General features: G+C 44.2%; 9 protein-coding genes and 1 long non-coding RNA gene across 13 annotated transcripts; 2 read left to right on the plus strand and 8 right to left on the minus strand.

Annotated features, from left to right (window-relative positions):
* Positions 1-5,529: 5,529 nt before the first annotated feature.
* LOC139214854 (leucine-rich repeat-containing protein 52-like) lies at positions 5,530-12,912 on the minus strand. Its single transcript, XM_070845786.1, has 2 exons — positions 12,264-12,912; positions 5,530-5,858 (listed from the first exon to the last, which is right to left on the minus strand). Exons 1-2 carry the CDS (start codon positions 12,910-12,912, stop codon positions 5,530-5,532), a joined length of 978 nt encoding a protein of 325 aa, XP_070701887.1.
* A 3,955-nt stretch (positions 12,913-16,867) lies between these two features.
* On the plus strand, positions 16,868-18,778 carry mgst3a (microsomal glutathione S-transferase 3a). The gene is made up of 6 exons (XM_070845179.1): positions 16,868-16,964; positions 17,234-17,359; positions 17,550-17,623; positions 17,739-17,796; positions 18,056-18,128; positions 18,230-18,778. The coding sequence occupies exons 2-6, from the start codon at positions 17,243-17,245 to the stop codon at positions 18,367-18,369; spliced, it is 462 nt and encodes a 153-aa protein (XP_070701280.1). The 5' UTR covers positions 16,868-16,964; positions 17,234-17,242; the 3' UTR covers positions 18,370-18,778.
* A 69-nt stretch (positions 18,779-18,847) lies between these two features.
* On the minus strand, positions 18,848-24,068 carry LOC139214635 (mucin-7-like). Its single transcript, XM_070845535.1, has 5 exons — positions 23,944-24,068; positions 22,823-23,119; positions 21,139-21,447; positions 20,894-21,060; positions 18,848-20,317 (listed from the first exon to the last, which is right to left on the minus strand). Exons 1-5 carry the CDS (start codon positions 24,008-24,010, stop codon positions 20,273-20,275), a joined length of 885 nt encoding a protein of 294 aa, XP_070701636.1. The 5' UTR covers positions 24,011-24,068; the 3' UTR covers positions 18,848-20,272.
* A 301-nt stretch (positions 24,069-24,369) lies between these two features.
* On the plus strand, positions 24,370-31,323 carry LOC139214883 (importin-13-like). Of its 2 annotated transcripts, XM_070845830.1 has the most exons (22): positions 24,467-24,524; positions 24,708-24,822; positions 25,432-25,557; positions 25,738-26,378; positions 26,460-26,600; positions 26,699-26,840; positions 26,996-27,162; positions 27,259-27,379; positions 27,499-27,646; positions 27,860-28,041; positions 28,115-28,141; positions 28,235-28,369; positions 28,455-28,601; positions 28,692-28,772; positions 29,055-29,192; positions 29,299-29,395; positions 29,473-29,525; positions 29,606-29,672; positions 29,937-29,995; positions 30,106-30,195; positions 30,366-30,547; positions 30,875-31,323. In XM_070845830.1, exons 2-22 carry the CDS (start codon positions 24,754-24,756, stop codon positions 30,957-30,959), a joined length of 2,898 nt encoding a protein of 965 aa, XP_070701931.1. In that variant the 5' UTR covers positions 24,467-24,524; positions 24,708-24,753; the 3' UTR covers positions 30,960-31,323. The 2 variants fall into 2 exon arrangements, with proteins under 2 accessions (XP_070701930.1, XP_070701931.1); XM_070845829.1 differs by having other exon boundaries at positions 24,370-24,822.
* LOC139214890 (uncharacterized) lies at positions 30,106-30,454 on the minus strand. The gene is made up of 2 exons (XR_011585484.1): positions 30,322-30,454; positions 30,106-30,222 (listed from the first exon to the last, which is right to left on the minus strand). It is a non-coding gene; the product is annotated as an uncharacterized lncRNA (long non-coding RNA).
* Positions 31,320-36,617, minus strand: fzr1b (fizzy/cell division cycle 20 related 1b). The gene is made up of 14 exons (XM_070845833.1): positions 36,448-36,617; positions 35,917-36,096; positions 35,603-35,704; positions 35,433-35,496; positions 35,224-35,351; positions 35,041-35,123; positions 34,766-34,949; positions 34,613-34,678; positions 34,402-34,504; positions 34,093-34,274; positions 33,769-34,002; positions 32,859-32,963; positions 32,135-32,227; positions 31,320-31,904 (listed from the first exon to the last, which is right to left on the minus strand). The coding sequence occupies exons 2-14, from the start codon at positions 35,992-35,994 to the stop codon at positions 31,863-31,865; spliced, it is 1,464 nt and encodes a 487-aa protein (XP_070701934.1). The 5' UTR covers positions 35,995-36,096; positions 36,448-36,617; the 3' UTR covers positions 31,320-31,862.
* A 5,862-nt stretch (positions 36,618-42,479) lies between these two features.
* Positions 42,480-89,390, minus strand: LOC139214889 (3',5'-cyclic-AMP phosphodiesterase 4B-like). The gene is made up of 17 exons (XM_070845837.1): positions 89,355-89,390; positions 76,341-76,507; positions 71,199-71,446; positions 66,100-66,294; positions 65,974-66,010; positions 65,037-65,107; positions 64,249-64,298; positions 56,398-56,510; positions 48,799-48,892; positions 47,089-47,297; positions 46,898-46,996; positions 46,374-46,538; positions 45,916-46,015; positions 45,517-45,671; positions 45,279-45,401; positions 45,004-45,186; positions 42,480-44,907 (listed from the first exon to the last, which is right to left on the minus strand). The coding sequence occupies exons 2-17, from the start codon at positions 76,380-76,382 to the stop codon at positions 44,566-44,568; spliced, it is 2,226 nt and encodes a 741-aa protein (XP_070701938.1). The 5' UTR covers positions 76,383-76,507; positions 89,355-89,390; the 3' UTR covers positions 42,480-44,565.
* A 2,991-nt stretch (positions 89,391-92,381) lies between these two features.
* Positions 92,382-95,442, minus strand: LOC139214793 (leptin receptor gene-related protein). Of its 3 annotated transcripts, none has more exons than XR_011585476.1 (5): positions 95,327-95,442; positions 94,870-94,945; positions 94,113-94,299; positions 93,783-93,949; positions 92,382-92,741 (listed from the first exon to the last, which is right to left on the minus strand). XR_011585476.1 is itself a non-coding variant. In XM_070845718.1 (4 exons), exons 1-4 carry the CDS (start codon positions 95,340-95,342, stop codon positions 93,833-93,835), a joined length of 396 nt encoding a protein of 131 aa, XP_070701819.1. In that variant the 5' UTR covers positions 95,343-95,442; the 3' UTR covers positions 92,382-93,832. The 3 variants fall into 3 exon arrangements, 1 of the variants encoding a protein (XP_070701819.1); XR_011585477.1 differs by having other exon boundaries at positions 93,775-93,949; XM_070845718.1 differs by having other exon boundaries at positions 92,382-93,949.
* Positions 95,443-97,405: 1,963 nt separating this feature from the next.
* Positions 97,406-103,812, minus strand: LOC139213946 (phosphoglucomutase-1-like). The gene is made up of 11 exons (XM_070844659.1): positions 103,462-103,812; positions 101,644-101,806; positions 101,278-101,424; positions 100,876-101,001; positions 99,499-99,689; positions 99,200-99,354; positions 98,854-98,969; positions 98,591-98,726; positions 98,156-98,339; positions 97,891-98,019; positions 97,406-97,676 (listed from the first exon to the last, which is right to left on the minus strand). Exons 1-11 carry the CDS (start codon positions 103,717-103,719, stop codon positions 97,587-97,589), a joined length of 1,695 nt encoding a protein of 564 aa, XP_070700760.1. The 5' UTR covers positions 103,720-103,812; the 3' UTR covers positions 97,406-97,586.
* Positions 103,813-104,513: 701 nt separating this feature from the next.
* On the minus strand, positions 104,514-109,438 carry LOC139214371 (angiopoietin-related protein 3-like). Its single transcript, XM_070845210.1, has 7 exons — positions 108,887-109,438; positions 108,377-108,487; positions 107,335-107,455; positions 106,888-107,001; positions 106,342-106,437; positions 105,846-106,115; positions 104,514-105,717 (listed from the first exon to the last, which is right to left on the minus strand). Exons 1-7 carry the CDS (start codon positions 109,391-109,393, stop codon positions 105,497-105,499), a joined length of 1,440 nt encoding a protein of 479 aa, XP_070701311.1. The 5' UTR covers positions 109,394-109,438; the 3' UTR covers positions 104,514-105,496.
* Positions 109,439-114,797: the final 5,359 nt, after the last annotated feature.

The following is a 114,797-nucleotide window of genomic DNA, read 5'->3' on the forward strand; positions in this document are numbered from 1 at the left end:
TAGCAGTGACAGTCATTTGGTGCTGTCATCCGTATGTGGCAGTGATTAATGATGAAATTTTGTTGAAATAAGTGAAACACAAGCACCAGTCTCTGGAAATGTACCCCTCCTGTCTAACTCTGGTGTTAAGTCAGTCCACTGCTCCGTGACTAAAGGATCTTCTTCCTGTTTGTGTGTGAGTGAGCATGTTTGTAAGTAGATGTGTCAGAGGGCTATTACGGTCGGTTAGAGCCACTCTTACTTGATGTCACATCTCCCGTCTGCCGGCGTTTCACAGTGGCCGGTTTGCCTTTAGCTCAGTAGATGCACACAATGGTGCAAAAAACACGAGTTCAACAACCACCGGGAGGAAACGGGCCTGCAGGAGCTTCTGCCTCCGATTGGCTGTGTGCACTTCCTCGCCTATTCACTTAACTGAGTCACAGCTGTGCTATTGATGTGACCGTAGCCAGCTGAGTGCATCTCCATCCTCACAGAACCATCCCCATTAGTATCACTGTACGTCAACTCACAGTAATAGTAATAGTAATTTTGGGAAATACCCCCTTTTTGTTATCTAATGTCCGTACGTTAGTTTATCTTATTACACAGCTTTGCTGAATACTTGACTCTGATTGGTCAGTTATGGCATTTAGATGTCTATATAACCGTTGCTTTAGATGCAGTTCTTGTTGTTTTTTCATTTTAAAAACGATTTTTAATGACAATTTACTGATTTCTTTAGTAGGAAGTGATGTAATAATGTGCAGTGTTCGCTCGCTGTCCCTTTTAAGACCCATTTGCTTCACACTGTGGTCCTGCATCAACCTGTCGGGGTTCATTTTGCAGTAATGAGTAATGATCTCCCCTCAGATCATCACGATTTTAGACTTATTTCTGTACTGAATAACATAACACAACAAAAACTAAGCTAATCAGCTGCTGGCTCATATTTACCGTACAGACGTGAGCGTGAATGATTCTTCTCACTGGACTCTGAGCAAGAGAGCAATTAAGTGTTAAACATCTTTTTTTATTTTAGATTTTGATGCTGTGGGAAGGTAGAGTTGTGTAGCGTTAGTGAGAGCAGAGCACTTCTAAGCTTTCACACAGAACACTGTACTCAGAGGTGATTCGTGTTGGAGTCGATTATGGAGGCAGAACTGGTGCTTTTGTCTCTGCGTGTGCCTGAAAACATGCATACATATGCCTAAATATGGTTTTGAGTTTGGGGGTGTAAAAAGTGCAGAACATTGAATTTCAGCTCATCCACTTAGCACATTGTTAAAGCTCAGCGTAGAGTTCCTCCATGTGCCCCAAAATGAGCAAAACTGTCCGTTCGATGAGTTTTCAGAGTCCGGTCTCTGCCTGCACATGAACAGCAACTATGTACATGTTTATTAAGAAAGAGAGGAGTGGGTATTCCTTACCACTCCATCTGTGTCACTGTGCTGACATGAATTAGGGCCACCACGCTATCCTATTTCCAGGCCGCACCCTCACCCTTGCCTGTGGCGTCGCATGGCCTGATCAGTGTGCTTAGCAGAATGTAATACACCCAGTCCAGTGAGGCCCGTATACACGCATGTATTGTATGTAGATATAGATGAGAGCTCACTACACAGACCTCAACAGACTATGCGCACTATGCAGTGCTTTTTGTATACGCCGAAGAAACCCATGCAAATATTACAGCCAAAGCCACGAGAGCAACTCAAATGTTCAGAGGCAGCTCACAGGTACGCTGCACGGGTCGGTTTTTTTTGGACTGACACTGTTGGCATCCAGTATGCCATGCCAGTAAGTACGTTTAAGTTGGTACACGCATAGATGTGCATACTGCCATGAGTCACTCCCTTATATGATGAAGGAGTGCAAGCAAATACGCACGGACGCTCACGCAAGATTCATTCCTGAGCATCTTAAATCAGTGGTGTAATGAAACCACACCATATTTTCACTACCTGCGACAGGAAAAACGTCACAATAGACGTTTTTCACAGCAAACATTTTGACTCTTCATTGCAGGAAAAGCCCACGTGTCGTTAAATGACATTAAAGATGCAGCTAACAGCTAAATGGAATAGAGACATTATGTTATTACTCACTCCAAACTGTCTATTATGGTAAAAGCACAAAATATCTACAGTGTACTGCTGTTATACTGTTTGTTCTTTAGTTAAACCACTAACTTTGTATTTGTAGTTCATTTTGGACAAATCCCAACAATATGCATAATGAGAATGCCAGTAAAAGTGTGAAGAGAGGTTTCACAGTAGTGCTGCAGATGACATTAGAAGAAAAGACAACAGACTGTGCTGAGTCAGAGTGCACATTCGCTCTTAACTCTTATTGCTCCGTCTTGTCGTCATGTGTTTATACTGAATAACCATTTGAACAGGATAGAAATCCAGCTCCTCACTTCTCACACGCTGGTGGCCAACAGCTGGAAGTAAAACTGACATAATGACAACATGACAGGTGTTTTTCCACACAGACATTTTGACATGTCACCATAGAAAAAGCCGTGACCGTGTAACAGTGAGTCAGCATGCATGCTGCAGCTAAATGTGCTGTTTCTACAGTGACGTATCAAAATGTCTGTCAGGATAGAGGCCTGTTTTACCAATATTACTATCATTACAGTAATCTGGACAATACAAGCAGCTAAATGGAATTCAGCCATTAGTATATATATATATATATTTATTTATTTGCACCTGTGCTTTTCCGACAGTGACATATTAAAATGTTTGCTATTTTACCAATATCACTATTATTACAGTAACCTGGGCCATGCATCCAAACATTTGAATCCCAACACAATAAAACTTGACATAAGATGAGGGCAGGGCTGGTCCAAACACCCTGAGAGCGTGCCACCCCTCTCAGGTCCCCTGATAGTTCCATTTTATTCTTAAATCTTGGAAATAATTCAGAGACGCAACTGATTGTACAGATACAGTAGACACACACGGGGGGGGGATTGTTTTTCTTCCTCTGACTCCTTCCTATCTTCACAAAAGTCCACATCAGGGTCTGTGCAGTGGTGCAGCCAGATAACTATAAGCAAAAACATGGAAGTGTTTTACATTTGTTATGTTGCAGACTGGGTCGTATCAAAAACCTCAAACAAAACAGGGGACATGGGATTGTGTTCCTTGTTTTTCCCGACAGCATTCACCGTCTTATTGCTGTAAAACTGTAGCTTCTTTAGACAAATGTAAATAAATAGTGTAGTTCAGTTCAGTGTGGATGTAAGAATGAGTCTGAAGTGATTACATTTGGGAGCAGCAATGAACCCTCAAAGCTGGTACACACTTCATAAGGCTTTTGGTGCATCAACAGTGCATGCAGGAACAGAGAGGACGCTGCACTCGAACCAGTCACCCAGCATGGAGAGGATGGAGTGGAAATCAATTATCACTCTCTCCTGTTTACTTGCCATCCAGCAGGGCCCCCGCTGCCAAAACAGACCTCAGCCGCTGGCACATGCTGGCTCCAAACTTCGCAAATAGATCTTCAGCACAAAAAACCTTGACAGCAGTTTGTTTCGGGGCTAATAGAGGAGGGGATGTTAACCATCAGTGCAGAACCGCACGCCACTGGACCAAAGACTGACATGCTCCCTTCTGCAGAAGCTCAGCCACACAGTCCACTGAGATGTGTCCATGCGTGTGCACACGTTTATTCATCTACACTGACGTAAATGCATTGTCTCGATGCACTTAATCATCTTCCGTCGTGCTCACGAGCAGAATGAGCACAACATTTCAAATCTCACGAAGAAGCTGTGAAGCTGAGTCACAATAATCCTGCTGTGCTTGGTGCCATTATGGAGGTCCACTTGGGAATTTGCATGCAAACAATGCTATTTCAGTAGGGTCTAAAAATAGATTGTCACATTAATGAGTAGCTGGTGTATCTGTCCGATTTGTAACATTATAGGTGCAAACAAATTATTATATAATATGGCATGCTTGTTTCCTGAAAGCCCTAATTGTTTTGGTGTAGCCTTGGGTCATAGGAAGGGAGAACAGCCTTAGGTTTTACAGCTTCAGGTCTTTGACTGTCTAATTTTAGGAAAAGGCCTCAGGGTTAGAAAACATAACAATGGCTTTTACTGGATATAGTAGCTAATGCTCAAATCAGCCGTGTCAATGAACAAACATTATTCACAAGGTGAAGATGGAGTGAAGACTTACTTACCTCCCTGCTGGCAACACTTTTTACACCACTTCCAGCTGGTTATTGGTCTGAGCTGCACTTTTTCGAATACTGCTGCTCCCTTGGTTTTAAGATTAGTTTGACATTTTGGGAAATACTCTTATTCGCTGTCTTACCTTCATCACATGTTTGATAGCTTGTTCATTTTCTTGACCAGAAGTGGCTACTCACTGAAATCACCTTGGCAAGTGCTCCCAGCCAAGAAGCAGTCCTGTTTGTAACCCTCCAGAGTCACAGCAAATTGCCATTTATGCACTTTGTGTTTTTTTTTAATTTGAATTAAACAAATGAGATGCGTGTTAATTAGTTGGCTCTGGAGGTGCTGGCAGGTGGCAGCTGTTTCAGTCCATTGGCTGTACATAGAAGTGGACGTAGCCCGTTGGCTTGTTGAAGCTTCGACTTTGAAACATTTTGGCCGTTGCCATCTTAATTTTTCCTGGAGCCAGAAGTGATGTTCACGTTCCAAGAAGACTGCCTCTGATCAGGTATGTTTGGGCATGACACGCCTCCTGCACTCCCTGCATACTCTGTTGACCCTGCAAATGGGACCATAATTTACTAAATGAACATCATGCTGTAGTGGAGAAGACTTGAAACTAGCGACTAAGGCTATGAGCTCATTAGGAGAGTGTTTACTGGGATAATAAATCAAGTGTGAAGTGCGGACAGTTTCTCAAGACTTTGATAGGCTCTGGACTGAAGCCAGTGGGGTCTCACCCCCTGTTGGCTGTTAGAAAAATGCAGGTTTAAGGCACTTCTGCATTGGCTTCAATTTTCAAACCTGTAAGCTACGTCCACTTCTTTTATACAGTCTAGGCTAGCTAGCTTAGCATAAAGACGGGCTGTAGCTTCATATATAACGTACAGATATGAGTATCAATCCTCTCATCTAACGCTCAGCAAGAAATTGAACAAGCATAGTTCCCAAAGTGTGAAACTACTTCTTAGGCTGGTAAATGTGACCACTGATACTAGTGCACAGTCCAAAATGCTTCCAAGATAACCAGCGTGGCTGTTTCATCACCCCATGTCACCACGTCCAAGTCAAATATCACAAAGTAATAATCTGTAAAGCAAAGTCACACATTTGCATACATAGAGAGTAGTAACCAATGGCTGCTTGACCTCCACAATGGCAGCCAGATTGTTCGTGTCATCACCTGATATCACATTACAAGGAGAAGAATGACGTCCTCTCTCTTTTCTCTTTCAGAGCTGAGCCTGTTTAACATACTCAGTGGGTCACTGGACTACACAGACAGTCCTGGAAGTTGACAGGAGGCACTGTGGGAATCCATGGCGTGCAGAGTGGGATTAAATGTTTTAGACAGTATGTGATGTTTTCAAATTCCCGTTGCCATGGTCACTCCTGGCCCGCGAGGTACGACCCGTCTCACTGGCCTCCTCCTCGTCGTCCACGTCCAGCTGTTCGTCTTTCTTCTTGATGTAGCGCTCGTATAGCACCATAACAACGCCCATCATCCAGGCCGACACGGTGCCGGCGGCAAAGATGACAAAGCCGATGACAACAAAGAAAAGGTAGTCCCAGGAGCCCAGAGTCTGGTGACATAACGTCCGTAGCTGGATGCCCACCTCACCCAGACGACGGCCCTGCATGTCAGCAGGTGAGCCACACACCGTCTGGCCCTCTTCTGTCACACAGACACACACCAACAAGCAATGAGTCAGCATTCATCACAGGACAGTAGAATATAATACATGTTTAGGACACATTAAATACACATAACTGTCCCTTCCAGTAGCAAGTCAAACTGCATCAGGTCTGTAGGTATGAAATATTGCTTATGTTTAGTAAAGAATCACCACATCATGTTTGGTTCTACAGCAAATATTCATGATTCACTGTTCAATTAAAGTTAAAGTTTGGGCAAAACATCCTAAACTGTTATCTATTAAGAAAGAAACAGCAGCTAATCTGCTTAATGAGGCCTTTGATAGACACTAACACTGTGTCCTAACAGCAAGCGAGCGTCCCCAGGAGGTGCGCCAGGCTTTGAAGACGATTTTACAAAATGTGTAATTACAACAATGGCGTCCGTCACATGATGCCACTTTTTTTCCCCCCCATATACCGACATCATGAAAGAGACATCTGTAAATCAGCGAATACATTATTTGGAGAGTCACAATCTCGGCATCAGAATTTGATCCATTTGGTTCAATAACATTTGGAAAGTCTAGAAGAGCCACATGATTAAATCATCTTATCCCCATGGCTGGCACGTCTGTGACGCTAGTACGCATGCTCCAACAATACAAAAGATCTGGGTACTTTTACACCAAGGACGTCAAACTTCTTTGGCTTGAACAAAGCCTCCAGTGCTGTACCCAGTTCTGTTTACACATCCATAGTCGCCCCGTGTAACACTGGACGCTCTTCTCTTGTTGTCATCATGTAAACAAACCAAAGCTGTGTGCTCCAGATCAGACTGGAGACGTAACCACTCAGGTCAAAGTGTGCTTTTTACACTGAAAACACGTTTAATATTGTCATATTTAGATGTTTTTCTCCTGGAAATTACACAATATCGCCAACAGCAACTTCATTGCTATTATCAATATCAGCTCTCTGGCGATCTTCTTCTTCTTCTTCTTGCCAGCTGCCACCTTATTGAGGTTTTTGCAGTGAAATGAGGAGCCACCATACCGATAACGCCTCATTTCAACTTGACAAATCGGCAGCTCCTTGTCCATTAAGGTGCTTTGAAGCGACAGAGTTAGCTCAATAGTTCTGGCAAAAGTGCAGCTCAAAACAGCACAGTGTGTCTCTGTCGACGCATGCGGCGAGTTAGGACAGTCCAATAGGAAACATGGCCTTTAAACACATTTTGTTGCTTGCTGTTAGGACACAGAAATAACATCATATTGTGATTCAAACACAGAAATATGTGGCATCAATTTGATCTAATTGAGCCCCGCCCACCTCGGACTAATGAGCAAACCAAGGACAAAGACATAAACACACAAATCTTTATGTTTCTGTATGTAGAATTCATATAGAACCTGCCACTCAGAGTAAGATACTGATCTAGTTTTAGGGCCTTTAAAGTGCATTTAACTGCTGATGTCCTTTAAAATGTACAAGTAAGCTCAGCAAGGGAAATGTGATTCATATGGCATCATATGTCAGATAACTCACGCGTGTCACTTTATATCATTTATTTGTAAATGGCCTTCAGAACTGAGCTGAAGATATTCTTAACGTATTCCATTCGACGCAGCTGAAAGAGTAAAATGCAGAAAAGTGCACTGGCATAACAATACTGCCTTCTTTATCAGGAAACCACAAAGCTGCAGGAGCTTCCCGTGTACTACAGCCTCGAGTTGATGCAGCATTAAATTACCAAAAGGAAACAAAAATCATGGAGGAATTATTCAAACTCCTTTCTCCCCGTGGAGATTAGAGAGTGACTTGGGCCTTTGTGTCTTCCTGAAACCAACAGATAATAGGGTCTCTCTTCGTCAGGCACAGGGTATGACTACGACTAAGACTGAGCTGAAATCCAAAAATCCTGACAAAAAATGTTGAGTTCCTTCTCTTTCAGAGAAACTACAGTAGATGGATACAATTTAAAAAGCCCCTATCAGTCAAAATTAAATACGCCACACGACGGCTGTTGAGCTCTGCAGCAGCTGACAAGAGAAGCCATTTTTCAGAGAATAATCCAGGAGCCTGGCTGAGTCTTTTGTTACTGTGAGCCGAAACTGAGCACAACACAACACAACACAGCGCTGGCATCTCCATACGGCCACTGTTTTTAATTAGCTTCTGTTTTTTTTTTGCGCTGGGGGAAATTCCCACTGGGAGACATCAAAAGACCTGGAAGTTTCTGCACAGGGAACAGTTTTCTGTAACCTTATTTCTACACCAACAGCTTTACAATACAATATTCTAATTCATTAGCATATTTTGCTGTGACTTTGTGTGAATATGGGCTTAATGAGAAGCTCCCTGCACGGTGCATTCTGCAAGATATTTTGGGTAAAGGTGGCAGAAAAGCTGCATACTTGCATGACATTGTTCAAATCTAACGTGAATAATTCATATTTAATAGTGTTATAGATATGCTGTAGTTATCGCCCTCTAAATGTTTGATGTTAATGGTATAGAACTGGATTAAGTTTCACTGATTCTTGCTTGCTGACTGCAGAGGCACAAGCTCTCATTGCACAAAAACATCCTTAAGATTAGTGGTCCTCCAATCTCAGAACCCATTAGCTACTTAGCCTTTGGGGGCAAGAGTCTATTTTTCTGGACTTGTGGCGTAGCCAGCCATCCGTTATCCAGATAATGGATAATGGATCTCCAGGCCGGGCAACCACACGACAGTTCAGCTAATCTCTATAAGCATGTATCTAAAGGAATGCACACATTTTGATGTGTGAGATGACAGCTGATGGGTTCCCAGACGGCATTTGGGCCAATTTGTTCAGCTTCTTTTGCTCTCCACACTGACTGGTGCTCGAACCTGATTGGTCAATACTGCTCAGACTGCAAATGGAGTACAAATGAAAACCCAGATGCTTCCTGTATCAAAAGTCTTGTCCCTTCTGTTTATAAAGATTAGTGGGTCCCATCAGATGAGAAGATCATTTTTCATAAAAAGTTTAGTTGGTTTTATTAATTTTATTACTACAGTTATTCTTACTGTTACAGTTGAAGTGTCACTATTTATCCATCACTTTTAGCTAATGTCTCTTCATCCATTACTTTCAGCTGTTTATCTAAACCATTTTTCCACTTATTTATCAGTTTATCCACTTTATTACTCTCAGTTTATCCAGTAACCTACTTTTACAAAGTTATTTCAACCACATATGCAGCCGATTACTTTCAGCCAACTCACTTGTTTATCCATTAATTTTAGCTAATTATTTCAAATGGCTTTCTTGGCTAACTATTTAAGCCATTTATCCGCTTCTTAGCTAAGAATTTCACCCGTTAATCCATTAATTTTAGGCGTTCAAACGTCTATCCTCTCTAGAGGCTAACTATTTCAACTTCTCTGCTAGCTTGCTAGCTACTTTTCATGCTCTCCGTGGCAGCAGGAGGTGTTAAGGTGTTATAACTGACTCAGGCTGGTGGGAGGTGTGATATGACAAAGGGTGAGAGGGATCGTACCGTAGCCTTCAATCAAATCACTTGACAAATTTAATTCATAGGACGTCTGAAACGCACACTTTTCCCAACACATTATCCACTCAGTGCATAAATCTCCATTCTTATCCTCAGAGACGTTCGCCTGCTTCTGGCTCACCGACGTGAAAACGAGCGTGCGGCTGAAGAACACGACGACAGTCAGCTCCTCTAAGCTCCATCTACCACCAAGAATTCAAAGCCTACTCTGATCCTCTCAAAGGCTGCTGCTGTGCACTGTTCACACAATATGCTCTGGCTCTAACTATCACAAGTATACACACACACACACACACACACACACACACACACCCTCTTAACATATACACATGTGCAAACCCCTTCCACAAGACTTAATTCTCCCATCTCCTTTCTCTGTCCTTGCAGAGACTGTTAATGTGTGTGTGTGTGTGTCTGACAGCTAGGGAAGGAAACCCTTCTGGCTTCACCCCCTCCTCCCTCCCTCCCCCCAAAGGGACCAGCATCAAAGAAGAGGGCTTTTCCCTCCCTCCTTCCCCCCTTCCTTCCACACTCTGCTCTATTTCTAGACGCTCTCCTTATATAACAGCTGAGAGAGTGCTAATCCAGCCAGGAAGGCGAGACAGAGGAGAATCTGTTGGTTCCTTCCTGAAGCTTCCCCTCTCTCTCTCTCTCTCTGTCTCTCTCTCTCTCTCTCACACACTCACACACTCTCTCCCTGTCTCTCGCTCGCTCATGACTCTCGCTTGCTATTGATGCGTTTCCTAAACTGAGGAGACAAGCGAGCTGTGTTGCATGAACCAGCCAGGTGAGACCCAGACGAGAGATAACAAGGCTCCGGAGAGAGGACTCGCAGGCGAAACACAGTCATCTCCAGCATGTTCTCCTTCGCTGCCCCCACCCTCGAGCACTGAAAGTGTGCTTTATCTGTTTGTGTGTGTGTGTGTGAGTCAGTGAATGTGTATTGGGAAAACCTGTGTGCACGCGTGTCCATTTATGTCTTAATAACACAAGGCACTCTGCTCAAGAGAATAAGGTGTTGTCTGCGCTGTCTGCTCGAAAAGAGATGGACAGACCGCGTGCATACATAACAGAGGTGGAGAATGTGTGTGTGTGTATCTATATCTGTGTGTCCGCCTTCTCCCTCGCTGGCAGCTGTCACTGGAAGAGGCTCCACTCCAAATTAAGCTAGACAAAAGGCAATGAGCAGCAGGAAAATAGGACAGCTCTTGCAGGACTCGTTTTGGATTCGGCCTAAGCTGCAGAGGGACTATGTTGAACTATAGTGTGTGTGTGTGTGTGTGTGTGTGAGTGTGTGTGTGAGTGTGTGTGGGAGATAGAAGCAGGGGAAGCCTTTTCAGTAAGCGTGGCGGTTGTATTATAGCTATGGTGTTAGAATTATGACTGCTCAGTAAAGCACACTATAAATAGCCGCTTGCCCTTTTGCATAGTGACACATCCACACCAAAACATGAGCATAATAACTCCGAGTGAGAAAGATTGTTGAGTATCAGACACATTTGTCAGCTGGACAGTAATAAAACAAATGCAGATCAACATTTTGAAGGTGCAGCTGAGCTCCAGTCATCACATCTGCTGCACGGTGTCCTAATAGCTGGATAGAATAGAGATTGATTAATCATTTCAAGATGAGACTAAATAAGAAGATGGTTGTTTGACGGTTGTTTGAATTAATGAACACAGTTGGCAGAAATCAAATGGCTCCCTGCCTCCGATCTTCTTTCACCCTCTTTGTCATTTGATAGTCTGACTGCTGTCACGCTCCGCTGCCGTCACCTGCGTCTCATCCCACTGAAAGCTGAGAAAGGGGTGAACTTTGCAGCCTTCGTCAAACTGCATGATGGTTACAAACGCGTGCACACGTATCCGGGTGCATCAACATCTTTTGCACGGCACGACGAATCTGCTGCAGCTAGTGTGAATTGCTGAATTGTGGGTGATGATGCCATGATATTATCAGCTGTGTGTGAGTGGGAGTTTTTAAGTAATGTGAGGGAATTCTAGCAATCCATTTCTTCCTTGAAGGGCTCAGAGGGAGACTTTTACTGCCATCGTATTGGGAATGACTTGTTTTCTACCCCCTCTTTTTTCTCTTTGGTTCCACCTTTTAATAAGGCACCCTTTATAACAAGGTTATATAGGTTTTATAAAGGGTTAATACATATTTGACCATTTCAGGGTCGTCATGATGCTGGAGGAGAATACAAACCAGCAACTGGTTAATGCCACTTCATTGCAAATACAGTATATTTGGGAATATACAGCACTAAAGCACATCAAGTGACATGATGAGGCCCTTCAGGTGGGTCCTGCTTTATTTTAAAACCGTGAAGAGGATGGAGAAATATGTCCAAATGTAATTTTAAGGCCTTTGTTATTATTCAGGCAAGTTTAATCAAATGCTAACCATGCACATCCACAGAGAGTGGGAGGAATGGGGGTCAGTAGGAGGCCTAGTGGATCATTTCCTGCTGTAACAGGTTGATCCAGCAAGAAGGATTTTTCACAACCTGGCAACCCAAAGGTTGGCCTTACTGATGTCTTACAACTGATATAGAAAGCATTAATAAATCATGTATGTAGCAGTTATAACACCATTAGTTAAGACTTTTAAACACTTAACCAATGGGGCCTCTTTAACTCTGCTTTCTCTTTCCAGATCACCTCCAGCTGAATCTCTTGTGTGAAAGGGTTTAAGATTAATAAGCGTTCCGTGTTTTCACTGGAGAGGCACAAACCAGCAATAGTTTACATAACCGGATATGATAATAATTAATAACTGGAGTCCTTCTATGTGATTGGCTCTCTGGGATCCACTTGGTACTGAAAAAGGCACCATGTTGTGTTTAAGTCACGTTATTGGACATTAGGATAAAAGGGAATAATGAACAGGTAAAACCTTGGAACTTGAAGCCCTCCAGGTGGACCCACAGGCACAGGTCCTCGTTGTCGCACTCGCAGCTCCACGGGTTCCCGCTGAGCCCCACGGAGCGCAGGGTGGACAGCGCGATCAGGGAGGTGATGTTGAGGACCGTCAGGTTGTTCCTGCTCACATCCAGCACCTGCAGGGCCGCGTTCTCCGCAAAGGCGTCCGGATGGATCTCCGAGAGCCCCGGGTTGTCCGTCATCCTCAGCATCACCAGGCTGGAGAGGGGCCCGAACGTCCTGTCCTCGATCCGGGTCAAAGTGTTGAAGGAGAGGTCCAGGTAGGCCAGCTTCCGTAGATTCCCAAACGTGGACTCGGATATCTCCGTCAGGGAATTGTTGCTGCAGTCCAGGTACACCAGATCGGAGAGGTAGTTGAGCGCAAGCGGCGGCAGCTCCACGATGCGGTTGTTGGAGATGATGAGCTGCCGCGTGGCCAGTGGCAAGTTGACCGGGAAGGTGGTCAGGTGCTGCCCAGCGCATTGAACCACCAGCTGGTCATCACACACACACCTGTCCGGGCAGCCCGAAGACAGCACCGGGGAGGTGTTCACCCCCGTGGCGAGGAGGAGCAGAGCTATGAGCCGCAAGGGTTGCGCGCTTGGCTGCGGGGCAAGACGCATGACACCGCCGAGGGCTTCATCCACCCCGTTAGGAGAGAGTCAGGCGCAGTCACATTCTTCATTGATACATCCTCACCAAGTTGTTTGTTCCAGAAATGATTTCCACAGAGGTCAAACCTAACGCTCGCCCGTGGCAACCTCTCGCGCGTAATGTCTCAGTTCATCCTGTCGTTGGCTCTGGATCCGGCGCGCATCCACTGTCTGGGACTTGACAGCCAGATGCCTTCATGCCGCTTCAGATGACATATATTCATCGGCTTCCTCCGCCGGATCACAGATATTCTCACGCTGTAAACGCTCACAACGACCTCTCATGCTGCGCTGGCCGCAATGATCACGGACAGTTGTTCCACAACGTGTTTGCCATCGTCTCGCTCCTCCGAAACTGAATCCAAATGAGGGGGGCGCACTGAACTGCGCGGCGGGCGAGGGTGGGGTGGGGGGAAGGAGGAGGAGGGGGTGCGTTGTGGAGTGATCTCAGGCTCTGGAGTGAGATGGAGCGAGGGGGGGAAGCTCTGAACAGCGCAGGCAATGGAACTGAAACCTAAAAAAAAAAATATGGAGGCCAGAGAAGTCTAATCCATGCATAGATGTGGAACCTAAAGATGACCTACAATCACCAGCTGGAGGCACAGTGATCACCAGCTGCACATGCCTCAGGTGTGTGTGTGTGTGTGTGTGTGTGTGTGTGTCAGTGAATGTAAACATATGTGTGCTGGATATGGCTCTTTTCTAATCAGCCTGCCTCAGATGTGTGTGCAGGTGCATCTATCTGACACCTATAGGAAGCGTGTTGCATGTGATCAGATCACACAGGTTTCCAGGCTTTGGAAACCAGAGAGTGGAGCAGTAATAATGTCTTGGGAGCGGTGGGGGCTCCTACCAGCCAATCTACACCACTCAGACCTCTATGTGCAATGAGGCTTTTACAATAATGACTGACATATATAAGCCATAGGCAACCAAACCGCCCAATTCACGCTGTGCCACAGCCAGCAGATGATGGGACGAGATGAGATGGGACAAGGTGGTCTCAGGCCGCAGTTGTTTTTCTCCTCTCTCCAGTCTCGGTATGAGTCCTGAATCTATTCTTGGTTCTCTGTGTAGGTGTTGAAGTGCTGAATCAGACTCAGCATGATGGAGGAGGAGGAGGGCAGATGTGCCGCTGACAGCCTGTGAAAGAACCCCCTACCCCTCCGAGGAGACAGTCGACAGCCCGCTGCACCCTGACCACGCTCGCTCTTTCTCTCTCACATCCACAAAATTTAATTTCTAGCCTGGTTTTTTTTTTCTGCTTGCATTTCCAGTTGTCAAAAAACTAGAGCAGGAAGCCCGTAGGCATGCATAACCTAATGCTTTTTCACACTTGCCATCCTGTGGACTGAACTAATCCACACAGCTGTTTTGCGTCAGGGATATTCAGTGACTACATGAGGACATCTAGTGACGAAGACTTGCTAGTGTTTTACACAGTGTGCAGCTGTCATGCAACAGCCTTCTGTTATTCTTTCTTTTTTGACGCCTGGACGCACAAGACCCCTGCATAGGCCCATCCAAATGTATCCACATTATAAATACTGATTTACAGTTTAACCTCTGAACACTCAGTTCAGTCAAACACTATTCAAACCTTTAGAGCTTCCGGAGGAGATCCAAAGTTTCCAAAGATATCAGATATGTTGTGCTGAATTTTGGGACATTGTGTATAAAATGGGGCGCAAGACACTGCACATATGAAACAGACAGGCTCGGTAGAAGAGGAAGATTTTAACAGCTTTAAGGCCTCTTAAAGGGACAGAAATGGGGGGGAAGTTAAAAGTCATATATATAATTAACAGCAAATACAACAGGTCCAATAAACCTCCTTAAAATACAGGCTGCATGTGTCTCCAGTAAACCACACACTGTCTTCATCTGCACTCTCATAACTCCCTCTGTTCACATTTCTCCTCCTGGCATCATGCAGCCACCACAGGACTGATTTGTTATTGGTGTAAACACGGCCGTCTAATTCTTTGATTCAGTCATTCTACATCAGTATACCAGATGAATTGCGAAATATGAAAGAGAAGCTGGGTATAAAGCAGGCTGTCAGACATGGGTGTCACTTTGTTTGGTTTTGTAATCCCTTTGCTGAGAGCATGTTGGTCATGTTTTCCCCGTAGCTGCAAGGACTTGTCTCCCGTATTTATCTCAGTGGACAATCTGCTTTCATGAAACCTGTTTTTGAAACACGGGCTGGTCCACTTCCAACAAGTGCTGCCATATCAAGTATGTCACAGGTCAAATAAAGTAAATGTAATATAATATAATATAATATGTCACAAACACTAACAGTGAAACTCATTAAGGAACTCTGGCCTGGCCGCCTGAACAGAGGGCACATTTTCTGGCTGCCTTCAGATTCATTTTTACGATCAGGGCCCTGGTTTAGTGAGCTGGATCGGCGAACTAGTCCACTTCAAAAGGATGAAACCATCATTAATGTTATTACCTGCAGCTGTGCTTTTCCTGCCAAGTCAAACTGTCCGTCATAAAAAAGGATCAACTGTGCAGTAAAAGCTGAAGCTGTCAGATAAACGGATGTCAGTCACATATAAAGCAAATACTGTCCAGGTAACTGGACTCTCAGACCCACCACTTTATATCAGCAGCATCTGATAATAACTAACCATACTGAATCATCTTTTGAAGTATTAATTAATCTATCTCCAGAAGAGAGAACCCATATATGCAACCACACCGTCTCTCTCTCTCTTGTTTTTTATCATAAGAAAATAGTATAATTTAATTAGATAAATGATACATATTTCTAGTATTCTTCTCTACAAAGAACGTCATGTATTGTAAATCTCAGTGGAGTAAAAGCACAAACGTAGAGTTATTACTGCTCCTATTGCACTCTTACCACTTGTGTTGCACTCTTACTGCTTGTGTTGCACTCTTACTGCTTGTATTGCACTCTCACTACTTGTGTTGCACTCTCACTACTTGTGTTGCACTCTCACTACTTGTGTTGCACTCTTACTGCTTGTGTTGCACTCTCACTACTTGTGTTGCACTCTTACTGCTTGTATTGCACTCTCACTACTTGTGTTGCACTCTCACTACTTGTGTTGCACTCTCACTACTTGTGTTGCACTCTTACTGCTTGTATTGCACTCTCACTACTTGTGTTGCACTCTCACTACTTGTGTTGCACTCTTACTGCTTGTATTGCACTCTCACTACTTGTGTTGCACTCTCACTACTTGTGTTGCACTCTCACTACTTGTGTTGCACTCTTACCACTTGTATTGCACTCTTACTGCTTGTGTTGCATTCTTCCTGCTTGTGTTGCACTCTTACTGCTTGTATTGCACTCTCACTACTTGTGTTGCACTCTTACTGCTTGTGTTGCACTCTCACTACTTGTATTGCACTCTCACTACTTGTATTGCACTCTTACCACTTGTATTACACTCTTACTGCTTGTGTTGCAACTTAAAATGTCCTTTAAGAAGTCTAATAAAAGCGGAAGTACTCATAATGCAGAAGTGTCACGTGTGATATCATTGGATTATCATTACTGATGCCTCTAAACACTGTTTATATTAGTAATATTTCATAAAGTCATCATGAGGACTGCCCTGTCTCAGCTGGTTGCCAGGGTAACCGGCGTACACACCATAGCAACACAGCTCACCTGCGGTCTACTGCGCATGTCAGAGAAGTGGAACTGAGTATTTGAGGAAATGTTTCCATGCGTGCAGCAACCACACACACACACAGAGAGAGAGAGAGAGAGAGAGAGAGACAGACAGACAGACAGACAGACAGACAGAGGACGTTTTAGCACTTATTAGCCATAAAATCAGTGGGCCACCTTTCCTCCCGGACCACAGACAGTGTGGGCGGTGCCGCCACGCCCACGCTGCGTGTCTGTGTTACGTAATCCTTCACGCACACGGACACATTTCCAGGAGGAAACTTGAGTGTGTTCGCGGTGAGTTCCGTGTTCCCACCTGAGTGTCACTGCCCTCGGCCCCGCGCACTGACCACCTCTCCGTAAGGTGAGTGAACCTCCTGCAGCAGTGACTCCTCTTCATCACTTGTCTGTTCTTCGTGTTTCCTCCCAAACGTCAGTGGTGTCAGCTGCCGTCCTTGTTCGACCTCTGGCTCTTCTGCTTTGCTCTCCTCTCTCACCTACATGTCGTGCATTCATAGGTGTGGAAATGCTGTACTGTGTTATTGCCTTTAAAACTAAAGAGTCAAGCTTTGGTGCGAATAAAGTGTGTTGGAGCCCAAACTGATGAGGCCATGTTGTTGTCCCTGTTTACAGTTTGTCAGGATGGGTGCGCTTTCCAAAGAGTATGGATATGTGGTGTTAACTGGAGTTGCCAGTGCCGTGATGATTGGACATCTGGCCATCAAAGTTGGCAAAGCCCGCAAGAAGTACAATGTGCAGGTGAGCACAGGTGAAATGAGCAGCACCATGTAGTTGTATGGTAGTTTTTAAAGGTGCAGCACCATGTAGTTGTATGGTAGTTTTTAAAGGTGCAGCCACCCATTCTAACCCCACAGCACAGCCACAGTCTGCTCACACGCTCTCAGACTACAGTGACTTTGTGAACCAGTGAACTCTCCTCTCTCTACAGTATCCTCAGATGTACAGTGACGACCCAGAAACTGGAAACATCTTCAACTGCATCCAGCGCGCGCACCAGAACACGTACGTACATCACATTCACACACACACACACACACACACACACACACACTGACTGACTCCATGATTCATGACAAACGAGGTGAAAGTTAACATGCTTGTTATCACCTCTCGGCAGCCTGGAGGTCTACCCCGCCTTTCTCTTCTTCCTTCTTGTCGGTGGCTTCCATTGTCCTGTAAGTTGATTTTGTTTTTTGTTATATTACTGTTTGTACAAAATCTTTTAAAGCGCAGAAGTTGAGTAATCATGTTTTTTGACTGAGAGGATGATGATATGCAGGGTTTCAGGAAGAAATGTACACACTAATAAAATACTGTGTGTGTGTGTGTGTGTGTGTGTGTGTGTGTGTGTGTGTGTGTGTGTGTGTGTGTGTGTGTGTGTGTGTGTGTGTGTGTGTGTGTGTGTGTGTGTGTGTGTGTGTGCGCTTATCACAGCGTCTGGTCAGTGGACTTGGAGCTGTGTGGGTCATAAGCAGAGAGGTGTACGCACATGGGTACTCCACAGGAGGTAAGAACATGTTGAGAAGTTCATGTTTCATTCATATTTTCTGTTTTGTAAGTAAAGCAGGGTACAAATGTGCTGTTTTAATTAAAATTAATCTCAATCAGATCCTAAAAAAAGAATGCGTGGTGCCTTCGGCAACGTGGCTTTCCTCGGGATGATGCTGACCACAGTCAACTTCGGCCGCCACCTGCTGGGCTGGACGGGACCTCGGATGGGCCCCTTCCGTCATGCTGACTGCTGCTAGTGGGGACGGCTCACTCGGTCGTTCACCATATAATCGAAGCCACGCTGCGTAACCCATGAAACATGTGCGCTAACCTCTGACCAGTGTAACAGTTGGTGACAGGTGACCTGACCAGTTCTCCAGGAATGGAGGCGTGCACTCGCTGATCGGCACTCCTACAACGTGCATCATTCCGAACCTTTACATTAGTTAGCCACACTTGTCATATTACCTGTCCCTTTTGCAATACACTAATGAAGATGCTGTAATACAGTTTAGAGGGACTTCAGCCCTCTGCGACAGAATGTCATGCTGCATTTATATGGAATATCATGTTTGCATTTGCTTAGTCACATTTTGTACATTGAATGAATACCTGAAAATGATCCGTCCAAAATGTTATGTCGAGTAAAAGACTTCACAAATCCAATCATGGTTTATCTTTTTATTTTCTGACGTATTGTTTCTCATATTGAAAATTTGAGATTGCTAGAAATAATCTTGTGGGTTTTTTATGGGCACTAGAATAGGTTTAGGTTGAATGTCAGGTCTTACTAACACTGGTGTTTATGTGTGTGTAAAGGAGCGGCTTTCTTTTCTGAAGTTTCAAAGTCCACACTACCTGTCCGGGCAGGTGGATTTATATCTCAGCCTCAGAACTGACTGCAAAGGATAAAGCAGTTCACACAATGACGCAGCACAAAGCTTCAGAGCTCACCCACATACATCATGATGCCTGTGTCAGCGATGCCCCACCCTCTGCACATACACTTCAGACTTCAGGCTCCACTCTTGTGGTTTTTGTTTTATTATCAAACATCTTTATATCAATAAACTCTTACAGTCCACATTTCATCGGCGGATTATCATCATACACCACTGTAGCTGAGAACCACTTTGTAAAAACTCTGGTACAACAGTTTATTTTCATGACACTCCAGCTAATACAGATACAGGCGACTATAATCCAGACCCCCCCGGTGCCTCCTCTCATTGTGTCCATTCGAATGAACACCTTTCTCTATAAATACGAATGTTACAACACATTTAACAACAGTAATGTGTTTTACCTTTGCAGTGTACTCCTATTTAAGTGTGTATTTAGTGTAACAGGGTCTCCCTCAGTGTACATCGGTGGATTAAACATTCATCATCAAAAAGAGAACAAATTTAAGTTTTATACATCAGCATCGACTTTGATGATACCGATTCCATAACACGAGTCACTTCACACGAAAGGCTGCGACAATAAATATTTTTTCACACATCATTTGGGGTAACTTGGTTGATAAATTTGAACTGAACTCGGTGAGTTGGTGCGTCTGTGTGGCTTCTGAACCGTAAAATCTCTTCTGATTCTTGTGTGTGTAGATTTTCAGTTTTAAGACCACACGTGCAACCTGGCATTTTACCTTGAAAGTGCACTTCGCTAACATTTGGTCACCTAAGGAATCATAATTCATATCCCTTAATCGCTTTAGGCATGATGGCAACTTTCCCCATGTGTCCCCATGCACTTAATGTCCTCATCCGGTCTTTGTCTCTCGCTCTCATTTCTGGCCGGACAACCAGAGGCTGAGCGTGTAATACATTGGAGGACTTCTGCAGCTTTGATCTGCATTACCTCAGATGTCCCTTAGGGGCCACATTAAAGTGCAGTGCGTACATGATGAGTCAGTCAGGGGTGCGGAGAGGCACAATAACTCGCCTCAAGACAGAGAGTTTTCCTCTAGACTGAAGATCTCTGCAAATTTAAAGGGAATGTGGAAAAAAGTACTGCTGACACCCCCCCTCCCTGTTTAATAGACTATAAAACCCTCCTATGGAACCTCAGGTAAACATTTTTGCCACTGACCCCTCGTCTGTGGAGATGGAGCTGCATCCAGGCGAAGGCTTTTCTCACATCCACACTGGTCTTCCTCCATCAGTAGGCGTATCTGGAGAGAGGCGTGTCCTCCATCAAATCATCCTGGATGAGACGATCACAACGAGAGAAGTTGTACTTTTACAGCACTTTAGCTTACAGCATTTTACATTTCTTTTGAACTGTGCATGAGTGGGTCTGTGACTTTAGGTGCTGAAAAGGTCATTGACACAGGATTTCATTATATTTTTACATATATAATAATAAACTGCACCACCGGCCTTCATGAGACTGATTTAAGCACAGACGGACCGACAGTCAGTGGACAATATATGTCCCAAAATGTCCAGCTGATATTCAAAACATCTACGGTGAGCTGGGGAGAAAACTTGGTCATTTGAGGTTGCAGCATTTTATTATTTCATTTCCGTAAAGTTGGCGCAGAGGCCGAGCTACCCTGAGTTTCAGTTCACTATGTGGGTCAAGCACCCCCAAACTACATTTCCCATCATACAACTGTATTTCTGATGACATCATTGGGAGCCAGTAGCTTCAGACAGCTCCCTCTAGAGCCAAGCAGACATTATACAACTGTTATATCTCAGTAGGTGGAATGCCCCTTTAATCACTTGACTAAAACCACTGTTGTAACACACGTTTGTACAGAAGAGTGTATCTCACCATGGGTAGATCCTGCAGCCGATGGAACTCCGGGTGGTTTGTCCGCTGGCGGAACTTGAGGAAGAGGACGATGAAGACGACAGCAGTGGTGACGATGAACACTGACAGCAGACCGGCCAGCAGGGGGTCCAGGGGGGAGCTGGAGCGATGGCGGGGCCCCTTGAGGTCTAAATGGACAAACATCATAGTGCATTTTTAGGACAGAAGGAGAAAATGAAGCCACAATAAATAATTCACCACCTCACCTTCATCTCCAACGTTCAGCTCAGACAGGACGTCCTGGTGCGTGGGCCCCACGGGACCCCGGGCCCCTGGAGCTGAGGTCAGAGGGCGCCCCGTGGTTGTTGGCTGTGCGGTGGCTGGTGACACAGACTGTGGCTGGAGGGTGGAGGCGCCGGCCGTGGAGCTCGTTTCCCTCCCCGTGAGGCCCGGCTGAGATGAAGAGGTGGAGAGGGGCTCTCTGGTCGGTGGACCTCCGCCTTCTGTGGCTGCGGCGGGTAGCGGAGGGGCGGCGCTCCCTGCAGTTGGCGTGGATGAAAGGCTGTCTGCAGCAGCTGAAAGAGGAGATGTGAGGACAGTAGAGAGGATTCTTCAAAGCAGACACAGGCAGCAGTCAGAGGTAACTCTACACCACCCTGCTCATGAACACACACCACACACACTGACGTTAAAGCTGCTGCCCGCTGGCCTCACACACTCTGTCAGCACCAGAATAATAGTGGTGCTGGAGGCCGCTCCTTGTTTAGCAGTTTCATTCAAATAATCCACAAACAAACGTCCTCCTCCATCTTGTTAGAGTTTTTACCCTGAAGAGGGCGACAATGACGGCCTCAGCTTTAAGCCACACAGCTCAGATCTACTGATTAAACATTAGAGAACCTTAAACCAGACTTAGTTCACTGACAGAAAACCACCAATCATTTTTTTAAATAGTCAATTAAAATACTTCTTTAAGCAAAAATGGCAACAGGTGGTTGGTTGTAGCTTCTCGAATGTGGATATTTTCTGGTTTTCATACTCTGTTATGTCAGCAAACTGATGATCTGTGGACTCTGAGAGCTGATTGATCATAGAATTGAGAAAATAATGAGATTTTAATAAAATGATTTCTGTTTTTCTCGTCTGTGACTGCATTATTATTTCGATGGTTTCTGTGAGACCACAGAATAAAAGTTAAGATAAACACAGCATGAGTGTGCCCTCTACTCTACTCTACTCTACTTTAAGCACATGTGTCTGTTTACATCCTGTTTGACAGCTCGTGCTGACAGCTGGGGAGGAGGCTGGGAGACGGGGGTGTGTTCAAGGAACTCTTGCACAGTGTGTAATTACAAGTTTGAGGTTTACATGTAGGGTAGAATGAAGAGTTGTAAATATTAAGTTTTGGTGAGTTATGAGTTATTATTACCACAACACTGACAGCATTGTTGTAAAACACTCTCACATTCTTGTGCATATTCTGCCTTAAGTCACAAAGCCAACACAAGCTTCTGAAGTGAACACTTCTTGCTCAGTGACAGCCAGCACATTATTCCACCAGGACAGACGGAGAAGTGACGACGACAGCTACAAAAACAGGGGCGAGAGTGTGATCTGGAAGGCGTTATGCCACGTTGTTTGTTATTTCTGAGCTGCTGAAAGGCGAAGCATGGCGTCAGCACAGGAGGGGGTTATATTTATCTGATCTATAAAAGGGAATCTCTTAAATGAGGTTGCGACACACATTCTCAATCTGGATCCAGTCATGTGAGGGTCAGGGGAGGAACATGTTCCTGGAACGCCGTCTCGGCACGGCGTCTGTGTTTGCAAACAGCCTTCACTGTCTGGGATGCTTTATTTTAAGAATCTGGTCCGAGACAACAGCCCGGACTGGAGAATTATAGATGCACAACTGTGGAATCATCATAGAGCCATGTTTGTCTGGGTTACCTGAAGAGGGTGGAGTACTGGGGTGAGCAGTCACGACCACAGGTGCATCGGTGTGCTGAGATGTAGCCACTGCAGAGCTTTCTGTTGGTAGGTGAGTTTGCAGCGCTGCATTTGTGGCGGTCTCTAAGAGGGAACGGGTCGTGGTTTGAGCTGAGGTTTCGTCCCTTCCTGCAGGATTGGGTGTCCACCGTGGGCCCTCATCCCCAGGATCCCCTGTCAGGGCGGGAGATGCTGAGGCTCCAGTGTGACTCGGGAGGGCAGCTGGGGTGAGGACAGGAGGCAGAGCACTGTCCTGACCTATGAAACAGAAAATAAATCAGACAAATTCAACAATTAATCCATAAATTGTTTTGTCCCAAAGATTGTGTCTGAAAAATTCCCCCGGAGCATAAAGTGAAATATTCAAATGGTTCAGGAACCATGAAGAGTTGGAATCAAAGAAGTTTGGCAATGTTCCTTTAAAAAACACTCAAACTTGATACATTTCTTATTAAATGTGGTTGTAGATTAATAGTCTGTTAATCAGATACTTGATTGCAGCTCTAAACCTCCAAACATTCAATTTACTATCATAAAAGTCCTGAAAAATCCTCAAACCTTCACACTGGAGAAGAGTGAGAGAGTTTTCATAAGAAGAGTTCATTATAAATGATCAATCAAAAACCAATTGATTAACCTGCCAACACACTGCAGTCTCCTGGTACAGCAGCTCTGTGAGTTGCTGCATTAAATGAGATTTATCATTAAGTCTAAAGAGTAAATGAAGTATTAAATGTATTACAAGTGTAAATAAGCAGCAGAGGAGACTGGAGGGCAAAGATCAGAGTAAAATAACAAAAGCTCACATTGTTGCTGAGAGAAAATCTAAATGAGCTGCTGACGGACCACAAGAAGCTAATAAACATGATCCAATAGTGATCAAATGCATCCAGCAGCCTGCGGCTCTGTGTGAACTTTCCATGAGATCAATAAGGAGAGCATCGTCCAGCTCACGTCAGCAGGATGTCAAGTCTGACACCACACACACACACACACACACACACACACACACACACACACACACACACACACACACACACACACACACACACACACACACACACGGAGGGATGACACCTTACCTCTTGTCTGCGATGAGCCGGTAAGGACCACCAACACGCCAAACACCAAATGAATTTCCAGTTTCATCTCATCCGCGGCCTTCCTTCCTCCTGCAGATCCCAGAGACGCGCGGACCAAAGCGGGCTCTTCCTCTGCTCTTTTAGCTCTGAGGTTGTTTCCGTTACGTGATTTGACAGGGCACATCATCGGCGCTAAAAATATCCTGAGGGAGTCGGGCAGAAGAGGAGCAGGGGTGGGGCCGCATGGCGGGCGGTGGGAGCGCAAAAACAAAAAGAGACGCACGCGTTTTTATTCTAGAGAGCAGCGGCAGCAACAGGAAAAACGCTGCGAATTCACGTGTCACTCCCCAGCTCTGTGTTTCCCCACGTTTGAGCCACTCATCCCTGCATCTGCTCCCCCGAAAGGCATCAGTTTGGAGTCGCTGCTCCAATCAGATGGCAGTGCGTCAGAGGCGCAGTTGTCTGCGTCAGGAGCGCCTGTTGTAAAGCGCCGAACGCGCCATCAAGCTGTTGGCAAGTTTGACCGGACTCATGAGTGCTGTGCGCGCACCGGTGTGGTAGTTTCCAGACCCCAGGCAGCGGTAGGTGGTCGGGGTTGGTGTCTGCTGGTGGTAACAGCCTCAGAGGTGTCTGAGCGCTCTGCCCACATGTGAGCTCTGTGGACAGCTGAGTGACCCGCTGCGCTCTGACACACTCCGAGTTCGGCTGCTCCTCGTCTAAGCTGCTTCTTCTTTTCAAGCGATCGGGCTTTTATATTTCTGCAGGACATCAGACGGCAGCAGGAGGACACCGACCCCCTCCCTGCGCCAGATGGAGCCCCCAGCCAACCCGGGGGACAGCCCGGTGGAGCTGGACCTCACGGTGGAGAACGTGGAGTCGGTGAGTTAGTTGTCAGTGATCTTCTCTGGGTGAATTTATGAAATCAAGCCTATAGATGGACCCTCTGTAGCTGTAGCTGATCTTAACCCACATGTTTGTCAGAGAAAAGAGCTGCAGCATCATCAAATGTTCTTATTATCATTATTACTTTTTATTATCAGTATCACAATAACAATGTTATTGTAGCTAAAGCAGTTTGGCCAAATAGCAAAGGGCAGTTTGTTAATTGTACTTTAACACAGGCAGATTAGACAAACTGGACCTTCTGTAACATGATACCAGCTATAAGCATATGCTGTCCTAATAATAACCAACACCATGTGCTTTGGATTAGTTGCTACAGCAACACATTTCTTTACTCTATTCAAAGTATTTGTCCTCCAGCATGCATGATTATTAATGCTCCTTGTCGATGCAACTCAGGAATCCAATTTAAAGTCGAGACGTGTTTATGAACCTTTTTCCACAGGATGCAGTGATGAAGAGATACGGGGACGTTGATTGTTGAACTTCATCACGATTAGGATCCACCCATCAATGTTATCCTCGTCTCTTATTGTTTCATTCAAGTGATCCCTTCGTATCGATTCTTCTCCTGTCTTCCTCCAGGCGCTCTACCAGCTGTACTTTGACCCCGACATGGAGCGGAAGAACGTGGCCCAGAAGTGGCTGACCCAGGCCCAGGCCTCTGCACAGGCCTGGCAGTTCTGCTGGGCCCTGCTGGGCCCTGACAAGGTCTGTGGTTTTGCTTCTGCTCCGAGATCTTAACAGCTGCACAGTCTACATATACAACTACTGCAGCGTGCAAGAGCACCGGGCAGCGTAATGCACTTAAGAAAGACTAATGTACAGTGTATGCCTGCAGCAGCTCTTTCATCTGTTATAGTGTCTGTCTGTCTGTCTGTCTGTTTTCAGCTCCCAGAGGTGCAGTTTTTTGGGGCCAGCACCCTCCACACCAAGATCTCCCGGCACTGGAGAGACCTCCCCACAGAGCAGCATGAGAGCCTGAGGATGCAGCTCCTCTCCCACATCTTACACTTCTCCTCGGGGCCCAAAATGGTGCTAACCCGGCTGTGTGTAGCTCTGGCCGCCATGGCTCTCAACTTAATTCCTCAGGCTTGGTCCCAGCCGGTGGCGGACATGGTGAGGGCCTTCCAACCGCAGAAGCCTGACTCCGAAGGTGGCTCTGGTGCGCAGGCCACCCAGGACCCTCACGCACACTGCCTCGCCCTGCTGGAGCTCCTCACCGTACTTCCCGAGGAGTTCCACAGCAGCCGGCTGGCTCAAGCCCGTCGCGGCCAGCTGAGGGAGGCCCTGGCCGGGGAGTGGGCGGTGGTGTGCCCCATGCTCCGCCAGCTGCTCCAAAGCCAGGACTCCTCGAACCAGGTGAAGGAGAAGGTGCTGCGCTGCCTGTCCAGCTGGGTGGGGCTGGATGTGCCGTTGGGGGAGAGCCATGAACTGGTCCAGGACTGTTTCACAACTCTGTCTGACCCGGAGCTGTTCGACACGGCTGTGGAGACAATAGTTACTGCCATCTCACAGCCTGACTGCCAGAGGTGAGAAACACACCGGATCATAACCTCAATAAGGCCACGGTTGCTCTTCAGGTGTGTGTGAGCTAAAACATGTGTGTGCAGGTACATCGATGCTCTGGTGAGCTTGTTGCCTCTGGTGCTGGGGCTCCACGACCAGCTGAAGGCAGCGGTCCGGGATGGAAACATGGAAACCTCACATGGCATCTGCCGCGTTGCCGTTGCTATGGGAGAAACACACTCCAGGTACACACACAGATGCGCACACGCCGCCAACCCTGTAACCCGGCTTCAGCAGATGGCTTTTATTTTTTAATTTGGATCAATGTGTTTGCGTATGACAGGGTTTTGTTGGAACAGGTGGAGCACTGGCAGGAATATCTGACTCTGGTTAACATGATTCTGTTCTGCACCGGCGTCCCTGGACACTACCCCGTCAGTGAGACCACCAGCTCCCTCACGCTCACCTTCTGGTACACGCTCCAGGTGAGCTGTAAGGAGTGAGACACGTACACCTTTTGTACATTAAATGCTTTTTCTTTTCAGTTTACTAAGTTACTCGTGTATGCATTTAATGAGAAACTGCATATAAAGGATTTTAACACCAAACTTTCTTTCTAATCACGTTCCTGCATGTTCAGGATGACATCTTGTCATTTGAGGAGGAGAGGCAGACAGTTTACCTGCAGGTCTACAGGCCGGTTTACTTCCAGCTGGTGGATGTCCTCCTGCATAAATCCCACTATCCCTCCCAGGAGGAGTACGCCTCCTGGTCTTCTGATGACAAGGAGCAGTTCAGGATTTACAGGTACGACATGAGAACAAAAGGAGGAAAACCAGCATGATTGCAAAAAAAATACGTCTGCAGATTAAGCTTGTCTCTGCGTCTCTTGTTGCGTTTCAGAGTGGACATTTCCGACACTCTGATGTATGTGTATGAAATGCTGGGGGCCGAGCTGCTCAGTAACCTCTACGACAGGCTGGGCAGACAGCTAATGGACCCCCAGCAGTCAGCGGTATGGCAGGTAACGTCAATAACTCCCACTGAAACTATTAATGTGTAAATGAAATACTAATCATATACAGCATATTCTCCATATTCTCTCTCCACCCAACGCCACACTGTGTGTCTCACCGTCTTAAGGACACTGAGGCCCTGTTGTTCGGCTTCCAGTCCATAGCTGAGACCATAGATGTGAACTACTCGGATGTTATCCCCGGCCTTATTGGTCTGATCCCCAGAATCAACATCAGCAACGTCATGCTGGCTGACACCGTCATGTACACCATAGGTACACAGATCATCCATTCTTCTTCTGAAGTTTGAGGAACCTTCAGCACAGTGTTCTAGTCCCAAGAGCTAAAGATAAATTACATGCACATTTAAATATCTCACCAGATTTATGGTGCATTTTGTTTTTTTTGTACCCAACTGTAACAAACCCTTTACATCCTCTGTCCATGACGTGCACCCACCTCCTTGCTGAATTCCCCCTGATGGCCAGGATCCCTGGCTGAGTGGCTGGCAGACCACCCAGTGATGCTGGGCGGCATATTACCCATGGTGCTCCAGGGCCTTGTGAAGGCGGAGCTGTCTGTGTCCAGCGTGTCCACTCTGAAGAGGATCTGCAGGGAGTGCAGACACGACCTGGGCCCCTTCGCTCAGGACATCCTGACTGTGTCGCAGGTCAGACACGCAGCCTTCTAGTGTCTGTCGCTGTGATTACTGTCTTTGTATTAACACTTGTGTTCCTCTGCAGGACGTGCTGATTAAAGAAATCCATAAGGTGAGTAAACAGCCTGTCTCCCCCGTAGCGTCAGCTCTGTGGGGACATCATGTATGATGCGTCCTGTTCGTGTTCCCGTGTGTCTGTGTGCAGAGCAGCCAGTGCATGTGGTTGATGCAGGCTCTGGGTTTCCTGCTGTCCGCCCTGCCGGTGGAGGAGATTCTGGTGAGACTTCACTCCCTCATCACGCCTCACGTCCAGCAGCTGGACACGCTGGCTCAGCAGGAGGTAAAAGTGGCACCAACAGCTTCTACAGAAACCCCCTCACATCAAACGGTTATGACCGACCCACCCACTTTGTCTCCCTTTGCAGCCTAATCCCACAAATAAGCAGTCCATAATCCACATCCTGGGCATGCTGTCCAGTCTCTTTACCACTCTGGACATCCACAGACAAGCAGACAGCTTGGAGGGAGCGTCCAGCCCAAGACTCACTCCCACACAGAGCGCACAAAATCCAGTAGGTTTAAAAACTGTGTCCCCATTATCATGTATCAGACCATTTCCATGTGTGCTGCTTGACAAGTTAGTTACTCCATTTTTTGTTTAGGTTGTTGTTGTGCTACAGCAAGTGTTCACGTTGATCCAGACCATCCTCAGCAAGTGGCTCGATGACTCGGAGGTGGTGGAGGTAGGCGGGTTGTTTTTACTGCTTTTACCACATTGAAAATCTCCAAAAACGGGAACTGGGAAATAATCATAAAGGAAATGTTTAAAAACACAAGAAGTTCTGAAATCTAAAATGAGGAAGACATATTGAAGATTCTATTTCTAGCAATCAGGTTTTAACAAATTTGTGGCCTTGACCAACTAAAGTGTTCACATTTCAGTGAGCTGTAGTGCCTCTATTTAAACACTCAGACACTCTGCTGGACTCACAGCCCTCCCTCCCTCCCTCCCTCCCTCCCTCCAGGCAGTGTGCGGGGTGTTTGATAAGTCGGTTCGAACCCTCCTACATGATTTCGGGCCCATCGTGGCTCAGCTGAGTGAGATGCTGGGGCAGATCTACAGCGCCTTCCCACAAGCCTCAGCTCTGGACCTGGCCCAGCAGGTACGCCCCCACAGATCAGGGCCTGAATAAAAGCACTGATTTTTGGCATCACGTCACCCTCCCCCTCTCCCCCTCTCTCTCTCCCTCTCTCTCTCCCTTTTTTTAGATGGTTCACATATTTGCTGGAGAGGAACATCACATCGCTGACATCAAAAGCCTGATGGAAGTGTTGTCTTCTGCCACTCTTACTATATTTCAGCTCGGTAATGAACGCCTGCAGAGAAACCACAGTTTACTTTCAGAAATAAGTTTGTCTCGCCTCATCTTATTTTGATTACAGGTCCACGGGATCATCCTGATATTGCAGAATCATTTATGCACCTTCACGCTCAGGTGGGTTGAATGTGGTTCTCCATCGTTGTGCATCACAAAGAAAACTTTGTCCGACCACTTTTGTTTTTCTTCCCCATTAGATTCTAAAAAGGAAGCCTGATTTGTACCTGTCTGACCAGTTGGACGTTAAAGCTCTGTTTTACTGTGGTGAGAGTCATTACATTATATCACACAGACTCAATATCTGATATAGGGAACTTTTGGAGACCAGTAAATTCCATTAAAACTGATGAAAATAAATACTTCTGCACAATTTGACCCTTTTTATGTCTCACCCATCTTTCTAAAAAAGGCCTGGGTTCAAAATGAAGACAAAACTTCTCTCTCTCTGAGTCGTTTTTCCGCCATCTGTGTGTCTCCTGAGCTGAAGCATTTATTAAAAACATCCTTCTCTATTCCGTTTTTCTCCAGGGATTCTGTCGCTAAAGTTTCCAGAGACGCCCACAGTAAAAGCCGCCAGTCTATTCTTTGTAAGCTGAGGCAGACGTGTGCAAGTTTTAATCACAAGCTGTAGTCTTGATCTCATTTCAACTCATCAGCTCATCCCAGATTGTTGTTATTTTTGCCCGGCCCCCGGCAGACAGAGCTGTTGCCCCGTTGTAAAGACGTGCCCTCACTTGGTGAAGTGTTGCAGAGGGATGGGAAGCTTCTGACGGAGGCCGTGCTCGAAGTGAGTCCGCCGTTACACACAGGACAACTACACATGAAAAAATATGTCATTAGTGCCATGTGTGTATCTTATTGTCGGTAAACCAGTGCACATTTTGTATCCCTGAGATTTAATCCAATTTCAAACCTTCTGATGGGACCTTCTGAAGTGTGTTTGTCTTTGTGTCTCAGGCGGTTGGAGGCGGGTCTCCTCGCAGTCTGACAGACCACTTCTCTGAGGTGCTGTTGAGTCTGAACAGACACTGTCCGGCTCTCTTGTCCCAGTGGCTGAAAGAAACACTGCAGACCCCTGGATTCCCCTCGGCACAGGTCTCCTCAGAGCAGAAACACACCTTCAGCCAGCAGCTGCTGAGGTAATGACATGCTCATTAGTGTTCCTCTGTTGTTTCATACAGCAGAGGAAACAAAAGCCTGGTTTAAAGAATAGCTGAAACACCAAAAACTGCAATTTTCCATTTGTAAAGTAGTAAATGCATGTTTTAAAGCATCACGCATGTCACAGCTAGTGGTAATAACTGGACACTGCACCGTTTCAAACAGACTTTGTGTCGCTAATCAAAATGTACGTGATGTTCTATGTTACTGCGTCAGCAGCTTTTACTCACAAATCACTGACTTGGATGACAGATTTGTGTCAAGGTGACGTGTGAATCATGGCCACATCTTTCTCTTCCTTGCAGGGAGCAAACCAACAAGCGTCATGTGAAGGAGATTGTGAAGGAGTTTTCCCTGCTGTGTCGGGGCCTGCAGGGGTCTGGATACTAGATGACTACACTGTGCTGGCAGCACCACTTCCCTCCGAGTAACTCTCAGAGAAAGCAACTGAAAAACAGAATGTGTTTCAATGATAAACGGACTTCTCACTTGAACAGGTGACACTGGACTATCAAAAACTGTGACTCTTGGACTGAGCCGATGCTAAAACACAGTAGTGGACTGTTACTAGGACAGGCGCACCTACAGTGTGTGCAACATGTTTTTAATAAAATACCTCTGTGACTTTCAAAACAGGATAAAATGAAAGAAAAAAAGGTGTCACACTGCTGTTTTCTTACCTCCAGGCCCGAATCTAAGAGCTCTGCTCATCTGACGAACACACAAAACACCAATAAACGGCTCATTGTTTGCAGCTGCATGAGCAACTGTGCGAGTGTTCACTTATTTATTGTGTCTCCTCTGTCGTAGATTGCCTGTAGATCATCTTCACACATTATCAAAATATAGAAACCCCTCCCCCCCCTCTCCCAACTACCCCAGCCAGGCTTCTTCTTCTCTCTGTTACAAAGGAGAGCCTTTTAAAAATGTGACGTCATTACATTATATAGCTTAGAACTCTTGTACATGTATACTTCTGCTAATATATAATAAAACAATTCATCACTTCCACAACAGAAAAGAAAACAAGACATTTGTTGAGCAGACGACGTGTCCTGACAGCAGACCGTCTGTCCTTTGATCAGCGACACATCACTGTGAGGGCTGGCAGTTGTTGGAAGTCCTCTGTAGAAAAGGTGGGTTTGAGAGGGACAGTCGTAGTGGTGCTTGGTGCACTGAGAGGTGCTGAGATGAGACGGCCGGAGTCTGTGAGTGTTGTCGGGGGGGCTTTGCGGTTCAACCACAGCTCGCTGGACACCCCCCCCCCTCCCTAAAACCAGTCCAGGCTGCTCACTATCGTATTCTGGTGAAGAGGTTCAGCACTGACTTTGATTCCTGGACAGGGGAAATTAAAAACCATTCAAACAGGTCATATTGTCCTCAAATCCACAATAAGGAAAATGTTCATTTCAAAGAATTTTAAATGACTTTCAAGGTCTTGTTTGGTAAAATTCAAGACCTTGAAAGAGGCTTTATCTGTTATGTTTATTTATCTGTCTGGTTGAAATCAACGTTACTCCATGTCAGGGACATGTGTCACTGTCACTGTCACTGATATACGGCACCTTGGTGCAGCGGGTCTTGCTGAAGACGTTCCAGAAACGTAGTGTCTCATCCCCAGCTCCGGTTACGATGGCCTCCCCATCCGGCGACACGGCCTGGGGAGGGAGGACAAGGAGAGGAGAACTGGTGAAAGGGAAAACATGTTGATATTTGTTTATCGGGACGCTGCACGTTGTCCCTCCCCATCATGTGGGCGAATGTCAGTCAGCCTGAGTTTGTACTGTTCAGACAGCTGTGTGGGTGGACTATGACTGTGACTTCACATAGAAAATATATGACTACTTTATAGAATATAATATATTAAACAGCATAATAGGAGCATTTCTGCCTTTACCTGAATGCATCAGTGGTAATGAATCAATAATTTACATGACAGGGTCACTGCATTATAGGTACTATTACTTCTGACAATCCATTTTTCTAATACTTACACACTGTTATTGATTTTAAACCTGCTTTTATATTGTGTAAATTTATATAATATTGTGTACATTTTCTATGTGTTATTGTACGGCAACCTTGAGTGCCAGAAAGGCGCCTTGAAATAAAATGTATTATGATTATTATTAACAAATGCAAAGCTTTTACTCAGTATTTTTACACCATGACATTGCTGCTTATACTGGAGTAAAACATCTGAATACTTGCTGCCCTTGTGGATAAATGTATGAAAACAGTTACGCCCAGTTACACCGGCACTGAACGTGGTGTGCACGGCGGACGTACCAGGTAGAGCACTCTGTAGGAGTGTCCCGTCAGCTTGGCCACCTGTGTGAGTGACGGATACTTCCACACCAGGATCTGGTTCTGAGAGTAGCCGTGAGTGCTCACCTGAGAACAGAGAGAGAACCATTAACTCAACACGATGCATCAGGCCGCTATTACAGAGATGCTGTAATTGTAAATATATTCTGAATACTAGAAACTTTTTTATTTATGAAGTTATAAAGTCATATTATCTATAAATATTACAAAATGTCCCTTTACACCAGACAAATGTGCAATTAAAATGTTAATTAATAATAATATTATTTGTTTTCACACCACGCAGATTTACAGTGAATGACATTTTGCAGGGAATTTTAATTTTCATGCAAAGACGTGATCACATTTTTGTTTTCTAGATTATATCATTGGTTTAAGAAGGTTCATATTTAATAAATTATCTTTTAATCAAATTATCACTTGATAAATTATTATATTGTCATTACCTGTTCCTATAAAGCCACACTTACTACTCAATTACATCGAAATCACCACCCAGTACTTGTCTACAAACATGTATAGATAGATAGATAGATAGAAATACTTTATTGATCCCTACAGAAGCAAAAGAGCAAAAGCGAGTAAAAGTGACCACCACCATGAATACAACAATAAATAAGCAGATAAATTGATAAAAAGATTAAAACCAAAGTGCGAGTTAAATTAAATAAAATAAAAACTATAGTGCAAGTTGAAGAACAGAAATACATATTTGTTAAATAGCAGAGGGTGCTGAGAGCTCTCTGCCAGCCAGAGCAGACTGGTTAAAAAGTGTTATGGCAGCTGGCAGAAAAGATTTTATGTACATCTAGATTGTATGTGCATCTGTGTGTGTGTGTGTGTGTGTGTGTGTGTGTGTGTGTCTCCTCACCAGCTCGTTGGCGTGTTTGGACCATGCCAGGTTGCAGACCTGGGAGCCGGTGTCTGTGCTCTGCAGAGCCTGACCCGTCAGTGTGTTCCAGAAGCGCAGGCAGCGGTCGGCGGTCCCGCCCCCTGACGCCAGCAGCCCGTGCTGGTGGGGGGACCAGGCGATGGCCTTCACTGCTGCCAGGTGGTCGCTGTACTGCTGCACGGGCAGAAGGCTGGAGCTGTTCCACACCAGCAGCTGGGCAGGAGAGGGCGAGGGACAAGATGCGTTCAGGGTCGTCCCGGGTTGGATTCACTCACAGAAGCGGAAGTGTTTAAACTCTCTCACCTTGTTGTCGTTGCCTCCGGACGCGAGGTGCTGGTGGTCAGGAGACCATTTGAGGCCACACACTTCTTGTCTGTGACCTTGCAGCCTCCTCTCCGCAGACGGGGGGGTCCTGACGTCCCGCTGCAGGATCACTCTGTCCCGACTCCCCGACGACAGCTGCTCTCCGTTCCACGCCAGGGCACCTTGGGCACAAAGGGTGGGAGGGGAAGGTCTCACATTTCATCTGGTGTTTCTCAACAGTGTTGGAATTCCGTCCTTTCTTCCTTTTAGTTCACTAAAAGAAAAATGGAAACGTTTTTTATGACTGACCTACACGTGCTGAGTGACCCTCCAGGCTGGTCAGCTTCCTCCCTCCGGCTGCATCCCAGATCTGAACGTAACCTTTGTGGGTTCCGACGGCGACGAGACTCCCCTGATGGGACCAGAGCCAAAGTCAAATCATTTCCCCAGTTTTTCTTTTCTACAAACTGCTTATTCTCTCTTACGTCACTGTCATAAATAAGGAGTAGGTTCAGCTCACCCTCTCATTCCAACAAACTGATGTAACAGAGTCCCCGTCCACCGACAAGTCACATAACCTAGTCACCTGTAACATAAACACATTTAGCATTTAACAGCAAATTCTGCGGTGAAGCTGAAGCCGTGAACGACAGTCTGTAAGTCGTCCTCTGACCTGGCTGGTGCAGGCACTCCACAGGTAGACGCAGGCTCCCAGGCCGACACTGAGCAAGTTGCCCGCTGACCAGTCTACCAGGTTGAGGTAGAAGTCATCCTGCAGCTCCGGAGCGTCCAGCACTTTGAAGGGGATCTTGGAGATCTTCCGGGCTGGTTTACGAGGGGAGCGGAGCAGCTTGTGACTACAGAAAAAAAAAAAACCATCGAGAAGAAACGTCAGCATAATAAAAGCCCCGTTTCCGTTCAGCGTCCAGCGTGTGAGATGTTTCGTACCTCTTGTTACTAAGCGGGGAAAGGGAGTATGGTGAGACTTCGTTATCGCTATCGAAAGGCACTCTCTTAGTGTGGACAGTGTACTGTGGAGGATGAAAGCACAATTATTTATCATTTGACAGTTAAGACACACTCTTGAATGAGAAAATCTTTGATCCACCTAAATCTGTTAGTGACTTATACCCTAAAAAGGCTGTGAGAGTCTTGAGAGAGGACTGCATGCCGTCGGTCGTCTGTGTGAGGGTCTGGCACGGTCTCGATCCCTGCCCCCAGCAGCTCGTTCCTCAACAGGGCAGCATACGCCACAGCGTCTGGACGGCGGAGCGCGGGTATAAGTGAAAGTTGCAATGGAAACACAGGTGCTGGAGAGATATTGCTCTTAAATGTCTGACCTTTGCTTGAATCTGAGCTGGCATCCTTTGCCTTGTGGTTCTGACTGGGGGAGCGACAGTTCTCCTGCAGAGAGAAAAGGTAAAGGTATATAGCTATGTGATCATGGGGCTGTGTTTTAGTGGGAGTGGAGTGACGAGCTGACGGAGGAGGCGTAGATCTCAGTGCTCACATTGGCATAGTGGAAGTTGATGCTCCAGTTGCTTCCGGCGCGGGTGGGAATGAAGCGGTCTCCTGATTTTACACTGACAGGACTGCAGGTAGCACTGACACACTGCAGAGAGGGAGAGAGAGCAGGGAAATTAGGATTATTGGCACTATTTAGGGGGGAAAAGAGCCCAAAGAGCTCTGCTTGTGTGTGAGTTAGGAGAACTAAATGACTAAATGTCACCCAGCTGTCATAAAAACACACACACACACACACACACACACACACACACAGTCAGTCTGCTCCACTGATCACCATCCAGCCCGGACCCCCCTCACCTTCGACAGGCGGGCCTCCGCCGGCAGGTTCTGGTGGTTGATCTGCCTCAGCAGCCGCCTCTCGTACTCCTGGTCCATCTCCTCAGGGCTGACGAGCAGCAAGGCCCCTCCGCTGCCCTCCCCGCCCCCTTTAAACCTCCTCTCCCCCCCGCTGAGGACATCCACACCGGACCCCCATCTCTGTGGAAGACAGCTTAGCTTAGTTCACCGTTCATGTAGCCGAAGCACGAGCAGCCTCTCCGGGGAGGGTTGACACGCACCGAGGCGGCCCGGTTAGCTCGGTGTCACCGCATGTCAGCGCCTCCGGGAGGGTAACAGCGTTAGCACGACGCGGTTAGAGGACCGAGTCCGCGTTTTGGCGTCTGTTAATGGCATAAAAACAGGGGAAACATCGAGGTACGACCGCCGGACAGCTCCACGGCGCGCTAATGACAGCCGCACCGTTGTCATGGCATCATGCTCGCGCACCAAACAACCCGTTCGGACGCGGGGTCACGTCAGCTGACGACTCGGCCGCGAGCCCCCTCTTACCTGTCTGACACGGCGGCTCAGGTGTCCAAATCAACAGTCATCTGAGGGGCTGTGGGGATCGGCGCCGCGGCCACCTTCCTCCAAGCAGCAGCAGCGGCGGCAGCAGCGGCGGCGGCGGGACATCCAAACGCCGACGCGACCCGCTGGTGTTGTTTATGTTCGCGACAAAGATGGCGGCCGAATCAGCTGTAGAAAGAAATTTGTTTGGTTGACTTCTGCTGTCAGCGCAGTGCGCCGCCCAACAGCGACGCCCACCGGCGACACACGGTCACTGCAGCCGAGGCGGCACCGTGGTAGTTCCCCATGTGGCCATAAGGTGGCGCTGCTGCACCGCAGGATAAATGACCTCCAAGCACTAGATAGATAGATAGATAGATAGATAGATATATAGATAGAAATACTTTATTGATCCCCGGGGGGAAATTCTGGTGTTACAATAGTAAAGAAGTAAAAGTGACCACCACCATGAATACAAACAAGTAAATAAGCAAAATAGAAATAAAAATGTACAAAATGTTGCAATGTTGTATAAAAAAATAAATACAAAGTGTAATATACACTATAAACAGTACATGCAAACCGAATGTGATGTGCAGAGTAAACCAGTACCAGATGTAATGAGCATGGATGTTAGTTAGTTTGACGCTAGACATTATTTTTCTGCTTTATTTGTTAATTTGACTGACAAGTGCTCATCACTAATGGCATATTTTGCAATAAAAAAACAATTGCAAGTTCAATTTACAAGTTCATGCACAATATAAAAGATCTTTATTTAGTGCAATAACGATGCTTTATGGTCTATTTCTATGTTTTATCTCCAGTTAAAGTGAAAAAAAAACAAAAAAACAACCTATGCCAGAATCACCACAGAGGTTTGTAGGGAAACCTGTACATGCATTTTTTAGTTTGAACTTTTAAAACCAACTTCTCAAGTTAATTTGCCTAACCATCTGTGCTAGTTGCACGTCAAGCAGAGAGTGAGAGTATTGATAGCACATGGATGCCTGGGAGGAGGAGAGGAGGGGATGGGAGGGAGGGTGGGAGGGCCGTGTGAGCGTGACCTCAGAGTAAATAAACATCTTACATTTTGCCCCGGCTGACACTAAATTTTCCATCCTCTGCTAATAGGAGCAGATAAGGCTTCACTTTGAGCTCATGTGTGGTTTATTTATGCCCTGTACCACTGAAACACTGAGAGAGAGAGAGAGAGAGAGGGAGAGAGAGAGAGAGAGAGAGAGAGAGAGAGAGGGAGATACAGGCTTTAATGAGACTGACTGACATGGCAGAGTGGAGACGAGGCATGCCAACTCTCTGATCTGCACGTAGGCCCGTGTGCCACGCCGCCCTTTGTCGTACTGTGAGACGTTCACACATTTACATGTTTACTGTTTACAGTCTGTCTCTGAATGTATATAATATATGGACACACATGGACTCATCCACAAACATGGACAATAAGTCAACACAGAGTGAAATGTGCCACTTTTGACTCCTCTACGCTTATTTGTTACAGTCGTCAATTTTCAGATCAGGATTTTACATCAAAAAACACATGATAAGCTTATAAAATACACTTTGTTTTGTTTTGTCGAGGCCCTTTGTCCTTTTTTTCAGGCGTCTATGAGGAGTCAGCAGTTCCACTAAAGGGACATTTCCCCTCTAAACTTCTTAAACTTCTTCTTAACTGCCTTCAATTTCACATGATGTCATTTATGTAACTCTTCGATGTCCAAAGAAGTCAAATTATCAAATATTTCACTTTACTTTCAGCGAACTATCTGAACTAATTTAACCTTTGATTTTCTATTTCAACCATCAAGCTCCAAATTAGCTTTAGTTTCAGTTTCCTGCTCCCTTAGTCTACAGTCTAGCTTCCATGCATGTGGTGCTCAGGTTTAGAGAAAAGTCCAAAAACTGAATACAAAATTTGCGTGACAAATGTTTTTCTTATTTCTTCCACCTATTTACTCATCTCATGATTCACCTCCAGGTTTGTCCTGTGATCCTTAGGACGAGCCTGACCCCCTCCAGGCTAACTGCCTGTTAAGCAGTAGAGTTAAAGTAACTCATCAACACCACTTGTGCATGAATTCATCAGTGACAATCTTATAATGTATTATATATCAGTCACAGGGCCGTATTTCTGCAGAGGGAGTAGATTCATTGTTGAGACTTTAAGCAGATTTTGCTTATTATTCTACATTTCCTCATGAGTGGGTTTTCAAATGCAGGTCATCTACTGTTAATGGAGTATTTGTTAGATTCTTGTATCGTCCCGTGTTTCTCACCCCTCCACATTAAACACTGCTGGCCTGTTTGCACCACTCACAATGCACACATTCCACACAGGCCCAGGATCACTCACGAGAAGCTATCTGGCCATCTTTAAGTTTAGCTTTCAGACAGCCCAGTCCCTTATCTGCCCCCTCCATCAGCTCCACGCAGAGCAACGTGCAGCCAGGCCCACGTTGGAGGAGCCCGATGCCCTCGTCTGGGCCTGTAGAGCGGCTGTCTGGTGTCCCCCGGTCAGGGCGGAGGGGGAAACGCCGCCGCGGCCTTATCGCTCCTGTACTGCAGCTCAGCAGGCACAGAGGAAGCTGGGGCCGACAGTGACTCTCAGATCCTTACTGGAAGCCACCACGCAGCAGCAACAACAACAACAACAACAGGACTCTGACTAACCTCATGGCTGGTACGGGGACAAGAAAAATAATAGTTTCACTATGACAGAAAAATGGGGAAAAGTAGAGTTGGTAGGTGTTGAGCGCAGACTCAGCAGTTTTCCAGGCAAACATGAATAGCTTTATTGTTCATATCCTCTTAAGGAGGGGGGGGGGTGGGCTGCTGCATGGTAAACTGAGGTCTGGAAACCACAGCGACCTTATCTTTAAATCATGTTGTTGTGACTATATGAGTGCGTCTTGGGGAGAAATAACATGCGACAGTGCAGCTCCCAGGTCATATTCAGATGGAGCCGTGGGTGTAGGCCTCGCAGACCTTTGATGGAGTTTGCATTGAGAAAGTTTAGTTTGTGTCACCACTCTTGATGTGGTATATTTGATATTTTCACAACGCATGCCCCCCCCCACCCCCCCGCTTTCTCTCTCTGTCTCAGTCTCTTTGCCTTTACCACTTTGACTGTGCCGCTGCAGCATCTCCCACGCACTCGCTCACTTTGACACACCAGAGAGCTACAGAGCTTCACGCCAGCAGCACCTTTTCTCTCTCTGTGTGTCTCTGTCTGTCTCTGTCTTTGTGTCAAATGAGGACAGTTATTGATCCGGGCAGAATCCACAGGGGGACACGTGGGTTAAACGTGATTTGGTTTACACTAGGTCTTTATCTTGATCGGACCAACATGGGTTTCACCATGGAGGGAAGCTGGCTGTTTGGGGAGAAAGCCAACGTCCTGTGTGGTTGCAATGGCAGAACACTGTGTGTAAAACGAGTATTTTCACCTGGATGGGTCCAGGTTGTGTCTCCGTACATGCCTAATCAATGTTCAGTACTTCATCTTCGTCCCCCTCAGGTGCAGTGGGTTCCCTCCGTCCTCATGTGTCACGTTGGTTCATCTGTTATGTCACACAGTTTTCAGTGTGCGCCTCAATGTGTCATCTTTAAGTATGCATGTATGATCCCAGGGGTGTGTGTTTTTTTTTTGACAAACAAGGATAACAGCGTGTTCTTATGTGCCCCTGCGTCCCCACAGGGATGTTCCCTTCCGTGTCCGAACAATTCCCGGGCCAGCTGCATGCTGGGTGAAGAGCCCCGAGGAATCAGCACAAATGTCAGGCTGGTGCCATGTCCTTAAATGCATCACGATAAATGTGATTTGACACAGACAAGTGCTTCACACACTAACGTCCAAGGATCCACTGATTTGTTTTAATCATGCACATCAAACGACAGCACGTTTCTTTCAAAAGAATAATTCAAGATCATCAGAAAAGTGCACTCATCACACAGAATTACCATAATACTTTTTATTTTATTCACTTTTCTCCATGAAGGCAAAGGCTGATTAATATTACTCAAAACTGGTATTAAACCCTGAATGCATCGTCCTGTTTTCCCCACACAGAAAGGTCACAAAACCAAGTCTTACATTTTGGCTGCGCTTTGACATTTCTCATGTATTTGCTCATCCTGTGGATTATATAACCGCTGCCGTACACATTCTGTGAATCCGAAGATATTTGAGACAGTTGCATGAAAGGCAAATCCCCACTAAGAGGAACAATGGCATATCTGTGATGACTGCCGCCATGTTTGATAACTAGATGATTTGTGACATTTTCTGGGGAAGGACACATCCTGTTATTGTCCTAATCCTGCTTTTTAGAGGCCATGAAGCACAAGACACACAAACACGCACACATTCAAGGGGCCTTAGAGGAAACTAGCTGCCTCATCTGATCTTTTCCAGATTCATCATTTTCTTTAGAGCGGGGCAGAACTGTCTTTTTCAGCGCACTTCCTTACCCATCTGTCTCAGCCACTCTGAGCTGATCTCTGCCATCTACACACACACACACACACACACACACACACACACACACACGCCTGGACTGCTGTTAAATTATCCTGGAATGCCCCACATTACCTTGTATTCCTCCCTTCGACTGCCCAGTTGACTTCAGTCCTTACTGTCAACCCAACTAAAAACAAACAGCAGCTGGCCAGGAGAAACTCCAGGAAGACATTTGTTTTTATAAAGTGGATATGGAGAGAGCAGGTTTGTTTTGCTGGAAGTGGTTCTCTTCCTCTCTTGCCTTGGCCCCGGGCCGTGGGCCCTTTCAGGGTCTGGCTGGTAGAGTGGAGAAAGGAGGCTGACTGGCTGTCATCTGGATCCCCTGGCAGTAGGAGCCTCCGGCCCAGCCTGAACCCAGGCGGTTCACAGACACTGCTGCCGGGGCCGGGCCGGTCTGCCTGCAGGCCTGCTGACGTCAGTCACCGACAGACCACAAGACCTTGTGTTAGAGTTTCAAACAAACTGGCTGCCCATTGCCATGGCAGTGTGGACCACCACCATGGAAAACGCCGGTCCTCGTCTGCGCCCGTGTTTACCATAAACAGTTGCTTCATTTTTGCTGAATCTAAAGGAGGAGGATGATGGCTCAGGTTTCTGGTCGTCATCCGGGCGTCCACATGAACCAAATCTAACATCTCAGAAATCTTCTTCAGGACTGAATGTGATTCAATACACATGGAGCGCATGCAGCACACTGCGTCAGGAACAAAGGACCTTTGGATCAGTCTTTTTCCGCACTGGTCTACGACTACTGCAAGTTTTCTATACAACCAGCTGAATGCAATTAAATACCTGGCAAACGTTTAACAGGCTAATATCTAATGGCAGTAGAAGTATAGAGTTTAACACAAGGACTGACATTATAACACATCACCAGTTGAGCTGCTGAGCTTTTCACATAATGTGAGCAGCGAAGGTGAGATTACATCAGTAAATGTCTCAGTCTTCTGTCGTCTGGTTTGTTGAACTTACACAGAAAGTGAAATCAGTTGAAGTCATCTCGTGGCTTCATGAGCGCTCTCCTCTTGATCACGTATTCCAGATGCTTATCTGCTTTGGGTCAAGGTGCTCACGGCCATGGGAGAGTGAATGCCCTGAGGGCCCGGCGCATAGCACCACTATCTCTGCCCTTCCTGTTTACATTGCTGGGCCGGTGTCCAACAGAGCTGAACTCAAATCAGAGGCAAGACGTGTCCCTGGTGTCCCTGCAGAGAAGTGACTAAGGCTGAATCTGCCTTCTGTCATTTCCACCTGGTTTTCCCCTCAGAGCTGCAAAACTGGAACCGTGACGTGAACAAAACCACATCAGTTGCTTTTATTGTAATTACAGGACCGTGCTTGTGAATGTGGCTCTGAAGATCAGTTAGCTTAAGCTGTGCACCTAAATAGTTGAGTGACACACACCTCGATTAGAAAATTACAGCATTTCATCACCTCTTCTCATGGCTGATGAATATATATATCGACAATGTGACCCAATAACACACAAACCAGAAAATTCTGTAATACATGCCCATTTTAATAATCTGATAGAAAACATTTGTTGAGCACAACATACACCATTTTACCATATATTGTGAGGAAAACACTGAAAAAATATATTTGAAACAATGTTATATATATTTCAGCAAATATTCCTACAGCTGTACAATGACCCGTCACCGTACACAATATACTTCAGTAAATGTCCAGCCTTCATAATCTGCCAGGAACAAAAAGAACAAAACACAAAAGTCAGACTTCTGCACCTCACGTGAGGTGTTGTTGTTGGTCGGGACGGTACAAACATTTCTTATAGCAAAAACAGCTTGCTAAATACAATAAATCAGAACCACCAGACAAGTTCAGTCAAACTGGGATTTGACATGTGGTAGTGCATATAAATAAGAACAAATATACAGGGAATATTAACAATCAATATCAATATTATCATATACAAGAATAAGATAATAAATACACTGTTACAAACAGCTGGAGGGTCGGGACGACACAGCTGGGTGCAACAAGGTTGTGCAACTCTGTGACCACTTACTGTACACACACTCACACTCACATGCACACACACATGCGCGCACACACACATACAAACAAACAAACAGGGGGACATTTTGTCATGATACAATATTGACCCCCCTCCCTCCTTTACTCTGAAGGTTGCACCTTACAACGTGGTACCTTTAAGGTAGTGTTGGACAGATCAGCAACCAGCTGCAGAACTGCCGACATATTCAAAGTGCTGGAATAAAAACTACAAGATACGATTACTCTATCAGGTGTCTAACAGGTGTCTATTTAAAATGTGCACACAGTCTTACAGTCATTCAAAGTTCAAAATGAGCCACGGCGTAAAGCGTATTCACAAGAATTGAAAGGGGGTGTGTGTGTGTAAGCGACTGGTACAAAGTGGAAACAGATTTCCAACACTGGAATGACTCGGCACAATGCAGGGTGAGGGGATTTTTTTTTTAAAAAAACTTTAGTTTTGATCATTTTTGGTAACATTTCACATAATAATTGGCTTTTATTTGCCTCTTCATCCAGCTAGACGAAGATGCGAAGGATCAATTTGGCTTATGGTTGGAAGTTTGACTTTTTACACGAGCGACTCTTCAAGCATGAGATCACACTTTTCAGAGGCGGCAGTGAAATCATCAAAGTGCTTTCTTTACAGGAAGATTCTCTAAAATACATTTTTGGACTCAAAAATACAAAAAAGTATTTCTACTTTCAAGGAATCTGATCTATTGTGGGAGTAATTTAACTGCTTATGAAGTGAATTCTTGGGAAAAATAAATCAAATTAAATTATTATTTTGGTTTTTACACGTTTACTAGTATGTTTTCTGTAAATTGCTGATGCTTTCCACGCTCCGTCCCACAAAGTGCAAATTGTGCTGGGAAGTCGGCTGATTTTAGAAACACATCCGCTGGACGCTTTTGTGAGAACAAGCTTATACTATTGCCAGAACATTAGGAAGACTGTGTGAGACATACGTCGATTTTGTAGAAAATTTGACACATTTTACAGCTACACGAATGTGTTCAATAAATTATAAAAACACTTACAAAAAAGACGCTAAAAAAGGCACAAAACATTTTTTTTTTTAGACAAGTGTTAGAAAAAACTACTGGGTTACAAAGAAGTTGGTGACCAGTAGTTTTGGTTGGACACTTTACCAGGTGGCATCCAATCCAGACACAATATTAAGAATTTAAATGAACATAAAATTGTCCTGAAGTGCAAGTTTGGAATTTATATTAGTCCAAGTACACGGATACAGATCGTTCACGTCACCCTCTGTGTCAGAGAACCAAGGTTCAGCCCTGCCTCTGCAGTCCGACTGAAGTCCCTTCTTTAAAGAACAGACGCATCGCTCTTCCAGCCCCCCACCCCCACCCCCGGGGGCTCAAAAACAAACTGCCACAGGGTTTCCATGCCCTGCTTGCAGGGGTGCCCCACATTCAGTCAGGCCCTCTTTGCCAGGCAGCTCCAAAGAGCCAGATTGCAGGATTGCTCCACTGCAATTAAATGAATTCAGCCAAAACAGCAAAACGTGCTGCTCTCTACGAACCCCACCAGTCCAGCTATGTTTCCGCTGGGGAGACGTCGCGCGTAGCCACTTCTACCCCGTCCGGGTCTTGAAGCGTCTCCATCACCCCGCTCTCCCCGTCTCCGCCCCGTCCGTCCTGGTCATCCAGCGTCAGTTCAAACTGAAATTTACTCGCCACAGGTCCCCCCTCCACCTCCTCGTGGGAGCCGCCCTCGCTGTCGCTGGTGTAGAAGGGAGGGGAGGGACTCTGGGGGATCATGCTCTGGTACCAGTTCCTGTTGTCCTCCAGCGTGTCCAGGATGTCCTGGGCGTCGGGGTGGACCAGGTCGGCCCACGTCTCCCACAGAGGGTGGACGATGTAATCGATGAAGCCGACCTAGAAAAGACAACAAGGGGAGACACGTCAGTAAAAATCAAAAATCAAAAAATTATATCAACTTTCAACTTTTAGAGGTAAGCGTGTGTTTTCTACCTGTGTCCTCTCTACTGAGGCGGTGTGTTTGTCGCACATGGGGCTGATCTCCATCCCCCTCTCCCTCTCTCTGTCTCCCTGGTGGAAGAACTCATCCATGATCCTGTCTGTCCACTGCCGGTACAGATCCAGAGGCTTGGTCGGGTTGCTCAGGTCCGCACAGTGAACCATGTTACGCAAAACCTGCAGAAAAATCCGTCAATCTGTCAGGATCCTGCAGCTCATTCATGTGCATCAAACTGTCTGCAGCGTATGTGTGTACGAGCGCCTCTTACCTGCATCCTGTCGGTGTAGTTGTCCAGCAGCAGGACTCCAGAGCTGGTCACTTTCTTGGTTTCCACCATGGTCTTCAGATCAGCCAGCAGGCTCATGTGTTTCGACATGTCAGTAGCCAATACCTGGACGAGAGAGAGACGCAGAGAGTGATGTAAGAACGAAGGAAGCAATAAAGCGGTCAAGACATCACCCTGAAAGCTAAAACTGGCCGGCGGCTTCACACAGACGTTTCCTCACCATGTCTATGACCATCCTCCGGAGAGTCTGCCTCTGCTTCTTGGTGAGGTTTTGGAAGATGTCGCAGTTGTCTTCCTGCAGCAGTTTGAAGCCAACGGCCAGGTGGTGGTTTTCCAGCACTGACTCATCGTTGTACATCAGAGCCAGCTCGGAGTCTAAAGGCAGAGGGGGGGAGGGAGAAAGGACAGGAAGGGAGGAATTAAATGGAGCTCTGGCTTTTTAAACTCAGGTCAGGTAACTATGGTAACCATGCAAAGTCCCTAAAAACCCATGTTGTTGTCTTTGGAGAAGGATCCCACTAAACCATGGAAACACTTCTGCCCGTTTTGTAAATGTAGACTAAATAAATTGGCGAAAATCTGTTTTGACGGACGCCGAGTGCCAGTAAAGACAACTTACTGGTGTTGATGAGGAACTGGTTGGACACTCCTGGGTGGTCCACGTCATGAATGGCTGCAGCAAAAATGGCTGCCAAGATCTCCAGATCTGTGAAGACCGCCTGCGTTTGAAGAGGAATAAAAAGGGATGAGCTTCACAGCCAATAAACTGGCTAAACAAGGTAAGGTATTAGACAGCTGTTTGAGGCGGATCCTTCCCTGGTATCTCTGGCATGCAGTTTCTGGGGCATGCCAGTATTAGTGACAATGATGCCTCATTAAATTAGTTTAGAGAAAGGTGTGGGTGTTGGTGCCTCACTATAATGGTGTCACATGCTAATTAGATAAGTCACCCAAACTTAATTTAAGGCCAACTGCTACTTAAAAAGCAAAAGTGCTAAAGTTTAGCTTTTTCATATTGGGCTTGGTAAAGACTAGTAGTGAAATTCCACATGATCACTATCAGAAGAAGTGACTTACATCCAGCGCGGGGGTGGACAGGAGGATGTGTGTGGACTGGGCTACGTCGGCGGCGTGTACGCTGTTGTGGTAGGCCACGTCGGAGTGATAGTGGCCCTCCAGGGTCAGCATGAACGTCACAAAGGTGTCCGCTGGAATCTTGAACGTCCTCATCAGGTCTCGCTCCTGCATGCGACGCAGAGGAAGGAAATGAGAAAAACAACAGTGAGAAGTGACTCCTTAGTGGAGACGTCGCGGCATGTTAGTTGTATGAATCCCATACTATAGCACAAGGCTGCAGATGAATACCATTAGCTCTCCTGCCGGGATGATTCACAGCTAGAAATCAATTTCAGCTGCTCATGTCCCTCTAGCAGATGCTCTTGTAGCGATACTGACAGAGAACATACTGTACACACCGACGCACGCTGAGCCTCATGACTTCTATAGCTGCACGTGTGTGTGTGTGTAAATCCTTTCACACTTTCATGAGCTCTTTCTGACTCGACGAGAAGGTGGAAGATGACGAGGACGAAGACACTGACCTGGAAGATGGTGTACATGATGCACGTGAGTGGTCGGTTGTGAGAGTGCTCGGTCACTTTGAAGATGTTCAGGCCCCATTTGTTGATGTCCTCCAGGTCCTGTTAGAGAGTAAAGAAGACGACTGAGTCTCTCAGCCACTCACACAATTTCCATGTTTTTCTTTCTGCTGGATGATCTGTCAGTCGCTTACCTTCGACAGCAGCTCCTCCTGGTCAGTCTTGACCCCAAAGCGGTTGCCGGAGCCTCCAGAGATGCTGGGCGTGTGGCTGACCTTCCTCACCCCGCTGATCTGAGTCATCATCCCACCCTGCTGCTGCTGCTGCTGCTGCTGGCCCTGCCTCCTCTTCCTTTCCCTCGACTTTGAAACAGGGCAGGGAAGCTCCAACTCATTCTGCTTGTCTGGAGAGGAGACATGAGAAAAAGGGTGTTCAGACTAGGCTAGGGGATGTTGGATAAGCATCCTGGCTTGTGTTGCCACTACACTGAGTGAACAAACACGGGGAGATCGTTGACCTCTCACACATACGTGGCAACACATTAAAGCTGCACCGACGGTTGTTTAATTAGCAGACAATCCTTCGGTTACGGTTTACCTCGCTAAAGATAAAGTCCTCCTGACAGCGGAAAAGAAAAAAATTAAACAAAAAATATGAACACACAAAGGCGAAAGGAGGACATTCTGCCATAAAGGGTTAAGAAGTGCTAATGAGATGTTGTGAAATCTGACAGTGGCCCGCTCATTCTGAGAAAGTGAGCTGCGTTGTAACAACAGTCCACAGAATCATGGAAAGCTGGCTCATATGAAGCTGAAATGTTCAGCAGAGGACGGGTTTATTATGCGGGTTTGTTTGGTGCATGTGATGCTCGACGCAGCTGACAGTGTGTGAGTGTAAGACTCCCCCGATCTGTATGTGTGTGTGCACCACACACACACACTCACACACACACACACACACACACACACACACACACACACTCACATACCGCAGTGAGAAAGAAATCTCTCAGCTGCACCCTCCACAAAGCAGAGGAAGAAAATGATCTCACTACACCTGACAGGTGTTAGCTGCAATGCAGATGACAACAAAACCACTAAGCTTCAAAGATAAGCCGAGTTTCTCTCTGTGCTTTTGGGATCTGTCTCTTCTCCCTGAGCAGCTCTATCATGCAGAAATCTCTTTCACTGCACCACTTCTATTGTTAGGTGTAGTTTCTTCACCAGGCGTCCGCCGCCTCGCTTCCCTTTTAGGTTTTTGCTCCTCTGAGGCGAGAAGATGGAGGTGTGTTTACTAGCCAGAGCAGGGCATCAAGTCTGCACACAGCCCTGATAAGAATGTCTGGCTGGATGCTGGTGGTGAGCTGGACGGGAAGGTGGAGAACCTGAGGGGCAGACTGGCTGGCTGTTTACTGGCTGTTTGCTGGCTGGCCGTGTGTCACGAAACGCCGCTGGGCTTTTAAGAGACAAGGAAACACTGCTGTCCTCCTGATGAATAATGCAGCATCTATCTGGACATGATGGCACAAACTGTCTCCCTCTCATTGCCCCCGACTCTCCAGAAGGAAGCCTTCCTTGAGTACAACAGCCCCCCCCATCACACACACACACACACATCTCTGCAGTCAGAGCGCGGGGACTCTGTGTCTCCCCTCCAGACCAGATCAGACTGGTTTGAGAGCAGTGAAGCAGACCAACTACGGGTTTCTCCACCACTTAGCACGTGCCCTGGGTAACCTCACAACCTCTGCTACATATACCTCGTTCTTGGAGGGTGTTTGGCTCCTTTAAGTCTTGCTCCACAGTTTGTGACGGCACAGGGCACACTTCGATGTGTGTGTGTGTGTGTGTGTGTGTGTGTGCACGCCTGGTTATTTGTGTGTGAATATGTGCTGCAGTGCTCACCTAGGAAGGTGTTGGAGATGTACTCTGACACTTGGTTTCCTGAGCGACTCATCTCAGACAGGTGGCTTAGCTCCCGGTTCAGCATCCTCTTGAACTGGAGGCATACAGAAAAAAAATAAAAATACATAAGGTTAGGTGATTTACAGAAGGAAACACACATTCATGACATCATTTTACTGCTGTTTGCGGGCAGAAGAATTAAGCATTTCCTGTTATTTTCCACTGGAATATGTCCCATGAGAACATGGCCTGTTTTTTTCTATGCGCCATATAAGGTCTGTGTTTGTCTCCTTGGTCCTGGTTTGAGTGAAGACACATGCCTGCCTGGCATTTCAACAAACGATATAGAGTGCAGAATATACAAAATACAGTGTCATGATGTTTATGCTTCATTTTTCCAGGGAAACAAAATGCGCCAGTTTTTCTCTGCGTGCCGTCACAGAGCCGGAGCATGAAGACAGAATCATTCTTATCAAACACATATAAGAGTGTAATCGAAATCTGAGACATTTCACCACCTATAGAAAATACAGTATGCACACACACACACACACACACACAGACAGACACACACACACGGGGACATGCACACTCCCGTCTATGCAAATTCTCCTCTGGGACACACCTTGATGTATCCCCAGGACACAGAGAACAGGTAGTTGGCCTCAGGCATGGTGCTGAGCTGTGCTGAGCCCCTGGCGCTCCCCAGCAGAAGCCCTGTATGCTCCTCTCTGAGTGGACCCCCAAGGCTGAGCTCAGTCCTATAACCTGAAGCTCAAAGCGCCACAAAATGCCCTCCTTCCAACGGTCGACTACGGTAAAAACGCCCCAGCTGAACTCTCCGGAGAGGGGCTGCAGTGGACCCCTACATCTCCGGCCAAATGCGCCTCCTCATAGCGTCGCCCACTGTTTTCCAGGATCGCAAGCTGCTGGCGAGAGTGATGGAATCCCCCTGGATGCAATCAATATTTCCTGTCCTTTTTTCTGCTTCTCGCTGCCTCCGTCCGTCTCTTTAAACCTCTTTCTCCTCCTGCCACCATCCAAATGTTATCCAGTGATGTGCAAAAGGGGGAAATCCAGCCTTCCCAAGCCCAGTCTGAGCAAGGCAGGGAGGAAGGGCAGCCTCTAAGACAGAGGCAGAGAGGAAAGGAGGGACGGAGAAAGGCGGAGAACAGGAGGAGGAGGGGGTGCGCTCTAGCTGTAGAGTCCCCTGTGGCAGACAGGCTGATGGAGTCTCTCTCTCTCTCTCTGCCTCCCACCCTTCTGAAACACTGAGCCGTGCACAGCACTGCAGAAAACGGGGAGTTTGGAGAATCCCCCCAGATCTTTCTCTCTCTTTCTAGCATTTCTCTCTCTCTCCTGTGCTCTCTGCAAACTCCCTCCCACTGTCTCTTTCAACCCCCCCCCTCCACCACCTCCATTTCCCTCTCTTCTTGATCTGCTCCCCCTGCTCAGTAATGCAGAACAGATCCAACGCATACTGCGCAACGAGAGGCTTCAAAGCACCAGAGTGTTTATCACATGGATGAGAAGACGTTGGGTATTCATTTACCAGGCGGTGTTTGGGAGAGCACGAGCACAGGCTGCTGCACACATTTCACTCCACAATCATTACAGCACATTTTAAAAAAAGACCTCCATCTCAAATTCAGACTACCGTAGACAACATTTTCCGAAAACAGTGTGATTTCTGCCTCACTGCGCCACTTTTCTGCATTAAAAAGACACAACCTGATGTGACGGGGAGACAAACAGATGAAAGAGTTTTCAGTCTGCCGCCCACCAGTGTACCACCAATTGCACGACAACCTGAACGCCATGGCAACAGCATCACGTGGCCCCTTCCATCGTTCTCACGGTGGTCCCCACTCTAAACACATTGCATCGCACCACACACACACACATTATACAGCCACACACACACACATCCAATACACAATCTATAGCAGCGATGCTGTAGACACAACTGGGCTAGACATCAGACACAATTTCTGTTGCCGAGTCTGATGCAAACTGGCTTTTCTTATTGAGAGAGAAGCACCAATAGAACAGCACAGCCTAATCTGTGCAATGAATAAAAAGGAATAATGGTGTAATCAGGTCTTTTTCCTGAAAATGTTATTGTAATTTCCTGTTCTCATAACGTCTTCAAACACTGTCAGAAAAAACAAAAATCAGGCATGATTATGCCTTTTGCCAGGGCTTTTTTATTCCTCACAATGGGGTCTTTTCTCTTCGTACTGAGCCAGATCCTCTCTGGCCTCAACAGCTGTCTAATGGCTGTCAAGCAGACAGCTAACATCTACTTGACTCTGAAACTTGAATACCACTTTCAAAGCGTTGGCTGCACTCAAACCCCAGACTGCCAGAGGCAGTCCATAAAAATCAAAGAGAGCTCGTAAGGACAAAAATTTGAGCTTGGAATCAGAAGGCTTTATTCCATTCAAAGGGAACTTGTAATTGATTCTTTAAAGCAGCAGAACAGCGTGCAGTTGTGTGACCTCTAGGAAATGAATCAGACACAGAGCCACATGTCAGTCACCGAGGCCCATACAGTTCGGCTCAGACACACAGCATGCGCACACGGCACAGTGACAAGCCCGTGAGTGTTTAAAGAGAAGATTACTCAATGCATGGCGTTAACTCATGCATCCTTTTACGTTAGCAAACGCGCTCACACACAGAACAAGACCTTGTCTTAAGCAATCTGGACAAGTTACATCACCAAAAAAAAAAAACCCCAAAACTTGGTGGTTAGTTCTCAGAAGATGAGCTGGTGCCTCATAAAGTTTACATTTTCGACATAGGGTGTGCACTGGGGTCATTGTCTCAATAATTGCGATAGTAAATGATGTAACTGATGAAGTCAAAACACTATTAATACCTGAACTCATTCAAATTCACACCTAAAAGTGTTAAACAGTTTTTAAGCCAAATGCCAACACGACCTATTTTCTTGGAGAAAAAAACAAATTCAAACTAAATTAAATATTTAATAAAATTCTCTAATGAAATGAAAAACCTTACTTCACTCTTGGATAAAGCACTCTGCATATGGCACACCACACTCCCTCAGCACAATGTAAGCGGCTCCAGAACTAACTCACCTTTTTCCAACTCGTAAGCATCCCAAAGTTTTTCTTCTGCTTTTCAGAACAACATAGTCCCATTGTCTCTTAACCGAAAAACAAACGCAACCCAAAAGAAATCCTGTAAAAGTTAATAGCGCTGCTCAGTGGGTCTGAGAGACTACCTGCTTCTTCTCTCTACTCTCGTTTCTGAAGTGGAGGCAGGCAGGAAACATGCTGACTTGACTGACTGGCCTACACAGTCTAACGAGAGGCCGCCGGCTCCTCCCTCCAACACAGGCTCCAGCATGTGTCTCCACCTACTTCCCTTTTACTTGATAGAGTAACTCACTGAGGTCACTTACTGGTAGACATCCTGCTTTCTAGCACTGCCTTAGGCACCAAGCAACTAACATACCTGAGGTGAAAAGTCCCACATATCAAGTACAGCAGACAGACGTGCCATGTCAGGTAGTCAGGAGAAACTTTGGGACAAGTCTGACAGGGTTGGCTCAGTTCTTACAGTAAACTTGACTAGACTTTGACTGTAGCAGAGCAGAGATAGAAGCGGTTTGACATCATATCGCAATAACACGACTGTTTGGCAATCTGACAAAGCTTAAGGTGTCAACACAATGGATTATGCACAGGCCAGCTTTCACAGTTTGGCAACCTTAAAGAGACACATTTCCTTGAACGTCCTGATCGCAACTAGGTCAGAAAAGGGTTACAGTAAAAGCAGGGTTCATATATACCATCCTCATTCTGGTTTATTTTCCATGATAACAGCAGATTACAGAGGTGAAGCTTTTTAATTACAATTAGGCACCATAATCGCTACTGCAGCTTGCTTGATCTCCTCACCGCCCTTTCAGTCAAACGGAATCACAACACTATAATTTAATGTCCATTACCCCTGCTACGGCTACAGACCCACCACTACATCTGTTTCAATAATTTTGTCATTTTTTCCCCTCTGAAGACGGCGGTGCTTTAAAGTTGAAGTGACCACACGTGAGTTAAAGTTTCCTACTCCGCTCGGGGGCCTCGCTCGCACGCTAACCCGCAAAGCGCTACACTCCCCTAACTGGATTCAGATGGCAGTGTTTGTCCAAGGCCGTCACCAGCATCAGCATGGAAGTGTGGCAAGGCTAATGATAGTGAGGGGCAGGGAAGCAGCTCACCGCTCTGAGGTCACGGCGGCCAGGCCGGCGGTCAGCAGGGTGTGTGGTCCCGTAGCCCCGGATACACCTGTGCCCTTGGACACTGAAAGCGGAGACACCCTGGGTTTGATCGTGGGTTCAATTACACCCTCTCTGGTTCCGAAAAGAAACGGACTCTTTGTCCAACACCGCGTCATATGAATGTTGGGAAGGAGCAGCACATTCTGTATTAATGAAGCTGTATTCAACAACAATTTGGCAATAAAAATGTGAATGACCAGTGAATTTCTTTCCGTTCTTGTGTTATTGCACAACAATCTAGGACATTGACTAAGCTAATCTGTAACATCATAAACTGTTGACCTCCGTTCTTCCAAAAACAGCATTGGTCAACAATGCTTAGTGGTGGCGTTGGGTCATACCGGGAGGACTCTGACTCATGGCGAACAATGCGCCCGGCCGGCCCGGCTGAGCGGCCGTGCTGCCGTGCGCCTGCGGGGCCTTGTGCTCATTGTCTCCACAGTCCCAGTGACGTGGTTGTCTGTAAAGACTCAACCTGGCTGCTCGGTCAAAGCGCCGCTATTGTCATGTGGTAACCAGGGAGCAGAGGAGAGGGGGCAGCGGGGGGCACGGGAAATAAAGAGACAGGAAACTGGTGTCACGGTCACAGTCACCCGTCATGGTCTGACAACACCCCTCCCCTTCCCAGTCCTCCCTCAGACCACAGCGTAGAATACAGACGGAAATGGACAACACCACCCTGGGTGTTTATAATCCGACGCCGCCATACTGTCTCCACTGTCTGCGCGGGGGCTGAGTAACACTGAACTGTATAGTAATTTGTTTGAGCTCTGTACAAATGAATTACGCACACACACACAAAAAAAAAACCTAAGTGCATCAAAGCAAAGGGAAGTAATTAGTTCTAAAGAGCTGCTTTGTGTAGTCTTGAAGAACCACAGTGTGTTTGTTCAGATTCATTTAAAACAAAGCAGGAAGCTTTTTCAGTTAACTAACATGTTAGATTTCTCTCAGTCGTCATGCTTATTTGATGAGAATGGATTCTTTATCTTTTTAGACACACTAGCAGGGTTCTCTAGGAGCGGCAATATTTGGATATTTTTACATTCATGGTGCCCAGAGGATGTTCCAATTGACTAGTATCATCATGAAGTTCATATCTTTGTTTGTTTCCATTTCTGCATGGATTTCTATGAAATCTGGTACACTGATCTCTCCATCAGGATGAATGTAACTTTCCATATCGCACCATTATCAGCTCCAGATTTTAATTTGCCCAAAACTTAAATAAATCTGTGAAGCTCTTATTCTCTTCACGCTCAGCTGCACTTACTTACTAATTAGAAAAGCACTGTCATTGTGAACGTGCTGACTTTTGCACTTAGCTCAAAGCACCACTGTGCCCAAACACAGAGCTGCCAACACAGCTGTACACTTCTGTTTGTTAAAAAATGACTTCCAGTCACTTAAAGCTCAAGTGTGGGACTTTGACCTACAAATGAATGTTTGTTACATTCAAGCCCTTGTCAAATGAGTGCCGATTACGCCCGACTCCGCTGGGTCAATCTCTGTATTTTGTTGTATACAGAAGTTATTAAATCTGGTGTACGGTGTGACATTTCCACGCTGGTGCACTTGCACTGATCAGCTTATCATCAACCAGCAGTGGTTAGTTTACCAGTAAAGCAGAACAGCAGCAACTTGCAGTGGGGCAGAAAAACTCAGAAAAAGTCTTCCAAGAAAAGATGCTCCAGATAAAAGAGAAACTCAAAATAAATAAATAATCTAAATCGGCACACGTCATGAGCACAACATCGACTGCCTTGTGTAATTACTGTCTCACTGCCAGAGGGGGCTGACAAAATTTCCACATTGCAGGTTTTCCTTTTGAAAGGCTAGTACACACAGTATTGTACTGGAGGGTTCTTTTTTTTTTTTTTTTTTTTTTTTTTAAATGGCATTAAGTGTAACCTCGTAAGCTGGCTCTGCTTTATACTGGGAAAATCTACCAGATTCACTTGAAATGTCACAACTCTGACAAAAACTACAGCACAAAACATCAACCGCTGTTGTAGCACTACTTCCTTGTTTAAAAGCAGACATACAGCAGATGTGGCCTTGCCTGCTCTGTAGCTGGTGGGTGATTATTAATATAATGGGAGAACAAACATTTGAAAGCAATTGAAAGCACACAATAGATCAATGGAGCTGTAGCACAATGTACCTGTCATTAATCTTTTTGAATATGACATTTAGATAGTGAGGCTGAAAAACAGTGGACTATATCTTTAAAGTTAGTATAAACTTTCCTCCAAGCCTTGATTTTCTGTTAATCTTAAACTATTGTGCGGACAGACTGATGTCTGCCAGCTAAGTGTGACCTTTTATGATGACGTCAATTAGGGTAGTGGACCAATGTCCCACTGAGCCAAACATTACAACAGAGCCAACATCCACACCACGTTAGAAGGAATGACAAATGCATCTGTGTGCAGTCGTTAAGTTATTAAAGTTATTATAAATTATACTGCATGCACACCTGCAGCTCAGGCCGGCCGTGTTACACACCGTGTGACTCAGGTGGTTTGCATAGGGTGAGGACTCTCACAGACATTTTTACTATTCAAAGCTAAAAGGAACTCAGACTTGTATGCAAAACAAACACTGCTCCTCTTTTCTTTGTACAAGAGATCCATAAAATGATGCCAGCTCATACATTACCACAGAACTGCTGCTACTTTGCAAGTGCGTCAGTGTGGCAAAAAGAAATTTACATTTTGCATACACTGTGCAAAGTGACAGCCACACACAGACCAACTGTGCAGGCGGTCAGGTCTTAATAGTTTAACGAGTTCATGTCGCGTCCTCATTGACACTGCATTAGAGAATACACACCGTGACCAGCTTGAACAACTAGGATCAAACCTGAGAAACTGTGATTTGTTACGTTTGGGAGACACAGCATTGTATAGTGGCAGTCTGCTGAGCTTCTGGTGATCATCACCTCAATGATGGAGCAGGCAATGACAGCTAAACATATATTAATAGCTTAAGCTGCACTGTGTGACATGATCATCAATGTTAGTCATTAGGACCATATTAGTGTTTGTGTGACAACCTTTTAAAAGGTTCTAGTGTGAGTTAACAAAGAGTATTGGTGATCAAACCACTGTTACATTAGACCCCATCAGCTAAATGTGGAGAATGACAATAAAATGTTTTGTTTTGAAGAGAAGTGTAACTTGCATTGCAGTGACAAGCTCAAGGTGTTAGTTAGTTAGTTAGTTAGTGGACACAGTGGATGCAAAAAAAGATAAGTAATTAATACACAGGCTAAATTGTCCTACCTTGTTGGAGGCCATGTCACTGACTGAGCGGTAGGTCTGAATGGTCTCCAACTGGTCCAGACACCAGTCAAGCTCCTCCATGGTCTCCATAGCCAGCTTCTGGTAGGACTCATCTGCCAACAGACACATGGACACGTAATCAGGCCCAAGAGGATCCATGTCCATAGCAGAGCCCCCCGACACCATGCACGGAGGTCCGAGGGTCCCGGAGTGGCCTGATCTAACAGGGGACTGGCCCGCAAGACATCCGGGAGATGTCGAGGAGGTGGAGGGGGAGGTGTGCACACAGAGCTCCTTCATCTTGTTACGCTCCGCCACCTCAGAAAGTTCAAGGAAGTCGAACTCTCAGACAAACTGAGGCTAGAGGTACTGTTTGCAGACTCTCTCTCTCTCTGTAGTCTCTCTCCGTACCCCCTCGTTCCCTCGCTCTCGTGTGCTCTTCAAACCCCCTCCCACTCCGTCTGCTCCCCCCGCCTCCTCTCAAGACTCTCTCGTTCTCCACCCCCCCCCCCACATACACACTCAGTACCACTCTGCTGAACAAGAGGCAAGGAAACTAGGCGGTCTGCTGCCTCCTACTGTTGTACTGTTGTACCCCCCCCCCTCCACCATTTAAACATATGAAAATGCTGTGTGCATATGGGTACAGCCTTAAGAGGGGCTTTTGGTGGAAGAGACCCATCTGGCTTTGCTTTTTCATACTCTCCTCACGATGTCGACTCGTCGTGCCTAACACAGGAAAGCCTACATGAACGCATTTGATGCATTTTGTAACTGCTGCAAAGACAAGTGCTCCAACTCCCTCGACTCCCGGTGACTTCCTTTCTGAAACATGCAGACCACTTCAAGGCAGAACTCTGCTGAGCTGCAGCAGCAGCAGCTCACACCACAGCGCCGTGCTTCACAAACTGGCTCTCTCCTCTCTGAACCTCTCTGAGGGAGAAAGAAAAAAAATTATATCAAACACTAAAACTCTGTGTTTGCACAAGCAACACGAGAGGCAAACTTTGACTCCCTGAATTGGGGGGAGGCCAGGCCAGGGTCTCGCTGTGTGCCAAAGAAACCAAAGCACTTCCTCTTTGGCCCTGAACTCACACAAAACATGGAGCGGAATTACTTAATGGCGGAGTGACTGCAGAGGACAATCATAGCTGTCATTTGATGAAATAGCTCTGTCGTTAGCAGCTATGAGTCACATGTGGTAGGCGCTTAAGCTTTAGAGAGGAAAAAGGTGGTTTATGAGAAATGCACCGAGATGATAAAATACGAGGAAACAAATTAAGAAGCATCACTCTCCGCTATAACAGGGAGACTGTTGATTCAACAAATTTCTGCCCGGAGGGAGTGAACGCTGAGCGCATCTGGATCTCCCCACCTTCCTTTTTCTATGGAAAAGACTGATCTCTACTTCATAGGGCTTCACACATGGAAGAAATTTACCCCATATGCTTAGCACAACAGGACAGCCAGCGTGCTGCTCCCCAATCTACGTCAATATAGTGGATCAAAGCACTTCAAAGCAGAGCGATGGCGTACAGACTCTGAACCACCAGTGTTTAACAAAGAACTTCAATGAAAGCTCAGACGATGTGTGTGCAGTTGAGGAAACCTCCCACCACTGAAAGGTATCAGTGCAACAAGATGACAGTGTCTCCCCCGAATCAAAAAGGGAGAGTCGGGTTTCAACCGTTTAAGCTCAACTGTGGTTTTTAGAAATCAGGCCACTGGCTCCTCCGATTACGAGAGCACGACTGCTAGGCACTAGCCTCATTCCTCAGGTCAGACCAATTTTCCTTTACTTGAGCTCCAGGTTGGAGAATTCAAGGAACCCTTGGCTACAATATACCGTCGGACGCCAAAGCTTTGTGGTCCAAACTATTCGCAGGAACCACTGGCGTCCAGGACGTGTAAAAGTCAGTGACACCGAGCAGAAAGTACAGCATCAAAGCAGCTCATGCATAAGGCGGTGAGCTGTTGAAACTGGGTATACACCAACGTGCGGCCGTCTTGAGCCATAGGGGCAGGAGACGTTGCCAAGAAGGTGCGACCACATCCTGCCCGCCTTCCCTCCAATGAGGGAATATTGAGACATTAGACTTTTTAACAGGGCAGTCAGGAAACATCAAAGACTTGGCTCATCCACAGCACCCAGGATTCAGGTCTGATTCATATACACAGTCCAGAGTCTGATGGCAGTAAAAACCCTCAGATGTAGAACAAACGCTCACTGGTTTTGGTCTCTGGGTTCAAGCCGCTCGCTCACCTGCGGCAAGATCACTGAAGCAGAACTTCACATATTCATCTGCTGCGTTTCCTAAAATGAAAACAGCTGGACCTGGGGCCACGCTTCCCTATCGTGACTCATTGTTATAATCAAGTTTGAGGGGAAGTTGTAATTAAAACAAAGTTATGCGCGCACACACACACACACAGCAGGAGTAGATGGGACTGCGGGATCCATCACCACCTCTGGTTGATCATAAATACAGTGTGCTAAATGGGCTGACAGACATTTCACAATGTCACCAGTCAACGGTGGCGTGACGCACTTTCAGTCTGAAAAACCTGCTTCCAGACAGAGCGCGAGGTACTTTTCCAGCCTGTCTTTTCAGTGGAAGGCTATTTTTTTTTCTTCTTCGGCGAGTCCTAATGCTTTGGCCATATGCTGGAGGCTGCCGAGAGGACAACAGACCTCAGTGTGCAGACAGACCCCGTCTGCCTCCCCTCTCTCCCCCTCTCTCCCTCCAGCTCTCTCCCCTATAGGGCCACAAACCCGCCTCTGTGAGATCCATCAACTGCACCAACGACCAGGGCTGGGCTCAAACATCCCCCCCACCTCCACTCCCGCCCGAGACACCTTCCGCTCACATCCACCTCACACTGCCCCTCTCTGTGCTCACAACCCACCCCCCAACAAACCTGTTTCCCCTCGCCGTCTGGCTGAAGCTTGGTGGCAGAGCTGGACTCCCTCACCTATTAAACCACCTACCGATAAGGTACAGCCACTGGTGGAAGCAGTGCTCAGATCATTAGCTTCAGTAAAAGCAGCAACACCAAAATAAAAAAGTACTTCACTGCAATCAAAAAGTTCTGCATCAACATGTGAAAAGTAAAACAACAAGAAAGATAAAGCAGTCATTGTACAGACTTTTTGATTATTATTAATGCGATAACATGCAAGAAGCTGTAGAAGAATATTAAAACATCTATAATGTGCAAATTAACTCGTAGCTATAGCTGCAAAAAGAAAATTATTCCTCTTTGAAATGGAGGAGAAATCTATCATAACATGCTTGTTACTTTTCAGCAGCCAGTTTCTGTGTGAACGACCTGACGTACATATAGTTTAGTTTTCATGGTGAGTTTGACTTTAACATTATGACTGTTGTGGCTTAGGTCTTGTTGATTCATACTAATTTGACTCGTCAGGAAATAATGGGTCCAACTACAGCAGAGGGTCAATGAAGAACACTCGAGTCATCACAGTCCCTAGAAGTGTAAACAGCTCCGAGCTATCTGCATGTACGCACACACACACACACACACACACACACACATTCCTCAGCTTGACCTCACCACATCATGAAGGCCAGAACACACACTTCTGACACGGATACGCGCACATACTCAGCGTTGTTTGTGTTTGACTTCGCACTACACGTGGAGCTGAGACAGACGCTGAATCACCCCTTTATCGCCCTCAATGTACGTCAATGTATTCACAAGTCGAAAGAGGGAAGAAGGAGTTTGACACGAGGTAACAGAAAGAGAGAAGTAACTTCCTTCTACCAGATGTTTGTCCCAGCGACACACCAAAACTGTAAACAGCTACATTTGCTGCAGGCGAGTTCATGATGTTTGCTGCTCGAGTACAACAAACTTTGCCCTTTCATTACATCATTTGCATCTGGGTTCAAATTCAGAAAACAAATTAATTTGAACAGATTTCACATACTATTATGATACAATTTCAATTTTATGATATTTCTTACTGATAAAGAACCAGGAAAAAAAGAGCATTTTCAGCTATTTGGAGTGCTTTGTTATAACATCTCAGATTATCAACGTGAGCTATCAAAGGTAAGGCAATAAAATAATTAATTCAACTTATTCTTCTAAGTGCTTGTGTGTGTTTACCTTTTGTCACTGCAGGACGCAGCCCAACCAGTAAAACCTCCTCTGATCATAAAACCCTTTACTTAATACATCATTTTTATCATTTATTTTGATGCCTCAATAAAAATCTGTGACTGTGGCATGAAACCGAACTGGATATCAACAACATCAACATCAGGAGAACGGTGTGGTGTTTAAGAGGAAGTGTTGTCTGTGGTGTGCGGGACACTTAGAGAACGTCCAGCCCTCGAAACTGAACCACGCTATCACCATTAGTCTTGTTTCAACCCTCACTTTGCATTATCTCTCTTCATAGTTTACAACTGCGGCATAATCTTCTGATCTATCAAAACAAAGGGCTTCAACCAGTCATTCAAACACACACACACACACACACACACACCTCATCAGGGCCTGTTTGACAGCTCCTTCACAATGCACCATGGAGCTGTGCTGGCACGGGCCGGCTTGAGGGATGGGCCGCAGCGAGCTTTATGACTGTGCTGACGTCAATGACATAATTCAAATACTTAACCAGGCTGCACACTTCCAGCCCTCTGGATCCTCTCCGCTGGCTGCGAGCCTGGAAAACCTGACATGGATTCCTGCTGTGGAGCAGAGTAAACGCTGCAGACAGGAGTGGAGCGGACTGCCCAGGCTGAAAATGACGGGTCAAATTTGTTCTGGCTGTCAGTTTGCGGTCAGCTGTCCGTCTGTGTGTCCAAACAACCCCATGTGTTTGTTAAATGTGAGGGAGTACACTTGTTGAAAGACAGCAGGTGATATTTAAAAAACACACAAACAACATGGGCTTTAACGAATCAAGAAACTGTCCAAACACACTATATTTAATTGGAATTAACCAGTGTTCACTGTTATAGATGCCACTGCTTTGCCTCGTCCTTGCAATAGGCTTCTAGCTTTCATGGAGCACTTATTGTATCCGATATGCATGCACACACAGATTTACACAGTCTTGCAACAGTCCTGCAGCAGTCCTGCCCTGATTTGGAAGCGATTACTTCTTGCCACTTGGCATCAAAACGCAGATTAGTGGTGATTAACTCGTGTTATTCTTCTTCTGTTATTCTGTCGGGATAACCTGTTTCAGATTAGTCTTTCATTACTTCTCTTTCAGGACGTGTTTACGAAAAAGAGACAAAAGATGAATGAGTAATGCGATTCGTGTGCCCCCACACCCTGGGCAGTTTACGCACAAAGTCACGTGTGTGTTTACTTTCAAGGCAAAGAATGTGCACGTTTGAACGCAGTCGCCTGCTGCACTCGATTCATTTTGCACAGTTTGATGAAGCGCTTTGAGTTCTGGGGAGCAGCTGTCGCACCACAGAAGAGACAAACATCAAATGCATGGGAAAAGACCGAAACACTTTGAACTTACAGGATATAAATTGATAAAACTGTCAGAGCATACATGTGATGATTTAACCCCAAAAGTCAATCAAGTCCATCGAAAATGGACGCAATGCTAATTAAGAAACATCTACTGGTGTTCACACATGTTTATTCTTCCTCACATGGTGCGTCAATTCTAAGTTTAACTAAGAATGGCCTACTTCAGTTCTACAGACTCTACTTTGGGCAGCGCTGCCTTAAACATTAATTTCTGAAAGCATTGTGTAAACATTCATTTGTTAAGGCCAGTCGAAGGGAACAACGACATGATGAGGTTTCACATCCCCTTCTTGGTCAAATGACTAACCATGAACCTCCGAGTTCCTGCCATCTATGACAATATTCAGCTAATGCTAATGATAACAGTTACGGATTAATCACCAGCCCTTGACCGTCAAAGACGTCATGTCAAGCGTTTTTTTTCTCAAAAGTACTATTTATTAGGCAGAATATAAAGCAAAGCCTATAATCTGAATCAGTCGGGGAAGAGAGAACCCTTTGTTGCCGCTCATGGGACTGCATGTGATGGAGCCAAGATGGTTTGTGAAGCATAAACTTCAAACTCACATGAGGAAAACTTCAATCCTCTCACGTTACTGGAGTAAGATGGTTAATAGCGTAAACAGTCTTCAGTGACGCATTTGCAGCTGAGCTGATTTTTAGTATGCCCCCCAGGTTTTCTGCTTCTTGTGCACTTTCACCCACTGACTGCGGTCACGTTCCTGCTCTTTTCATCCAATCTGACCTTTTTTTTTTTTCTGCTTCTCCCATATCACATCTGATTAAAATGCTCAAAAACTGTGACATATCTCTGTGACCTTTGCTGTGTTTTTGTTCTTTTCTATCTCATTCCCTGCAACATTCTGGCAAAATCTCTCAGTCGTTCTTGAACTCTCGCCGTCTTCCTACAGGAAGTCACACTGCTCTCTCTTAAAATCCCTTTCACTCTCCAGCTCACATACCTTTACAGAGGTTTCACAGAGCTCGTGCCAAAAAAATGATACAGGTACGGCACTGGTGAGATTGCCTCACTGAAAACATAGACGCAAAACAGGAAAAATCTGTTCTCCTTTTCCGGTCAAAGAGTTGACGAAAAATGAGACAGAAAGCAGCACGAGGGAGGAAATGAGGGCATCCGTCCTTGTGATACTGTTAATTGTTGCAGTTACCTCCAGAATAATGACTATTTGTTAGCAGCAGGTGTACAGCGAGCTCTTTCTATGCTCAGGTTGACAGCTGTGATTCTATGGTGGGATAAAAGTAAGATGCTTTATTAGAAACACGATACCGTGTCTCGAGGGTTTCAGACTAATTCAAACAGAGTCGATCACATTTGTTTTTCTCATCCCATCTCGCTCCCTGAGCATCACGGTGGAGGCCAACAACGGGATGGTTTTGTTCGTCAGAGATCACTTCGAGAAGGTCAAGGTTTGTGAGAAGTGTGGAGGAGGAAGGACAATAAGAGACTCAGTTGTCTTGTATTTTTTCCTGCTGCGGGACGCTCCTAGCAGCCCATCTGTGCTGATAGGAAGTCAAGAGCACCCGTGTGCAGGCTGTGCTGACGTCAATCGGGCTTGAAGAACCAGTGCAGCAGGAACTAATATCCCCATCGCCCTCCCACCCCCCTTCTTTCGCCGTCCTGTCCCTCCCTCACATCTACCTGCTCTGTATCTGACCCATTAAGTTTCTTTTCTGTTCTCACAGGCTCACTTTCATTCCTCCTGCGCCGTCATAACGTCAGCGCATGGGAATTTTTATGTTATCAAGTCAGTTTCCTGTATGAATAACATAAAAGATTACACCTTCTACTAGTCTGTGTGAAAACACTCAAAGAGAACGCAGTTTGTGCCGGCAGTGTAAACATTCATGACTGTGTTGACACGGACATTTAATTAGAAATTACAGGCTTTATTACTTATCTACACTAATCAAGCATTTGTACGACTATTCCACTCACTGCACTGGAAGGAGACGGTAGTAATTTGCCACATGCCGCTGCCATTCCTTGCTTATCTTAACTTCCTTAAGATTAGAAATGTTGTTGCACATAAAAAATCTCCATCTCTGGGTTTTATGCATGAAACTGCACGTATGAGATTATCGCTTAAGTATTTTCAGACTGTTATCTTTCATCCTTTTGTATCCATCATCTAATCTTTGGCAGAGCATTGTCCTCCACCAACACCCAAGCCTGAAATTTGACATCAGTGCAGTATTGCAATGCGTGCATGTTACGGTTTCTCACATTACAGAATCATTCATTCTGATAAAAGGAGGGATTCTCCCCTCTGCACAGCCTGGAAGACTTGTGATAGGACTCACCTGACAGACAGACTTTGGCAATAGAAGGCTGATTCGCAGCAGGAGACCTCCTGCAACCAGAGAAACATGTAAGTAACTATTAACACTAGGAGCCCTGAAGTGTAACAAGTGGTTGCATTATTTTTTTTTTTTTATCCACAGTGTGATTTGGTTTCAGCAGCAGTCACTGTTGGCACAGCACAAACACAGAACAGGTGCTCCCTCAGTTCTCTGAACTGGTCACAGGTCAGATTTTAGACCATATGACATTGTCATGTCTAATTCAGTTTTGGCTCACTGTGAACCTGTTATCTGAGGTCGTATCGACTCTACGTCCACCTCCGGCCAACCTGATGAAACTGCAGCCACAGACCCAGTTCAGTGATCAGAGGGAGCCTTTTCTGCCCTCAAATGAGACGAGGAAGCTCCTTTTCACTTGAAAAAATAAAGTTAAATAAAATAAAATGTCAGTGGGTACAGTTAAAGATTTAACCAGCTTTAGCATTACAAGAAGACTCTCTAGATGTAGTCCATGTAAGTGGTTCCTCCATGAGACCACAGCACTGGAGATGTTTTTGATGCATTGGCGCCCCCAAGTGAGACATGTGGGCATCTTGAAATGCATCTAAAACTGAATGCTAAACTCCACATGTAGATTACCTCCTGAATATATTGTTGTGGATGTTTGTCAAGAATTTTTATCAGCACAATAATGAAAACATCATCGCACATCTGAAGACATTCTGCAGCAGGCAGTCACTCTCACAAAACCCAAGCAGATACTGTAATAAAATGATGAGATGACGTACTTATTGGATGCACATTGTACATTTGTCAAGGTGGTGAAATTGTTCCTGACAGTCCGAAGGCTTGCCAGAACCTTAAAAAATAAAATAAAAGGAAATGGATGAGAAGAGGGTCGAGATATGAGGAATATTTACATGAAAAATATTAGAAGAACACAATAGAAACTTGCAGGTGGTTTGAAAGAATATACACGTTAATGTAAAGATAATATTCAGCATTGTGATAATTTGATGTTTACTCCAAATATACAAAAGAAATTTCCTTTCTTTTGAAAAGTTTGCATGGAAATCCAGCCAATTGTAAACAGTTCAGAAAACGATCAGTCATTTAGAGGAGAGTTTAAAGCTTTTTGCAGCTGCCTCTCAATGCTGGACGGTGCTCATTGCTCCAGCTCTCAAATAGATCGGCACAAATTCATTATTAAACCTTTAGCAATAACTGAAACCTGAGGTTAAATGCATGTTCATAAACCTGAATCTTCTCTTAAATATGTTTTTGGTATTCAGCGTTTTGTTTTTACTTTTACATTTGGTTACATGTCCACCTACTGCAAACATAACAGTATATCTGTACCCACAATGTACAACTAATGACTGAAGCCAAAGCTCATGATGTGTACTGAATTTAGACTTGTGCAAGCTACACCATCCAGGCCACACACACACGAGACATCACCACATGACATTATGATGGTTGTTGGAGCCAATCACAACCATTAGATAGCAGAACTGATCAGGAGCAGTTAACTGCGGTTTGAGTTGGGATGCTGAGTCTAAAATGATCTTGCCATTGCCTACTAAAGGCCACCAGGGGGCAGAGAGGTTAACCATGACTGAGGGAGTGACTTTCTGGATCCAGAAGGTGCTTTACATCTAGAAAATGCTCATCAGTACGATGACTTTGATGTGCTTTGGAGCAGACTTAGTGATCAGCTCTTACCTGGGCGAATGGAGTCACAATCAAGTCCTCTCCATGCCTGAAACAGGATGTGAGAACTGTTGAGCAAAGACCGACAGTTTCAATCAAACAGTTAAACATGCTGAATCTTATTATTTAAAAACTCACAGCTCTCCGACAATGGAGGAGTTTCGAGACAAGGACTTTGGTGATAGGTCGTAGTCGCTGTCAGAGCGGTACAGGAAGGACTCCCTGCGCTGGCAGTGGCCCGCCAGGTTAGGATGTAGAACCAGACCTGAACCCGGAGAAGCCTGTGGGTCTGAAGGACTGCAGCACAATGACGGGCCATTCTCCACCTCAAAGCTAAGAGAGGAAGGAGAGGAGAGAGATAAAGCAGAAATCAGTTAAATAAGAGGAGAATAATTATAATGGTTTTGTATTCAGATGTATATATATTTTTTCACTCATTCATGAATCAACTCCAGGATCTGACTTGTTCCCCTTCAGCTGCAAACTCCAAAAGTATCTATCAAACATAACCTTTATCAGTTCTATAGACTGATCAGACAATCATTTACATTAACTATCAACTCATCATCGTCATCATGTACTAAGTGCTTTCAATAAGCTGCCACTAAGTACTGGCTTGCGCAACAAATCCCATCTAGGAAAGAGATGGTTGCATAAACCCTAAAATGATTACTCACCCATCCATCCATGACCTAAAAACAATTATTGTGCTCATTAAATAAGTATGCTTTACTGGTCAGTGAGAGGAGGGGCTGTTTTATTGTGTACCACTGGAATACTGTCCATCACGGCGCCGTTCATTCATCCCTGCTCAGCGCCAGCAGACGAGCAAAGAGAGAGAGGGATTAGCTCCTTATTGGGAGATGTAGGGATATTCTACTAATGTTTATTATTGTTGTGACGGATGCACTCAGCCACACACACACTGGTCTTTAAAACATACAACAGATCCTGTATACAAGTTCAGTTTGCATCGACCTGCTCAGGGAGTATAGATGGTAAGTGCAGTGGTAAAATCTTGAGATTTATGTCTTTGTACATGGCGCTTGACAACTAAATCCAATAAAAAATTAAATTGGAAACATGAACAGTCTAATGAACCATATAATCAAATAATTTAAAGACTAGGCCAATTTCAGTGCTTGTCCCTGGCCGTTTATATAATAAATGGACAGTCAGATAAAAAAAAAAAAAACACAAGCATAAGAAACAAAAACGGTGGAAGAAGAAGAAGAAGAAATGCTCAGAGCAACAGCAAACCAACCAGCAACATATTGGATAAATGTGTGTAAATGTTTTATATAAACATAATGCAAACATCTACTGCTCATCTACAGATGCACAGACTGATATAATCTGTTGGTCGTCATGGAGCAGCCGCAGGAGAAGAGGACGAGCTATTGTGTAAGCAGATGATCGGGTCAGACGGACCAGAGTTCAGAGGTTAAAAAAGGGTCCAAGTATCAATGCCACAAATCATGAATTAGAAAATTAACTCCAAATCCAGACAGGCTGCGTCTGTGTAATTGAAATCAGCATCTTATCTTTTTAGTCAGTTCACTGCAGAAAGTGTCCACAAGAGCAAAACACACATTTTACAGCTTTCACAAACACACCCAGTAGCCAGGCAGCTCCTCTAAAGTCTCTTGTAACAGACAGACTGTCCCAAAGGTCACATCACTATTTGCTCCACATTCACTCAGTAATTTGTGCAGCATGTGGGATTAACCAGGCACATATCCCACTGAGACACTCAACCCCACACCTCTGCCAGAGAAGCTCAGATTAATGTGAAAAGTGCAAACTCTGATTACAAACACGCAGACCAATAAACGTCATCAGAGTTGTGCTTTGCGTCATCCAAATCCCAACTTCACAACATTAACAACGAGCTTTACCTACAGCAATCTAATCTCTTAATCTGATGCAGGCAGGAAAACACAGTATGTGAACATTTCCGTAGATCCTTATATCCTGTAAGGCTTGCAGCAACTGTCTGGTACAGTCAAAGACAACTTGCATTGTTTTCCCTTTTATGGGAACAAGTTTGCATTCCATGTTGCAATCTTGCAACAGTGAAATAATTCTGAAACTGAGAGTGTGGCTGAAAATAATCAAAAGAGATTAACAATTTAGCTAAATAACAGTTTCAAAGACAAGTGCTGAAAAATCACCTGGGAGCCGAGAGGTGTGCACTACTGACGACTTCCTCGCTGAAGTCAAAGTGCCCAACTCTGAACCTGGGGGACCTCCGTGGCATTCTTCTCTCCCTTCCACCTCCGCCCTCGTCATCAGGCAACAAAAAGCACGGATACTGTGGCTGCTCGCTCATTGATGCACACACATGCACGCACGCCGACAGACCCTCTTACTGTGCAGCGACAGGCCACGTGCTGGAATAACGTAGGTTTGGCAGACGCTGACGGGCAGATCTGGGCTGAAGCACTCGCAGTCGCTCTGTTTATCTGACTGCCTGTCCTTTTTCCCTCTATATTAAACCACTGCAGATTAGTCAGTGCATTCATCATCCCACCCCGCCCTTCACTTGGCCACCTATGATGTCCTATCAAAGCATATGCACTAGAATTTAGTTTGAAACGGGAGGTATTAACGTGGCAAGTTGAGATTTTCACATATTGGTCAACTTAAAGCTCTGAATAATGTGCATATGGTGTAATATAGATATTTACCAGGGGGAAAACAAACAATGGAGAGCTAAGCCCGAGGTTTTCAGGTCACATTACATCCACTTATCACAGCAATAAAAGACAATTTAAGACAACAAGATGATCTTTTCACATTTGAAATTCTCTTTTACTTCTTGATAGAGAGAAATAAACATTTGTGAATTGAACCAGCCTGTCAGAAACTCTGTTTTCTTTAGATAGGAGAGCAGCAGAGAGATGTCCAGAGGAGGAACTGTTAGTAGGGGAGAGGTGTGTGGGAGAAGGTTCCCAAAATGTTGTTGAGTGACGTTACAGTCCTGCATGATTTGCTAAAAACATGAGATGCAACAATCATCCTGTTTAAGAGAAGAAAAGCTTGTCTGTAAGTATAAACGTCTTAACTTAGCATAGACGGGTAATTCAGTAAAAATAGCCAAAGATAATAACGTCCTTAAACAACCTAAAATAAAGGTAATGTTCCAGGTCTGGCAGAAGATTAGCAACGTTCAGACGAGTTTAGCATTTAAGGTATCTCAGTAGGCTGACAGCAACCCTGATAGTGTGACAGAGATTTGGAGGACTGAGAAGAAACAGAGCCTCCCATTGACATCTGAGTGGAAACTGAGAAATAAGAAACTGGCTTTCAGGCTTCCTTAACCAAGGCCACTGCTACATAAATATACTTCACACACCGGATCCAGAGAATAAAAGAAATGATTGCTTCTCAAATAAATAATCATGACCACGGATGGTGAGTATTTTATTCATGCGAGGGTCAAGGAAGTCATTTCTCTGAAGCACGTCAGAGGAAAAACACTCATCACTCTGCTCAGCATGTCTTTTTTAACCTTTCAACAAAAGAAACATTTTGTGGAAAAATAATGGCTTCGCCTTTTGCACCTTTCAGTACAAAGAGAAGTAGCTTTGTACCGACAGACAGCGACACAGATAAGAAAAAGGTTTGTTCAGTAAACTCTCCTGTGGACCATCCATCTGCTCCTCCTGGAAAAACATCCCTCCTCTGTTGCTTTGCCCGAAGTCGTCCCGCATTCTTTCTTTCCTTCCATCTTTGTTCGGATAAGGAACTCAAAAGGAAGAGGACATGTTGTAAACTGTCCAGACTGTAAAGCCCTCTGAGACAAACATGATTTTTGGCTCTATAAATAAGTTGGACTGGACTTAAGACGTGAGGGAAACTGTGGCCAATTAGCATGGCCAGACTCCTCGTGTGTTATTGGCAGTGTCTCTTGCCAGTGTTTGATAAATCACTCTCCTGCACTCACCCTGGAGCGGGGACATTTTTGGCAATTTGAAAAAAAACTACTAGTGCTAACGGTCTGTGCGAGTTAATAAATAAATCCCAAATGGTTCACCTGCTGGAGCTCTTTACAATAAATAAACAGAGCTGACAAAGTAAGTCCAACAGAGTGACAGCTCTCTCTTGATTTGTCTCTTCCTCTCACACAAACAAACCAGATATTTGCTATAGTGAACCGCCCGCACCGACAGAGATGCTTGTTTAACCACCTGCTTGCGAAAGTGAGTTTCTGTCCACGATTAAGAGCAACAGAAGACAGCCTGGTCTGACCTGTAGCTCCCTGCTCTCCCCACTGGCTTCCATTAGTGCCTCTTTACAAACACGTTCCCCATGAGGCACTTTTCTCGGCCTCGAAAAGCTACGAACCCTCAAAGAAAGCTGGAAAGCTCTCAGAGCATTTTCTCACTGGTTTTGTAGCAATAAAGAGCAACAAGTTACTGCTCAGCATCGTCTCATCGTCTGTGTCTTTTTAGGATCTCATTACAACGCAGACATATTCGCTCATTCACTCAGAAGAGAGTGACTCTGAGTTTGGGATTCATTTTATTGGAAGAAATCTGATGCAAATCAGAAACAACATCGCTAATCAACAACAGCTGGAGGACAGTAGAAAGTTGTGGCGCACCCACAATATGATGAAATAAACCGAGCAGGAGTTTTTCCAGCTCCTGACCTTTGATCCAGATAAATGCAAACCATGCTTTTAAAAAAAAAAAGCGGTAGAGTACGAGCATAGTGGAGATGAAAGTCAGTGGACGATAGGCTGCATCATCTGTAATTTGAGTCATTATGGTTCAAAGAAGAAGATGTATGTGGCAGATTACCATTCAGTAATGTAAGGTGGCAGCCATCATTAAACTCCCCTTTATCTTTTATTGTGCCTGCATTAATGATACCATGGAACAGCAGCCTACTGTGTTCTGACTCAGAGGCAGACACAACAGTAACAGTGTATTCAACTAAATCACTGCCAAATTATTTTGTACCATCTGATGTCTTATTCAATGTGTGTTCTTTCCCCACAGCACAGTTATAGTCACAGTTATTACCGTAAAAACCAGACTAATACAGAGAAGAAAGCAAGGTGTTCAAAGCACACCAAAATAAAAGTAGAAATGTCACTGCCAACTTTACTGCTAATTTGCAAATCAAAAAGAAAAACACCAGACTGTTCCCAACACACAACAAAAAATACAAAACATTCAATCATGAGGAGATGAACTAAGCAGCATCTCCTCTCTCCTCAGCTCTACCTGTCAGGGTCCGCCTGGGTGATGTCGATGCGGGGCAGAGAGACGATGGGCAGACTCGTGGGTCTGGTCCGGGTCACTGGATCCTCCTCAGGTGTCAGCGACCTGCCCCTGTCCCTCTCCATTTCCGCCTGTCGCCATGACAACGGAGGCAGCTGCAGGTTGCCAGAAAACCGCCTGTGGACTTTGCACACCTCGACGCCGAGGCTGCTGCCCGTAGAAAACTGGCCCACAGGAGGATCCTTATTCTCCTGAGGGGATAAAAAGACAATAGTGACAATGAATTATGGGATTGGATTTCCATGAAACTGCCTCATAATATCCTCTATAGATCTTTGGCTTTGTAGTGAAGGAGCATGAGGGTGAAATGTTAATATAAAAGGTCAGTGTCTACTTGAAATATAAATTATTTTGTACCGTAGCACAAACACACCTATAAACACATAGTTTTCTTTTTATTAGTTACATTTTCATTGTAAAACTATGATTTCCTTAAGTATATTTTTCTAAGAATTAACAAATACATGATAGAATCTGGTAAATAAGAAGATTTAAGAACCCTCAGAGTTTACCACACATAAACTTGATGTTTAAAACACTAACTAAACATTGTGCCTGCTCCGGTCACATCTCTCATTTAGCAAAGTGTCATACAGTGTATTGGCTGCATTTGGTTATATGCTCTTCACCACGGAGAGAAATTAACCGCTTGATCAAAGCCCGTTTCAGGCCCTCGACACCTGAGCTGCCAGATGACTTTTTTATGAAGCCATCCTGAATATAAATTGTGTGTTTAATGTGTCTGGGTGTTTGAATTCTCCAGTAAGGATCCCTTGGCCCTCCACCGTAATGACAGGTTGTAAACAAGCCGGGGCGGTGAGGAAACCGAGGCGGCTGCCAGAGCTCATTCTGCATATATCGGCCTCCACTTTATGTTCACCGCACGCAAGTGTAAATGAAACTCTGACAGACCTCAAATGGACAAGGGAGACGGGGAGGCACGACGAAGCCGAGGGGGACATGGAGGATCGAGGAATTCCTAGAACATGGCTTTGGCAAATAATAAAAATCTGTCTGTCTAGTTTCCTATGCACCTGCACATCATAGAGAAGATGAGTGTGAAAGAAAGAAGGTGTTTGCAAGAAAGAGAGCCTGAGAGTGTCCGGTTATTGATAGTTTAAAAATCTGATATATCTGCCTTAAACAAAAATACAGACAGATTTTTTTGACAGAAGTGGGACATTTTACAGTTGAAACGTCAACTAATCAGCACGCTTTAGAGGACAAACTACATAATGATGACAATGTTTTTAAATAGCTTCAAACCTAGTTTGAGAGTAATTTGAGTGTGAAAGTGAAAAAGAGTGAAGCCAAGATGGCCGACAGACAGCCAGAAACACCAAGTTGCTCATTTCTTTCTGTTCAAACCTTCTATAAAAAGAGACCCTTGCAGGTAAGAAAAATATGGTGACATCTAAGGAGTCATGCAATTGCTAAATTTTCCAAGTATTGATTTTGTATTGGGAGGAAATTATGATTAACCACATGTCCACTGAATTGTACATCATGCATCAGTAGCTATATTTCAACTACTGGACATGTAAATATATCTAGAAAATATGGGTTGAAAAAAAAAAAAAAGATTCAAACCTTGTTTTTCAGCCTAAAGTTGAATAAAAACACTTCCTGACTGAGGTTATTATAATTTATGCATGAAAGGGTTAATATAGAGATTAACTTCTCACTTTATTTGCTAATCTGAATGTAAGACAGTAGTGAAAAATGCCATGAGCATTTCCTAAAGACCAACTGGAACAGTGACAGGATGTCAAGTGCAAAGTTATGAAAAAATATACACAACAGTGCGAGTGCAGCATTGTCTCCTCCGGCAGAGTGACACAGAGGGAGATTTAACTAGCTAACATGAGCTGGAATTAATTCTCTATTGATGTTCATGGCCAACTAATCAGATTAATAATAGATCATGAAATAATGTTTCAGCAAACATCAACACTAGCAAACTCTAGTCACTTCAATAAATGGTCAAATAATTGCCAACAATGTTTCTAAAAGCAATGAAATACAACATTCTTGACAGCATTTTCAGATGGGCTTGTTGGAATATTTCTCCATGGAGAGAAAGACGCCTGGTCGGGGAACATAACTTTAGTTAAGGAGGTGCTCAAGGTTCTCAGCTATACTCCGAAGTGTTATTCCTGGTATTATGTATGAATAGATGTAAATAAACTTAAAGTTTGTGTCAAAAGTGTCATTTCATATTTTTAAACCACCTATTGATATTTACTCCAACTTACAGTCATGTCTGAATCAACAACAGCAAATAGTTTCATACAAATCTGCTAAATTTTTTTTACATCCAAAAAGAGAACAGCTGCTGCTAAAAATAAAATCCATGACAAGTAGAATTTGCAACACGCTTGTTAAAAAGTCAAAAAGACCACTGTGATGACACATGCAGTCCAACAAACTGTGAAATTAAAGTAATATCTCCCAACCAACGGTCATCTGCTCACATTAAAATGTGCTTTTTATTGCATCAAGAAAAGTAAAACATTCCAAGTTCGAATTGGCTCTTTGTCCCGGGCTGAGAGGTCCTCTGTGAAATGTTAAAACATAGCAAGTCCTGTGAAAGATGAAAGGTCGAAAGGAAAATGATAAAACTCAAATTAATGAGTGAGACAGAGCGGTGCCACACGAAGAGGTTGAGAAATAAAAGGAAAACCGACAGGAGGTTATCTATCCAGAGTAAAAACAGGGACATGCAAATCAGAAACATGAATGAGAGCTGCAAAACAGAGAGCAGGGATGATAGCAGGGGAGGAAAAGAGTGTGATGGAGAGATGGTAAGAGACCACAGACGGAGACGAGGGTCTGCCTTCCTCACTGATAGTCAGTAAACTGCTCTGCTCCTTCCAGGAAATGCAATTTGTCTGATTTATAGTGTTTAAGGCACATTCTTCCTGTCCCAGTAAAAAAGGGGTGAAAATTAAATGTGGGAAAACATAACTCTAATCTGGGAGTGCTTCCACTTACACAATCACTCTTGCCAAATAAACGTTGTGGGCACAGATCTAAATAGTGTCTTGTCAATATGTTACAACGCCATTGCTGTTTCACTGCCAAATTATTCGTCAATTGCGTATCGACTGCATCTCTGACGTCTGGACATGTAATTCCAGTTCCCCATTGATCCCATGTCTGCGGTCCAAATGGCATTTGGAAGAGGAAATACAGCTCATTTGCTCTGAGTGTGCGTCTGTATATTATCCAGGAGCAGGATAAGGATGTTGATAATTTTAGGATTCAAGCAACAGTAAATTTAGAAACCTGGATTTATAATATGAGCAGGAAGATGGTCATAAAAGGACAGGAACTGAGCTGAAGGGTAAAACAAAGAGTCTGAGACGGAGGCTCCAGTGTCAAACAGAGGTGGAGTGGGCGCGTTTTCTCGATGAAGATGAAAGGACCGTCTTGGCCGCAGAGCCTAAACAACTCTAGTGTTCTCTGGGACACTTCCAGAGAGCCTTTTTGAAGAAGGTGATATAAATGAGACAGCTTTAGGAGTGAAGCGCTAACAGCACCGCTTGATGTAGCGCCTGAATTATTGAGCCTGGGAGCCGATATGGAGGAGAAATCAGAGACTGCCTTCATTATTAAGGTGCTACAGAATGTGAACGAGAGTCTTTACAGGACCACATTTAAGTTCGCTGAGAAATTGAGATAAATGACAAGCTTGAAAATGAGCTTCTATAAGAAAATACATGATACAGACAACATTCAACTACCAATTCATTGGTATTTGTATCTTGAACTGTGTCCAACCTTTAGCTTTGATTTCTTTTGTTTGTCCTTGATACTTTTAAAAAATATTTATTCACATGATTTAGTTTTCTGGTTCTTTAGTTTGTATTTTTTAATATACATTAATGTCAGACATTCAATGCCTGTTTGAATCTTGGTAAAGGCTGATAAGAAAATAAGTCTGGGACTTAATTGCTGTGTCAAGCAAAGTCTGTTGTATTTTTTTATAATAAAATAAAGTATAACAAGTATAACAAAACACATAAAAGACCTAAAAGCAGGTACTGTTTTCCCCCAGTGTTACACAAGCACCTGGATCTCAAACACTACAGGGACTATTGAAGAGCATGAAAGCGGTTGAAAGTACTATTACCATCTGTCACAGAACACTGAAATACACAAACCTTTTAAAACACTAAAAGAACACTGGAAGCATTGTAGGTGCTATTAATTAAGGGTTTTAATTCCAAAAATGAGACGCCGACCTTTTGAAAAATGTGCCTGCTATTGCCAACATTACTGCTGCAAAAATCACCATTATTCATTCCTGACATTGGCGGCCATTAGGCTGGATTAAAGTGTGTAGCTCCTCTTTTTAAAGTGATGCATTAACCACGATTACAATATTTTTGCATTATTATTATTATTTCTTTTTAAATAAATGTTCAGGGGGGAGTTTATGCAGGAATAACTTTCATCATGCAGGACGTAGCTTGGCCTCTGAGCTCCTGTTGGACAATGTCAATGTAAATGATCTGGCCTGCCCGCCCAGTCGTAAACACCGGTGGCGTAGAGGAGAAGCAGATGGGCCTCTCTGTCAGATCTGTCCTTCCTCCTCTCATCCATGTTTCCATTCAGTCAATGCCCTACATGTCTCCTGGTGTGACGCTCTTTTAACACCTTTCCCCGCTCTGCCCCCTCCATCTAAACTCCACATCACTACTCTCTCTCACTCTCACTGTCCTTCACCCCCCTTCTCTCTTCCAACACACACACCATCTAGCTCACTGCAGTGTGTCCTGCCGGATCGCGATCTGTTGTGTACAGTACAGTCATCTGTTTATGAGTCACCGGCCACTGAACAGACATACTGCACCTTCCTGCCTTAGTGTATTCCCACTATAGCTCACTGTGTCTTTGTTTCGAGAGGAAAGGCAAACAGGACGGCGTTTACAGTAACTGTGCAAACTGCAGAATTAGGCTGTAAACTTTGGAGGAGAGATGCAGGATTTCAGATAAAAAGAAACCATGACTGGCTGAGTAATGAACGCATGGACGGATTCATGGTTGCACGGATGAATGGTTGGAAAAATCAATACTTACATCGCTTGGTGTAGCCCCCTGTGCACTACTGCTTTTCTTCATCCTGATGGATGTTCAGCCAGGCTCTCCCTCACTCCCTCTCTCTCTCTCTCTCAGTCTCTAATCCTCTCGCCGAAAAACGCAGCTCTTTCCTGCTTCTCCTGCTCTGGGCAGCCTCGCCAGTACGCCTGCACATGGGAAACAGAGAGGAGGGGTGGGGTGGTGGAGGGGCAATGATAAAGTAACCATTTCCAAAAGTTATTCTGCCTCCCTAACAGTGAAAATCGTGTCTGCAATTCTGGTCAGACTTCACTTATTCCTCTGACTTGGTAATGCAGTGGTGTGTGTGCAGTAATTTGACCAGTCTGCACTGCATTACACAACTTTGACAAGAAAGCAGACATTACATCACATTATAACTGCTGACTTATCTCAGCATTCACACATCTGTAAGTAGACGATTATACAGTAGTAAAATGAAAGGAAACACACCTTGACAACAGATAAGAACACATAAAACATGTGTAGAATAGAACTGTGTGGCCTGAATGTGGTGGTTACCAAGAAGGTTCCAGATTCAAATCCAGGTTTGTACCTGAGGGTCTTTCTGTGTGGAGGTTGCATGTTCTCCCCATGCTTGCATGGGTTTTTCCTCCAAAAGTCCAACAACATGCAGGTTAATTGGTCACTTGGGTCAATTTATCCAATATTTTGGTCTGTGGCCAAATACCTGCAGCACTAACGACATTCCCATCAGCCAGAGCTATAATTCATGTAAGCACCAATTACCAAATGTCAACATGCTAACAAGCCAACTACATGGTGAACATGGTAAATATTACAGTAAACATTAGTATTTGGCTCAAAGCACTGTTGTTCCTACCACCAACTAAGACATGGCTGTAGACTCTTTGTCTTATTTTCAACAAAACCTTTTTTTTTTTTGCCAATTCAACAAAAAAAGACAAACCTCCTGATTTTTAAATGTTGTTTAAACAAAAACAGCCAAAGAAACTCTTAAAATATAAAGTCTAAAACAAAAAAAATAAAAAATTCAATTTGAATCTAGACTTGAAAGTAAATAAACCTTGCAGATCTGACCAGACATTTGAAGAGAAGAATTGAATTTCATCTGTAGTAAATGTGCTAAATGATACGGAGCATGTGTTTGTGCCTAAAGGTCTTTTCCTTCAGTCTTTTGACGCTCATCAATTATAGAATGACCACAGCTGGTAGAAAACCACCAACAGGCACACATGAGCGACAAATCTATGTGACAGAAATGGATCAATAATTTCCATGTCACTATTGACCCCTCTCCCATCCCGTCCCCCCCCACACACACCCGCTATTTGGTCGACACTGTGTCCTTGTGTTAAAGTCAGTGGCAAGTGAATTTCTCAGCTGCAAAAACAACCCAATCTTGTTTGTAGCTTTCAAAAAAAACAAATGTCTGTGTGTGCAGCTCCAAAACAGAACAAGAGGTGAAGAGACAGCAGATCAGAGGTTTTACTGTTTGGAGCATCCGTAAGATAACTATGCAGCTGCTGGTTCAAATCTCAGCAGGGGAGAGACAAGTTCTCAATAATGTATGACGGTGCATAGATGTGTCCATAATGGGTTTCCCATGAACACCATGTAAAAATACTTCATACTTCATGATCCAGAGGTTTTCAAGTAGATGGTGAGGCAGTGGTGCTTGTTGGGACCACAACCAGAAATGTAATTCTAATTCTCAATGTCATCTATGTGCCCTAGTACTGTAATGCCATATTCTATTCAAATGTTCAGCATGTACAGTAATTGCTAAGATAACAAGCCCTAAAAGTTAAAACAAGTCTGAGAGTCAGTGAGGCTGCACTGAGACACAGCAGTGCTTTGAGGTACATGTTAACATCAGCCTCCCTGTTTTGAAAACCTCATTCTGATGTCAGAAGTTTGATTGGTATTTAAGATAGTTTACAAGGTCACGTCTTGTATTTTTTTTCCCAGCTTTGTTCTGAGAAAATGAGCAGAACCTCTTGATCTGCTCTAAACTCAGATTTAAACATCCCACTGCGGCAGATTTCATCAAACACGGGAATATGCTTCCAACTGACCTAAAAACTTGCAGACTTTCACTCTTCTTCCCATGGTGCACAAAAAAGGGTACTGTGCAACCAGTCAAGCGTGATTCAGAATTTGTATTCATGGTTTGGAATTTTTATAGCCTGTACCTAATGGATGTGTGGGCGCTCTGTAGGTTGATCTGTGCTTGTAGATTTAATTCTTGGTGTGACAGACTACGTAATAGTGTTGCATCTGAATGAATGCTTTTAGTGTCTGGTGATGGTTCTTTGTGTACTTGCCCAGCGACTGCAGATGGAATTAGCAAATAGAAAAATCTGGCAAATCGTCACTTCTCATTTTGAGATTAATATTTTTTGTGCAAGTTCCTTGTTAAATAAGAATAAATAATACTAATAATGCATGCAAACATACTCACAATGACATGGCATATTTGCCAATTAACATTTAACACAAAGTATGGCTGAGGCTTATGGGAATGCCATTAGTTTCTAAGCTACTTTTGACCTGATGATGGCACTATTTTAAAAAAGGTCAGGGGATTATGAAAGTCATTCAAGGCTCATAGAACATAAATTCTAATATCGGTGCAGATTTTGACAAAGAGATCATGTTAGCACTAAAGGAAAAGCCAGGGGATGTTCAAAGTCAGTGGGATTCATCCTCATTAATGTTTATACAAAAAGATTTAAGGCAATCCATCCCATAGTTGTGGAGACATCTTACTCCAAAGCAAAAATGTCCAAACCTAATAGTGGTGTTAAATTAGGCAATCATGGTAGTCGGTAAGATTCCTCCTCAGGGGACCACGAATCTCTGTATGATCCACTGCTGTACAACCCATCGAAGATATTTCAGTCTTGAAAAAAGTGACATCCTCACACCCACGAGGTTAGTACGGCAAAAAAAGTTGCATGAACAATGACGGCTTGTTCAGATTAAACTTAAACCATTTAGCCTCTCAAATCAAACCCTCTATGATCTTTGATCTGCTAAATAATACTATTTAAGGAATTTTTCTTGACATCAGTAAATTCTTTCACCGTTCCAAAGTGCATAACATTACAATTTTACTCTCAATACCGACGGCCGACTCCAGAAAACCTTTGCCCTGTGTCCTTCCATAAACATCAAGCTGTTACAAGTCGTCATTCATCAGAACCGAGAAATCCTCCAGCAAACAAGCGGAGGAGACAGACGGTAAAAGGTTATGCCAAATCATGTCATGTAGGTTCAGCAACGGTGGGCGTGATCCTTGAACGGTTTTGAAGCTTCAAGAGTTTTAGCACAAATCAGAGGAACGGTAGAGAAAGGTCAGAACGTCCTTCTGTCATCTGAGACTCTAAGGAAGGCTTGCACGACGCACACCAAACCCAAAGGACTCAATTAACTGTGTTCTGTTTTGGCAATGAGCCGTTATGGGAGTCGTCAGCCTCTAAGAGACCACTTATTACGAATGCAGGTGGCATGCATTATTTGTATGTTTCTGCGCTTCAAAAGTTAGTTTTCCACAGTTGTGGGATCTCAGAGGATTTGACTAGTGTGAGATAATCATCACAGTTCCAAGCAACACACAGTGCAACACTTCGCCAAATGGTGCAATGTTAGATGGAAACAGATACAGGCCTTCACCATGAGTATCAGTATCTCCCCACCATCAACACCAAGCATCTACATTCCTCTTTCAGTGGGACAATAGAGCCACAGTTAAAGTTCCACACTGACAGATATGTTTGTTAATCAGGCTGCTAATAATTCATGTCTCGTTTGGTCAGTGAAGCAAGATATAGCAGATATCTTAGAGTTTAATTATACGTGTGTGCTATTTCATAGGGCTGTACTTAATGATGATCATCATGCATTAGCATGTTGACCCAATCGTTTTACCAATAAAACACAGAAAGCGAAAATCTTTTTTAAATCTATTTTTCAGTCAATAGACCAATCAATCTATCAGCAAATCATTTCTGTGCCATTGTTTTGTCAATCAGTACATTTTAGCAGACTATCAGGCTACTGATGTTCATACTGCACTGGGCTTACCAATTACTCTCTTTTCATTAGGGCTCTTAGTCAGTGTTTTGTATAATAAGCCTGGGACTCTGAAGAGTGTTTAAATCCTAAAACCCAAGACACCTCTCACTCAAAACTAAGAAGATCATTGGACAATGATAAATGCACTGCTGCCTCCACTTTTTTAGAGAATCAAGCTTCAGCTAATTGTTCCTCTCTATGACCCCCTGCAATAGGTCATCCCCATGGTGGCCGCCTGTGCCTCTACAAATAATTGGTTGTTGATGTGAAGCTGGCAACAGAATGCACGGTCATGAGGCAGCACTCGAGGTGCTGATAGCAAGGTTCGCTTGGATTCTGAAGGCAACACCAGGGATCACTCTGCTGGGCGTGTATCATCACTGTAACAGGGAACAAAACAAACTCAAGGACGACGCAAAGGCCATCGGGCGACTTTGCTTTACGACGATTATTTTCCTCCTTTAAGCATGAGTGTAAGTAAGTACGAACTAAAAGGGCACTCAGAGAGCGTAGACTTCTGCCAAGGCCGATAGTTTTTCTCTATGACATGCAACCGCTGTACATGTCTGAGCAGGTTATGAAAAATATAAGAATTATGTGAAAAAACTGTTGTAGCTTTAGTCATTCCATACCATTCACTTAGTGTCACAAGTTGCTCAGTATTATTGCTTGATCCAGAGTCACTCCATAATTTAATGAGCTCTTCTATTGCCGATGTCGACGCCTTTCCACCAGGTTTCATGAAAATCTGTTTTTTTTATAAAAACTGCTTTTTCCTGCTGGCAAAACAGACATAAACAAAATCGTAGAGACAACACGAGGTCCTCAGTGGAGGTAGTTATGAATATGTATGAGTACAGTGTGCCGTCTCTGGACATACTGAAGATAAAAGGATTGGCAGTACATTAATTTTATCCTCATCATCATCCATAAGAGCACCAGATACATCTAGCAGGGTATGGTTACGAGTTTGGGGTGCTGAAACAGCTAATGCATTAGTGGATTGCTTGTATTTATCAAGCATAAATGACAAACACTTACTGGCTCCTGCTGCTGAATTTTATATCGTTGTAAATGGTATAATTTGAACGTTGAACAGTTGGTCCAATTAAACAAGCTATAAACACAGCTTTTGGCTCCAGGAAATGGTTAAAGGCATTTTCTCATTTTATTAGACATTTATAGGACCAAATAATTAATTGATGAATTAAATATGAAGTAGTCTTTTGTGTGTAGTGCGGTTTTCCACTGGCGCTGTGGTCTCCTGGCGCAGTCTAAAGACGTGCACATTAAGTAAAGTGAAAGCTCTGAATTACCCAAAGGTGAGAAGTGGAGTGTGAATGGGCTGGTATATGTAATTAACTAGTGCCCTGTTCAGATCTGTTCCCTGCCTTTTGCCCAACGTATGCTGGCAAGGACATCATCCCCACTGGCCCCGAACAAGGAGGAAAAGGTTAGAGAGTGGATGGATGCATCGATATTGGGACTATCTGTTGTATTCATGTGGCACTCAACCACTGCCGGCCAACACAAGCTTAGCAAATGGGAAACTTGAAACCAATGTTTGCAGTTGTGTCACATATTTTACATAAGAGGTCAGCGAGGCTGTATTGTTGGCAGCTGTGAGAAAATATTCCCCTCTGACCAGACAGTCAATCTATGTCACACAGCGTCCCGTGAACAACGGAGAGCTGTGCAGGGCGACTGGGGAGCCGTCACACATTTAAATTTTCTGGACACCCACACAAAGGTGGCTTTTGTGACACCAAAACAAAGGAGCCTCAAGAAACTCTGTGTGGATCTGCGTTAATATCACATTCAATTACTCTATAGTCCAACAATGAGAGCTTTCAAAGCCACAACAGTGACGGATTTACCTTACAGTGGTCACTCATTAACACCCAAAGAGGTCAGATTTACTGATAAATTAAGGAGCCGTTAAGAGCAAAAAAAAATCAAAGATCATACAACGCACTTGTTCAGCAAATTGGCCGAACTTACCCCACTTTGTTCCAGTCAGTGGAAAATTCATCCGTTTTCTGTGTAAGCCGTGAAATACTCACCCATCAAGCCGAGTCCTAAATGGAGAAGTAAGCAGCACTGATCACAAGACACGACAGCTGTTGACAGAACTAAAACAAGTCATTCTTGTCCGTTAGGTCCGCCCAAATTTATTTAATTTAAACACCACACCCACTCTATTCACACCTTGGGAGCACAGCATGTCCATCAATGCCATAACTTATTTATGCTCATGTAAAAATTGCCCTCCAGTCATCGACCATGTGGACACTGAAACACTTTCTCTTCTCCAAAGTAAAATGCTGTCAAAAGCCCCTGAGGTTATTTTCCAACTAAACCTTAATGACCAAACACAAGAGGTCACGCAGGCTTGTTTCACCACCTCAGAAACACATCTAACATGTAATAGTTTCTCCCCCCGACCTTAAGAATAATAGTCTATAGATAGACTAGAGTTTTCATTTTAGGGAACTGAAATGCACCTCATGAGGGAATCGGCTGGAGTCACCATCACACTTTATATTAAGGTCAAAAACAAGACGTCACTAAACTATCTCGAATTGCATCTTCACTGGAATCATTTTGAAAGCATTTAAACGTTTTATCACATATTCGTCCCGTCTAATCAATCAGTCAAATCAATAAACTACCAAGTCTTCAGACTCACTCTCTAGTTTAACAGCAAAAGCATGATAAACAATGCTTGTGTTCTTGTGATTAGTCCATCTGCCATGATGCTGTGGTCTTTTTTTCCCTTTGGTGTTTGTAATATGTTCTTTGGAAAAAGTTAATTTAGAAGTAGCAGCTGCAGACAGTGGAAAACAAATGACGGATGAATGGCCAGGAGGGAAACACTCTCTGCTCATAATGCAAAAACACTGCAAGGAACCCAAAGTAACCAAGGAATAAGAGCCATCTTTTCTTTAATACTGCACATTTCTTATTTATGCAATATATCTACATGGATAATTGATTTAACATTTAAACAAACATTATTTATGAGCTGAGCAGGGCTGCTACTATATTCCATGAGCAAGTGACTCTACTGTCTTCACTGGGTGCTTTTCGTTAATCAGTTTATCACAAGCAGACATTTAGTGCTAAAAGTCCCTAAATCCTATCGGGGTGGCCACCCTCTTAGACACATCAATTAATATTTGGGCAGATTCGTTAAGTGGAAGATTAGTTGGTTAATTTGATATGAATATATAAGGTTAAAAAAAAACTTGCTGGAAAGCTTCAATAAGTTTAAGGCAAACACTTTCTAATCTTGTCCCTCCTTCCCACTCTGTTTGTGTGGGCATGTCCTACACAAACACAGCAGCTGATGCATTTCATGCAGGTATCCTCAGACTCACTCAGCCAGGCCACAGAAATAATACATTCTAGCCTCTTCACATTAGGACATCTAAAACTAGGAACTGCCATTCCACAGGGAGGGACAGAGGAAATTACAGATTATAAACCAACGGAGCTCCTTTCCATTTGGGTACAGCTGAGACACTTAGTCCATTAGCAGTTTTCCAAGCACAAATGCTGCTTTCCTCCATTTAAAAATTATAATGAACTGAATATTTTGGAGATTTGTACTGTTCAGACAAAACGAGCAATTTGAAGACGTCAGAATGGGAAAAACTTTCACCATTTTCACCTTTAATACTAAAAGAAATCAATCTGTTAACTGAGGAAATAATTTGGATTAATCAACAAAATGAGGACATAACAAAGAGGGGTTTGGTTGTATGGCACAGAATTAATCTCTCATGCTGCATGGAGGCTTAAGTTAAGTTCTTGAAGTTATTCTGTGCTAAGTTTAGGTTTAGGCGCTAGGTTTATGATTAAAGAGGCACACCCTCCCTCCCTCCCTCCCTCCCACCCACCCCAAGATGCCCATGAAACCAAGATGGCGACTCCCATAAAGCTGAACTTGACGCTTCAACACGGCGGTCCACAAACCAACGGTGGCTACGTCCTCTTCCTTTACACCGTCACCCATCAGACATCATTCAACAGCTTCACATTATTTTTAACACTCACCCCAAAGCCATGTTAGTTCTGTGACAAAAGCGCTGATCAACACTTGTCACTGAAGAATCTGAACTAAGCACCCTTTCACACCTACTTCGTTTGATCCAGACTTTTCAGTTTGAACTGTGGTTTGGGTCGATTCTGGTGTGAGAACACTTTCCGACCAAAGTTCTTGGTTTGGATTTCTTATGAGTGAAAAGGCCCCAAGTTTTTATTTGCATTCAGTGCAGCGAGGCAGATTCCAGCAGAAATGAACTCCTGAGGCCAGTGAGGGCTGAGAGGAGTTTGTTGAGGAGGGAGAGAAACAACACGCCAATTTGTGGCAGCTGAAGGATGACGTCACCACGGAGGCCACGTGCAGGGAACCCACTGCCCTACTGTACAGACATAAAGAGAAAGAGACAGAGGGAGACTGGAGAGGCCACACTCTGTGAGCCACTGGGCCACGAGACCATTTTAGGATTGTTCTGCTGTCACACCATGTGTTTGTCATGTGGGCGGTGCAAATATCATCCCTAGTCAAGTCATGAGGAGGCCTTTCAATCAGACACTACAAAAACTGGCAGAAGCTGAACTGTCTTCAATGTTTTATTAGGAAGCAAATTAAAAAAAAAAAAATGTGGAAGTATATTTGCCTTAAATTTAAATAACCTGCATCTCTGTCCTGTAATGATGACGTGTAAACAGCAGCCTGTATTATCCTGCTAACCATATTGTCACATTCAGTATTCATCACAGATACTCTCATTTTTTCCCCTCCTCTCTTGTAATTAGATGAAAGAGGTGAATAAATGCTTAACTCATCCCGGTTTTTCGATGCGGCGCCATCAAGCTAATACAAAGAGCTATCAAACCATTTAAAAAGGGAAAGTGAATGAAAAGTAATTGGTGGTCCAGGACACACGGCGGCTGTGACTCTGGGTGAGTCACTGTTTGGTTGGAGCTGCTGAAAGAGCCCAATAATTGAGAGGGGAGTGCCATTCTGTCAAACCCAAACACCCACACACACAGAATATACTAATTACCCAAGCGTATTCAAGCCACCCTATTTAATGCCCATTGAGGTGCTGTGATTGAAGTACTGTCTGTGTCAGCGCTTCATCACTTACCCGTTCACTAGACAAAAGTTTCCACTGTCAGCTACACGGATTAAAGCTTTTGAGGGTGAATCATAACAAATGACTTGGAGAGTAAGGGAGGCAACAGAAGGCCTGGCAGAGCCTGCAGGGTTTGGGGCACAGAGAGGGTCCTCTGGTGAGTGGCACCAGTTGGCAAACTCCACGTCAACATTAGGGCTGAACATTATGGAAACATTATCTAACTGATTTTATAAGTTCCCCATCTCTAAATCTCCTATCTGTGCACAAGCATTCATTCTATAGTCTGAGCACCATCACACGCCGACGGACACACTTTCCTGTAGACCAGTCCTACGTGCTGTGATAAAACAGGATGAACCGATATGACTAACAAATCTTTATTTAGCTGTTGAAATGTCACAATGAAAACAATCACAGCAGAACACGAAGGACTTCAAGCCGTGTAAACATGCAATGTAATCATCATGACTTAACTTGGATAAAATCTTTTAAAAAAAACCAACTGCACGATGACAGGCCTAGTGTGAACGTTAAGATACGGAAAATAAATGTGGCTCCCACTCAGTTAACTAAAGTGCAGAAATATAAAAAAGGAGAACTCTGCCACTATTGATTACTTAAAGCCGAATGTTTACATGTTGACTTAACTTAGCAGTAAAGTGTCTTTTGAATCTGGCTCATGAGGAGTTACGCTGCCAAACATTTCTGTTAGTGATCCCTGCCCGGAGGTAGTCAGCCTTCCCATCACACACGGCCTCATGGAGTGACGCTCTGCAGGACGCACCACAACTCTGCCAAGCTTCTCCTCGTCTAAACCCAAAACATGTCCGGACGACCAGCACACTGCTCCCTCTTGCTCTCCCGTGTTCGGTTCTGACGCCGTAATAAGTTACTACTGCGATCAAAGCTTGCACGTGGCATTTGACAAGTTGTTTGCTTCATCTGCTCTCACTCACAAATGTCGTGTAGAGCGTAGGGCAGCGTGTGAGCACACCAAGACCACTGGCCAGGTAATTCTCACCCTCTGCTTGGTTGGATCTTTTTTTATTTTTAATCTATTTCACAGCTTTAGTGATTTGAAAACTGTTCCATTACATTGCGATGTCGGTTTTAATTCGATCAGTTGTTCATCGCTTGCCAACATGGCTGTAAATCTCCCAGATGAGACAAGTGAATCTTGATACTCTTAAGGGAATAAATTGATATGATCCACCACATCTTTTACACACAGGGTGTCTACAGCAGATCACACACACATCATACACCAACCACTTCCTTTTTACATCTATATCTATTGCTATATTAGGGCTGCAACTAATGATTACTAATAATCTCTATCTAGTCCATTGATTTGTCCAGTCAAGATTATAAAACCGGAGGATATTTAGTTGTTTTTTTTTTCAGCATTTCTGCTTTAAATTAAATGAATATGTGATGATCAAAATATTCATCACTCTCATACATGCAATTTGAAAGTGTTCAAGTGGTACAAATGGTCTTTTTACTGATCACTGCACTGTGAAGCTACTCTCTCCTGCTTGGAAAACACCGAAGAAATCTTACACTCCTTAGTCAGCATTAAGGCCATCAGTAGAAAACCGATTCTGACCACAATATTCAGACAATAAGGGAAGAAAAATGGACTCACTGCAGTGGTGAGGAGATGAACGGGAAAATCGCATCAGCAAACTGTCGGCCTGAAAGACAAACAACGTATGGATTATTAATTCACTGATCACATATCACAGCAAAAATCTGACAGCATGTTCTCCACCTTAAAGTGACTGATCAGCAACAAGCACCCCTGACAATATTACTACGGCAAAACGGCTACACACCTCAAGAACAGAAGGGGACCACGGATATATTTACACAGACGCAGCATGAATTCATCAGCTGGAGGAGGAACTTCAGTGTTGAGCAACAGAAACAGCAGGATAGTAACCACATCGCCAGTAAAGCCACCAAGCACCGGCAAGTGAGTCATCAGTCTGGCAGCCGGAGCCCTTTTAACAAGAAGCTGGATGTATGTGGCCTGTTGTTTCAGCACTGGCTCTGAATAACCTTTTATTCTACACCGGCCGGTTTCAGTTCACACCACATGACCAGGACCACCGAAACCAACTGGGCTTAAAGGGAGGTTCACTTGTGGAAGTAGGAGGATAATATGTCAGTGCTGAGGCTTACAGAGAGGAGCTTGTGTGTGATGCCAAACCAATGCACAGTACTAAAAAAAAAGATTTGCAAAAGAGGGGAACATGCTGAAATAAAACTCTAGGGATGAATCTTTGTTATTTCATTTTTTAAATTTAGTTATTCACTTGTTTTGGCATTTAAAAAAAAGTGTTGTGAACGCTGAATTTAAACTTGAAAGCCAAAGAAATTGATCAGCTAGAAATTCCCATCCTGGCTATTTTAGCATGTATTTCACCCCTGGAATAGAGCTGCAACATGTAATCAGTGAATTGTTGAATTGGTTTGAGTATATATTTCTTTTTTCTAGCTTCTCCTGTGTGAATGATTTCTGGCTTCTTTACACCTCTGTGACAGTAACGTGCATCTTTGGGTCGTGGACAAAATAAGGCATTTGAAGACGTCATCTTGGGATTTTGGAAAACACAGATCAACGTTTTGCACCATGTTCTGACATTTTATCAACCAAAGAACTAATCAGTTGGGTGAGAAAACAACAGATTAGTCAACAACCTGCCTTATAGAAGAACAGAGGTTCAGCAGTGACAACACTTTGGGTCCTCACTTAGTGCACGGCATCGGCCATGGTGACTTATTGTGTGGCAGACGGACAGGCAGACAGACGGGTAACTTTAAGTTTGAAATGCACAGCACGATCGATCCCTAAAAATGGAGATGATGAACACAAAGCTGCTCCAGTCGTCCCTCCTCTGTTACACAGGTGATAAAAAGGTCACTATTGAGTTTCTACATCGGCACAAGTCAGACGCGTGAAGTCCCAGCAGAAATATCCTGTTGATTTCTCCTCTGGGTGCCACAAAGAGCCTAATTAGTGCCATTTATCTCCTGGAAGTCTTGGCTGACCACAATTAACTCAGACTTCATTACTAAATGGGCGTTGATTGATTTTGTAATGGCACAGAACAGACTTGGTGTATAGACCAAAACCAGCAGCCGCTCCATTACTGTGTTAATGTGGAAACATCCAGGCTCTCCATCACACCATTCACACAAACATCCCCCCTTTTTCCACCACCACTTCATCCTCCACAGTGAGAAACACTACATGGCTTTTACCTTGTTTGACCTCATCATTACGCCTCATATAAAGTGGTCCAAACGTGTGTGTGTGTGTGTGTGTGTGTGTGTGTGTGGGCTGCATGCAGAGCAGCAGAAGAACAAAACGTGTTTCCAACTTGACACACACACACACTGGCAAAACTGAACAAGTCGACAAAGAGAGATGAGAGGATGAGAGATGAGGAGCTCAGCCTCCACACTGACAAGAAACCTACGATGATGGATCAAAAACACCTTTCAGGGAAACTCAAAACATGTCTGCCGACGGTGCGTCCTGGAGAGCAGGCTGTGGGACGGAAAGCTGCCACCTGGGCACCGTGAAACATCCCCTCTGAAAACCTCCAGGGCGGCACGCGTTGGCGCGATAAACTTTAGAGGGACGCTGCGCACATAAGGCTCAACTTAAAGAGACGATGGCTGTGAGTCAGAATCACAAACAGGCTGCAGAGAGAAGAAAACACGGTGGGAATGTTCGCTCGTTCACACGCTGTTTCACTACACGCAGTCTTACCGGTGGTGCCTCCGCTTCCCCGCGCGCTGCTGCTGCGTCCCCGGCACGCCGTGCGGTCCCTCGCTCTTTTCTCCACCTCCCCCCCTTCCCCTTTTCATCAGCCTCCTATTTGTGCCGTTCGCGCTCGTTCCGCGTCCAGCCCGCAGGAGAGCATCGATTGGCTTCGATGCCGACGACGCAAATCCTTCCGTTCGCCAATGGCTGCCCGTGCGCACGCCCCATCTGCCCCCCGCCCGCCCTCCCTCCCTCCCTCCTGCCCTGGATCCCACTGATCCCCACGGATCGTGGATGCGTCTGTCTCAGCGGGTCAGTGAGGCCCCGGGCTCCGTGTCCTCACTGGTTTAGTGCCTCTGCAAAGTGTTAAACATCAGCAGCAAACTGAGGAGAAGTGATCTCAGTGTCAATGTCATCAGAACAGGAAGTTTTGAATGCATATAGTTAGAAATGCAAATACATGTGGCAGATTTCCACAGCTTTTATCCACAGACACCAGGCTCCACACTCACTTTTCCACTGCTCTCAGTTTGGTTGCACCCTCTTCTTTGTGGTGCACGGTGTTAATGAGTGACCTGCATGCTGAGGAATCTTTATTCTGATATTCTAGTTCTGCATTCATGTAAAGACTGAATGAATTTACAGAAATGTTTGTTGATAATCTTTTCACTTTAATACTTTGCTGGCAGAACATTTACTCAACTATTGTTCTTGAGTACTAATTTGAGGTATTTCTATTTTCTACTCTACAGCACACAGGCAAATACTGTACTTCTGTTACTTTGCAGAATCACATTGACCCACATTAATGTGTCAGTAATTATAATCCAATAATACATATTATTATAATTATTATTATTATTAAGTACAATCACTTATGTTATGTTAGCTTATTTTGATGTTAATACATTTCTAATGCAGAACTTTTACTATTCGTTTACATATACTTTGTTTTTTATTGTATTTATCACAGTAGTTAGTAGTTTTACTCCAGTAAAAGATCTGGGTACTTCTCTCACCACAGTGTTTCAGCCACAATGGTTGAAAGTGGTGTTTTTTTTTTTTTTTTAAATCACTGGTCACCCAGTCACTGCACCATCTGCTCTCTGAGTCAAACCTCTCATTGTCTCCGGTCACATTGTGCAGTGTTGTGTTGTGTTGGTAGTTTCCATGTGTTGTTGCGTTGCTTTACATGGCATCACTGCCTCGTGTCGGGTTGCGTTGTAGTGTTGCACTGCTGCATTATTCAGTTCTCGTGGCGTGTTGAGTCGAGCCATGCGGCTTCACTTTACTCCATGTTGTGTGTAACACTGCGGCCCACCGCAGATCCAGTGCCCACAAACTACACCACACTGTTGTGTTACTCTGCACTAAACTGTGTAGCAGCGTGTGTGTGTGTGTGTGTGTGTGGTGTTCAAGGCCAGACACACAGGCTTTTAGAGCGATTTTGATGCCTTGGCTGTTGCCAGGCAACAGCTGTCCTGGAACAGAGATGAATGGGTGTCCCTGGGCTTTTTTCCTTTCTTCATCTCCGTCTTTACCTTTATCTTTTTTTTTTTTTCTCCTTCTTAACATCTCTCACTCGCTCAGACTGTGTTGAGTGTAAATGCAGTATCACTCTCTATAACTCAGCTGACACTTGAAGCTCATCAAGGCACCGTGATGGGTTTTGGGAAATACTAGGCAACAACCTCTGAATCACATGATCTCATTGTCACTGATGTAAGCTAAGAACAGTGGGTGCTCCTTTCAACATCGGTCGTAGCGAAGCAGCTGAGCTGATGGTTGATCAATCACCAGCCTTCCTTCATGAAATATGCAGTTAACAGATTGCTCGTCTTGATTCACAGCCGCTCTGACGTCTCAGGCTTTGATGGTCCTCAGTAGGAAAACGTGTCACCCCTTCCTGTGGCCCTGTTCATCATGCTGATGTCCAAGCATGAGACCTGCATCTGCTGGGAGTCGAGTCCATCAGCACAAAAAACCCCCTCAGTCACGCTCCACTTCTCTCTTAGTTTGATGTTTCACGAGGTCCTCAGGTTTCGGGGAATTTTAGCGACTTCCAGAGACTGAAGCTGCCCGTCTTCCTTTAATCTTTGATCTGTCTTAAACTTGGCACTACCAAGCATTTCCATGCACTATAGTCATTAAGGACTGCACATACACACCTTTGTGAATCTTCTTCATGAGTGCTTTTCACTCAGCAGCGCTCGCACAGCCGCTAACCTCTCTGTGGGATGTTAGTCCATACATGCTGTTCCTTCTCCCTGTGAAATGCAGTGACTGGAGGCGGGGAGCGCAGATGTTTTTTCGTGGAAATAATAACTCATTTGAAGAGTGTGGGCTCCTTTTGTTTGTGCAGGAAATGCGTTCGGCTAAACAGGCAAATTGGTGAGGCAGCTTCAGCGGATTCCTGACACACGTGAACGGAGAATGAAATGAAACCATTCAAGTTGTATGCAGCTGCACGATGACTGATTTCTATCACATCCAAATTTACCCCTGAATAAATAACGTTGGCTTTTATCATCCTTTCTTCATGTGGCTTACTCACAAATGTCAATGTGGTCGATCTGCGTTCAATATTAACGTTTGTGTGTTTGGAAAGGGCAAAACAGAGAGGGGGGGGGGGGGCAGACCGATTTCTCTCAGTGAAAATGAGTCTGCTGGGCAACTTGTGCAGCTGTTTTAAATATTGCAAAATGTCTGAATAATTCATCAGCTGTTCTCACCTGAATTTCTGTCAGTCTGTCTGATGGGTTGCTCGGGGAGCCTGGTCAGACAGAAATGCACCTCACACCCAAAACACACTCACCCACACTCTGCCTCTCCACCTTCCCTGGCCTGTGTTCTGTGGGAGGCTGTTACAGAGGTTTGCTGCAGCCACCATTTCCGCTGCACTGTGTAAATAGCGTGCAGGTGTCTGTTTAAATGCATCGGCCGTCACCACTGCCCAGAGACAAGCTAGTTAAAATCAGGTTCTCCATCCACTTCCACCAATCACATTGCCAGCAGAGACACAGAGCCTGTATGTGTGTTTACAAAGAGAGTTTTAATCAATGTTAGAAAACAAAATGCAGTCAGGAGCTAATAAAACAACCTCGGAGCACTCTTCAGCACTTATTAGTGTTTTCAAAGTGTGGCTATGGGAGTCCCAATAGAAAGAGCAAACTTTCTTTATTGAACCTGTCAGTTGTGAGACATATAGTATAATATTTTCCTTTGAAAACAGTTGAGGAATTAGGAAATCAGAAATTATGTAGGGCACTAACTTCACATTTCTGTGATAGTTTCTATGGAGTGGGCCGACCATTCAAACTCCAGAACCTCATTAGTAGTCAGTTATTGATGATGATGGTAATATTGATTCAAGATGACAGATTTCAACGGCCCCTGATGATGAAACACAGAAAAACGGACTCAAAATGGAATCACAGTGATTTCTCTATTAATCAATATATACACTGTGAGCGACAGGCACTTCTGAATGAGTGTGCAGGTAAAGCCCTTTCCTTCAGGAACATGTGCTGAATTTACTATTCAACATGTAAAAACATGATTCACAAATTAATATCACGCTATTGTCAATAGTATGCATTTCTTTGTCGTCTGCAGGAATATAAGATGGATGTGGGTACTCTCTCTGTTCTGTCCGCATGACATCTGAACACAGACGCTCTCTCAAACGCCTCAGCTTTGCTTTTGAGGGTCATATTGCTGCACAGCACAGATCACAACAGTGGCGACTATGCTCCATCTTTGCACTCTAAAATGATCTTTGGTGAGAATGTAAACAATTGCACCAGAACAAAAAGTAAGGCTTGTAGCAGTCTGAAAAACAAACACATCATCTCCATACAAATATATCTTTACCTAGATTTGGAGACCTACAACTAGTTGTCAGATAGCATGGATTAAGATAACCTGCCCTGCCTTTACACTTTACACAACAAACAGTGCTCATAATAAGCAAGCCAAAACTCAGTTCAGCCACTTTCTCCCTTGAAGGATGACGGCAGAAAATGCAGGGGGCTTTGCAGAGTACATTACAGTAGAGTTACTCTTTAGGATCCCTTTATGATATAGATTAACTGAAGCATAATGAAATAGCAGGCAGCTGTTGTGAGCAGGGTGATTTAAGGATTGAAACGAAGGCGAGACAAGCTAAAATACCTGGGTTAAGGTGGACAGTGATAGGTTTACAGCATAAGAGGGGTATAGGCATCAGTGTCTCTCTCTGGTCCCAGACAAATGGCACATTAATGTCTCCAACCCCAATATTCCCTAATAAAAAAATTGGCCTGAAATCATGCCCAGTAAATTTGGCATTTTGCAGCCTTTGCTGTATATGAGCATCACCCCCCCATTGAGTGCAGGACACATGTGCCCCTCAGTCTGCAGTCTCTCCATTCAACTATCCACCTACCTACCCACCCATCCATCCATCCATCAGTCCTTCTGTCTGTCCACCGTCTGCAGGCACTCTACCACTGCTCCCAGCTGAAGTCATCCCCACCTCCAAACACTACAAAAAAGCCAAGAATGGTGAGGAAGATGACAGCGTTTCCTGTCATAACCAAGCCGCAGGCACCCCACTGGATCTGTAGGAGAGAAATATTCATACTGAGTCTCTGTCAAGTCTTTATGGTGCAGACAGTATAGACATATCTACACACACACACACCAATAAAAGCCAAGGAAGGCTGTGTTTACCGAGTGGAAATAAAGTTTGAAAGCATTTCATCAGCGGTAGAGAGAACTCACTGTGCTACGGCGAGCTAGCACAATGGGAAGCCCGAAAGATGATACCACGATGCCGGTTGTTAAGAAGTACGCCAGCTCTCTGCACGCATTGCTGGAGGAGTCGGTGTCATCGCTGAGGCGTCGGGATATGAAGGTCGGGATGGGGCTCAAAATGTAGAAAATCAGGACAAACAGCGGCCAGTAAACCCTGCAAACACAGGTGTGGAACAGGTGGGAATTCAACAGAAGAATACTGTTGCAAAGCATTTAACATTTTAAAAAGGGAAGATCACAGATATAACAGATGACGTTCAGTTTATCTGCCGTGAGAAGTATTTCTCTGCCTGTACAAGACGCTGTCTGTGACTCGTTTTGATCAGAAAGGCTGCATTACAAACTGGGAGCGTGGGGTTTGAAAGAAGCGGGCGTTTAGAGGGGAGGGAGGCTCTAATGAAAGACGCTATTGAGTTGCATTATGGAAATTGTAGAATTCAGCATTTCTGGAGCGTGACCAACAATAGGGACTACATTTCTAAGCACATGCTGCATCGCTTTTGACCATTCTCTTTGAATCCGTCTCTCAAAAGTCCCTCAACTTTATGAAAAGTGCTGCAGCACCTCTTTGAAGGTACTTCTGACTGTTGCACCGTCTTTGTTAACTGATGTTGCTCATGTGTCTCTGACTAATCGCCACTTCACTGTAAAAAAAAAAAACACCATAACTGTGCCTCAACGAAGCGTGTTAAATCAGATCATGCCCCAAACACTGAGAGCTTACCCGTACTGCTCCAGTGCACAGCCCAGCAGAAGAAATGTGAGTCCGATGGCACCACTGAAGGACAAACCGACCAGTGCTGAAAGAAGACACACATCACATTACACCAGCAGAGATGCTTTCTCTTACACTGAGAGATAAAACAGAAACACGCCAGGCTTGCTATCACTTGCTATCATACTTGTTTGTATGCTAAGTCAACATTCATGATGCATTTACTGCCAAAAATAGCAATAACGCATAACTAAATAATAGAACTAGATAGTTTGTCATAAAATCTTCACATTCTTGGACAGATTTGTTGTAATTGGCAGCTTTCGAAACGATTCAGCAGAGGTTTTAACAATGTTGACAACCAAGCTAACAAAGTTAGTAAAGCAGTAACGCTGAAAAAGAAAGTAAAGCGAAACTTAACGGAGATAAATATCAACTGAGTCCCGACCGAATAAAACATAACTACCTTTAATGCCGGCCATTGTGGGTAAATGTGTGAAACTTTGTGCTGTGGCTTTTGTTCTGTTTCTTTGTGAATTGTTTATGTGCTCAGACTCTCCTTCTTGGTAGACCGACTTCCTGCTTCCTCCATCGGGGGTTTCCTTGTTCGTCATCAGGTGACCGTCTTAAAGAGACAGCAGCACGTGAAGTCCCGGATGTGCTTTGTTTAAAAACATGTGGTGTAAAAACGAAGATGGTGATTGAAACATGCTTTTTTTTCTCTCTCTCTTTGCTTGTTGTTGCCATTCCTCGTGACGAGGAGCACGAGACCATGCAGCAGAGCTCGTGGGGGCCTGATTAACCCCCCCTGGTGCTATTAGTGGTGTAATGTACCTGAGCACATTCATCTAAATAAAATACTGCAGACTACTTAAGTACACATTTGAGCTATTTCTTTTATTCCAATAAATGTATCTGACAGCTTTACCTCTCAGATTGCAATGCTTCATATCCTTCACATCCAATGTAAAGTACTTATCTTAATTTTGATGCTTCTGATAGGCTGAAGGATTAAGTATTCCTTTAAGGGTTGAGAAAATTCTCCTACATTTTAAGCCAAATAAACTATTTAAATCCCCACTGGATTAGCTGGAAAGTCTGAAAACAGGCTGTTTTTCTGAGCTCGTGAAATGCTGATTAGTGGTTCTTCAAATGGGCACAACCATAAGAAGTTATCATATTAATCCAAAAAAACATCAGCTACAATAGGAAAACAGAGACAAAGTCCCATTTCTCCTAGTGTTTTTAAATGATTGTATTGTCATATTTTACTGTATTGCTAGAATCCTAATACATCTACTGCTATATGCTACATGTGAGCAGTATACAGTATGAAGTTACTGGTGGCTGAATTCCATATGTTGCTGCTTCACTTTAGTATTCTGGTGTAGTTCATGCTGGCACATGTTTGATTTTCTTTTCCTGAATAGATTTATGATTATGATTATCTGTCAGTGCTATTTCCTCAACATCTAAAATGTCCCATTTGTGCATATGTGAAAAAAAATGTTTTAATTATGATCACTGAACAATGTCAGTGATTGTGTTTTTACACAGTGGTGCAATCTGACTGAATTTTTAATTCCACTGAACATTTTTAATGGAGCTGAAACCCACAATAAGATGACCTCAGGTGAATCTAAACTCCGGTTCGGTGTAATATGGAGATGAAACCAAGAGAAAGGTGTGGCGCTTCAAAGGGCATCAGTGATCACAGAACTGGACCAGCTGTTAGCAGCACTGATGCTGCTGCTGTCCAGATGGAAGTCATGTAGCCACTGGCGCTGGATGAATCCCTTTTAAAACGTTACCTATTACACCTTAAATGTCTCCCGTCCTCATTGTGGTGATAATTTAGTAATATTTACATCTAATACCACAATAGTCCAATGTTGCTTTGTTGTTGTTCATTGTAATTTTCCAATCAGTTCCCCCTGATATGCAACAACGTGCTCGTGTCTTTGCTTGAGCACGCTGGCTGACTGCAATTCCAGGTTATTATTCGCTGATGAGTTTTAATTTCCCTGAATGAAGGAGCAAAGATGATCCAAATAATAATTTGAGGCTTCACGGCAGGAAACAGACAGTTCTTTACTTTGAAAGCGATCACGGGGTGCACGAGAAAATGTTATTCATGTGAGAAACTCTGTCCTGGTTTCTTAATATTCTTCAAAATCAAACTCTCAACAGTCCTCAGTGGTGCTTTCCACAAAGCCATAAAAGTAACTTCCTGAATGTGCGCAGCCACGCTTTGTAAAACAATGTGAGAATACACACACAGTCATAACAGAGGAAATGAAACTGCTGGTTTAGAGCCACATGCTGCGTTTAATAGGACGTCATTATGTCATGATTAAGCTGTTGTGATCACCGGGAGTGCTGCTGATTTTAAAACCCTGCTGCTCTTCACCAGTGACTCACTGGTTTTATTTACAACTGAAGCAATCAGAGGTAAAAGCGAAACAGATTTAAAAATGTCAACAAGACCAGAACATGCAGTTTGTTTGCTGCTGCATGAGAAAGACTCACAAGCCACCCATGAACCAAAAATAAAGTTTAATGTGGTACAGAGAGAATGACTCAATATATTTCAGCCTAAGATGCCAACTACTGCATACTGTGCAGCTGCATTGGGCAGGAATTGAAGCTCAGTTTATACAAAAATCTGGGAAGAAAAACAAAAGGGGGCAATGCTTCAGCAATGAAGGGGGAACGTAGGGGAGGAATCATGTGATGACTGATGGGCCGCTTCGACCTGTCCTGTGATGGAGCTGGGAAATCTTCACAGCGATGGTTGCCAGGGGTGCCAGCATCACCTGCCCCAAAGGAGGATGATATATGGTATATGATAGAGCCTCCAGCACCTGGCTGCCATATGCACTGATGCATTTATAATCAATATAATATAGTCAACACTTCATAGAGTGCAAAATCGTAATAAATGTTTCATGCAAATCACAAAACTTTTCATTTTTCATAATTGTGGACTCAACGACTTGTGAAGTCTCCTTGACTGTGGCGATATTTTACCTGTGTGTCTTCAAAGATTTGCTCCTTCTCATAGCTGTCAATGTAGATTCGGACTGTGGCCCCGTCACTACCTGTCCCACTGAGTCTGTAGATGATCCGAGAGCCATCAGAGAAGATTATCCGCAGACCCTGCAGTGAAAACAGCCCAGGACAGACCACATGAGGCTTTTAGGATCTGCAGGCACAGTGCAGAATAGCTAGTGGTCACTGGCTATTTCCAATAAACGTATCATTATAGGAATATGGCTCAGTGTGTGTCGTATACCTGGTTCCTGGTGATGGTGCTGTCCACTGGGTCTGTGTACTCAAAGTTGTCTGCTTTTTCCACCTGGTAGATTTTGTCCTCCACAGCAAACCTCTGTTTTATGAAGGACTTCTCAGCGATCAGAACCTCTAAATCCTCCATCATCTCACAGGCTGCATCTATGTCTACACTCTCATAGTCATATCTGGACAAAGAACAGCAGCTGTTAATAACACAGCACAAGTACTTTATCATTGTATGGCCAAATGATCAATATTACAGTAAATCTAATATTTTTTATCGACATCATAATGCTACATCTTATATGACTGGACTGTGTAAGACCTAAAAGAACATGTAATGGCATATGGAGTCCACCAGATGTCAGTCATGTCCTGTAAACATGTATCTGTCATCAATAAACTCTACTTTGAAGTAACTTAACTACTTGTTCACCTGGTGAAGTAATTTCTTCCATATTTCAGCCAGTGGTCCTTAAGAATATCCTCCACGCTCTGCCGTCTGGTGGCCAGGATGGACAGCCATGCCAGCACGGCCCAAAGCCCATCCTTCTCACGAATATGGTCTCCACCTGAAGGAGGATGTGATAGATTAAGTTTACCAAGCACAGAAAAAAAGCCAAGAAGAAGAATCGGAGTCTTCTTTTCCACACATTTTGAAGCATTTTGCTATAACAGCTTGCTGAGGAGATACAGTACCTGTACCAAAGCTCTCCTCTCCGCACAAAGACAGTCTGCCTGCATCCATTAGGTTCCCAAAGAATTTCCACCCAGTGGGAGTTTCATATAACTCTATTTTAGTTGCCTTGGCTACTCTGCAGGTAATAAAATGAAAGAGTATCCTAAGAAAGCGCAGAGAACCTTTGAAACAACAGAAAATAACATAACATGATTGTTATTACTATTAATGTGTAATTCCACATGTTTAAATGCAATGATTAAATCTTAACTAAAGTTCTGTTTGCACCAAAAGTACTGCAAGATGACATAAATCACTGGCTGATTGGTTTTGCGGTGATGTGTGAAAGCCAGGCTGTGTTCTTACCGATCTAAGGCTGCACTTGTGGGCATGCTGCGGGCGAAGCCTCTCACTCCGGTATGCTGGAAGTACGGGATGCAGAAGATGTTGTCAGCGATGACAGCCACAGAGTCAGGTGGGGTGACGAAGAAGCCGTGCTTACCAAGGATCATGTTTCGGTCCTAGAAAGCCGACAGACAGACAGAGGTTAAAGGTCAAGGCCTTCAGTTCAGTTCCAGGATCCCTCCAGACGTGAATGTGAAACATACAAATGGAGGAATCTGATTTTATTCTAAAGAAAGAGACAAAAAAAACGCCACACGCACCCCATCACCATCAAATGCTGCACCAAAATCATAGTGTCCGTCTCTCATGCTGTCAACCAGGTCTGCAGCGTAGGTGAGGTTAGGATCTGGGTGTTGACCCCCAAAATCCTCCAATGGGACACAGTTGATGGCAGAGTTGGCAGGGCAGCCGAGCTCCTCGCAGAAGATTCTCCTCACATACGGCCCAAGCACTGAGGAGCAGAACGAGGCGACAGAGAGAAGACGAACCGCTGAAGTCAAATATGGTGTCGTGCTAAGTAGCACTGGTGTTATTCTAAATCATCAGGAAAGGTCAGCTTGTGTTGCTTCGGCGTGTCAAAATACAAAACAGTCCAGTGAGGGGGTTTATGTTGTGTGTGTGGTGGTGTGGGCATGTAAGGAGCAAGGTTATTATAGCTAATTAAAATGAAACTACACCTAAAAACATTTGATTCAGATGAAATAAAAACTGAAACTGAAACAATACACATTTAGCATGGGGATACATTGGTGTATATGTGTGAGAATGGGATGTCCACATGACTGGGAATAACCTGTCTTTGCAAAGTGTTTGAAATCTTCTCCTGACAAATACCCCCACATTATAATAAAAGAACCGCTAAAACTAATACTGAAATGAATAAAAACTGACCTGAAACGAATAAAAAATAAAAAAAATGAAACAGGAATAAAAAAGTAATGAAAAATACAAAACTGTAATAACTCTGGCGGGGGGTGGACAGGGGGATGCTGGGACTGCTCAAGCATTAGCTTCAGTTTCAGTGTTTGGGAAGGCTGTAAATAACTTTAGCAACCTAATCATTATGAATCGTTCTAAAGTCAACAGCTCCTGTAACCTCATGTTCCCTCTCCGATGGTAGAGCGAAGCCCAGAACAACAAGGTTGTGATGTTCTCTGCCAGACAGGTGCACCCTGCTTATTGTCATCACTGTTGTGTAGATACAAGTAACAAATATTTGGGGTTTGGAGGGCGTCATGATTGATAAGCATCTATATCAAAGGAAATCACCTGAACATGATGCAATAGTGGGATGTTTCAGCGACTGTCAGGCCAAACAGATTCTTGTGTACTGACTTGACCTGTCTGACACATGTGACCCAGTGCAAACATTTATAGAACATGAGCATCATGAACGTGATGCTTTTTCTGAGAACCAAGGACTCAGTAAGAAAATAAGGCCATACTGAGCCTGGACACACGATAAAGGCAGTAATAACAATCCAGTAATGTCGTGTATAATACCACAATTCTTCTGCATGATAAGTACTTTTGCTTAATAGTGTTGTCCGTTAATACAGTGCTTAACTCTATTTCAAAGCAAAACTTGTGTGTTTTGACTTGCTAATCTTTCTATAAAGTAGTTTTTGCTCTCTCACCTCCGTGCATGGCATCGAGCCTTATCCTGATGTGGTTTTCACCAGATAAAAGCTCCTTCAGTGCAGCAAAGTCAAAGATGTTCCTCAGCATATTAGCGTAGGATTCCACAGAGTCCACAATTTCCACTGGAGACCACAAATGAGAAACAGAATTCTATTTTTAATGTATGAGTTTAAATGCCTTCATTTACATTAATATCAATTATTACTGAAGAATGGTAAAAATGTGTAATCTGACTACTTGAGGAACTAAGTCAGATTTTGCAGAATCTTTTATAAATTTTGCAGTGAAATAAAACCATCCCTGCTCTAGTGTCTGTCTACGTGTCCTTTTTTTTCTGACATTGCCGCTATCTCCTCCTAATTTAAGGCGATGGGTGACAAACCAATGCTGCACTTCACCTGTGAAGGGTTTGAACTTGTTCTCCAGATCAAACATCTGTTTGCCCAGCGTTGTCAGATCCACTTGCAGTCCAGGGCAGATGGCAAACTCCTCAATGGTCCTGCTGATCTGAAAGATCTTGTTTGTGACAGCCTCCTTGGCTGGGCCTGGATGCAGGAGAAAGTCGTTCATTGGCAAATCCATGCAGATTTTTTGATGTGCTTGAACTTTGTCAGAGCCTGGACACAAAATCTTCATCTCAGTACTGTGTCTGTGCCACATATCTGAATGTACAGCCTTGTTAAATGTCTATCTGACTTCTCTCGTAACACTATTTTTCACTTGGCCGACACCCCCGCATGCTTCCCCCTCTCCAGTTACCATACCTCCATTTGCAGTATTGAACTTAATGCCAAAGTCTCCAGCAGGCCCACCGGGGTTGTGGCTGGCAGTGAGGATGATGCCACCGATGGCTTTGTATTTCCTGATCACACAGGAGATGGCGGGTGTGGACATTATCCCGTGGTGTCCGATGATCAGGCGACCCACCTGAGGAAATGTCACACAGGTGTGTGTGTGTGCTTGAGTTGGCTGGCATGAGTGTGTGTCTTAATTTATCTAGGGAAGGGATGGCACTGGATATCAGGTTGTGTGTGTGTCACGCTTCTTACCAAAAGCAACTAGGAGTAGAATTTCCTTTCATGACGACACGATTACGGTAAAATCAACCTCTAAGATCGCCATCCGAGCAGAAAGCATCAGAAGCTCACAGCTTATGTAATTAAAACCCAAGGACCACAGGGAGCTCATTACTGCTGCTCGTAAGCAGGTTCAATACAAAACAGGTTATACTTCCTTTAAGTCATCCTTTAATTTGTCAGCGTTAGATTGTTCCAGTGTTGTATTGCATTGTACTGTCGACGCACAGACACCGGATACTTGGATTATTATATCTTAAGATGATAAAAGCATCAACAAACTGCTGCCAATTGCTAACTGCAATTACAGGTTCAACTGAATGTTTAATATTTATTATTTCACAAACAATAAAAGCTTTTTTTCAAATATGAATACAGTGAAAAAGGTGCAGTGTATTTTGTGCAAAAACAATATTAAGTTAATGAAACAGGACATTCCAGTGTCTCAGGATTATCATATATTATAAAAGAGTTTCAACCAAATGTAACAAATGTCTTTTTGAGTTTTTTGTCATTCAAAGCATTGACTGTAAATTCATATAATTATGATTAATATTGTTATCTAGGAAATAGCACAAACTGATGGTGAAGCACAGTGTGCACTTTGAGCTGAATGCCGACGACAAATATTCCCACAATGAAAATACTTGCATGCTAAGGTTAGCTGGTGACATTTACAATGTCTTTGTTTAGTGTGTTAGCAAGCGAACATTTGCTGATAAACACAACATACAGTTGGTTGATGGGAGTATGATAAGGTTTACATAATGCTTTTATAATGACATACACGTGTATGAAATGTTACAGCACTGCATCTAATAGTTGTTAAAAGATTTCACCCAAAACCACAAATGTTAACCTAATGTTGGCACTTCTGGGGATCATAAAGTCATTAAGATTCACATTCTGGGGATCAGGAAGGTCTTTACAAAGACAATCCATCAGGTGGTTGCTGAAGTACTTCAGTCTGGACCAAAGTGATTGCATCATTATCTCTACATGCTGCTACACCGCTACACCAAGAGTCCTTAGATAATAATATCAAGAGATATTATCTATTTTTTTCTTTTTAATTTGGTGAACATTTATTTATTGCTGCATAATCTTATAAAAGTGTCACTTACAAAAAGTCCTGCTGGTAAATTTAAAGGCCTAATCATGTGTTTGGATTTACAGATGTACAGTTTATTGCATTTAAAATGACAGATTAAACCTTCTTCTTGCTTCTTATTGTCTGATCTCTACTACATTATTTATGATTATTGTTTTAATCTAATTTAATAAATCCCCCCTCTACATTCAACCATGTGTCAAAAGCTGCAACTGAATATTAATATTAATAGTGCATGAGGCTGGTGCAGCCAATGGAAACAAAAGAATAGTAACAGGTGAGGCAGGCAGGGGGACACTGATATATGTGCTACTCACACACTTACACAAACACACACTTAACAGCATGTACATGCAAACAAACACACACACACACACACACATGTTGACACTGACCCCGTTGGCAGCTGCCATCTGCACAATGACCTCAATAGCTGTTTGGTTAAAGAAGCGACCGTCTCCCCCCACCACCACTGTTGATCCCTGCCGGTCACGTAGGTCAATAGAGGAGAAGATACTCTGGATGAAGTTGTGAAGGTAGTTCCTCCTGGTCTGGAACACATGGACCTTTTTCCTCAGGCCGCTGGTGCCGGGTCTCTGGTCGGGGTAGGGGGCCGTGGGGACAGTCAACACCTGCAGAGGACTGTCGTCCATCGTTTCAAAATGAGAATCCAACCCAATGCAACAGCGAAGAGAGCTGAGGAACCTGTTGTTTAGAGGGAAATCCCCTGTTAGTTGACATGGGGAACGGTACACGGGGGCAGAATGGGAGGGTTAAGTCTTGACTCCTCCTATTATTTCACTGGAAGCACAGGGTTACAGGGGTACTTCTGGAGCCCAAAATAACCGTCCAAACTAATGTGTGTGCACAGGCAGGGGCAGTAACTGAAGACGCTCCTTCACACATGTGCAGGGAGATCACTGTCAAGGCTGCAGGCCCAGCCACAAAGAAGTGTGTGTGTGTGTGTGTGTCTTTGGGTGTGTCTGGGTGAAAGTACTGAGGTGTTATGGGAGCAATTTGTCCATCTGTGAGCGGCTGCAGCTGTGCTTGGAGTGATGATGTGCAAAAAGAGGGATGACATCTCTCATCGAAGACGCACTTAGTGCTATTTCAGGAGGGGATATTTACCCTTTTCTAAGGCTGAGTGTGTGAACAGAGAGTGAGAGGAGCAATTAGAGGCTCATTAGGAGCACATACTTGATATACATGTGGTTTTAAGAAAGTGTCTGCTTCCAAAATAAACATCATTTGTCAAACCTAATTATACTATACATGCGGCACAATCAAACCAGACTGGATGGGGTCTGCATGAGACAGAACAACACTGTCCTCTAGTGTTTATCAAGGGCTCCTCACAGCACGCCACAAAAGAGTTTGGCATCACAACCTCCCAACACAACATACTGGAAGTTTTATTATGCAGAAAGAGCATGAATGTGCATTGGTCACTCATTTACAAATAAAAACAAAGATGGTGTTTTGTGTTTTGAGTTCAAGGATGGCATAACTCTGGGCCAAATCTCTGATGCCACAGAAAGACTTTGTAAAAGTTCGTCAATTTGATCAGGAAAAAGGAAAGGTTTTCATCATATTTTCAGTTACGGTTATCCACACCTAATAAACACTGGCATTATATTCAGTCGCCATCATAGTTTTATTTATTCAAATTGATAAAACATAGTGAATGTATAAAAACAGACTGTGAATAAAGATGAGTGATATCTCTAACAGCGGTTCGCAGTCATTTTTGCCCTTTGACCCCTCAAAATGAAGCCACGTCGAGTCGGGATGCCTCGTCTCTCGCTCCAGATGCCAGTGGGTTGTAAGCATTGATGTTCAGATCTTTACATTGGAAAGTGTTGAAAGAATTGACACATTAGCCGATTGGTGCGTTGACCTGTTCTGATAACGACGAAATAATAGTTAAATGCAGCAGAGGACAGAAGGAATGACAATGTGGTGTTAATTCTCCCCCCCATCCTTCCCTTACATGTCCCCCACATTGGGAACCACTGTTACATACTGAGAGTCAATGTGACCCAACATAGAAACTGCTCAAACATGGCTGCATGTCTTCATTTCTTCTCCATAACCTTCACTGAGCAAGTGATAATGTATTCTATGCAAACTGCAATCCAGTATATTATAGATTTCACAATTCATTTTTAAAGTGTGCTATTACATTAGAGACTATCCTGGCTGTGACAGTAATGCTTTCTATTGGATGTCTCTGTTTAGGACACAACAGCGCTCAGAACTGCAAAGCTCGTTTAGTGTCCTCGGTGACTGGAACTTGGCACTCAGAGGAAACACCTTCCTCTCTGCCCAAGCCCTCTTAAACTATGGCTGCCCACTTGAAGCACTGCCAAGGCTCTCCTGAAGAGGCCAGTGTTTAATGCAGTATTTTCACTGAAGATTGTTGGTCCCGGATCACTGAAAGACACCTGTCTCAGAGGAAGCTGAGGTGGAGGAGGCGGTGCCAGAGGAAGCCACGGGGTGCACAGAGATCTGGGTGAGCTTGAGGGAGTAAGAGGCCCTTTGTCCCAGCTTCCACTGAATCCCTCTCCGTCGCTCTGAGCGGCCCTTATGTCTCATCTGGAAATATCTCCCATTCAGGTTGGCGTCTCCGCAGGCGTTGAACCACCATCCACCTGGAAGATAATGGACAATACATGTTGTGTGGCTGATAATATCTGATACTGTGCCAGAACTATTCACTGATCCCCATCTTTGCATTACACGAGGATAAACATGTCTGCTGCATGCACGTCTACTGTACCGGTGTTGTGGGCACAGTTGAAGTCCTGGTGGCTGTAATTGTCCCTGTCCTTGGTGGAGAACTTTATGCCTGTGTGGTTGCTCATGGGGTCCGGCAAATTTCCAGACAAATGCGTGAGGTGAATGGTGTAGTTGCTCTCTGGACCATTAAGGTAAAATCTGTATTCTACGAAGCGCCTGCCCTGTTTCCAGTCTTCCAGCTGGATGTGAAGGACAGAGTTGCCCTGAGCGGCAAGAGAGTGAATCTTCCTGAGCCCCAGCCAGAACTCCCCTGTGAGAGAGACATCGATGACGGGTCGAGCTGACATGATTTACCAGACATCTTTGCAGTGAGAGAACAGAAACTTACACGCAGGTGTGCAGGCATAGTTTTACTCACAGAGGTTATACAATTACAAATCTTATAATCATGACGTAAACCAGGTAATTTAGAAATTGGAAGTTGAGAATAAAATTTCCAACATTGGGTAGGAAATGACACTTAAAGTGTTTCTCACCTTGAAAATGTCCAAACCCATTTTCATACATCTCCCAGTTTTGATCAAAATTCACTGAACCGTCTCCTCTTCGCTGGATGACTGTTTCTCCATGGTCTAAATGGATGATATCAAAAATAACAAAAATAATTTAACGGTATAATCCACATAATTCTTTCATGAAATTGTTTTAGCACAATTTATGCTTGACATTTCAACAAAGGCTATCTAATGTATTCATAGTCTGTGATAACATCTCTCTCCCTCTCTCTTTACTCACACACACACACACACACACACACACACATATGAAATTCAAATTTGAGGGATTCCCAGGACAAAATTAATGCCTTCTATCTCATTGATATCAGCCTCACTGTTTGCTCTCCACTCCCGCACAGCTGCTGAATCACATTAAGTTATTAGTAATGCAAACCCAACATTTCCAACTGCTGCTGCATTTTACATTAAGGATCAACGTCAAGTACAGACAGACAGTAAACGAAGACTAAGCAATGATTTGTTGTTTGAATAAAGTAGTAGGTAAAGTCTGAGACAGTACTGCACCTTTGCTCATGTCACAAAAGGCCATGAAGGGCTCCGTTCCGTTGGGTCTGACGGCGTAGACGCCACTGACTCGCTCCCCTCTGTTGAACAGCTCACTGCAGTCTGATGGCAGATCTGTTTAAAGATGACCACACACCTGATATCAAACTTTAAATTGCACAAAATAAAGATTAGCTGCCAAGTGGTAGTGCAGAGAAGAGAAGAGGACGTATGCTTGTGACCAGAAGGTCAGCAGCATTAGCAGGAACAATGTGTGCAGGATGATTGATTTCTCAGTGAGTGCTCAAAGTGTGAATGTAGCAGGCAGCTCCCTGCTGTGACTCTATGAAACTGTGTGAATGTGAAGCAGAAAGCTGATGTGAATTGTAGTGTATGTAACTTTTCTTTTCTTGCCAAATCCTGCTACCACCACATCAGCATTTCACCACGTTCTATCATCCATCTTACTCTTCGTCTGGGCCGTGCTGGTGGAGCCTGAGGTCAGGTAAGGAGTGAGTGTCGGTGCTTCGCTGTTGAAGATTTCAGGCATCTTCTCAATGGTCTCTTGGCTCAATGTGTTGGCTGTTAACTGTGGAAAATAGTTAGGAAAACTCTTAAGCTTGCGGATGTAATCCTCAGAGTGACTCTGGAGACTTAATGTGGATTAAATAACAATTCCACATAAGACACACTTTGGGTTGTTATTCTGCAAAAGTAGAAAATTTTCAAAGTCTTTGAGATATTTTAGAGTAACAACGGGGATTTTGAGCTCTCAAGACCAGAAAAAATGCAAATCTAATATATCACTGAGGCACCGGCTGAACTTATTAAAAATATGGACAGCTCTTTTATTACTATATGTCTGCACCCTCCAAAGATTTAAAGTCTAAATTATATAGTACAGTACCATGACTCTATTAAAGTTTCTCTCTAATACATTCAGTGCAATACCGTGACAAAGACAGCTCATAACTCAAAAAGAAGGCTAAATAATTTTGGGAAATTTCAAGAAAATGCTCAACAATAAACTAAAAGCCCATTTGAGCAGAACTGCAGATCCAGTCAGAAGCTGCCATTTTCTTTTTCCTCAAGCAAGCACTATTGTTTCCTCTGGAGCACCTTTAGTGAATTACAAAAATAAATGCTATTACAGCCACTGAGCGAGCGAACTAACAGGCACAGCTTTGTGTCTGCTAATGAACTTTAGGGCCACAATATTTCCTGTGAATCGTGGACTCAGATCAGATTAGATGATGCTATAGTCTGATATGGATGACACAAGACGCCTCTCCTTCTCTCTAATCAATTACATGACACCTAATTGGCCCCCTGAAGGTGTTTCTTTTTTTTTTTTTTTTTAAGTAAATCTCACAAGGAAAAACTGAATCAGAGTGAGACATTTTGAAAAGAAAGTCACTGACACTGTTTACACTGTAAATAAATAAAAACATCTGCCATGCATCCTAAGCAGAAATACAAGGACGTACTAATAATGGTCCCTAACATTCACCTTTTCCTCCAGAGTCTTGATCTTTACCCTCTGGTGGCTGAGCTGTTCACTCTGCTCCCTCACAGCCTTCAGCAGGTCCATGATGCTCTGCTCCTGGCTGTGGATCACCTCCTGACAAGGGAAGACAGTTGGAATCATGGGAAAATGTTAAAGAATTGTTTTGATTAATTGTTAATATCATACATAACACTTTGAGTGGTCATACATCGGGAGAGCAAGTGCAAAAACAAAGCATGGTTAAGGAAGAAAATTAAGTATTCAAAAAGCATATCCTCACACCTTGTTAAGACCTTGTCTCCATTTCTTATAAAGAAGTGACTAGAAGAGAATATTTGTCAAGTAATGGAGATTTGTTTTGGCTTAAAACAGAAGAATAGAACAGGCAGGAGGAGTTGCCATCCCACCCGGGAGGAGTTTATGTGTCAGTGTTTTAGTGTCATCTATGTCCACTTCAGCAACATGAACCAAGAAGCCCGGTGCAGGTTTCCTTCCTAACAACAGGTGACTCACCCTGAGGCCGTTGATCTCTGCCACTTGGTCGCTCGTCACCAGGCCATGTGTCAGGCTGCTCAGCTTCTCCTCCAGGCCTTCCACCTTGCTCTGCAGCTGGGTCTTCTCCTGCAGGATGCTGTCCATTTTGGAGTTGATCTCGACAGACAGGCCTTTGATCTCCTCGTTGTTGGCCTGCAGCACCACGGTGGTCTTCTTCAGCTCCTCTTCCTCCTCTTTGATTTCACTGGTGAGCACTGACAGCCGGTAAAAGGAGCGGTCAAAGATGTTGAGCTTCTGGACGATGTCGTTTATCTGTCCCTTCGTCTTCTGCACAAACTCCCGCAGGCTCTGACCGAGCTGGAGGAGACCGTTGGCCAGGAGACGCACATCGTCCAGAGCAGCAAAGCGGGAGGGGGCTTCGGCCAGGCCCTGGGGCAGGAGGACGGGCTGCTCCTCTTTGTCACAGAGGGCAGGGACGCAGGCAGCGGCCAGGACTAACAATAAGGACATCAGTGTTGTTCTCATGTTGCTGCTTCTCCTCGGTGATGTCGGGGGAACAACTGGCAGCCCTCTCCCTCCGCTGTGACTGGACAAAGAGCTGCTGAGTGAGGACCCGGGGTTTTATACACTGTCTGGACTCATCTGGTCAATGATTAACCTGCTGATTGGACAACTGGTTAAATTCACCTAAATTCAGTTATTACTTTTGACGTTATCATCAGCTGGAACGTTTAGTCTACAATCAAATTTCATCAACAGGAAAAAGGAAAGTGGATGATTTTACAAAATACTTGAATGATTGAATTTCTTTGTAATAAACCAAATTGTGCTGCATTTATACTGAATATGTAACTCACACACACACCAGGCTGACTCCACTCATAGAAGAGTCAGTTTCTTCTGTTGGCCACTGCAGCAATAAGCCACAGCTATCACAAATCCACACTCATTAGCACGGACTCTGTCCAAAGATGTTTTCCTCTGAGCCAGGACAGTGTGACATAGTGTTTTTAACTGACCTGTGGTTACCTGTGCTGAGGCCGTGAATGCTCTCTGTTATTGTCAGCGTGGCTGGTTTATTATTAAACAGGAAGATGACCCAGTTCACAAATAGGATCTATTCATGTATGTGTCTAACATGTTCATTGTTTTGCGATATTTAAAAACGCCACTTTATTCAACAAGCTGCCTTTTATTGTTGAAATTAAGGTCGATTAAACAGCATTTCATTAAAAAACCTGCAAGACATGTTGGCCTGTAGTTCTGCAACACAGCTCTTTTAACTTTCACTCCACACACACACACACACACACACACACACACAATGTAAGAAAACAAGTGGCTGAGCTGTCGTACACACTCCCTTGCATTTTAAAGTGGACGTATGAGTGCGTACGATCAACAGGTGGTGACCCCTGTTCCCCTCTGTTAAACGTTAACCAACCATATGAGAGCAGGGTTGCATGAGCCCCACAGTGTGTACACAGTAAACAGCCGTGACTTCAGCAAGGGGTGGGGGGGCTTCTTCCCTCGAAAGTAAGATGCACAGTGGTCGGTGTCTATGACCCCCCCCTGCAAGAGCAGCCACAGTGTAGCTCCAAAGTGTCCCCCACTGGATGCCCAGTAGGGTACTGAGGCCACGGGGAGGGCAAAGGGGCATGTGTGATAAACTAAGGAATCATGGAGTCCTACCCCACGTGTAGGAGTGTTGGAGGTGGGACACTGAGCTCACTGATCACGTATGTCCATCAGTTATCACTGATTTTCTGCGAATACAAACACATGTCCTGCTTTATGAGAAGCTGCTCCTACAGAACATCTCCCTGCGCTGCACTGTAGAAAAGAGGCCTTGATTGCAAATGAATTGTGTTTTTTTTTTTTATCTCTCTACTTCTTTCATCATCCAACCTCAGGGGGAAGGTCACTGTCATGGCACGTTTTTTTTTTATTTCATTATGAGGCAACAGTTTATGTGCCTCCAGAGAGCGATGTGTCTGATCCACGTGCCGCTGAATAGAGCAGGGGGGAAGTGTGCTGTCTCACTTTCAGTCACCCTGAACACAGGTCATGCAGGATCCTCCTATATGAGAGTAAATGCCTCCGACTCTAGAGGTGAGAACTCCTTCTGCACTCATGGCGGTAGTAGTATAGGTAGTAGTACCATATAGTCATGTCTCACTGTAAGATAATACTATATTACTGCTATATATTATCACATGCATGATCATATTACTCTTTCACTTTCTTAGATGTATGTTCCAGTGTATTATTGTTGTATAACTTTTGCACATTACTGCTTATATTCTACATGATGTATTATAATGTACATCATTCATAACTACATGTGTATCTATACTTATATATTTTGTTCAGTACTCAGATCATAGCTGTGTGAGCAATACTGGATTTATTTTGCACAAATATTTGCAAAATTCATGTATATAACCTCAGGTACTGTGATGTATATATATTTAAATAGGTTTTCAATATAATTTCCTTAATTGAACTTCTTGGTTTATTTTCTGTGCCGCTGTAACATATGAATTACCCCCGGGGCACCAATGAATATCTTATCTTGTACCTTTTAGGGTTACCAAATCCTCTTTAGAGGATATAGAGAGTTGTCACGTCGCCATGTGAATTTAAATATGGTATGCATATTTTATTTTCAGGAGCATGGAAGGAGCTCCAGATGGATTACACTCAAAATATTCTCCCACTGGTTTATTTTTGAAATGATGCTAAATATCAACATCTCAGTCTTATGCACACACTGTGACCCGAGCAGAGCTTCCTTCGTCTACCTCAGGGGCAAAATGAATGCATCTTGAGTGTTGTTTATTACCATCAGACTGAACAGTGCTTCCTGCCTGAACACCTTCTTCTGCAGGGAGCCGAAACAAGTCTTCCACAACATTTATTCAAAGTGAATTGCTTTGTGCACGTTGGACAGTTTAGGCCGATCTGCAAGTCATTTCCCTCTAATATGGAAACATTTCTCTGTGCAGTTTTCCCCTCCTTCCATTATAATGACATAATGGCGGTGACATTTAGAGCAGATGATGTTGCACATCCATTCAGCCTTCAGTGTCTCCCTTTTTAAACACTGGACCAAATATGATTTCATTTCTTTTTTTTTTCTTCTTCTCAGCCTTTAAAGACAAATGCAGCAGCAGGACTGTGGGGCTGTTAGAGGCTACTTGGCTACTGCTTGAAAATAGATAACAGTTTGAATAATTTCATAATACTGCCTATCTACTGCACACACAGACTGTTTACTTGTTTATTCAAACTGCCAAAGCCAAATAGATTTTTGTGCAGCTTCGTGGTCAATGCAGATTTACTGTAGCGTTGCTCTTCCTGCTGTAGACCTTGTGGTGTGATTTCTCAACAGCAGCACGTCACATTTTCTTAACTTGTTGTCAGTGAACTGTTCAAAGTTTGATTCCAAAGGGAGATGTGTGCTATTATTAAATATGTAGGTCAGTGTTGAGTATCATTAAATTCTAAAGTAATCCGATGACATATAATTAAAGAACATCAGCCTTTTAATATTCAGTTATATTTTGAGCAGTGAACTACAAATAACACGACTGAACTTTAAGTATCAAACCCACAACAGCTTGTACCATCATCTTCATGAGTTAGATCAAGGATTTCTGTCGTGAAAAAGTCAGAAAGTTAGTTAGTTGGTGATTTTTAAAGAACGATTGTGGCGTATCAATGAACAAACCATGACTTTTAAAGCCCACATTGACTTTACTGACAGAAAATGAGCTACTTTCTGTCTTCAGTTTGGTTGTGCTACATGTTTCTGCCAGAATTACATGAAATATCCCAAATAGTGGTCGGTTAATAGTGATTTTCTAATGATTTGAATTACACAGATCAACTGGTGAGCGAGACCATTCAGGTGAACAGAAGCACTAAGTGACATCTATAGGTTAAGCTGCTTTACTTATGACCTATGTATCTTTAATTTAAAAAAAGGGTCCGTGACCTTCTGGTCTTGATTCATAGGTCACTGTTACATGACTACTTACACAGATTCAGTTGGCCAATGCAGCTACAGCACCACCTGTAACTCCCCTGACCGCAAGCTACAGTTACATAACAGATGTCAAATGGGGGAAGAAGTCGGCTGAGACAGATCTTTAGGTGGACTGAACTACTTTAAACTTTTCCATCTGTTTTGCGTCATTTCAGCCGTCCTTTAGATGTCCAACCCCTCAAACAAATCATTGAACAACAGTAAAACAGCATATGGACTTTGACTGATAAGAATCGTCGGTGGATTGCGGGTCGGCAAAATGGAAAAAGGATTATTTCAACAACATAAAACTTCTGAAAACACTTCACAGCCTCCAAAAATTCTCACATGGTTCTTGCTAAAATAGAGGACCTGCCTCTTGGCAGTGTTTGCCTTACCTCCAGCTATACTTTTCCACCAGGAGGCAGCTTCCACAAGTAATAATGGTCAAATGGATGGAAAATGAATACCCTGCAGCCGACAAGCCTCGTGCCTTATGCATTTCACTATGTGGGCCCAAAACGTCTATTTGTGCAAGTTAATAATTAACAACTCATCTTTCCACTAATATTTTAAATACATTACAAAGTAAATGTATACCCCACATCTCTCCTCTAATGTGATGCAACTCCAAATCTTTCTCTGAAACTGCCTTTGAGAACATTTTTGCCTTTTGGCCAAGTTCTCTGCAGTATGTGGTCAGTCCGTCAGCAGTCATTTGGTCCAATAAAGACTGCTTTTTTTCTCTCTCTCTCTCCGTTGAGTCAAACCACAATCCCTCTTGGAGTCAGTTGTCTGCTTGGGTAATGGAAAAGGAGTATTTCTTGCTAATTCTTGCTAATTCCTTTTCCATCCGTGGTGGGGCACGGCTCTTTGAGAGGCTCATCATGTCAGACACGTTTAATCATTGCCCAGTTTATTTTGCTTTCCAGTTAGGCTCGAGCTGGATGCTACCAGTTGGAGACTGTGATGAACAGTTTTCACTGTAAGGCACATACTGTGGGCTACATACGATGGGAAAAACATTTCTCTTGGCCTGAGGAGACCAACTGAGCCAGTTGCACAAACACGGACACAACAAAAAGAAAGAAAAGACTGTAAACAGTATGAAATAAACAGAATGAGGAGAAAAGAAAGACAGTGAGAGAACATGAGGCTAAGCTTTGATGATAACATGCTGATGATTGGCAGGTGTAATGATTACCACATTCATGTCATCTTAGCTTAGCCTGTTAGCGAACATGCTAACATTTGCATATCAGTGCTAAAATACATCTGAGACTGATGGAAATGTCACCTACTGAGGTATTTGTTCATAAAGCACAATATTAGGCACATTCTAACCGTGACCTGATGATGGCACTAGATGAAAAGTTTTGGGGTTTTTTTTAGCCTTTACTAGCAGTGGAGGCAACCAGGACACAAGGGAGAAAGAGGGGAATGATGTGCAACAGAAGATGTTGGTTGGAATTTTAACAGGTGACAGGTGCAACCATGCTGCATGGGATTATGGGATTAGGTGATCTCCAGAGTTATTACAACTAGTCTGTTCAACACGTGCCTGTTCAGAAGATGCTGATTACTTCGCTTCTGGGATTTCTCCATAACTGCTCATCCAAGTAAACTTTTTCTTAAACTTTTTTAAAATATATCTAGTCATTGCTAACAACTAGCTAATTGGGACCAGGTTATTTCCAGGAATAAAAGCAATTATTCTCAAATGTCTGTGTTTACCACAACACCGATCATTCCAGTCTCTCTGTTTGGTAGTGTAACAATAAAAGGCAGCGTCTGGAACTTATTTTAGAGGCAATTTTTCTCATATTTGTTGAAATTCTCTTAACTGCCCGACAGTAATCAATAAGCAGTCTGATGAAAAAAGAAAACGTCTGTCTGTGT

This window comes from Pempheris klunzingeri, chromosome 15 (assembly GCF_042242105.1).
Source record: "Pempheris klunzingeri isolate RE-2024b chromosome 15, fPemKlu1.hap1, whole genome shotgun sequence".
In the NCBI taxonomy this organism is placed as follows: domain Eukaryota; kingdom Metazoa; phylum Chordata; class Actinopteri; order Acropomatiformes; family Pempheridae; genus Pempheris; species Pempheris klunzingeri.

Bases quoted from the DNA above. Each gene is read 5' to 3' on its own strand.
- mgst3a (XM_070845179.1), top strand. From the start codon at position 17,243: ATGGGTGCGCTTTCCAAAGAGTATGGATATGTGGTGTTAACTGGAGTT. The intron at 17,360-17,549 runs GTGAGCACAGGT...CTCTCTCTACAG, and splicing joins GCAAGAAGTACAATGTGCAG to TATCCTCAGATGTACAGTGA. The intron at 18,129-18,229 runs GTAAGAACATGT...AATCTCAATCAG, and splicing joins ACATGGGTACTCCACAGGAG to ATCCTAAAAAAAGAATGCGT.
- LOC139214635 (XM_070845535.1), bottom strand. From the start codon at position 24,010: ATGAAACTGGAAATTCATTTGGTGTTTGGCGTGTTGGTGGTCCTTACC. The intron at 21,448-22,822 runs GTAACCCAGACA...CTCCTCTTTCAG, and splicing joins CAGTACTCCACCCTCTTCAG to CTGCTGCAGACAGCCTTTCA. The intron at 20,318-20,893 runs GTGAGATACACT...CGTCTCATCCAG, and splicing joins GGCTGCAGGATCTACCCATG to GATGATTTGATGGAGGACAC.
- LOC139213946 (XM_070844659.1), bottom strand. From the start codon at position 103,719: ATGGACGACAGTCCTCTGCAGGTGTTGACTGTCCCCACGGCCCCCTAC. The intron at 98,970-99,199 runs GTAAGAACACAG...TATTACCTGCAG, and splicing joins ACAAGTGCAGCCTTAGATCG to AGTAGCCAAGGCAACTAAAA. The intron at 98,727-98,853 runs GTACTGTATCTC...ATCCTCCTTCAG, and splicing joins AGAGGAGAGCTTTGGTACAG to GTGGAGACCATATTCGTGAG.
- LOC139214793 (XM_070845718.1), bottom strand. The intron at 94,300-94,869 runs GTAAGCTCTCAG...CTGTGTTTGCAG, and splicing joins TGTGCACTGGAGCAGTACGG to GGTTTACTGGCCGCTGTTTG. The intron at 93,950-94,112 runs GTGAGTTCTCTC...TCTCTCCTACAG, and splicing joins TGCTAGCTCGCCGTAGCACA to ATCCAGTGGGGTGCCTGCGG.
- fzr1b (XM_070845833.1), bottom strand. From the start codon at position 35,994: ATGGACCAGGAGTACGAGAGGCGGCTGCTGAGGCAGATCAACCACCAG. The intron at 35,352-35,432 runs GTCAGACATTTA...TCCGCCGTCCAG, and splicing joins CAGCTCAGATTCAAGCAAAG to ACGCTGTGGCGTATGCTGCC. The intron at 34,003-34,092 runs GTGAGAGAGTTT...TCTCCTGCCCAG, and splicing joins CCGGAGGCAACGACAACAAG to CTGCTGGTGTGGAACAGCTC.
- LOC139214854 (XM_070845786.1), bottom strand. From the start codon at position 12,912: ATGCGTCTTGCCCCGCAGCCAAGCGCGCAACCCTTGCGGCTCATAGCT. The intron at 5,859-12,263 runs GTTTTACCTGTT...TCTGTGTGACAG, and splicing joins GGAGGGCTTCAAGTTCCAAG to AAGAGGGCCAGACGGTGTGT.
- LOC139214889 (XM_070845837.1), bottom strand. From the start codon at position 76,382: ATGAAGAAAAGCAGTAGTGCACAGGGGGCTACACCAAGCGAT. The intron at 66,011-66,099 runs GTGAGTTTTTAA...ATCCTGTTTCAG, and splicing joins TCCTCCATTGTCGGAGAGCT to GCATGGAGAGGACTTGATTG. The intron at 45,672-45,915 runs GTAAGTTGTCTT...CTCTGCCTTTAG, and splicing joins CCAGTTCCTCATCAACACCA to ACTCCGAGCTGGCTCTGATG.
- LOC139214883 (XM_070845829.1), top strand. From the start codon at position 24,754: ATGGAGCCCCCAGCCAACCCGGGGGACAGCCCGGTGGAGCTGGACCTC. The intron at 25,558-25,737 runs GTCTGTGGTTTT...GTCTGTTTTCAG, and splicing joins CCCTGCTGGGCCCTGACAAG to CTCCCAGAGGTGCAGTTTTT. The intron at 30,548-30,874 runs GTAATGACATGC...TCTTCCTTGCAG, and splicing joins TTCAGCCAGCAGCTGCTGAG to GGAGCAAACCAACAAGCGTC.
- LOC139214371 (XM_070845210.1), bottom strand. From the start codon at position 109,393: ATGAGAACAACACTGATGTCCTTATTGTTAGTCCTGGCCGCTGCCTGC. The intron at 108,488-108,886 runs GTGAGTCACCTG...TTCCCTTGTCAG, and splicing joins CAGAGATCAACGGCCTCAGG to GAGGTGATCCACAGCCAGGA. The intron at 105,718-105,845 runs GTACAGTAGACG...ATTATCTTCCAG, and splicing joins CAACTGTGCCCACAACACCG to GTGGATGGTGGTTCAACGCC.